The sequence below is a fragment of the Macrosteles quadrilineatus genome, unplaced genomic scaffold (genome assembly GCF_028750875.1).
Source record: "Macrosteles quadrilineatus isolate MER2022 unplaced genomic scaffold, UCM_ALF_1.0 Scaffold_6__1_contigs__length_79288215, whole genome shotgun sequence".
NCBI lineage: Eukaryota > Metazoa > Arthropoda > Insecta > Hemiptera > Cicadellidae > Macrosteles > Macrosteles quadrilineatus.
In genome coordinates this window covers 74,148,025-74,269,920 of record NW_026542599.1, presented here as the reverse complement: position 1 = coordinate 74,269,920, position 121,896 = coordinate 74,148,025, and the positions used below count along the sequence as shown (strand labels likewise).

At 35.7% G+C, this 121,896-nt stretch overlaps 4 protein-coding genes across 6 annotated transcripts; 2 read left to right on the top strand and 2 right to left on the bottom strand.

Moving 5' to 3' along the window:
- Nucleotides 1–9,190: 9,190 nt before the first annotated feature.
- On the bottom strand, nt 9,191–31,587 carry LOC128997221 (tyrosine-protein kinase hopscotch). The gene is made up of 17 exons (XM_054422826.1): nt 30,541–31,587; nt 29,499–29,749; nt 26,854–26,973; nt 25,320–25,480; nt 24,259–24,387; nt 22,918–23,039; nt 21,288–21,500; nt 20,041–20,165; nt 17,905–18,052; nt 17,212–17,359; nt 16,357–16,485; nt 15,254–15,327; nt 13,548–13,718; nt 13,236–13,379; nt 12,076–12,243; nt 11,493–11,662; nt 9,191–10,919 (listed from the first exon to the last, which is right to left on the bottom strand). Exons 1-17 carry the CDS (start codon nt 31,279–31,281, stop codon nt 10,601–10,603), a joined length of 3,333 nt encoding a protein of 1,110 aa, XP_054278801.1. The 5' UTR covers nt 31,282–31,587; the 3' UTR covers nt 9,191–10,600.
- Nucleotides 31,588–33,850: 2,263 nt separating this feature from the next.
- LOC128997641 (uncharacterized) lies at nt 33,851–43,158 on the top strand. The gene is made up of 3 exons (XM_054423279.1): nt 33,851–34,123; nt 36,966–37,105; nt 42,886–43,158. The coding sequence occupies exons 1-3, from the start codon at nt 33,851–33,853 to the stop codon at nt 43,073–43,075; spliced, it is 603 nt and encodes a 200-aa protein (XP_054279254.1). The 3' UTR covers nt 43,076–43,158.
- A 2,601-nt stretch (nt 43,159–45,759) lies between these two features.
- LOC128996267 (uncharacterized) lies at nt 45,760–86,736 on the top strand. 3 transcript variants are annotated; one of them, XM_054421466.1, is made up of 8 exons: nt 45,760–46,130; nt 51,742–51,962; nt 54,377–54,670; nt 56,000–56,137; nt 56,591–56,624; nt 61,952–61,972; nt 84,208–84,297; nt 85,500–86,736. In XM_054421466.1, exons 1-8 carry the CDS (start codon nt 45,813–45,815, stop codon nt 85,521–85,523), a joined length of 1,140 nt encoding a protein of 379 aa, XP_054277441.1. In that variant the 5' UTR covers nt 45,760–45,812; the 3' UTR covers nt 85,524–86,736. The 3 variants fall into 3 exon arrangements, with proteins under 3 accessions (XP_054277441.1, XP_054277439.1, XP_054277440.1); XM_054421464.1 differs by lacking the exons at nt 45,760–46,130; nt 84,208–84,297; nt 85,500–86,736 and adding exons at nt 47,596–48,738; nt 65,534–66,440 and having other exon boundaries at nt 61,952–62,038; XM_054421465.1 differs by lacking the exons at nt 45,760–46,130; nt 51,742–51,962; nt 54,377–54,670; ... (1 more) ...; nt 56,591–56,624; nt 61,952–61,972 and adding exons at nt 73,137–74,345; nt 77,309–77,481; nt 78,637–78,927; nt 82,207–82,344; nt 82,810–82,843 and having other exon boundaries at nt 84,211–84,297.
- A 469-nt stretch (nt 86,737–87,205) lies between these two features.
- Nucleotides 87,206–108,436, bottom strand: LOC128996701 (transcription factor SPT20 homolog). The gene is made up of 8 exons (XM_054422140.1): nt 108,384–108,436; nt 98,749–98,956; nt 98,114–98,248; nt 94,477–94,620; nt 93,345–93,545; nt 92,158–92,314; nt 91,192–91,337; nt 87,206–87,777 (listed from the first exon to the last, which is right to left on the bottom strand). Exons 2-8 carry the CDS (start codon nt 98,953–98,955, stop codon nt 87,691–87,693), a joined length of 1,077 nt encoding a protein of 358 aa, XP_054278115.1. The 5' UTR covers nt 98,956; nt 108,384–108,436; the 3' UTR covers nt 87,206–87,690.
- Between the last annotated feature and the right edge of the window lie 13,460 nt (nt 108,437–121,896).

Below are 121,896 nucleotides of genomic sequence, written 5' to 3'. Positions count from 1 at the left end.
ATTTTTCATGTGTAACCAGAGCTAATACGCGTAAGTAGTACCGTCGTTAAAAGTAAATTTAAAGTAAATTAAAGGACGTAAAATTTGTCTTTTTAAAGTTTTGCGAATGGTTATTCATTTAACACAATAATTGTGTTAGTTTCTATTATCTGCAGTAAAACTGAGAATTGAAGTTGTAACTCACCTAAGGTTCAGAAGAAATGTGTGTCTCTCAAATTTACATCAAAGTCAAGTTTTCAACACTTCCATCAATGCTGATGTTTTGGTGATGTGTTTCTCATGTCGTACACAAACATGAAATAAAAATGTATATTAGGATAATTTATATTTAAATTAAATTTAATATATACATCTACGTTTCTGTCAGTTTTAAACTAGTTAAATTTATTGAATCCTTTATTGACCACATCACTCTTTAGATCGTAAATTTTAAGGGTAGCTAATTCCTAAACTGGCCGCCAGAGATATACCCCAATGCCATCTGGTGGTAAACTCCTGAACTCATTGCAGGCCCAATGTAAACAAAGCAATATTTTGCATTGCGAGAGCTCTGTTTTATACATGTTATTCAATTTAATCAAACTTCTGCTATCGTTTATATACATTTTAAAAGCTACTTAACTTTTTACTATTATATTTATTAAACTCATAGGATGTTTTTTTACTAAAATATATAAAATGTAAATAATTGCATTTGCCTCTCGCAGGGATGTAAGTGAATTAATACATCCATATGAGAGTATGGATAACATTGCTGTGTCCATTCCATTGGTGTGTAGTGGTATCACACAAAACTATATTCTCTGACAAGCTGTGACTCTGACTCGTCCGGGTCGAGGAGCGGCTTAAAATTAATAATGATGATATAGAGAAAATAACATAATTGTATACTGTCTCCTCTAGTCTCTAGTCCAATCCCACTCCTGCATTAAATCTGAGACAAATCATAACATATTACAACTGAAGGTAATATGAAAGATTCGGAAGTAAACATATCACACACATTAGTCGACCTCTTATGTCTCAATGAGATATCCCTTAGCTATAATTTAGAACAAACCTAAATTATTTTTATAATGCAAACTTTTAAACGGAAATTTGCTCTCAATTTAAAAAAAAGATAATATTTAACATGAAATCTGATGACAATACGACGTGGTAAAGTAGCCTAATCCAAATTTCAAAATCCAGTCCAGAGAGATGAGTTTACAAATTGGATAACAAAATATTTGATTTAATTTAATCAACATAACCATAATGGAGGGACTAATCCAATATCTAGGAATAACTTATTGTCTAATATATCTATCCTTGTTTTGTTTTCTAGATACTGTAGATGTTTGGATCTAGTGTAGGGTGATGCCCAACACATAGTAGTACGGACCTTATTGATATTACTAATCAAATAGATTACGTTATTATTACGCATCAAATTTACCAAATTGATATTTTTGTCGTCCAACTTCAGAGTCTCAAAAAATGTATTGCTTCTAACGTTTTACTTTCTTCTGTAGATGTTGTGTGCTAACTGTAGATGAAGTTTGTTTATAAAACTACAAATTACTGTATACATTTCAAGCGATTTATATTGCTTTAGATTTAGTCCTATTAACATTAATTGAACAATTACATTATATTTATATGCAAGCTATTGCTCTTATATTAACACTCCATAGACGTGTACTTACTCAATCAAATAGTACAACGTAGCCGTGTATATCCACACATTTGACGTGACGTGTGACAACCTGTTATACTTTTTTGAGTCTTGAGAGGTTAAAGTTTCGGGGGTTTTTTGGATCCCATGTCTTCCGGGTTGAACAATCTTCTTAGGAGATGACAGATCCACTTGTTTATACCAAGAAGTTGCCTAATATAAGTATATTTAATAAACTAGATTTCCCTGCGTGCATTGATTGAATTAATATAAATACAATTTTCAATATCCATGGCAACAAAAATAAATCTTTTGTATGAAAAACTATGACGAAAGCTATAAACAAAGATAGGCCTATATTTAAGTTTATGAATTGGTAATTCAGTATTTTTTACTACCTAATTTAAAAACCTGTCAAATTTCAATTGTGATATAATAACACGTTTTCAATGGTAAAAGAATTAATTTAGTGTTAACTAAAGCAAATGAGGGCATTTTCTGTTAATTCACTACCACTAGTTTTTAGAGCAATAGATTATTTAGCAAATAGAAGTGGTAGTGAATTCAACTTTGGTTAGGTTAGTATAGCCGTAGTAACATGTAATACGCATAAGTAATGCATAAGAAGTACCGAAGTATCATGTAGTACGCATAAGTAGTACCGCAGTACCATGTAGTAAGCATAAGATGAAATTGGAAGTTCTATGCTATTTTCTTCTTTCTACACCAGGGACATTTTACGAGAGGTCAACGAGAGGAATTGTGTTGAAAAATTGTTAAGAAAACTACGGTTACTTGATGCATGTTTTAAACTGAATTTCAATGCAGGATGATTGTAGAATAGAGTGAGATGACCTGTGTAGCTTTGTTACTAAGATCTGCTGTTCATTCAGGTCCAGTATTTAAAGATCAGTTTTTAGTGCTGTTTCAGTTTCGAACTATAAGCTACTGGTTTTACTCATGACCGACTGTGACCAGTGACCAAGATTATTAAATCATCTCTGAAACCATTTAGCTAACCCAAAGATGTACAACGAACCTACACAGAAAGTACAGCATTGATAGTGTAGAAAAAGGTTAGGGTATATTTTTCATCAGGACAAATAAGCTGTATTTTCTCTTTGCCTTGTCAATTTTTTTATTCATTTTGTGGGGGAGAACGGAAGTGTCCGGCCAAGGCACGCGGTTATATCAAAGGCGTATAAAATATTGGCACCAATTAGAGCTATCAGATCGGCAATTTGTTAGTCGTTGGTCTAGGCGGGACCTCCAAAATCGTTTTAGATGCCGACCTCGCTAGGGTCTAAATTAATAAAACCGGTCCGAGAATGGAAAGTCGGTTTCGTTGGGTTTACAAAGGAAACAATTATTTGTTTGTTTGCTTGATGAACTTGTGTTGTAGTTTGACCCTTGTCAAGATATTATTGCTCAGCTGGGCGTGTATTTCCGTATAAGTTATATCAGCTGATTGAGCAAATGAATTTAATTGTTGTTGTAAATCATGGAAGACTTCTATAGTTATTTGTGTAACTAGTGGTGAAAGTGGCACTTTGCTGCACACGAGAGCAATGTTTACGCACGAGCCGCAGGCGAGTGCGGAATGATCTCGAGTGCAGCAAAGGCCTTTTTCACTCGTGTTACACATTATATTTTTCCTACAGTCACTAAAACATAAATAATTAGTCTTTCAAACACTATACAACACGTTTTTAGGTTCAGCTAGCAACACAATTACACAAATGGTGCCCTGGAGAAAGTAGTACCCGTGGTCCGTATCACTCCGCTATTTTTCCTCGGCAAGAAATGTGCTCCGTCTTTTGAGAATATAGTTCCGTATGTTTTTGTAATTTGAAGTGGTTTCCGCGCCTAAAAAAAAATGCTTTAAAGGTATTTTCTTGTTTATTAAGGCCGTAGGAATGTTTTAAAAACGTTTAAAAGAAAAGTCCAGAAAGTTCAGAAATACCAAAACTATAAACACGAAATGACAGGTTAAATCGTAGTTATAATAGTCAATCAGCTGTTCATAGTATTATTATCTTTAAGTGTTGCCAACCTATTTCCAAGCGTACACGGATTACGTGCATAATAAAACCACGCTGTTTTGTGTTGTTTGGTTGGAATCCTGATGTGCGGCAAAGTATAAACCGTGCGGCAAAGTATAAACCGTGCGGCAAAGTATAAATATGCAGCAATTAGCAGCTTTCTGTACTATAAACAGTACAGGGAAGCCAACTTTGTCGGGTGACTGTAGGAAAACGAAATTTTTTTACGTTTCGTAAGTGAAGGTAGATGTTAATGCAGTAATTACTAACGAACATGACGTTGACAAATATCTACTATTTTAAAAAAATGCCTTAATCCATTAAGACATGCGTTTTAAATGCGTTAATTAAGACATGTTCCTAAATTAATAAAATACAACTTAATTTACACAAATTTCGGACTATAATTGTAAGTTTTAAATATATATGGGGAGACATGTTTTCAGGTGCATCAATATAAAAGAATTATGTACAAGGGGATTCAATAGTTTTATTTACTGCATTATACCATTATGCTGATAAAAAAAAAATTAAAACAACAACACATGTATTTAAAATCTGTAGGTAACCCCACCACAAGATCGACGACAAAGAGACCAACATAACTATAACCCTACAACTCACATAAAGACAAGCAGTTGAGGCTAAACAATTTGCAAATCACAAAATAAAGACGCATAACTGCAGCAATGGCCCAAAAAGTTGATGTAAAATATTTATTTGTAGTTATTTGTTTTAGTGGGCGAAGTGGCACTTGTGCCGAAAGTTTCTCGAGTACACCAAAGGCAGTCTTGCAGTTATAAAGCATATCAATAATTAGTCTTTCTCAAACACTGTACAACACGTTTTTACGTTAGGATCAAAACATTGAACAAAGTGGGAAACACTTCTTCTAATCGTAGTCGTAGGGCCCAATATATTGTTGCCAACATTATTTTCAAGCGTACACGTATTACGTGCCTAATAAAAGCACGCAGTTTGTGTTGTTTGGTTGGAATACTGATGTGCGAAAAAAAGAGTGCGGCAAAAGTAAGTAAATGCAGTTAATGCAGCAATTAGACACTTTCTGTGCTATAATCAGTGCAAGGATGAACACTTTGCCACTTGGCAGGTGACTGGACTGACTGTAGGAAAAATATATTTGCGAAAAATAAAAACGTCCGGCATTGACTTTGTAAGGACTTAGCAAAAAGTGACGTTTGATGTGACGTCAAGGGAGCGAGCCGTCAACCAGGTAATGCCTCTTGATCAATTAAGGCCCAGAGGCTGTAGACGGCGATACTGCTTCCCTAGGGACGTTGACGGGCTAATCCCGCCGTCAATTGACGCCCGATAACTGCTGTGACGCATCGGGCTGTTAACAGACATCGCTGTCAATGGGGATTACGTTATCCTCGGTTATGTGGGTTGAACTATAATACGTTTATGGAGTTTTTTTTAATTTTTACTTTCTCACCCTATACCCCATAGTGTGTGGAGAATGTATGGTTTTCTTTAAAAGTTTCTAGTTTGGGTTTTGAGTGGGTATATCCGTTTTGGGTCCCCCTGGACCCAAAAAAGTGGTTTTCAAAATTATGTATATGTATGTGTGTGTGTGTGTCTGTCTGTAGAGGTTGATATGTACGGCGCTACAGACTACACCTGTGGGCCAATTTTGGTAAAATTTGACGTGTAGGTAATAACAAATGGTATATCCAGGATATTTTTAATTCTTTTAAAATTTTGATTTTTATTGGTGATTTCCCCATAAACCCCATAAATTTACAGAAAATTTTATTTGATCGAAAATGGCCCAAACGATTTTGAAAAAAATTTAGTATGTTAACTTATAGCCCTTTAAATTCTCAACAAAATGGTATAACTCACACTGCTGTAGAAATTACAGTTCAAAAGTTACTATAACTAATGTTATTTCCCCATAAAATAACAGAAAAAAGAATAAAAAAACAGGTTTTGATTAAAACCTGTTAGCATGATGTAGTGGTAGGCCTACTTATAATTCTAAACATAATAGTGCAACCCATTACTGTCAAAATTACAATTCTAAAGTTATTTCAATTTTTTTTATTTTCCCTGTAAAATTTCATACTCCCACCGCTTACCCATAATAAAGGTTATTGACAAGCTAATGGGAGAAAGTATGTGTCAAGATTGCTGATACCGTTTATTGCAGAGCTTTCTTCACATTGAGACCCTAAGTTCTATCCCGGAATCATTGCATTATTACTTCAGGCTGTGCCTAGAGAGGGAATCAGCTTAAATCAATTGGTGACTGGATATATTTGAACCCAGGTCGTGCGGACACAAGCCTCGAGCTCTCCGATTATTATGAAACTTGTTCAATTGCAGTATCACAAAACCAGATGCAAATTGTAAACAAAGCCATCGTTGAAATCACCACTTCAGGCGATCAGTTTAATTTTTTCTTGCACACAAATTTTCACTTGTCATATATTATTAGTGTAAGTGGACTTTTTACATCTTCAACCTCAAAAACAATCCTTAACTTAGAAATAATTGGTCTAATGAATCATTGGATACATATATTTCAATGGATGGTGTTTTATGCCAATGGGGAATTTAAAACAAAAATAAATCAGTCCCTAGTATAGTTCTTAAAAAAACTTACATAGCTTGTTCTCTATGTGGGGGTTTCGCTAAAATTACGTGCAATTGAGAAAACACACATCTATACAGACTATCTGAGTTTTTTGGCTACTAATCCTACCAAACGCAATACCGTACACAATAATAACATAATTTTGAAAGTTCAACCAGTAATGGATTATCCACAGTTACAGTTTCTAGATTTGATCCCCCAAAGTCCCCCCCTCCCCCTCCCCACCCCACTCTCTTCTGTGATTGGTTTAAAGCCTGAAGTTTCAACAGCTAGTTTATCTTCATGCTCCAGTCAACCCCTCAACCATCCAAGGGAAATTCAATTTCAACTTGATCCAAGTTTCCCTTGATTGCGATGAAACGTTATTTAACAGTTGAATGTTGAGCTTTGCCGTGCAAATTATGACTAGTATACAAAATATTTTATCATTTTACTATCATGTATGATTTATAAATATTATGTGGGGTTGAGTATTGTCAAAAATTTTGAATTCAAAACACAAAATATGATTTGGTCATAACTTTCATTGTGGATTAAATAAAATGTTATTTTCTTTGCAATATAAATTTAAAAAATTGTATTTATTAAAAACATTAGGATTGTTTTTCAGGCTAGATTTATGAATTGGGGTATCATCACTTAGATGAAAGATAAATTACATTGGTGATTTGGCAGGATTTGAACCCGGTACCTCAGGGACTAAAGTTCCACGTTCTACCCCTTAGAACCCATATACAACATAATGGAATCGGAATGCCAGATTAATATAATGAATCAATTCAAAAGAGAAGTAATAAAACTTAACACTAAAATATAAACATATTTATTAAACAATAACTATTTACAAATATGCTACAACATAGATGAAAAGTGTATGAAGTACATCAAGACTAGATTTTGTTCAACAGACTAAAACTTTTATATTAAACTTTTATTTACATTTTGATTTTTGCTATTATACATAGTAAAATATTTAAGGCCAACTCTCAAAATTCTCAGTCTCATCCTGGACTATCTTTCCTGAATTCTATTTTAAACATATCTATCTGATAAATATAAATATATATTTTAAACAAGGACAATGTTTATATATTTATAGCTTTGAAAAGTACATTTTCGCCAAGGTTTGACTTCAGTAGATAAATGCCACAGTGTTATTATATTATATTACTAATTTCCAAAGACATAATAATAATATTGGAAATTAGCTAAAATGCTATAACCTTCATACAAAAATAGGGGTAGTAGGAAATGTATTGATATTTTTTGCTTAAATTTTACAAAAGTATATGGATAAAAGAAACAAACAATCAAGTAACACCTAACTTTTACAAACACAAAAACGATTAAGTGATCATTAAAACTATATGATTTTAAAAATATCTCTGCACTATACATATTTTTGTAAAGAAAAACAAATCACAAGCACCGATTTCTTCTCTATTGTTTTAAAGTTTACTTTTATGTAGATTTTTAAAAGTATTCACTTAATTAACTTTTACTTCAGGATTTGCCAAATGCATCACAACCGAAATTACACGTACAAACACATGGGAATAAACATCTGTACACTCATGTTTATAAGCTGCTTTTCAAAACTAGTAAATTTTTGCAACTGTTAAGAAAAGAGGTCTTTTAAAACAAAGACATCGTTTTGTGTTCAGTTTTTTTTATCATTTTGTCACAGTTGCATTTGAAAATCCTGAATTAAAGATTATTAAAGTTTACTAAAAACTAACAAAACTATTATTTCACCAACAAATCTCCATAAAGAGTTAGTTACATTAAAACACATATTAACAATTAAAATACATTGAACAATTAACATTTACAGTCCACATAATAAACAAACAACAGAATATTTACAGAGTATAGCTAATAATATTCTAGAAACAGAGGAACAAAGTAGAAGTACAAAACATTCAATAAAGTCAGATAAATTAATAAACTGTTATTAACTAAACATAAATTAAGAATTCAATTTTTATTGTTTTAATAACATTTTGTCTTGTACACTCTTGTTTTTGATCTGTTAACACGAGGACGGAGTTTTGAAATTTACTGACGCTGATAAGTAATACTCTTTAAAGCCAGGTTTTCCTAGGCGCGGAAGTGGAGAGCGGAGAGAGGAACGCGGAGAGCGGACTCCACTTGTCTTAGGTAATTTAATGTTACTGTTTTCCTAGAAGTGGAGCGGAACACCAAGTTAATCTCTTTTCCGCTCTCCGCTCTCCACTTCTGTGCCTAGGAAAACCCAGCTTAATACCTAAAACACCAATATCAGGATTCAGTGATGCTCAACAATTAATTACGTTAGTTGTTTCTTTAACAAACAAGCTATTGTTTCAAAAATAGCAAAATTTATTTCCTGCTTGTAGGGAAATTTATTTTTACTTTTTAAAACACTTATTGTCAATTTTTTTAAGTCCTTCACATCCTAGGACGCTAGAGGCTCCAGTCCAAGACCATTTCACAATACTTTATGCTTGGCATAGAGGTTCGTAGCATTATCACATAGATAAAATAAAATGCATTGGTAATTTAATTTGTTATTTGAAACTGTGACTTTGGGTAATCCAACGCTCTTTTACTAGACCAATTCAACAAATCTACTTATATAGCCTTATATGTACGCTTTCATGCTGCAGTATTAATTTTTTCAATATTCAAATTAATTCGACTACTCTCTGATTGAAGTTCACAATCAATGAAGTTATCTGAAATAATTGGTCCAATAACAACTTTTACTATAATATTAAATATTAAGTATTTCTGCTTATGAAAATACTGCTTTGACTTGTTCCCAATAGCTGTAATATTTTATATTCTTTTTTTAATTGCTTGAAAAATTTTATGTTTCATATTATTTGTGTTTTTTCTTTTAGCAAAAACGTTAGCAAATTGCATTTATTTTACCAATATCTGAATTATATAAACTTATTTTGAACTCAATTAGATTGACGTCACAATATACTAAATTTTTTAGCGTTATTGTTTCAACCTCAGCATTGAAAATTTTGGCATGTAACATGGATGCAAGAGTGATTGTGTGAGTACACTGAGCGTAACAAAACATTAACAACCTAAAACACATATAAAATATAATCATAACAATATTATATGTACTAAAAATGCTAAGAAACATACATTGATGTATTAGACATTTAACAACCATTATAGAGCACCTATAAGATTAAATTGGACAATAAATGAAGCATTCAAAACCAATTAACAATAGTATTAATAAATAGCTTAGTTTTTTTTTCTTTTTTAAGAAAGTCGACAGCAACACCAAAGGTATGTATAAAAATAGTTTTGTTTAACTTTAATAGCTAGCCATTTAGGATTTTTTGGAGAAAAATAAAAGGTCTAGACATATTTTGGGCTGAAGACCATAAACTGGACATTTTCTTCATTGTATTGATTCTTGTTTTTTTTAGTGTTATTTAATGTAATAGGTAAAATAATACTATTACTAAAATGTCACGTATTCCTTGAAAATAGATTACTGACAATACCCTTTTATTTTAGTAACGTCATCTGAACTGTTTAAACGAGAGCATGAAATAACTGTTCCACTGATCACGTCTTTTGTTAACAGCGAGCATTACAAAATTATAGTACCTCTGAAATACTAAGAATACAATTATTTTTGTAACATCATACTCAACTGTTAAAGCGAGCGAGTGAAATTACGTTGATTAAGTTTTCCAATTAACATTGAGCATCACAAAATAATATAGTACCTTGATAAGAGATTTCTGAGATTATGATTATTTTAGCTACATCATACTGAACTGTTAAAACTAGTGACAGAATACACTGATCATGTGTTCCTCGTAATGGGGAGCATCGTGAAATAATAATACCTCGGTAATAGATTACTGGTAATATTATAATATTCTTATTATAGTAACGTTGTCTGAACTGATAGAATAAGCGAGTTCATGATTGTGTCTTCTTATTAACAACAATCTGGCTGAAACGTCCTTGACGAGAAAGTATTAGGTGACAAAAATAATAGTGCAATTTCACCTATTAGCAAGCTAGGAGACCTTTTTGACTGTTATTGCAAAAAGGTATTTCCCATCACTAATTTACTGACGCAATCGTCAGTTTTTTCGTTACTTTTTAATAAAACTGTTCAAAACCCGGTCATTTTACTATCTAACGTCAACCTTTTGCTGGCACCCTTAACTCGTTACCCACTTCCAAATGACAAAACCGATCTCGCTTGGGATCGAACTGGTGACCTTTATACTGAAGGTTAGCTCTAACCGCTCAGTTGGCACACAAGTATGTAGACCTGAGCTGTTGTATAGTCTGCGCCAACTGTCGGAAGGTTGGTCTAGTCTGACTGTCCAGTTGCCAACAAGGGTGTATGACAGTAACGTAGATGTGTTGCGGACAGGACGCAGGACATGGTAGTCTCACTCCGGCCTCCAGAGCCGCCAACAGCTGAGCCTGGTCAGTGCTGTCCACCAGCGAAGGCAGTTGCGGATCTAGTCCTAACGAGAACATCTCAAACAGTGTCACACCGTAGGACCAGACGTCCGAGCGTGTTGAGAACTTGCCGTCTCGTAGAGACTCCGGCGCATACCTGCAGTGTACAATTTAAGTTGAAAAGGAATAGTTCAGCGAGGAGAAAATTAGAGTACATCGGCTAATCGATACACAGTGAAAGAACACAACTGATCCAACTATCTTTCCTTAATATAACTTCAAGATGAGGTTTTCAACATATGAATATAGGGGACGACAATACAACAAACTCTCTTCAGAAAAATAATTCCAGCTCAAACAAAGTACATAACACATTAATCTGATATGAGAGATACCCGGTTTAACATCACCAAAAATACGGCTGACGTTGGGCTGGGGCCCGAGACGGCTGATCCATGTTAGAACTCCATGGTCAGTTTACTTTGTTTAAAAATGTATTAGAAAAATTAATAAAAATGTTTATTCACCCCTTACAAACTTTAAACGAATGGCAAAAGTGAAAAACCAAATTTGTAGCTGATAATTTGTTATTTACTTCTTCACAAATTTTAGATGACACAACATAATTTTGCATGACAAATTTTCATAACCTTTTCTTAAACAAGGAATTACACTTAGATCAAAATGGGCATCCAAAAGCATCAATTTGAGCAAAAGCTCTTCAACTCACCACTTAATAGGAAGTTCCCTGTTCGTCTTGAGAATGTAGTAGTCGTTTGTGCCCATGACTTGAGCAAGCCCAAAGTCCGATATCTTAACATGAGTTTCACTAGCAACCAAAATGTTTCTTGCAGCCAAATCTCGGTGAACAATTTTCTTCTGCCCGAGGTAATCCATCCCCTGTAGCAACAAACTCAAATTAATTACGAGGCAAACCATCCAGGGTTGATTTATGAGTGAAATTCATAACAGCCGACTGTATACGTTACAAAACCAAATCAGCCCCTGGACTTTTTTCAGGTAAGCTAGAACTCTATCCTATTTTTTTCCTAACTAGCTATTACTTTGGCTTTTTTTAAAAATATTGTGGTTAAATAATTTTTGTGTATGATAGGATGAACAGCAAATTCTATATTATATTTTTTATGTGTTATAATCAGGTTACATTATAACACAAAGTACAACAGTTTTTGTTTCATCAGTAATATAACCCTTCTGTTTATCCTATCCACCACAAAATCCTTAAAGGACAAACCTAAAGCGAACTTTACCATTGTTATAACATTTAGTTACTACAAATCAGTCATACAAACCTTGGCTACGTCCAGAGCGAACTTGAGCAATTGTTCGGGCCTCAGCCTGTCTCTGTTGATCTTCAAGTAGCACTGTAGTGAACCATGGGGAATGAACTCCATCACCAGGCTAACCTCTGGCTCACTGATCACAGCCTTGATCTCCACAATGTTCTCGTGCTTCAGTCTCTGCAAACAATATTGATCTTTAACAAATCATTCACAATTTCAAAAGATAGAGACTCAGAGAAGCTTCAGCTACATCCTACGTAATGGTGAGTTTGTATTATGAATTATTGCGGACATTCTCCATCACTCGGGTGTTCCGAGCTTGAGTCTCGGACTAAATGAAAGTGATTGTGTATGGAATAGATAGTGTCTGTTTATCTTTAATCTACCCACTTAAACTTTATGATTTTTTTCATGTGACTGTTACAAATATTTTATATTTTGGCTATCTTTAATCAATTAATCAATTATTTAAGATGGGGACGCCACTAAGTGTGTATTTTCACCTAAATATGAATGAAGGATGAGTGTAGTATGAGTGGCACAATCTTGTAGTCTTGTTAGTGACTAAATCCGACATGTTCCTTAGACACAGCTGTTAATTAATAGCCCATACAGTAGACTCTCTCTTATCCGGATACCTTTTAACCGGACTACACTCGGCGGAAAAGACATCTGTTTAACCGGACAATTTTTATCAGCACATTGGTTTAACCGGACTAGATCGGCAGGAAGTGGGCAGTACTGAAACGACCTAAACGACTGTCCTCGTGGGAAAGATTTGAGACCAGTGATCACGTGTCTAAATACAATGCTCTCCTAAATTTAAGTCGAATATCACAGTAAACAGTCGGTTTTAATGAGTTTTTGGGGACGTCGGTTTAACCGGAAAACCCGTTATCCGGACTGGCCTCGGTCCCGAGGAGTCCGGATAAGAGGAAGTCTACTGTACATCCAGTGACAACTAAGGGACCTACAGTAGTCTAAATCTCAGGTTCACCACAACTGAAATTGCAACTGACTTGCAAGTTCTTAACACACTTAAATTTTTTAGTTTTGTTTTTAATTGAACATAGCATTGTATGATTCATAACCTAAAAAAAATTCACACACATAAGTTCATTAACATGGACAGTAGAAACTGTGGACAAGACAGAAAACTAATCTTGTACCTTCATGATGTCTATTTCCCTCTCGAAGTCCGCGCGGTTGGCACTGATGCTGTCAGCTTTGAGTTTCTTGACTGCTACCAGCTGGGGTTCACAGTCCTTGTCCATCTGTTCCAGTGTAGCTCTGTACACCTCACCGTAGAACCCCTGGAACACACCTCATTAAACACTCCATACTTGGAGCCACTACTTACTAGTACGCTTCAAGTTTTGTTTGTAGCCACACCCGAAATTTCCCGGACATTTCTAATGGTTAAAATGCAGCAAAATATTAAAATATAATAAATAGAATCGATTAACGCCATAACAGTATACCTGGCCTATCCTGCCCTGAAGTACGACATTGCAGTCAGCCTCCAGTTCAAAGATGCACTGCAGCGACGAGACACTGTCCAGTGACATGTTGGTCGTGTTGGTAGACAAGTCCAGGTGTGACAACATGACAGACATGTCAGGAGAATGGTTCTCTCCCAGCTGGTGCAACTCCTACAATGTTCAATTATTATCTTGTTGTAAAGACACTGTCAGGTGACATAAACTATATATTATAACAATACAGGGTGATTTGTACTCAGTGTGACAACATTTTTTTGGTGTAAGTACAAAGTAAATGAAGTGTGATGATGCATATCAAATGTTCCAAGTCTAAAAATTAGCTTCCCAAAAAATTATTTTATGTTTTTAAAAAATAACCATGTTTTAAAACTTAATACAGCGATTTCTCAATTACCTGTATATGGATTTGAGTAGATAATGTAATTTTCGTGTTCTACATTAAATTTTGAACAAGAATAATAGAAAATGACGGAGGATCAGTTGTAAAAACTCCATTGTAAATAGATTCAAAAATAAAAATTAAGATGTTTGATAAAAATTTTAAAAACAATGGTCTATTGCATTTTTCACACCCTGTATACAAGAAAGTGTCGGAATATGTTAAAAACTGCGCCATTTTATAAGCTTTCCAACGATATACTACACTATTGAGGTTTATGTCTGCTTATGTACGCTTAAATGGTTTGAGGACTACAAAGCATGGTGTCTTTAACATTTAAAACATAGAAAGTCGGCATGTATTAAGCACAAGTTGTATTTTTGATTCAGCTTGAACAGTAAAAACAGTAAAAAAGTTCCTTGTTTTCTGGTATTCAAACCACTAAAACAAACGCAAAAATATCTAAACCTCAATAGTGTAGCATATGGTTGGAAAGATTATAAAATGGCACAGTTTTTAACATATTCCGACACTTTCTTGTATACAGGGTGTGAAAAATGCAATAGACCATTGTTTTTAAAATTTTTATCAAATATCTTAATTTTTATCTTTGAATCTATTTACAATGGAGTTTTTACAACTGATCCTCCGTCATTTTCCATTATTCTTGTTCAAAATTTAATGTAGAACACGAAAATGACATTATCTACTCAACTCCATATACAGGTAATTGAGAAATCGCTGTATTAAGTTTGAAAACATGGTTATTTTTTAAAAACATAAAATAATTTTTTGGGACGCTAATTTTGAGACTTGGAACATTTGATATGCATCATCACACTTCATTTACTTTGTACTTTCATCAAAAAAATTTTGTCACACTGAGTACAAATCACCCAGGCCCAGGAGTATATACTAGGCCCAGCATACACAAAAGATTAGAATATTTCACTGTCACCGACAGCATTTTCAACTGAGGAAGAGAGTGTTTCAGGCCTCTTTTCCTCCTTGAAGCTCAAGTTCTGGAGGCCTGAAATATTCTCTCTACCCTAGTTAAAAATCCTGTCAATGACAGAGAAATATTCTAATGTTTTGTGTGTTATATTGTAATGTTTTGTGTTATGAAATATTCTAAGTGTTAAGTTTTATGTTTCTTGTTTGGTCTCTTGGATAATTTGGACTCCTCTCCATTCAGGTAAGCCTGCTATCCTCGCTAAATATCCTAATAACCCAGGTCCTTGTGCTCTTTGTTACATCCTAAATACTTTACTAGAATGCACAATAGCTCAGGAGTAGAGGAACATACCTGTGAGGCAGCCAACAGCCAAGAGCTCTCTCCCCATTGCTTGCTGAAGTCTATCAGGCTGTTGCCACTGTCCACTGAAACCACACACATTTATTAGACTTCTCAGACGTTTATGTGTATATTGTTTCTCACGTAATGGAAAATCACAATAACAACATTCCCCGCCCTCTGATTGTTCAAAATGGCGGCGTGCTACAATTGTCGGTCTCTGCTATGAGAGACGCCAGTGCTGTGGATGCACTAACTCGCAAGTGTTTAGTTCAATAACAGATTCTGCTGGAAACTTTGTTCTCCGCTACGTTCGCTAATGTTTTGGTTTATCGTTGTTATCTTATTATAAACAAATATTCAGCTTTGACTTTTGGGAAAAAATATTTTTAGGTATATGTAGCGTAAAGATCAAAGCCACTCAACATATATGTAGCGTGGAATGAGTTAAAACAAAACTGTCAATATTTGTTGAGTTACAGTTAATTTGCCAGTGTTCCACAGAACAGGAAATCGTTTAGTTCTTCAATAGAAACACATTACACACTTGTAAAATCAAAATGAAAAATTATAATGAAAACTAATGAACGACCAACAATGAAACAATTGACATTGAATTAAAACGTACCTATTGAGACATACGGTAACCCCGATTAATGTAGGATGTTTTGAAGCAACTTTTTATACACATACATTTTCTCAATTCAAATCGTTCAACATGTCATTTGTATTTTTGTCTATTTGATTTATATTGAAGAGATTTCTAGCTAAATTCACAAATACCTGAATCTGACAATGGTCTAACACCAAAACATATGGTATTTAGCTGACAGAAATCACTGAGTAATATTTAAGGATTTTTTCCCCCCAGAAAATAGGGCCCCAATCTAGGCCCTTGTGCTCTATGCTACACCCTTGAGTAATATTTTAGTATGGAGAACATAAACAGCTCGGCGGCTAAAAACAAGGATTCTAAATCTACAATCTTAAATAATATTTAAAACTTCACTATTTGACAGCACAGCAGATTGTTCTGCAATCACCACTACTAAATCTTACAGTGGCAAACAGTTGAATAAAACGTATGACTAATCAACAGCAATGTATTGACTCACTGGTGAGGTTGGATGAGATGGTCGATCTCTCACTGGACGCTGAGAAGCTTACTGAGTCTATATTGTTGTCCGACTTGAATCTACGAGGTGTCGCCACAGAGTAAGAGTGCATCCGTCGTGAGTTGAACACTAGTACAAAGAGTAAATTATAGTTTCAGTTAAGTAGCACACCGTATAAGCTTAGGGGTTATTTATTTAACCATGCCTTTTTTGTAAGGTCCCTCTTGTGGACACACCCATTGGATTAAAAGTAGCAAATACCTGATTTGAGTGCATCTCACAAATAATCCACACATCTAACATCCTGCAAATAATCCACACATCCAAAGTGTCACAAATAATCCACACATCCATGGTCTCACAAACAATCCATACATCCAACATCTCACAAATAACCCACACATCCAGTCTCACAAATAATCCACACATCGATAGTCTCACAATTAATCCACACACCCATCTTTGACAAATAATCCACACATCCAACATCTGGCAAATAATCCACACATCCAAGGTCTCACAAATAATCCGTACATCTAACATCTCACAAATAATCCACACCTCCAACATGTCAACAAATTAAATGAGCTGTTCTTGTGCAAGTTGGATGTGTGGATTATTTGTGAGACTTTGGATGTGAGATTAAATAATCCTCACATCCAATATCTCACAAATAATCCACACACCCAACTTGATCAAGAGCAGCCCATTTAATTTGTTTGCTTCTTCTACCAACCTCTCACGTGCCACTGACAATTGAACTTCTGTCAATTGCATCATGTCAGATACAGCTTAATGTAATTTGTTCAGTGACTCTCGCATAGATAGTTTAAAGTGAATGTTTGGCAGTCCCACCTTGATAGAGGAGATGGTTTATGTCTCGCATGGCCTCCTGGGTGGTCTTGCGTCTCTGAGGGTCCAAGGTCCAGCATTGCAGCATGAGACGGTACACGTCACTGGAGCAACTCCTCGGCTGAGGCAGGTGTCTGCCACTCAGGTAAAACTGTCAACACACAAGTTCAGGAATAAATAAAATTATTACAAATGAAAATGCTTCGTGTAAAAAAAACTCAAGAACAGTAGGGACTGAGGATTTGGGGTGTACAGATTAGTTTTCATCACTAGGAGCAGAAAGTGACTCTTTTTGGTACGCAATCATGTTTTACAAGCTCGGTTATGCCTCGCTTGGAAATATGATTAAGTATCAAAACGACACTTTCACTCCGTGTGATGAACAACTATTTTCATCATACTGTGGAAACAACCTTCCAATCGATTGAGCTTAGCGATTTAAAAAAATATATTGTTGCAATTTCAAGTCCATCTATGCTCGAGCTAAACTCAAAACATTTGCACCTAATTAAACTGCTCCAATATCTTCAGTTTTCTAATGATGATTTCAAATTATGTTCCTCCTAAAACACGTTAACACCGCCTGAACACAGAGACAGAATCTGAAACCAGTTGCTACTAAGATTCAGGATTGGGCAGATCTTTCCACCATTACAATAATCCTAGGTGACACACAAGATTATGAAATAACGTTACATTTCTCAGATCTGGTTCGGAGACAGTGGGATGTTGCCCCTTGGTGAATATTTCCCAAAGTGTCGTTCCAAACGCCCAAACATCTGAGCCGGTTGTCTTGTGTGTGTTGTCTTTCAAGTGGTAGCACTCCGGTGCTAGCCAGTGCACACTGTGAACAAGAACAATGTTGTGAAAACATTCCGAATTAATGCAAATTCTGGTTTTGCTTATTCCATGAAATAAATTTAAAATTTACTACTTTGACTTAAAGTTTCTGGGTAAAAACTTGTGCCGACTGATGATGACCAGACATATACAGGGTGTCACAAAAAAGTGTGATGGGCTATACAGGACCTAATTCTACATGCAAAAATAAGTCAAAAATGAAGAATAATTTTTTTTGGATTTTGGCTTAGTTTAGCCGTAATCCACCATTTTGTTTTTTTGGGAAAATATTTATTATTTCAAAATCCCTTTGAGATATTTTTACGAAACTTGGCAAAATTGTTTACACTATAGTAAGTAACATTTATAAAAAAAATTATTATTTTAACTTTCCAAATTTCAAAATGGCGGCCGTTTGAATTTTTTAATGCCAAATTTCATGAAAACCGGTACCTAAATCAAAATTTTGTGAGACACAAAAGTTTTAGTATTTATTATGACAAATCCAACAAAACAAAAATAAATAAAATCGGTTCATAAATAAAGAAGCTGTGTTTTTTTTAGTAATTTAGACTGAAATTATTAATATATAAGATGTATTAAATGTAATGTAATAGTTTATGTAACGTATTAAGTAATTTCAGTCTAAATTATTAAAATAAACACAGCTTCTTTATTAATGAACCGATTTCATTCATTTTTGTTTTGTTGGATTTGTCATAATAAATACTAAAAATTTTGCGTCTTACAAAATCTTGATATAGGTACCGGTTTTCATGAAATTTGGCGTTAAAAAATTCAAACGGCTGCCATTTTGAAATTTGGAAAGTTAAAATAATTTTTTTAATAAATGTTACTTACTATAGTGTAAACAATTTTGCCAAGTTTCGTAAAAATATCTCAAAGGGATTTTGAAATAATAAATATTTTCCCCAAAAAACAAAATGGCGGATTACGGCTAAACTAAGCCGAAATCAAAAAAAATTTATTCTTCATTTTTGACTTATTTTTGCATGTAGAATTAGGTCCCGTATAGCCCATCACACTTTTTTGTGACACCCTGTATACTACATTTTATCCGTATGATTATAAAGTATAAACGGTGGGTGTCATTCATTAACAAGACCCTTGATAACAAGTGTCATTTTCAACTACACTTGATTTGATATCACCCCTTATCACAAGTTGTTGCAAACCTCTATAAGAAGTCTACCTGCTTGATAACAAGTCTAATTAGATCATTCTTGTGACAAACCTATTATCAAGGTTCTACTGTTATTACCAATCTTTTCACGTCTTATTATGAAACACTCAGTAGTTAGTTGACTTGGTCTGTTACGAGTTTCCAAAAGTTGATTCTCGATTCCACCGATTCCCAACTGTGATATCAGAATTGAGAGATCCATACGAACAGAAAATTACTGCAAATGCCGCGATTGTGCAAGACGACGATGACGTTTCTGTGACCGCAGGAGACGATAATGATGTTCCTTTATTGCGGAGTCTGTTCGGGGTTTTGCTGTGACAGAGGGAGACAATGACCTAGGCACCACATGACTAAACGACCGTGGGAAATTATGGAAATTTTTGGCGCAATCATGGAAGACAAAGATGTTTCTGTTACCGCAGGGGATATTCAGAATTTTGCCATAACGGCGGAAGACAATGACGATGTCTACACGACCGCAGGAAATGATTGAAATTTTGGCGCGATTGTGGAAGAAGATGTATCCATTACCGCAGGGAATTTTCAGGACTTTGTCGTCACAGCAGAAGACAATGACAATGTCTATAAGACTGCAGGAAATTATTGAAATTTTGGTGCGATCATGAAAGACGATGCTGATGTTTAGTTACCTTGGGGGTCATTCGGGGTTTTGCCTTAACCGCGTAAATAATCACAATCACACTGGTTCTTCCTAACTAGGGGGAATGGAACAATGAAAACAATTAATTAACAACCACAGCTCTACAGTACTTCTTATGACTCACTCTTGGTCTGTGTAGTTCCTTGATAGGCCAGGATCGGACAATCGCACTACAAATGATGTGTCAGTGTGAGCGGCAACCAGCAGCTTGTGGCAACGTATGTTACCATGAACCATTCCCGCCTCCTCCTACAACCATATAAAACAAGGTCATTCAATTTAAGAACTTGTTACAAAAGATTTGTTAGCCCTTAATTATTAAACTAAAAATTGTAGTTTTGTATTAACTCTGCTTTATTAAAAACAAAAGTAAATATTTACAAACACAACATAAACATATGAACATTAAACATATGTTATTATTTGTCATCTTCCCCTTGAGCTTGGAGTCCTAATCTTTTTTTTATGAATCTATTATTTCTTCTCTTTATAGCCTTATCTTTAATAGAAAATAAATAAGATCTGGGTTGTTGAAGTTTCTTCTCTATTACTCCTTCATCATGTTTTCAACAGTTTCAACCACAGATTCATCTTTTATTGAGTTGTACAATTTCAAACCATCTGTCCCCAGTAAATTTATCAGTCTGGCTAATTGAATTTCCTTACTTTCTTTTGTTGTTTTTGTAGCAATAAAGTAGATGTTGATTTCTTCCTTAAACTGTTTAAATTTGTCTAAAATGTTTCCATCTGATAGGTTGAGTGGATCTTGTTTATTGAACTCAATATTTTGACTTTACTTTCTATTCTTCAAAATCGACTGCACCATAATTATTAAACTAAAAATTGTAGTTTTGTATTAACTCTGCTTTATTAAAAACAAAAGTAAATATTAACAAACACAACATAAACAAATGAACATTACTGTCAATACTGTAAATACTGTTCAATGAAATGGCGACCATACATAGTAGGTATTTTAAGTAGGTATTAAACATATGTTATTTGTCAGCCCTGAACTGGTTTTAACTTATTTGAATCTTTTGACACTCATCTCTTTTCTCTAACCTTTGAACTTGTTACAAATGTTTTGTTTCCACTAACAAAACTAGTTACGTTGCCAACAGCACATCAATATCAATAACTTCAGCAAATTTGCAGCGTCTTCAGCGTTTACAGCGTAAGCTTTTGCAACATTTGCAAACACATAAAAAGCTTCTACGAATTTTTCTGCGAGATAGATAGCTTTGCACTAAAACAATTCCCAACTTTAGATTGGAATATGCCAAAAAGCGTGTTCGGAATAGTGGGACTCTACCATTCATTTTGTGTATGAATATGTTTGGCTCTCGTAGTGGGTAAATATAAGATTACCAAGTTCCAAAGTGCAGTGGCCAGGTAGTTGGCCGCCTCCACTAGGTCCACCTCCTTCACATGTCTGGAGTGATGTCTCAGGTAGGAGTCCAAGGGTCCCAGAGGTAGCAGCTCCATGACCAGGCCCAAGGGAGAGTTGAGAGTGATGCCGCACAGTCTGACCAGGGAGGGGGTCTGCACTGAGGCCCAGGCTCCCATCATAGCCAGCATCTCCTGCCATACAACACATCAGTAATTATCAGGCAATAGAAAACGTATGTTTATGTCCTAGTAATGACCTGTTATACACACTAATTCAGGCAAGGCCGAGCAGGTCTTGTCATATTTACATAGCTAAGTAAGTGGTGGACTCAAAATCTGGAAATGACCTATGGTAACTCTAAGAATTCTCAAACTCCAGTCAAATTCTTAGGTGTGATGATACAGAGCAACCTAAAATGGTTTTCCCATATTGATTTTATCGCTCCAAAACTCTCCAAAGGAATTTTTATTTTAAGAAATTTAAAATCAATTGTTTCTCCAGATGTATTGTTAACTGTGTATTTTAGTTATGTTCATTGTCATTTAGTATATAGTGCCATTCTCTGGGCTAATTGTAGCCATGCCAACATCTTGTTTGTTTTACAAAAAAGAGCCATTAGACTGTTAAGTAATGCTCCCCCACGTAGTCATTGTAAGCCTATATTTAAGAAATTGTCTGTGATGCCCTTAACCTGTATTTATATTTTTCAATGTCTGTTATATGTTAAAAACAACTGTGATATTTTACTTTGTAATAAGGATGTGCACAAGTATGCCACAAGGAATTGTAATAATTTAAGAATAGATCAGTGCCTTTATGCCACCACTCAAGCTAGCTTCAAATATACCGCTACCAAATTGTACAACAAGTTACCAGTTAAAGTTAAAAAGTTACCATTAAATGTTTTTAAAGTAGCCATCAAGAGAATTCTTCTAAAAAACTGTTTTTATAAAATAGAAGATTATTTTGCCTCAACCTTAGATTAGTTTTAAGTTGTATTATATTGTTGACGCAGCCTATACACTATTGTACTTTTCACAATTTGTGTCTATGGAATAAAGATGATTTGATTTGATTTGATTTGATTTGATGACTTTGAACCCAAGACCTCGGGAACAGAAGTCCCATGCTCTACTACTAGAACAGCTCTGAGAACAGCAGTACAGAAGATTCCCTTGTGTTTGGATCGTTAACGAATATCTACATAACCCACACACGTCACTCCAAATACCCATACATAGTGGATTAGTGAATAATTAATCCACAACACAACTCATTTAGTATGTTCTTATTTGATTTCTAGTTAACATAATCATTAGAACAGTAATATAGTACTGTACACATAATGTATGATTTTAAACCCATTCATGTTTGTATTAACTTCTGGTTGTGATAATGGAGACATTTTTAGTGCAGACAAGACTCTAGTTAAGGTATTGGAAAGGGTGTATATTATTACATAAGGAGTTTAAGGGGTAGAGGTTTCTTAATGGACCTTTTGAAGAGTTGCGATGCTGTACGATTGGACCAAAGATCCCGATACAAATTCTACACCCCCACCCCTCCTAGCCGCATACAAAACAATATTACTTTAAAACCCTTGTTTACCTCCACTTTATGATGATCAGACTTGAAGACTTTAAACGCAATATCGACTTTTCTCCTTTTCTTCCGTCGCCAAACACCACGATAAACAACAGATATCCGTCCTTGGTGCTCTTTTGTATGGCCTGCAAAGAAACAATCGTTTAACTTAATTTTTTATTACAATCGGTTACAAAAATACTGATTATTATATTCTATAATCACAGTGAAATTACTGTAAAATCTTTTGAGATCATGACAAAAACATCTTCTGCAGTCATGGTGAAATAAAGTTCATCTGCAGAAGATGTTCACGATTTCACCATTATCGCAGAGATGACAATCATCATCGTTTTATATTGTTTCATTGTATTCTCTTTAGCCTATGTTTGTTTTCAAAATAATGTAGGCCTACATGAATTCTTGTAGTTTCAACTGAGATAGTTATGATTTTACTATGGCAAAAAGCTGGTCAGTAATGTTAAGCTTTAGAGACTATCCTGCGCATTCCGTTGTCAAACTATTAAATGGAATCTTCACACAAACAATGCCTTGGGAGGCCGAAAATTTTCTTGGAAGAAGACAAAAGTATAATTTCTTGGATGAGGATTCTAAATGATTTTATATTGCTCTAAGTTTGTAATGGCTTGAAATTAATTTTAAGTTGAATTAGTTTTGTAGGAAGTTAATCTAGTTTATTTCTTTTACAAATGTCAACACAATAGTGTCTACGTTTATAATTTTAGCTTTAGTAATGTTTGGTAATGATGCTTCCAAGAAAATAAATAAAAGCATATTCTTATTTTCTGCGATAGCAACAAACCGTGTGTATCTTCTCGATCATGGCAAAATTGTGAACATCATCTGCGGTTGTAAATACATCATCATTATCTACGGGAAACTGTTAGGAGGGAGTAAAGTTCCTAGGGAAAACCTGATTGGTAGACTGCAGAAATTGATCGAGTTCACGGACATTGAAGGTCTCTGAATAAAACAATCATTGGGAAGCGATTTGAGGCTTCAGACCACCCCTTTAATATAAGATATTATCTCCACCATGGATCACGGCAAAACAAAAACATCACCCACAATCACAGTGAAATTGTATATTATCATGCATCGTTGAAGATGATTTTAGTAAATGCCAAATAACACAGCACAGGTTTGCTTTAAAAAAAACCAATTTGCACACACCTAACATAATTAACCAAATACACTGCTCAGACTATTAGATGGCCCGTCACAAATAAATCGAGGTCACGCAGGTCCCTATTTTTGACCCTATTGTAATGGTTTGTTTGATTGTATATAAGATCTATTTTGGATTCAAATTTATTTGAATATTAGACTACTGCATATTCTTACCTTTGAACAGCTGCAGTTCGCGGGGGTCTATGAAGTGAGTGACAGGACACATTGAGTCCGTTCCATCCTCATCATCAGTCTGCTCGTAGATCTCCTTGTCGGTCCGACACAGCAGTAACGGCGACACATCTGCAAACGACAATCAACAAGTCAGAACACCATAAAACGAAATTCTTCTCAGATTCTAGGTGTAAAATGAATACCCCCGCCGCAGCAAACCTGCAGACTAAGTGAATTTCCGTTTATCTGGCTGGACCTGATTGGCCATGAACTAATGCTGTCATCAGCCCAAGCAATCCTGGATAAAAGTTGGGGGGGAAATATCTACTTGTATATTGCATGAGGCTTTGATGGAAGAGCCAGGTGCTGAGGGACTTTGCAGTATTGGGAACCACTGTGAGGCCAAAAACCTTCTTAGGTTTCAGTGGCTAAGGTAAGGTAAGTAATACAGTAGACTCCCTTGTATCCGGACTCCTCGGGACCGAGGCCAGTCCGGATAACGGGGTTCCAGTTAAACTGACGTCCCCAAAAACTTGCATAATGTATAGCCTACAGTATTTGACTTAAATTTAGGAGACCTTTTTATACAGGTAATTGCTGATCTCAAATCTTTCCTAGATAACAGATCTTTCAGTACCGCCCACTTCCTGCCAATCTGGTCTGGTTAAACGGATGTGCTGATAAAAATTGTCTGATTAAAGAGATGTCATTTCCGCCGAGTGTAGTCCAGTTAAACTGATGTCCGCTTAAAAGGTGTCCGGATAAAAGGGAGTCTACTGTATCTACTTGTACTCGGTTTGTCACCAAGTACCACCACAACATCCTCTACGTACCACAGGTTGGGAATCACTCGACTAGACAGCATGATCTTCTTCCTCCTTTCAAAACCTACAGAACTGAGAAAGATTGTACTAATAAAGGAGCTAGTAGTGGAAATTCTAAATGTTTACATGTATATTAGAACATTTTCATCTATTGTTGTCCCTTATAAATCAACAATGTTATGGCTTAGATTTGCTACAGTATTCTTAATACTTGGTATTGATATAGGCTTAACTTACCATATTCAGAAGGTGGCAGGCACTCGACTAACTTCACTGAGCTCTCAGCTGATCTCAAGGCTGCAAGAAGTTCCTGTATTGTTGAGTAGCGTTTGTCTTCTCCGTTGAAAGTATAACCGCCTCCCACTCGTCTCTCGATCTTGTAGGTTGTCGGCTTTGTACTGTGAACCAACCAATCAATTACTACGATGTTGATACTATGTAGCCATTGTGAGAACAAATGTACATGTTGATTCATAATGTTTAACAAAACTTTAAGTGGCAAGTAACAATTACGAATGTGTGGTTATCAAAACAAGAGGCAACCATTAACATATTTGCTGAGGTAGCGTGATGGACGGCCGCAGCAGAGAGCGAGGACAGTTAATGCCCGTGGATGAGTGCACGAAAGTGTTTGAATTTCATCCAATATGAAAGGCATATTATAGCATGTACTGTGTCCCAGTCGTTGTGGACGTAGTTTTACAAGAACCCAATAGATAGCAGAACTAAACAAAACTGTTAGTCGGCCTTCAGTAAAAATTGCTAAATGGAGGGAAAAAGGAGGGGTGAAGTACCCGGGTACACCACTAAAAAATACTGCAAAAAAGGGGTCAAGCCCAATAAAAAACACTCACTGTTCACAACACAACCAAGGTCGAAATATCGCAATTTCCTCTATAGCGTAACAATAAGTTACAGACTGCAATAAACATATAAAACACCCGCGACTAGGCCGTTGGTAAAATCATGCTGTAGGCTATCTACCGTACTTAAAATATACTTGACATTCTTGTATACTTGTAGTTTCCATCCGTAGTCCAAAAGCAGGAATTGGACAGGTCAATAGGGTAGCAATAGTAATTAATAACTCTTATAAAAATCACATTCTAGGCCAAAGGGCTCTGTTTTGTGAAATTTAGAAAATCTTTCATATCATAAAAACAATTTTTTGTCAGGAAATACTTTATTCCTGTTTTGAATTTTGAGATTTTTTATGTTTTGGAGGTTTTTTGGCAGTACCTGGAAAAGTTTTAAACCGGAATAGTGGGGTTTTTGTTAAAACATGTTGAATGTGTTGTGATTTTATGTCAACTACTGTTTTATAAATGAAGATGCAAGGGATAGTCAAGCATGCCCAGGATGGTTCTTATTGCTTTTTTTTGCCAGACAAAGACTTTGTCCAAATTCTTCTAGGTGGATGATCCCACAAAATGATGGAATATGAAATGTACTGCTCGAACAGCCCGAGATGGACGAGCCTGGACAGATCATCGCTGCTCCTACGTAGAATGAATAGTCCTCGAGCAAGCAATCTCTCTAATCTTAATTTAATCTCTCTAATCTCTAATCTTAATCTAATCTTAACTTACAATTATCAATCTTAATGATTGATTGCCTAATTGATAATAATTAATTGATAATCTACGAATGTGCTCGCCCCATGTACAGCATTAAATTACTATTGACATAGCATAAAGAGATAGTATAAATGAGGAGTATGGAGTCGCATAATTAATTAACTTAAGGCTTTAGAAATAAATTAAGCACTTACCTATTTTCTGTGCAAACATCTAGATAATAATGATCATAGGCTAGTTCGCTTTCCCGTAGGATGTAGCATCCAGGTTTATTGGATCGAAGCTTTTGCAGTTTATTGTACGAGAACTCTCCCCTGAAAAACATTAGCTTCATGAATATTAACAAGACTCGGGTTTGGACCATCCCTTAGAAAAATGTAATAATAAATACCACACAACAGCTAAACTGTAGACTGAGTGAATTTCCATTAATGTTTTTAACTGGTTGGATTTTCACTAATATTTCCTTAAAATTGTAATTTTTATTTTATAGGCTAAGTTAAATAAGATTGGCCCTAATTTTAATGAGTACTTAGTTTGCTGAAACAGGAAAGGTAATAAAGTGTGTGTTTTTGTTCAAAAATTGAAGTTAAATAGCTTCTAGTATGAATTTGCCACATTTGATTAAGACATTTATATCCTCAAATTTAAGTATGAAATGAAGTTTTTTATATCCTTGTAAACCTGACGATAGTTTATTTATTTATACCCTCTCAGCCGTTACATCATTTTACAATAAATACATGAGATATTGACATGTTAGTTTCTGAAATATCAAAAAGTGCTAAAGTCAGTAACTATTACAATAAATATAACAATAGCCTAACAAAAACATATACCGTAGAGATTTGAACGTAATGAAAATAAGAAATAGCAAAATTTTGATAAGATACAAGTAATAATGAGAGTGTTTAATGATACAATCTCAGATAATATTGACAATCAATGAAGAACTAAGAAAAGGTGTGATTAATAGGACGCATGATGATATAATGCCCGACTACATTGAGAAACAAGAAACAGCTTATGATGATGACATAATAACAGGGATACAAAATAAAAGCAAAACAACCAAAAAGGGTAGTAAAATTGACAAAATTACCGTTACTAATGACTAGATGGAGGCGAGAATATTTAGAGTGAAGTGGGGTAAGTGTTTTGGCATAGTTCAGCTTTGACCTCAAATTGCAATCTTGTTATAGCCTACATGATATAGTTCTGAAATTGTTTATGCATAAACTTTGACTAATGGGCTTTAAAACTATATGCATTGTTATTAAAAAATAAAATCTTTTTTGGTAAAAAAAATTACTAAAAATTTTGCCAGGGTTCGGGCAAGTGTAACCCCTGCCTGTTAAAAATATATAAAGCATTGAAAAAGAGACATGGGGCAAGTGGCCAGATTCTAAATCTTTTGCTGATTCCAAGACTTTAAAATACTTATTAAAATATCTGAATTTTTACTCAAGTTACGAACTTTTACGTGAACCTCTTCTCGCGTTTTGTGAAAAACGCAAAACATGCAAAACGGAAAGATTACTGTTAAAACATAAAAAACACAACATTAAATGGTACTTAGATGGTTTTTAATGTTGTTTAACATGTGTAGAATAAATCTCACACTCACAGTAATATTGTTTTTTTTTTTATTTACATTTGGGCAAGAAAATCCTAAATTATAAAACGGGGTTAGTTTAACGTAAAAGTTATTTGGTCACTTAAGCAGTTCTCATTAACAATAATGTTTTTCTTCTCAAACCAACTTAACTCAGTAACAATATGTGTCAAATTTTACCTTATCTTCTAAATTCCTAATTTTATATTTAGGCTACAACAAGGTTTTTTTTCTTTACTTTTACTGGATATTATATGAGTTACACCCTGGTTACACTTGCCCCAAATCCAAAAAGCCACTTGCCCGACTGCAAAATTTCAGGGGCAAGTGTAACCACGCTTGTAAAATCTCTAAACAATAGGAAATAGCATAGATCTGAAATTATATTCAGATTCTACATGCAAAGATTAGTTTGTAAACCAAAAACTGTCAAATTTACATTAAAAATGTGAGTATGAAAAATTGTCAATGTTTGAGGTCGGCACTTGCCGATGGAGTGGAAATGTAAGCGTTTTTTAACATTCTAAAACTATTACTTGCACATATTTGATATGCATTCTTAAGGCTAAATATAACAAAGGAAGGTCCAAATAACAAGATATGATAGTATTTAAGTTAGGTCCAAAATTATCTTATCAGTTGAGTGATGAGCCGTGGTTACACTAGCCCCCCCCCCCCGGTTACTCTTACCCCACTTCACCATAGATAAGAAGCCGGTTGATCCTCGACCTGAAGCTGTGAGTTGAAATGCCAAAAAAGTCGACATCCGTTCCAAGAACATAGTTCTTAAACTCCAAGACATAGTTCAATCCAAGAATCAAAAGTAGTTGCCTCAACAACAAGCAGATTATTCTACAAACCTCATCCTAAAAAACGCTAACATATTGAGCTATTGCTAGGAGCTGTTCACACATTAGGCCTACTTCAAGGATTAAACCTAACTTAGAGGATTGCAGCATTATCACTCAGATAAAATCCATTGGTGATTGGCGGGATTTGAACTTGTGACCTCAGGGACCGAAGTCCCGCCCTCTGCCACTAAATCAGCTCGTTCCCAACAAAGGATTACTGTATACGGGTATTTAAACAATTAAACCTATGTTATGAATAAATAAAAAGGGCCTTAAATGAATTAACATTAGACTAGGCCTACTAATTCATGAATTCAGGTAGGTAAGCCTAAGTTACCGTTACCAACTTATTAAATAAAATATTGAAACCCACCCGACAGGCCCATGGCACTTGATGGAATGCAGCCTCTCTAGAGAAGGAGTCGGCAAGTCCTTAGACAAACTGAAAGTCCATTTGACGCCAAGTCTGTAGTAACCATCTAGAAGACTGACCAGCGAAAACATACTCAATATGGAGACAAACTTAAAATAGATTGGGATTCCTGTCTTGCGTGCGATTTCCATACTTCCATCACTCCTGACTGTTATAAAGCATAGTTCTTCAATGGAGCAAACATGCACCCACTGCAAATTGGAAATAAAACACAAATTAGTAACACCGATTAGTAACATTAGCCTAACTTAATGATTCAGAACAAAAAAACTTTTTGGGACAGTCTGTGCCCCAAAATTTGGCACTCTGGCTCAATTAGCTGCCTAAAAAGTGGGGCCTGTCTTTCTGTAACAATCTCGTATCTTTTACAAGTATAAAGCACTCTGTTTGAAAAATACTCTACTGTATTCAAAGGACCAGGCGGGTTGACTGATAGCGGGAACAGCTCCAATGAAAATCTTTACTAAGCATCTTTCTCTCTATCTTCGTTAACCTAAGCATTTAATTTAGGCCTAGACACGCAATGGGCAATAGGCATCAATGTATTAACCAACCGTTATAGGCCTACAAAGTCACAGTTTGTAAGCCCAGTACATAAAAGACACAATTTTAAGCCAATGTAAGTTAGGCTACTTAATGATTCTATTTAAGTAACCTACATCGACTTTAATCGGGTGCTTCGTATAAGTTGGCGGTTTGTTAATAATATAATATATATAGATATATTGCCCATTGCATGTAAATTTCAAAAAGCGATCACTGATTCCGGTGATCACTAACTTGTAGGTGACCAGCGTTTCTTCGCAAGAAACCTCTAAGTAACTTACAATGTAAGTTACTAAATAGGCCTTCTAAGGAGTGAAGAAATTTGAAGATAGATGAAGATGACGACTCCCCTTTCCTTGGATAGTGGCGAGGACTTCGGATGGTAAATGGTAAATGGCCTAGGCTAGGTATAGGACAACCTATAAGAACCACTTACCTCTTTCTGTCCATCAGAAAGATACTTTATTCCAGGATATTCCTTTTCATATGGATTAATATGAATATTTATTCCTCTGATTGTCCCTCCTTCGTCAGCAAAAGCTTTGTACTCCTCGCTCAAGTAACTTGGAGCTAAGGCCTCAAGCTGCTTCAAGTATTGGTCCTTGACAAACCAGGCATCATATTTTCCTTCTTTTGCATTCTTCTCTATAATTTTTAAGGAATCATGCATAGGTTTTTTGGCATAGAAAAAGTGTTGATTATAAACTTCCTTTGGAATATACTTTTTGTAATCGCTTTCGACTGCTTCTCTTGATGCTCCAGTCTCTAAAATAACTCTAAACATATCAGCAACACCCATTCCTAAAAGCTCACTCTTATTTTTCTCACAATTTATATCTGGTACATTGTTGTTCAAAACATCGGACCTTGCTTGATGGAAGTAGAAGTTGTATGCTTCTCCATCAATAGCTCTTAGCTTACTGAAGTCTGGCACTTTGAATCTTAATCTAAAATCAAAGATTGTTATTTTAGAGTCTGTTAATTTTACAAGTGGACTGACCCATTCTTTAGTATTGTGAAAGCGCAAAGCAAAAAGATGTCGAGCAACAGGTTTTATATTATACCTTTGGCACAGGTCAATCACTATGTCTTCTGCTCTTGTTTCTTTATCAACAGCACACCTAACAGGGTCTTTGTGGATAACATCATAAACTTTAATGAATTGGCTGTAATCCATTTTGTTTAATGTAAACGCACCATAGTCAGTTATTTTAATTAGAAACCCACAACTGATTTTACCATTTTCGTGTAGGCCTAGGCCTAATTGAAAATTTGGTTATATGACACCACAACAAAGTTTGCGTTCCTCAGCTTCTAACCTAGCTGCTAGAAGACCAACTTGCTATATTTTCCGTCACATGTCATTCTATTTACACAAATATCGATTGGAAAGAATTAATGTAAGAGACAACAAAGAAAATAATGCTGTAATATTGACAAAAGTCCGACTGGTTTAAAAGATAACCAATAACTTAATCCCACAAACACAACCTGAAGCCTAACCAATCTAACATAAATTTTCACAATAAATTTAATAAATAAAAAAAATAGGCCTAGGCTAGGCACTAGGCAGTCGTGTTTATTTCTGCTGTTCTTGTTCTGATTTCTTATGTCATCCAGTAGTGCCAGTCGTAGAACTTTTTTACTAATTTCATTTCTGTTTTATTCATTGTTCGCATGTTGGCAACACTACTGAAACCATGTTCTAAAAACACTACTTGGGTATTATCATTGATTATTTATTTATTTATTTGTTTTATTACAATGCTGCATAAAGGATAAACCCAATTACATTGTAGCATTAATATTCTAATTACAAAATCTTGACATGCATAGTAAATAATAAATAATGTAAAAGTTCCTCTTGCTAAAGAAATTATAACTATTAGTGTAATCGCTCACAACAATACAATAGATGACCAAAAAGAATAAATAGCAATAAATAACCTACAAATAAATATCTTAAAAAATAACATTGGCAATTATTTAAATATCTATAACAACAATAACGAATTAAATAAATACAAGATTATTATCATGGTATTATCGTTGATTATATGACGACTTATTCGTCTTTTATGTGCTTATCCCCTATGAAGGATTGTTTTTTTTCCAATACAAAATGCATTTGAATAAAAATTTTATGGTAGGTAAGCACAATAAAAAGTAGTATTATATGACAATAAATATACACAAAAGATACTAGGCTGTGGACCAGCACAATCCAAACGAGCTCCAAAACAGGGGCAGTAAAGAGTAAAATATTCATTAAGAGAATGGAAGGCAGGAAGGCTATAAACAAACATTATAATTATTCATCATTTTAAACTTGATACAACATTTTGAATGACAAGATGAAATCGAAATGTCAGAACATTTTGACCGTGCCTTAATCCTCAAGCTCTTTCTGTTAAGTTGCAGAACCTTACAACGCCCTGGCAGATGGTGTATTTAATCATAGTCTCCTATATAATCTTCTGAATTTCAAACCATATAGATTTTTCACAAAGCAGTATTTTATACAAAAGTGTAAGGGATTAGAATAGTATATTTTATTACTAGGACCGAAAGTGGCATTTTCCGGCAAGCGATCAAGTTTTTGTGCGAGGCTTTCATTTGCTGAGAAAGCTATTTTCACATACAAGGCAAAGCCGATGACGAGAATACACTGTAATGGAGCAAGTGCCGGAAGATATAACTTTCGGTACGATTTATGAACGATACTTTTCATTAACAACGCAAAAATACACAAACACAGAATACCTCAGTAATATTAGAACTACTGTATTTTATTTCTCAATTAATTCGTTTGAACATTAAAAATAACATAAAATATTCTGAGAGGAAACCTATGTATATTTCTCAATAAATTGTTTTACAATTTTCTAGGATGCCAGTAAGAAACTACAGAGTCTTTGTAAACAAACATTAAATTTTACACTCTAACTCTACGGCTAGACCACCCATTACCATATTGCAGTTTTCGGGCAAAAATCGTCAATTAATTCTCTAGGAAGCTGATGCTGATACCCACAGTTTATTATAGTTAACCGTGTACGTAAGTTAGGATTGCCGTTATATTGAAACTACTATCATAGATTGAATAATTATCCTATCTCTTGTATATTTAATCTGTGATTCTATCACGCCTAAGATCATATTTCACTAATTTCTGTACCAAAATTATAAATTAAAATAATACCAGAGGAGGTATATAGTTTTAATCTAGGACTGCTCAAGGCCACACTCAGATTGCAAACCCCATTTTGCCGTTTAGAAATATTATAAAAACTATAACAATAAAATAAAAAATATATAAAAAATATGTAAACAGATATTTGACGGACAGATCACGTTTTTAATGTGGCAGTGGAATTGGTTTTAAATACCTTAGGGGATTAGGTAGTATACCGAGACGACAGAAAACTATGCAGTTGCATGGAGAAAAATTAGCACGCAACTGTTTTACAAAAAGTAAACAACTTTTTGCTCTTTCCGTTTCCGCGTTCCAGCTCCGCGTCATTTTTGTATGCCCTGCCCTGATTATTGTGGTCATTCATAGGTTGGATTGTTAGTTAGACTCTGAAGATTAGACCTACTCAAGAGATCGATGGGCCCACTGTCAGAAAATTATTTGTGTTCCTATTCAAAATCTTTCTTCCTTGAGAATTACATAGTTTAACTACTAGAGATATTGTTATACGTAACTAAGTTTACAATAAGCTTCAACACTAACAAGGATTAGGATGAAGAACGAGTTTGGCTTAAAGAAATTTGCTGACAGACTTCATCAATTGAAAGTTTGTTTTAATGATCAATCAACTGTCTACAATAAAGAATCAAGAATCGTGAAAATTATTGCTGAAGAGCAAAACTTAAGGCCGGAAGCGATTGTCAAAAAAATTAACTATTTGGAAAACATCTACCTTCAAGAAAAGGGCAAAGTCCTAAGAGACAGTAATTACAAACCAATCACCGCTTGGTTTACATCAGCAGATAAATTGTTCATTAAAATTAAGGTAACTTAAACCCATTATTTAAAAACAAGGTTTGAAATTGCTGTAAGATTTATAAAACTAGGCCTAGGCCTGCCTTAGTCCTATTTTATTTTATCTAGCCTAAGTTAACCTAAGTTAGACCTAGGCTAGGCTGGCCTACGCCAAGCCTAGGTCCAGACAATTTTACTTTTTTTTATGGCCCACAACCCTGATATTGTTCTCTTACTAACTTAGCCTAATAAATGATGCTAAGTTATAAGTAAGTTAAGTTAGCCTAATATGTAGAGATACTTTCCGTATTAGGCCAATCCCCTTGTGCTTTAAGTTACCACATTTTCCTTATTTTAAGTTAAAACAGTCAAATATTTTGGGCTATGTTAGCCTATAATGAACCACAAAACCCTAGCCCGACTTTTTGTTGCCAGGCTTTTCGGTAGGCCTACCGTTCCCAAGGCCAGATTTCCCCATAGGCCCTTTAGGCCCGGGGATAACTTATGGGCACAAGCTCCCAGGGGGTACATGGCTGAGTGAAAAAATCTTGTTTATCTCTAATTAAAAATAAATAGCCATATCCTTAGGCTAGGGCCTACTTAAGTTAATTTTGCGAATTGAACAAAAATCTGGCTAATTTAACTTAACATTATAATTAAGAAGTTTGTTAGTTTTTAATTAATTGTTGGTAAGATAAATTGTTTTTCAACATTGGGCCCACACATCAACTTTATTTTAAACACGGGAGAATTTTATAACTTACCGGTAGGGATGTTGTCGAGCAGTACCGGTAGGCCTACGCATTGTATGTAAGTTATTGCCATTTCCACTGCCGGTACTTTCCTGTTAAAGGGAACATTTGTTATTATCGATGATTGTTTGTCGATATACTTATCAATATTAATAAATTTTAAGTTAATCCACAAATCGTTATGCATGTAATTGTGTAAAAATGTTGATTTTGCCGTAAACAAATTAATAAATAAATATTTTATATTTCGATCGATATCGACAAATTGTTTTAACATAACTTATCAGCTGATAACCCCGATAAATATAGACTGTTTTAGTATCAACAAACAATTTAAAAAAATATTAGCCTACCTACCTACTTAATATTGAAATGAAACTGTTTTAAACTAACCAAACTTGCTGTAACATTTCAAAATTCCATTTGATAATGCTTCCACTTGCCTTTCTGTTCAAATGGAATTTTGAAATGGTACATTAAGTTTGAATAGTTAAGTTAGGTTAGTTTAGAACAGTTTCATTTCTTAATCCAAATAGGTACCGGTATAATTATTTTGGCCTAAACAAAATCCGTTGTCAATTTGTAATTTAAATGCATTTGAAGATATATTGAAACAGATGTAATAGCCTATGTATCGCAAAGAAAACAAAATATCGATATAACTTATCGAAAAAAATCATCGATAGGTAATAATGAATGATCCCTTTAACAGGAAAGTCCCACTGCCACTATGCTGGCTCGGCCCTACTGCTCGGAGTGATTAGGGGCTCATGCCAAAATGTTATTGTTGAGACATAGTTACTACCCTTCTTATTACTTCGAGAAACTAAAGCTGCAGTCCACTCTTGGTAATTCAAACATTTGATACCTCAAAACTTTCGATAATTCAAAATGAAGGCTCAGTCCCTAGAGAATCTCTCAATATTTCAAATTTTTACCATGCATTTTGATACACTCGGTATTTCAAAGTCCAAATAGAGGGCAGGTCAATTTGTAACACGCAGTAATTCAAAGTTTCGTCGGAAAAACACTCTATAATTCGAAGTAACTCAGTAATTCGAAGTTTTGTCGGTTAACACTCTATAATTCGAAGTAATGCTGTAATTCGAAGTTTCGTCGAAAAAACACTCTATAAATCAAAGTCACGCAGTAATTCGAAGTTTAGTCGGCAAAACACTCTATAATTCGAAGTGATCTCTTCCTGTTATAACAAGAAACTATACTGTACAGTACATCCTGTTCCCATGGTAGGCTAGTGTTGGACGTTTTGATGTTTGTTTAGTTAGAGCAGTAGTCTGAGTTAGTTCGCTGACTTGTTTTTCTAAGTTGGCAATCCGATCTCTAGATTGCACGACATCTCCTTGAGCACAAACGTCGTTGTCGACAGCTGATAGTTCAGCTATTGGCGAAATATATAGCGCTAAATAACAGATTTCTTTGCAACTACAGTAACTGAAAAACAAGCCGTTGATTGTTTAAAAGTGTACTAAAATACGGTATGATGTTTTATTGTAACGTGCTGTACCTTTGTATGTATTAAACAAATTAACTCTCTGTAATTCGAATGGTTTATTTTTCTCCCGATAAATCAAACTCTTGATAATTCAAAACTCTTGATAATTCAAATTTATATGCTTGGCCCACCAATTTCGAATTATCAAGAGTCTACTGTACTAACCAATCTCTTGATTAGCATTCAACCTGCAGGATCAAGTTAAATTTATACCCACTGTAGTGGGAAACCATATAAATGACAACCCTGGCTTGGGGTGCAAGAAAGAGGAAAATTCCCTCACAAGCAGTTCATAACTTACTGGGGGGAGGGGGTTTTTACTCCCCCTAGAGAACTTAAACAGGATTTTTTTTTAGTTACAATCTTTTAACAATTAAAACGTCACTTTTATATGACTCTTAACAGCCCAAAAAGTGTTTTGAGGTCTAATTTTCAACAAAACCCTCATACTCCTTCTTCTTTAGGGGGTATTTATTAATTTGCTTAGTCTGTAGGATTTCTGCGGAAAGAGGGGGGTATAAATTTGTTGTTGTTATTTATTAAATTTGGTTCTTTTTCACAATTGAAATCTTGAGTTCAAATGTGACTTGGCAATGTTTGTGTTCCAGGAAGAAGCTGAAGTAATCAATGTTGAAGAAGAGGATGAAGTAATCTATGTTGAAGAAGAGGATGATCCTGCTGAAATGCCTACGCAGCCAAATACCAGCTTTGTAGGCCTACCAGATCACAAGCTCAAGGTGTTCTGTGGGTAAGAATTCTCAAATCTGCAACTACTCCTGAACATTAGCTAACCTTTGAACCAACCTTGGTACCCTGGTACCTTTGAAGCAATTGACTCACAAAGAATTTAGGGTGCTCACCACTAGATATTCCTAGTACATTTCCATAACTTTCTACGCCATGATTTATATATAAGTGCTTTGTTAACCTTGCACTAAACAATAAAAAGTTGTAAGATTATTCACACAGCTCTTTAAGACTAAAATAGACGTTTATATTTTCTATAAAATGGAGCGCTTTCTAGAGGTTGGTAAGTGTTGCTTACAAAGTTAATAGAATTAATAAACATTAACTCAAGTCAAAGAAAAATGTGGAAGGATCTGTAAATAATGAAGATTCTATTAAACTGCACTTTAAGTTAACTTAATCGGGCAATTTCAAAATATTTGTTCTCACCAGCTTTATTGTTTTAAATAAACAAGCATTTGGAAGTATTATGTATATTTTCAGTGGCGGTCCCAGGATTTCATTTCGGGGGGGGGGGGGGACCATAACCTGGGGTCTGGGGGGTATGGAATATCCTAAATAGAAAGAACCCCCCCCCCCAGAAAAAATTGGAATTTAAAGCCTAAAAATGTATTTTTATACGTATTTGAGCTCTAAAATATTTATTTATTTATTTATTTGCCAACGGATTTACACCAATTTTACAGTTTGATTGAGTTGTAATATGCTCAAGCCAATACTATTTAAGTTAGCTAATAAAAATATAAAATATATCAGGAGGGGGGGATACATTCCTCCCATCCCCCCCCCCCTGGGACTGCCACTGTACATTTTAGAAGAACTAATTACTTTTTCAATACGATACTGCATATTTCCTTCAATCTATACCACATTACTTTGTTTCAATACCAATGAAGTATCGCTTGATTTGATACCGAGATTGATACCATTAGATAGAAAAGTATCAAAATTTATTGGTATTGATAGTATTGCAATGTCACTTTTCCTGCTCCAGCCCACTTTTCTTCGCTACCCTCTAACTTATCTGCGCTCTCCATTTCACTTGTCAAGTTCCGCAGAAAATTTGTTGATCAATTCTTTTTGCACAGTTCATTCGGTTCTTTTCCGACCAGTTTGGACGACTATCTTTGATCCAACGGTTCAATTCAAGCAGCCTTTTTATTCTGCTTTGCCGCTTCTGGACAGTTCTGAAAGCAGAAAGCAGTTTGCTTAAATGTTGACATGAACACTTTCATTTTAAAAAGAAAAATACCTTAATTTTGCTTTTTGTCTACCTATTAGGCTCTAAGTACATTAAATTTTTAAAAATTCTGAATTATCTAAGTAAAGAGTAAGTTATCTTTCCTTTATGTTTATTAGATGTATTATGTATCTTTTTGCTCAATAAACTAGGTAGCTGTCCAGAAAGAAGCAGACATTTCGCATTGGCACCACTTAGAGCGATGGATTTCAAAGATCTTAACGTATGATAAAAAATGGAGTCTTGCTGCAGCACTGATATTCTTGAAAGACTAACAAAAGTGGAAGCCAAGTTTAAAGTAATTTTAAATCCAGTGCACAATTCCTCGCTCGGCCTTCTTTCATTGCTCCTTTGCTGTATACATCCCAAACATTGTGACAAATTTTGTGTGTAAACAAAAATCTGATCACAGAACCCAACTCACAAATGGCAGTTACATCCCATCGCAGACAAAGTAAAGCCCGGTTTACACTATGTAGCAAAACCTGCTATATAACTTTTCCTATATAACATTGTCATATAACCTTTGCTATATAACATTGCTATATAACTTTTGCTATACAAAAAAGTTACAGCCAATTTTGTGATTCCGGTGGCCGTGCTATATCTTATATGTAGCACAACCTCATTCTCATTCCGTATCGAAAAGGTCAAGCCGAAGAGACATTGGTCGAGGCAGCTATCACAGTGATCGAAAGTCAGAAGAGGAAGTGATCCATAATTAAAACGCAAAATAAGGCGATGGCAGCTTAAAAAATATTTTACGTATGACAACAACGCCAGTTGTGGAAATATAATTGTAATATATATATTATAATATAAATATAATATATGATGAAATATAACTAACTGTTGCCCACGGAACAGTTCAATTAAAGTTAATAATAGCATGTAAACTCCTTTCCAGTCCTTCCATTGTAAACAAAGATCGCCGAGCAAAAACGTCCGTACACAGGAGGCTACAACCGTGAAATGTTGACACTAAATGCTACATATAGCAGATGCTAGACGAAAAATATTTGTACAGTAGAGTCCCACAAACTCGGCGTAATGTGGACTGGAAGGGTGCCGTGTTTGTGAAATGCCGGGTTATCGGGAACTAGGGTTAAAAATAAAAAACAATAACATTTTCAAGCCTTTTACCTGCCTTCTTTATTTATATTTATAATACAAGTCAGTGTTAAGTTATCAGATATAGTACAACAAATCCTTTTTACAAGTAACAAATGATTTGACTTGAGCTGGCTTGAGTCCATGTTGAACTTGGACTCAAAAAATCACTAATTTTCTGAGCTAGGTGATGGCCGAGTTATCCAGACTGCCAGGTTATCGAGTGCCGAGTTTGCGGGACTCTACTGTATAACATTGGTTACATATAGTAATGTTAGATGTAGCTACTGACTCCCGATTGATAGCACAACTTTTGCTACATATAGCAGAATCTGCTACAAATAGCAGTGTTGTATAGCACTTTTGAAAAGTGACTTTTTTTACTTCTAGCAAATGTTATATAACATTACTAGATGTTACACAAATCTGTTATATAGCAGGTTTTGCTACATAGTGTAAACCCGGCTTAAGATAGGATGTACACGCTCGCATAAACTGGATGCAAACTGAGTGGACTGAGATAGCAGCGATAGCAACATCCCAGGTGGCACCAACGTGAAATGTCTTCTTCTTTCTGTATGGCTCTCATATTGTAAGTGACACAGGGGTAATGAATTTTGTCTTAAATTGCCAGTGAAAAACGTGAAGATTTCAAAACCAAAAATGAGGAAGATGAGCTGGTTCGATATAAACATGATCTATTATCCATAATGGCAAAACTACCCAAGAGGAAACGTGAAAAATTACAGCTTAAATTCACTAAAGAGTTAATAGCTCGTGTTGAAGAAAAACAGGATCAATTGAAAAAAAGAAGACACAAAACAATAAAAAGTAATACCACCTAGGTCTTAATCTTGTTTTGCTTACTTATTTGATTTGAAAGAAGGTGAAGTTTTCATAATAAAATTCCAACTTTGAAATATGTTGTGAGCTTGCTTCATTGAAAATTAAAATAAAAAGTAACATATTAATTACATATTTAATTGAAAAGTAGATATTAATGAAAATAATATTCTAAGCATGAAATGTTTTAAGCTTGTTTGTTGAAAACAAGTAACCAATCACAATATTGTAAAACATATTTATTTTACTATTAATATCAAATTGATTAGCCTATGTCTGAGTGTTTTAATGAATTTCTCATTTAGGGAATAAGCTATTACCTACCGTTGGTCTCATGGTAAGGCCTGGACTCGGGACCAATTTACTTTTTCGTTTTGAGTTCCCAAAAACTGAATCCCATTAAATGAAATACAGGGTGTCAGGGTGTATAATCACTCTTTAGAACACTTTTGTATATATGTTCCTTTCGACCAAGAAAAACATCATATAAACATGGGTCTAAAATGGCCGGTTTTTTGTCTGTCTATGTGATTTTCATAAATGTATACATAACTTTTTAATGCCTTAAGCGTTTAACTTCAAACTTAGTAGCCAACCTAAGGGGTCACAAATAAGACAAATATTTTTACAAAGTATCAATTTTCTAAATGTTACTAATTAGAAATGGCGACCATTTAAAATTTTCTATCTTTAAAATATGTTTATAGTAAAAACTGTTAAGAGTGTGCGTTTTTCGGAAATATTATGTCTAATTTTAGGATACCTTGATTAGGCTCCTTTTATTCACCGCAGCGATCCGACGTTGTGGCCGACCGCTGCACCAATATGTCAAGCGGCAAGCCGCTGCGATTAAGGTGGAGAGTGTAACAGTGCTGCTAATCACATTGCCAACCAGATTACAGTAAAAAAAGTGCCTTAGGAGTGCGTTGGAGATGCTTCCCATAAATCAAGCTGAACATGTAGGTGGTACTTTTATAAACCTCTTTGGAATGTTAAGAGAAGACCGTGAGAAGTATTTAAAAAATTATTATCGAATGTCGGTGCCATCATTTGATGAACTTGCTTTGAATGTTTGTCAGACCACGACTACAAGAAATGAAATACTCCGAGGATACAGTCATTTTGACCACAGAGCTTCAGCTAGAAACGAATTGACCACACAACCAACTACAATGCCCACAGCTTAATAACAAGACCACGTATCGTCACACTCTAAGTGACTTGGGTTGGCAGCAATGCAAGAGCGACGGCAGGCTGTCGCATTGGATAAACAATCCTATACAACACAACACAATGCATATAGGAACCATTTGCCGCCTGTGGTTTCTAAGTGCAAGCAGCTGAATTTACAAACCTCCGCAGCAACCTGCTTCTTTTGAAGCTGCGAGACTTTTTTAATAAAAGCAAACATTTACAGCAATGCCCTTACAAAACCGCGGTGGTGGTTTTTTGGCGTCCTTAATAAAAGGGCCTCATAAAATTTGGTTGATAAAAATTTACAATAAAACATTTTCATGGTCCAGATTACCGTACCTAAGTGGTGCGGTGCAACAATAGGAAAAATGTAAACATCATAACATTCATATACCTACTGAACAAAATGTCACAAAAATTGTTATTTCTTGGTTGTTTGTAAACCGATCTTTACAATTGAAGTATTGTTGGATTAGTCATAACATTTCCTAAAAACGCATACTCTTAATAGTTTTTAATATAACCATTTATTTTAAAAATATATTACACAAGTTAGACAATTTTTAATGAGCGCCATTTTGAATTGGTAATTCATAGGAATATGATACTTTTTCAGATATTGGTACTATTTATTACTAATTATGTACTAAGTTTAGTGTCAACCAACCTTTATTCAAACAAGATCGTAAATCAGCATGATTGAACTATGGGAACAGGGCCTTATTGGGGGTTTTATGGGTTAAAAATGGATTCTTCCCATTTTTTACCTTAAAAACTGGGTATTATTTTGCAATTTATTTCCAAACCGTTTTGTATTGCAAATAGTAAATTGGAGCGTTGTCATGCGCTTAATGGTTAAGAAGAAAATATAAAAATATTAAATATAAAATTCCCATGTTGTTCTTTGTAGTTTGCTTGTTTATGAACATTTTATGAACATTGTTTATGAAAATTTTTCAAATTGATCAAATTTGAAAAATTTATTTGTATTTCATACTATGCTATTCTATAAAAACACCTAACTACCTACCTTGTTGCAGCAAACCTAAGTACTCGTTAAACTTATGTTATTTAAATAGGAAATAAAATATAATATTTTTAAGGAAATATTTCAGTGAAAATTCAATCAGGGAAATGCAAATTTGCTAAGTCTGCAGGTTGGCTGCAGCAGGGGTATGTTGAAACGGCTTAAAAATCACAAAATTTCCTGGACGATACAAATAACCACTGCTGTGGTTATTTGTATGATTTATTTTATTTTGCTCAATGTATTAGTGATATCATCATAATCATACTGTTTCAGTATCATAATTTCATACGGTGAGCAACTTATTCATACTGTTGAGTGTTCCGATCAAGTTGTTAAAGTATTTAATTTTGTCTTTAATTACCAGTGATGTTCAAGAAGATGAACAACCAGAAGTGGATGGTGAGCTCGATGCATTTGGGTCAAACATGATCCACTTGATGGCTAAATTACCAGTTGAGGAGCGTGAAGCGATACAATACCAGTTCATACAGAAAACCACAGAATGTGTCAACAAGTACCGCAGAAAAGCGGGAAGATACAACAATGAACAATAAGATACTGATTGTCAGTTTTACTTAGTTAATTGATTTGCAATAGCTTTGGTAGCTTTCATAGAAGTGTTATAACATTTTAAATGTAATTGTTGACCTTTTTTTATTGAAAATTAATTTCTTGAACTAAATATTGCAAATTGTAATACAAGGTTTCTTTGTTTATTTTATTTACAATAGCTTCAGAAGCTTTCAGTGAAATTAAAAACAAAAATACTATCAATATAATTTTTTCAGCTTGTTTTATTGAAAGTCAATTTTTAAAACTGAATTGTAAATAGTGCAAATTTAATTTATAGTGGCTTCTGAAGCGTTCAATGAATTGTTCCACAATTTGAAATAGGCTAAGTTGAAATAGGGTTTTAAGTTTGTTTATTCTTTCTTGTTTTTCTGTTATTTATTTTCATTTATTGTTGTTATTGTTGTGAGAGGTTGTACATAGCTTTGACTAAAAATAGAACCAGACATTCAATTTCCATGTTCCACTGTTCTAAAATAGAACTTAGTTGAATTGAATGCAGCAACCGACTGAAATTGAATTTCCTGTCAAATACAATACGCAAACATGCTGCGATATCACAGTTTATTGTGTATTATTCTTTGTATATTCAATCCTTTTAAAAACATTGTTATTCATTTATACGATTGGCAAGTAAACATTAATGGTGTCAATAATACAGGTTACATAAATAAATATAATATCATTGTTAAGGGTGAAATAAGAATATTTTTGTGAAAGAGCAATAATTCATTGTTTAGCCCAAAAATCATTGAAATAATAGGGAGAAATGTATGTTAAATGTAATTTCAAAACATGTCTATAACTGTCTGGAAATTATAATTGTTTACTACTGATATAGCTATGGTTGTCAATATTTTCTAGTAAATATAATGGAATGCTACTAATGTAGGTCTATAAGATGAAAAGTTCAGCAAATGTAAAGGCTATAACTATAGTCATAGTTTTATAAATGCACGTCATGTTGTCATGACTGACGCCAACCCAGTGAGACCAATGGTGTTGGTCCATTTATTGTCAAACGAATCATCTAGGTAGCCTATAATGTTAAATTACTTGCAGTTGAGATATAATTTACAGGTTGTAACATGTGTTCCAATACTCACAGATGCTCATAGAAATCTTTAACAATATTCCAAACCCGTTTGCTCTTGCTGATTTTAAATATGATACAGCCGGATGTGTTACTGACTCGGTATACAAACGTTTGAGCACTTCTAGAAGTGCTAGGGAGTTGAAATTTGACACGCTTCTTGGTCTTATGGGCTAAACCAATATGTAAATTCCAAATACCCCCGCCGCAGCAAACCTGAATTGATATGCAATTAAATCTCATCATGTATCGCTATTTGTGGTGGCGCGGCGCTTCGGCCAGCTGTTTTTGTCTCGACCAATCAGAGAGGCTCTTACACAACTAGTCGAATAGAATTTGAACGGAGGGTGTTTTTGACCTCTGGGGACCTCAAAACGAAAAAAGTAAATTGGTCCTGGGTCTAGGTCTTACTATGAGACCTACCGTAATATAGCTTATTTTTTCGCTAAAATTAAGTTTTCTGCATTCTAGCGGTAATTTAGAAGTACAACAAAGTTCAGTTTAAGGAGAAGTAGAATAGACCATCATTGCCTGTGGTTATGGAGAAATAACATAGAGCCGACAAGAGGTTCCTTTTCTGAAATGTGATTTTAACGATATGCTTCGATAAAACAATTATTTTTATAACAATTATATAACAATTATTTGAAAAGTACCGTTAGTTAAGACAAGGATTGGTATTGTCTCCAAAGTGTGCATTATAAGCTTTCTTTTGATACAAACAAAAATCATTGCTTGGATACAAAAGAAACTATTCTTATAGGTATTTGAAATTTTCAAATTACTTTTTCTCTAAATGACCCTTTTTCCTAACAACATTTCAAAGTCCTGAAACTTAAACAAAAAAGTAAATGCATGGGACTTGCAACAAGAGATTTGGGATTTAAAAATATATTAATAAACCCATAATTGAAAATTACCGATAAGAAGTCAAGAGGACAAGATTTGGTCAAACACACTTGGCAAAATTTTTTTTCTATTCTAATAATCTTTTACTAAAAAAACACTTTATTATTCTCCCTGTAACAGCAAATCAAGGTACTTGCTAAACCTAATGTTATTTAAATAGATTTAATTAAAAATTCCAATCAGGTAAATGGAAATTTGCGTGGACTGCAGGTTTACTGCGATGGTATTTAGTATTCATTTGTACTGCAACATACTGCCAGACATGTATCAGAACAAACTAATCAATTCTTTGGTTTAGTCACAGCGTTGCCAATAATATCAGTTACTTCCTATAGTCAAGGCTTCCAGTACATTTCAAATTGCAAGCTACGGAACAAAATAAAGAAGACAATGTATTAATTGCAGTCCGTGTGTTAGATTAATCGAAAAATTGCGTTAATATTCAGTTAAAACAAAGCAGTGTAAACGTAATGGTGAGTTGGCAACACTGTAAAACATCTGTCGCGCAACTCTGATGCGCGTCACGTGTTCGCCGCTCCCCCTCCCATCTTGTAGCGCTATTTGTAGCGGCGCCTCGGCCAGCTGTTTTCGTCCCGACCAATCAGTGAGGCTTTTACACATCTAGTCGTCTGCTTCTTTTTAGTTTCGCGTAGTGTTGCAAGCCGAGTTGTGTGTACTTTTGTTGCAGCCGATTCGCCAAGTACAAACGAGGTACCGCTATGGATACGGAGTGGAGCAGGCAAAAGAAGATGAAACTGATCGAATTGTACCGACAATCGCCCATCCTCTGGGCGAAAAAAGGGACCAAAGTTCATCCTAAACAGAGGTCCAGCGCGCTGCAAAAGATCGCCGACGAGATTGGCGTCAACGTCCTTGAAGTGGAGAAGAAACTGCATGTGTTGAGGAGCCAGTTTATGCGGGAAAGGAAGAAAGTTTTAAACAGTCAAAACAACGAGCCCTATCATTACGAGTCTCATTGGCAGTATTACAAAAAGTTGGCATTTCTCGCCGAAACGGTCGATCCACCAATGGCCAAGGTGAGTTGCGTCCCACATATCAATTGATAAATAAATTACAGTATGTTGTTAAAAAATATATACAAATTTGCAATGATCAACAAAAGAAATTGGCAATTCACAAGAAAATTAATTCTTCAATAAAAATATTTGATAGAAAACTCAAAAAAGAACTGATAAACATAAAATAACTAAATTAAGCTTATCTACATTATCTTATCTATTACCTATTAAATTTTTTTAATTCCAAATGCTAAAAAAATTTCTGGGTGTCCAAAGTAAAGTTGTGGCTTGACTAGATACAATTTGTTATGCAAAATCATTCATTAGATACATTTTGTTGCCTATATAAAAAAAGGTATAACACCATGGCTTTAAAATCTTGTCCATTCTAACCTGTAATTATATTTTGTTACTATATTCTACTGTGGTGGTTAATGTTTTTACATTAAAACTTTGGAATCTTACATTTCGATTGATATAGTCTTAAGTTTTAGTCAAGTTTGGACTCTTTATAAATGTTTCATCAGCGTTACCAACTTTCCGGACCCAAACCGACCGAATCCCGAATCGGTCGTTGGGCCATAAAGGCATTTTCTTTTCACACCGGCTTACTACTGCTGGACGTCCAGTATCTAGGAGGATTTTTTTTGTTTCGCGTTTCTTCCACGCCGCCCAGCTAACACGTAACAAACGGAAACGGGATTCAGACTGGTATAGTTGAGTTTTATTAAGTTCTTAGGTGTTGAGGATTCGAACGCATTTATTGTTGGTGATAGTGATGACAACTAAGGGATATATTATTATACTCCATTGACGAAAAGAAGGCCTCACTCATGAACCGAGCCATACGGTCGGTTGGCCACTCGGAGGGTTAATCAATTTTTCCTACAGTTCTGACAAAGCGGGTTTTCTTACACTGATTATAACACACAATATTTTTTATTCATGCATTTACTTACATTCTCGCACCCATTTTACTTTGTCGCACTCATTTCAGCGAATATCCCACATAGTGAATAAACTTTATTCATTTATTTGACTTTATTTGAAAATGTATTCATTTTATACAAAGCTACTATATTTTACTAAAACACACTTTATTGCCCTCCCTGTAGCAGTAAACACAAGTGTTATTGATAATAGTGATTGAATGTATATGAAAAATATAAAATGTTATTGAAATATAAAAAAAATAAAATAAAATCATGCAAATGCAAACCATAGATAAAACATTCGCTTAAATCTGCGGATTGCTGCGGGCTGCGGTTGAAAACAAGTTGGCAACACTACTAAAATCGATCAACTACTAGTAATGCAGCTGCAGCTGCAGAGTGCAGACAGAAAAAAAACACTTAGTGCAGACTGCAGATTCAGATTGCAGCAGAATGACAAGACTAGACTAGTCTCGAGTGCAGTGTTTACTGTCTAGGCTATTTGTTTATTTCGTTCAAGTTCAACCATAATAGCGATGGTTCAGTCAGTGCTTGGATATGATTGGATTTAACTTAACCTAAAAAACGAGTGGTGTGTAGTTTAGTGGATTTTGAAAGACTTATTATTATTTGTAATAAGTAAAATGTTTGAAAATAATGAACAAAGTGAAAGTGAAAGTGATTGTGAATATAGTAAGTTTAGGCCTGATTCCCTAGAAGAGTTAGCGGAATCAGCAAAACAAGTTGCACTAAATCTATTACCTGAAAAATCGAAAAGGAAATATGAACGCTGTTATGAACTGTTTTCTTGTTGGTGTGAAAAAATGAAAGTTACACAAATATCAGAAAGTGTTTTGTTGGCATATTTTGCAGAACAATCAAAAATAATGAAGTCTTCAACTATTTGGAGCTATTATTCAATGCTCAATAAAACAATTCAAGTTGAACATGACATAAACATTAGTAGTTTCAAAAAACTTGGATCTTTTTTGAAAAAACTGTCCTTAGGCTATGAGCCTATAAAGTCGAAGACGCTGTCCAAAGATGAGGTTGAAACCTTTATTAAAACTGCTCCTGATGAAATATATCTAATGAAGAAGGTAGTATTAATATTAGGAGTAGCTGGTGCTTGTCGGCGAAACGAGCTAACTAAAATGTTGATTGATGACATAGATGATAAAGGTTCAATTTTAATAGTTAAAGTAGCAGATTCAAAAACCAACCAAAAACGCATCTTTACTTTATCTGACGACGATGATCTTGATATAAGTTACTTGGAATTATACAGGAAATATCTCAAATTGAGACCTGTTGATGTACCGACGCGTAGATTATTTTTGAAGTACACTAAAGGTGTTTGTATTAGACAACCTGTAGGTGTTAATTCAATAGGTAAAATCCCAACTGAGGTAGCTACTTTTTTAAAGCTGCCTAACCCAGAAAGGTACACTGGACGCTGTTTTAGACGGACATCAGCAACATTGTTGGTTGAGGCAAGTAGAGGTAACATATTGCAGTTAAAGCGTCTCGGAGGATGGAAAAGCTCAGCTGCCGTAGCCAAAGCCTGCCACATGGACAATTCTATTAGCGGAAAGATTGCAACTGGACAGTTATATTCACCAGAAACAGCAACAGTACATCATGAAACTAATCAACACGAAGAGCATTCCAAAGTGTCTTCTGCATCAGGATTGGTAGGCTATTATAATTACAAAACTATACCTAGGCCTAACTTACATTTACCGTAACTTTAAAAACATTCCAACCCATAACTTAAATGACATTTAGAGTTCTTGTTTTTGAAATTCCATTCTGATTATTAGTTAACTTGTTAAACAATTTCATTTAAGCTAGATTTTCATTTGTTGATTTGTAAAACTGCATGATAAAAGCATATAAAAGTTCACCTGTAATATACAATAAGGTAGGCCTACCCGGTAATTATTTACTATATTAGGTGCCTCCAAAAGAATTTTTAATTTTGATATCTTATTTTATAGTTTTTTGCCTCTTGAATACAAACAACTTATAAGTTACATTACCATTATTTTGGGTAATTCCATAACTTATCTGTTGTCAAAAACAACCGAATGAAAATATCGATCGATAAATCGATTATTTCGTTCGATATAGGGATTGTTTGATTAGTTAGGTTAACCTAACCTAACTAACCAAATGGTAAACTTATATCGAATGAAATAATAGATATATCGAACAATTTTTCATTCAGTTGGTTTTTACAACAGATACGGAAGTGTGTCCATTATTTTTAAACTACAGCAAATGAATACGAGGCAAACTGAAGTTATCGCTGTTTAAATATACAACTTTTGAATAAACAAGGTAGCAAGGATGACTACTAAAGGTTTGAACTGAGACTAAATTGCATGTAGGCCTAATTTAAACTAGGTCTTATTTAGGCATTCACATGAAACCCGACTGATCACCCTGACATGCAAAGGACATCAAAGGAGTTTGCTGACGTTCTAGAAGTTTGGTTACGTTAGAACATTTTCCTATAAGCAGCTAGGCAGCCAGTGCAACTCCGAGGATCGTGGATCAGATCTGAAAACCCCCCACCACCGCTCCGTGCCGATGGCGTGACGTCAACCATTACCGCAACGATACGGAGCTATGTCATGAGCCTTGGTGGTGTAGTGGATAGCGTGTCAGGCTGATAATCGAAAGGTGCCGAGTTCGAATCCCGCTGGTAGCACTAACTTTTTGTCAACAATTTTTTTCATATCAGCAAGTTTGGTTGGTTTGGTTAGGTTATGACAGTTTAATTTTATAATTAACAAATTATAAAATTGAATTTGAGACATTTATTATAATAATTTTATTTTTATAACAGAACTATTGGTTGCACTTACTTTTTGTCAACAATTTTTTTCATATCAGCAAGTTTGGTTGGTTTGGTTTGGTTATGACAATTTAATTTCATCATTAAAAATTATAAACTTGAATTTGAGACATTTGTAATTTTATTTTTAAAACAGAACTATTTTTTCGATTAGTACACCTTCATTTGAGTTTTCCATTATCAGCAAGTTTTGTTAGTTTGGTTAGGTTATGACAGTTTAATTATTTTTAATCTAAATTTAACCTATACGATACGTTTTGACAGCGACAGTGATAGAGATATAAATTTTCCGCGAACAGTTAGGCTATGCTGATGCGCCGGCATGATTCGGAAGCGTACGACATGGTGCGGTGGTGGGGGGTGATCTGATCCACGATCCTCGGAGTTGCACTGGCAGTCTAGACGCTAGTCATTTTCCTACATAATCCCATTTTAGCAAATTTCCTACTAGTATTAACTGTTTATGCTGTGATTCCACTTGTAAATGTTGTTTGCCTCATACCTTGTTTATTGTAGGCTGGCTACATTTTAACAGCTATATCTTCAGTACCTAATATTCATTTGCTGAGAAAATAATGGTATATTTGGATTCAGGAGGTATTAAACTATAAATTAAGACATCAAAATTAAATATTCGTTTGGGGGCACCTATATAGTTAATAATTAGACCTAGAGCCTACCAAAATGTAACGTGTAACACGTCGTGCAAAGTGTTTCTCAAGTGCAGCAAAGTGACACTTTGCGCTCTAATTACACAAATAACTATTGTAGGTAGAAGTGAACAATTATGTTTTAAAAATAAGATTATTTATACCATCTGTAGCTGAGTTGTAAACATTTAGTCGGCAAATAAACCGGTGGCAAAAATTTCAAACGCACGCAAAGATATGAGAGTGTCCTAGCTGACCGAGCGATGCGATGGTCAGCAGTGCCTCAATGCAGCTACCTGCGGCGAACATAGACTGTTTTGTCTTTGGTTGTCAGTGCAGTAACTGCGGCAGTCTTTTTTCAACAGAGATTGGCCGTATAAAATTTGTAGCTTTAATGAGGAATTTCAAATTTCTTTTCAATTCACTGACGACATGATCACGACAACTAGAAAAATACCAGTATTGATCATAAACATAAATAAATGACGTTGTTGGTCCGAATCCTATACTAATAGCATTGAACATAGGCCTATGTTTTGGCAGTTACATTTAAGCAATGTTAAATAATGTTTATTTTCAAGCCAAAAACGTCATTTGTTTATGTTTATGATCCATACCGTTATTTTTCTAGTAATCGTGGACATGATCAAAGGTTTGATTTAACATCCTTGTGTAATTTTTTAATAATTCAGGATAATCCCCATGTGATACAGTAGAGATGGTGAAATTCTCCAAATTGATGCCTTCACTTACAAATTTCATTAGTATGAAACAATAGTTTAGAGAACTTTAATGATTTAACTAGGCCTATTACTGTAATGATTCAATCATTATAACATTAGTCTCAAAAACATTCTAAGTTAAAATATGATTTCCTGCAAACGTAGGCATATCTATGATGATTTCCGATGATTACGACAACATCCGTGATGATTTCTCATGATTCCATGATTGCGCCAACACCTGTGATAAACTCTAGAGGTTGTAGCAACTGGGATATTTTTCTGACAACATCGAGATCATGTTCTGCAATCGTGATTTATTACATGATACAATAGCGTATAATGACGACAAATGGTGATCTCTCACTTAAAATTTACAGACTGTTACAATTTTTTCAACGAGCATTAACTTAGTCATTTTACAACTAGGGGACTTCTTATCAACGCATTGAACTGTTTCAGGGTGGTAAGACGAACTCAACGTTCAATAACACGAATAACTCCAGTGAAGGTGAAAACTCCAACCTGTCAGCTTCTAGAGGCGATGCTGATCTGAATGAAGACGCCAGTTTTGGCTATACATCAACTGTGTGTATTCCATACAGCCATGGAGGCTGGGAAAAGAAGCAGCCCTTACCACACTCTAGCACACTCGCAAATATTTCATCCGAGAGTTTTGTCAGGTAATACTAACGCACGAAGTCAGTCAGTAAACCATCCAAGTACAAATTTGTGTTGTTAGATTCGTGCAAGATGTTGTAGGCTACATGTAAAACAAAAGATCTTCTCCGTTATACTACCACTATAGGCCTATAATTTGTATGAAACAATAGCCAGTGGAAATTTCAGGTTTTGACTTGGCTACCTAACTTAACACAAAAAAAATTTCTAAAACAGATTATTTCAATGGACACACATATATATATATATATAAAAATCCGAACGAATATCAGGGCCGGATTTAACATTTTTGCGCCCCTAGGCCCAAATAATTTTCCACTCCCTAGTCTGGTCACAGTTACTTTCCTTCAAACCTTTACTATATCATGCCCATAGGCCTAAGTTAATTGCTTGAATACCACTCCTCGTTGGAATCATTGCAAGTTTTTTTTTAAGATTTGGTTTGTTTAGCCTTAACAAAATGCTGTCTTATAAACACTTTTAGCAATTTTACTCTTCTAATAAATGCTCACGTTTGTGGCCGTGGGACTGAAACAAAACAACTCAACACACCGAGCATTCCTGCAAAAAAACATGGCCATTGATTCCAATTCCAGGCCCAAAAACATGAACTCCATACAGTACCGGTACGTGATACCATAGATTAAACATACTCCTTAATTAGATTTGTCATCATTTTGGATTAGCTGAAAACAATTCTTGTTATTTAAGGAGTGTGTTTTATCTATGTTTAAACCTAGTTTATCCAAAATAAAACGATCTAATCTTAGGTCGTCTCCTGTTTATATATTACAAGAAATTAAAACATATCATAGAACAGACTCTAAATAATAGAAACAAAATTACGTCAAAACAACGTCCAGTGTCACCAACATGAACTAGAACAAATGTTTAATTAACAATGTCATAAGAAGTTATATTTAATCTATGGTCGTACTGCATCTAGGCAAAACATATCAATATTCCGGCCAACCGTGCCGATCCTTAGGTCTGAGGAGAAAATAACAGCATTAATGGTGCTTTGGAGGGCATTGAATTTTTCTAAAACCTAATGCAAACTGGGATTAATATTTTTTTGTTAATTTTAAAGGTAAATTCATCGTTGTTTTAATATTCAACACAACTTATTATATATTTTAACTTGATCCTGCAGATTGTTGTAAACTAATCAGAAGATTAGTTAATAGCTTTGTTTTTATGGTTTACATTGCCTGCATATAGTAATCCTTTGTTGCTGTTTTTGGCAACTAGTTTCGGTTCTTAATGAACCATCTTCAGGCTCTGTGTACCGTGTTTTGTATATGTTTTATTTGTTGAACTCTGTTTGTTAACGATCTTTGAATGAAGTGATTACTTGACACCATGAGGCCTGAAGATGGCTCATTAAGAACCGAAACTAGTTGCCAAAATCAGCAATAAAGGATTACTATATGCAGGTATTGTAAACCATTATTTTAAGTATAATTCAGTAATCCGAAGGCTAAACAACTATTTTTATAATAACTTTTGTTTTGTGAGGTGAGGGTGGTAACAATGTCTAGCACGCAAGCGCCCCTAATCACTCTTTCAGTAGTGCCGAGCCCTAGCCAGCATAGTAGCAGTGCAGTGGAAATACAATACGTACCCCTTGGGCGCTCCTCAACGTCAACATCCCTACAGCCTGCTTCCGTATAACCAATGTTCGTATCTTCATTACAGTAGACTCCCTCTTATCCGGACTCCTCGGGACCGAGGCCAGTCTGGATAGCGGTTTTTCCGGTTAAACCAACGTCCCCAAAATCTCATTAAAATGGACCGTTTAAGTGCATACTCTATACAGTATTTTACTTAAAACTAGGAGAGCGTTGTATTTAGACACGTAATCACTGATCTCAAATCTTTCCCACGAGAACAATCGTTTCAGTACCGCCCACTTCCTGCCGATCTAGTCCGGTTAAACCGATGTACTGATAAAAACTATCCGGATAAAGAGATGTCACTTCTACCGAGTGTGGTCCGGTTAAACCAATGTCCGGTTAAAAGGTGTCCGGATAAGAGAGAGTCTACTGTATGCGTAATTCTGAAGAATTTCATAACAATTATTTCTTCTTATGAACTTCAGAATCATAATGCTTTGTATTTTTTTCTATCAACTATGACTATTTATTTTTATTTTTAGATAGCCTAGTTAAAAAAAATTACTCGGCCGTGCGCCCTCTGGGACCTTGCGCCCATAGGCCCGGGCCTATTGCGAAATCCGGCCCTGACCCTCTGTGATATAAAAATGAAAAAGTAAATCAGCCCCGGGTCTAGGTATTACCTATGGTAAGAGCTACTTCCCTGTAGGGAAATTCACTAAATTTACTGTGACATATAACGGAAAAGGTCCGTAATTATGGACTGAGAGAAAAATGTTCATACAAATTGTTGTTTTCAGAGAGGATCAATATTTATCGAATGTTTCCGGAACAAGTTCCGCCACCCAGGATGATACAGAGAATCACGATGAAGAATCTAACATTGACGAAGATGAAAGAGGTGGTGAAAATGAGGATGCTCTTGTGTCCTTCGGAAACTACCTTGTTTCATTGCTGAGACGGCTTCCTCTAGACAAGTCTTACCAACTGCAACAACAGTTTATAAGTGACACCATCAATGCCACGATTCAGATGGATAAAGAGCGTTGTCTTATGTCTCAGAAAAAGAAGAAAAAGGCCGATTTAAATAAGCAGTAAGTAATGTTACAGTGTCTTCAACTTTATGGCAATTTTTTAAAGAATATTGTAAAATTATTTTTGGTAAACTGCAATTTATGGGATGTATAGACATTATAAACCCTAGATCGGTTTATCAGTTGAAATAACACGTATTTAAAAAAACAAAAAACCAATTAGATTTTTGCTGTGGCGCCTGCAGGATTTTTTTTATCTGGGGCTAGTAATTTTACAGGAAATTGGAAAAAATTGCAAAAACGGCTTTATGATGATAAGTAAGCTCATAAATAGCTCATGGACCATTATAATCATATAAACACCTGAAAGCCTGAGTTATCGGAGGTTATTGACAATCACAGCACACCGTTTCTTGTAATAGCAGTTTACACAACGATTGCGTAAGTTAAAGATAGTGTTAAAGACACAAGTAGAAAATTTAAGTTAAAAGCCTTGGTACCTAGAAGACTAAAGAAGAAGTGTGGAAGACTAAAAAACGTATACGAGTCTTACTTTACCTACGACAGTGTTTTAATGAGGCTTACTAAATATAACTTCTCATAACTTCTAAGAGAGGTTATGTTTTCGTTTATAACCTCTCATTGCCACTGACAGTGATGTAACGAAACATTTTACCAAACACTAATTGAGGCCTTTTCCGAAAAAAGGGCACATAGGCCTATGTGCCCTTTTTCCGGAAAGTAGCTCAAACGAACCGCCATATTGTACTGTGTAACCACAGTCAATTTTGTTTAGTTATCTCAACAGTTGGCTCCCTGGAATATTTTTTCCTAACAATGTGTACAGCATATAACACATTTTGTTTATCATATAAAAACATAAATTAACGACAAATTTTGAGTAATTAACATTTTGAATATCAAAAGCTGAATAGTAACACAATTAGATCTAATAATTAGATCTAAATTAAAATTATTTTAAGGTAATGTTAGGAAAAAATGTTGATTATGCAATTACAAGAGGAATACTTCACGTCTCAAATACTCAAAACTGCATTTTGGCCTATGTGCCCTTTTTCCGGGATAGGCCTCAATTGCACCACTCAACAATTGAATTGGCCTGAACCCAAGTAATAAGTTGAAGTTCAAATCATACGATTTTACTTCTTTTCTCGCAATCCTTCAAACCTCATTTGTACGTTACCCTTGTTGTCAAGTAAAAAAAACCATGTTGTTAAGTAAGTAAACAATGCTGTTGAATGAATCTTTTCAATTCTAAGAATTGAGAACTGAATTGAAATGACAAGTTTATAAAACTGTCTTAGGTAAACAAATTTAATATTTTTATTTAGAATAACCTTTCTTTCACTTAACCTTTGTCTGGTTTAGGCTTCACCGACCTTCAGCACATGAAGATAGAAGAAAACGTTCAACAGCCAAAGGGCTTTTGAAAAACAGCGGACACCGGGTACAGAATCTTCAACCGAACAAAATGTTAAGTGCTGGAAGAAGTGAAATATCTGAAAGGTAATGTTCTTAACCGAGTAAACAGTATTGACTTATAGCTTTTTATGAGTTTAGATGATTTAGGGCAAAAAAGGGTATATGTTGTTTTCTATTTATAATGTTTTATAATATTTTGTAGTTGTATTGCAAAATTAATTATTTTTAATTTTGAATTAAGTTTTGAACCTTAAAAAAAAATGTGTGCGATTTGCGCATGGATCCTTCGTTATGATTTATATCTGAATGGTTTTGTAATTTAAATTATTTACAACATTCTCTATGAAGCATTTGTCTTTCTGGGTGTTCTTATTTGAATCTCTTCTTCAATCAGAGGGAAATCAGGCCGATGCAATAGTTTGTGTAATGGTGTCTATTTGTCTTTGATTTATTGTTAATAATATATTTAATGGCTGCTCCTTCAATAGATATTTTAGTTTTTAGTTCGTAATGTAATAATTAATTTCATTTTTACAGGCAGAGAGAATCATCACCTGATGTCTCCATTAAGGTATGATTTATTAAGTAGGTATTATCAAAACTGATCAAATTGTTTAATTGGCAATGCAGATTTGACATTACAGTAGACTCCCTCTTATCCGGACTCCTCGAGACCAAGGCAAGTCTGGAAAACGGGTTTTCCGGTTAAGTCAACGTCCTTAAAAACTCGTTAAAACTGACCGTTTACGGTGATATTCTACTTAAATTTAGGAGAGCATTGTATTTAGACATGTGATAACTGGTCTCCAATCTTTCCCACGAGAACAGTCGTTTCAGTACCGCCCACTTTTGAGCGATCTAGTCCGGTTAAACCAATGTGCTACTAAAAATTTTCCTGTTAAGAGATGTCATTTCCGTCGAGTGTAGTGCGGTTAAACCGATGTCCGGCTAAAAGGTGTCCGGATAAGAGGGAGTCTACTGTATTACATTTTCTCCGGTCCAAAAAAATCAACTTGTTTGTACAAGTGTGGTCAAAGATAGTCTGTCTTCTCTTTGGTTTGAATTTACTAAAGGAAGTAATTCTTTCAATTCCACTTAGTCTTTTGTCAGTTCCTCATCATCTGATGAGTTATTGCTCATCTTTCTAAAAGATGATGAACTGAAGTAAAAGCTTCTAATAAGGAAGTTCTGAGCAGTAAAAAAATTGATGGTCCATGCAGGAAAGCTTCCACAATCTTTTTGTGTTTACGATTTTCTATGATTGCAGGAATTGTTTGGATCAACAATATAACAACAAATACTTTCCAAAGCAAATCGATGTTGATCCGACCTGATTGTTGGCTTGTCTGCAGACCTCTAATATATATTTTTAATATAATTATTTATCAGCTAGTTTTACATCCTAGGTCTATTTACATGAAATGAAATGAAAAATGTCTTTATTTAAGAGGCGAAGTTAGGACTAGCAAGTCCTCTCTACCACTTAACCTCTAAAACATCCACTTTATAAATATCCACTTTATAAATAAAATTAAATAATCTAAGGTACCATATTATAAAAATGTTTAAATTAAATTTAAACCCAAAAAGTCCATTCACACAAGCCGCCAACAACCCGCCACACCAGCGCCAGAGACTCATTCATGCCTGCTACTCAAAATCATAGATTTTATCTCTGCCCCAAACCCTGCACGGTTCTCTATGGATTTTATATGGTCAGGAAGAAAATTCCACATTCGAATTGCAGATACTAAGAAAGATTTATTAAAAACTGTTGACCGGTAAATTGGTGTAGATAAAAGAAGAGAGCCTCTACGAGTAGAACGGGTACTGATGTCAGAAATGAAATGGAAGTTATCTGATAAATACTTAGGAATTTTACTGTTGATAATGGAGTGTAGAAGACAGAGGGTGTGAAATTCCCGAAGTTCATTTAGCCTCATTAATGAAAGGAGGTTGAAATATGGAGTCACATGGTCATATCGTCTAAGGCCAAATATGAATCTGATACAGGAATTCTGCGCTCGCTGAAGTCCAAGATGTATCGAGTAAAAGAGGTGGGCCAGACAGAGCGGACTGCGCGCGATGACGTCACTGCAGTCCCGGCCGCGGCTACCTTGCCGCTAGATACATGCCAAACGCACAAACCTTACTTTTTCAGACACGATTTAAGCTGGTTTGGAAGAAGTATTTCCCGTTATGACACAATTATCATTGTGTACTAAATAATGATTTTTATGATTTATAACTAACATGAATTGTGAACAGTTTGACAATAGTAAATAACCAATTAGGCCTGTATGTTGCATAGAAAGCGATGAAATGCGGGAGTCTACCGATTCAGTTGAAATAATAAATACACTTTAGAATAGTTTTAGAATAATATATAACACTCAACACTCCCCTTTTCCAGGTTAGTTATTAAATATATGTTTAGCACTATGTAAAAAATTAGTCTGTTTAAAAGTTACTTCAACTGCTTTTTGGTATTAGTTATAAATGAAACGCCATCCTTTTTCATTTTTAATTTCTTCTTTTTCTATTTAATGTTAAACTTATTTGGGTTTGTTGATACAAATAAAACAACAACCAATTATATAATATTTTATATGAGAATCATAAATGTTGCTTACAAATCAAAGTCAACTACGATACTGCATAGCTATTTTACAGGAATTAAATAGACAACAAAAATCTGTTTGGATAAATGGTATTGACCAAAGAATACTCTCAGAGAATACTAATGATTTTCCCCGAGGAAAGTTTGGTTCACAGGTACTTTTAAAGAAAAAATATTAATTACTTTTGTAGGCCTATATACATATATTTCGTTTTAGACTTTATTATTTTCGTGTTAAGATGAAGTGCACGTTTGTTCGGTGATTTTATACGAGATTACTTTCTGAAAACTTTACTTTACTTTCTGAGATAAAAAATGCTAGGTATGCGGTTTGCTCTAGCTATATATAATGACAGTTACCTATTTTAAGACTAAAACTCAATCCGACATAAGAGTTATATTTTATTCGCAAAAATATACGCTTTGTCTTTATTGAAAGGTGCAAAAGAAACGATTTTTGGATTTCAAACATTTTTATATTTGTTTATTTTGAAGATGTTTAAAGGAATTAATTTAATGATTATAGGATTTGGGGAATGTTAAACATTCGTGAGCCCTGAATGAAACTTGTGTCTGAAAACAGTATTATCGCAGTGATGTGGAGGAATGCTCGACAAAACGAAAATTCAGAAAACTTTACCAGGGAAACAAAAAAATTGTGCAATCTGAGTTGTTATAATAGCACCGTAATGTAGGCAAAATGAAAATTGAGAGTTTGGAAAAGGAATTTTTAAAATTGAAAATTAAATATTTAAAATGCTTTGATATGAATAAATGACGAAAGAAAAGACATACGCCATACGCCATAAAGTTAATTGTTTACCTCTAGACCGTCTTGAGCTATTTGCTCAAAGAAGAATAGTAGAGTCTTAGACTAATGATATTGAAGTTTTTTAAACAGGCAAAAACAAATGGACGGCAACGAAAAATCAAAAATATTCAACTAAGAAACGTCATCGTCGCAGTACTAAATTTAAGAGTAAGTAAAAGATTTCAAGAACTCTAATAACGCAATTTGTTTATATCTGATTGCATGTCCAATGGTTAGAGATACACCTTGTAAATAAAGTGTTTTTATTTAAAATGTGTTTTCTTTCCATTCATAAAAATATAAATCTCCATTCCTAATTACACTAATCTAATGATGATTGTACATTACCAAAAGCTACTTTTATTTGGTATATCTGTATAGTGAAAAATGTTTGTTTGATTTAATTAATAATTTGAAAAATTCGAAGGATACCTATCTAATTTAGTTACTAATATATTCATGAACCAGTTAAGTAGGCTATCCTAAAAATATATGCATCATAAAATTAGATGCTATTTACCGGATCAGAGTAGATCCTTAGTGATATAACAAAAATTGCAGAACCGGACATCAATTTAATCAACAATTGCTCTAATATTTTATTAATAATGTAATAAGGAATAACATATTAATATATTGAAACCCAAGCAAAACCAATTTTAACAATTGCGTAGTACAAACTGGCGTAAACAACGCAATATAACATATAAAAGTGTTGTGTACAAGCTGTGAGTAGCGGCTCGAGGACTGCAGTGACGTCACTGCCTCAGTCTGATGGGTGAGGGGGAGAGAGGGGCGCGCTCTGTCTGGCCCACCTCTTTTACTCCATGCATCTTGGCTGAAGTCTGCTAGAAACCTCATTAGTCATGTCATTGATCACCACATCACAGTAGTTGAAATGAGTCAAGATGAGAGTTTTTACTAACATGATTTTCAAGTTCAGTGGAAGGTATTCTGCAAAACGCATACATATTTTTTTTTTTTTTTTTTTTTTTTTTAGGGAGAGGTGGGAAAATGCATTGGGCTTAAGGCCCAGAGACTACCCACTAAAAACCTCCTCTACTCTTCGGACACTAGCCTGGGAACACTTGTCGCACTTCATCAGAACTAGGCCGAGTTTGCCTACGCCCGAGGGGCTTACGCCGTGTCTAGCCGTTTATTTCTTATCAAATCTAGACTATGTTCCGATCTAGATCATTCTTTTTAGCTTGAAGGACATTCCGGACAAAGTGCGACCAGCAGTCCCAGTTGTCCTCACCCTTCAGCAAGGTCTCACAGATCGATTCAATCGACAGCACCCCAAGATGTTGAATGGCCTCCTGGCGAAGCATATCCCATTGTGGACAGTGGAAAAAAGTGTGTTCCGCGTCGTCGGGAATGCATGGGCAGTAAATGCAGTCAGGTGAATTCGGCAAAACGCATACATATTAGATTGTTGAGGAAAAAGGGTCGAGTCTATCGTTACCACTTGAATTAATTAAGTTATTTGTTTTGCTAACACGTTCGCTGCGTTGTCACTCACCGTTGAGTGCTCTAGTTCCTTTCTGCCACTTGGAACACTCAACGGTGAGTGCCAGCATCGCCTACATTCCATTTCAATTTCAGAACAGGTATTTTTATGTCTGCGTTTAGCTAGGAATGGGTGTTTATTGTGGTGCAGGTTGGTATTACATTTCCCCGTAAAATCCCATTCTGTTAAGCTTAGAAATCAACTTGTTGTCTCGTTTTTTCTCCCTCCTATCGGCAATACAGTGGGACCGGCTAGTTCCAGACAGTGCTGCAATCTTTGAGTTTTTCAGCAAACTACGTCGACTCTTGTTGTAACACAGCACATCATCGCAAATCATTTGCTATTTGTCAGACTGAAATATTTGAAAGCCAAACGGGTCCGCTCGACGCTGTGCTGCACTGGGCCATTTTGTGGGCCGCAGCTAACGTGTTAAATTAACTTTTATGCAGATAGTGTAAATTCAAATTGTAAAAATGCAACTGACACGATTATCCAGAGATGGGCTACTATCAAGGATTCGGTAATGGTAATGGTATTAATAACAGAATCAGAACTTTACTACTCCCTGGTGTGGATTAATGTCCGCATTAGTGAGTACCACAACGATCCGCAGTACTATCCTGATAATATAGACCAATTAGTCAATTACAAGGCAAAAATGTGGTTAGTATTCCACTATAAACTGTAGGTCCCTTAGTTGCCATTGGCTGTGTGGGCTATTAATTTACAGCTGTGCCTACGGAACATGTCGCCCATAGTCCCTAGCAATGAACAAGACTACAAGATCAGGCCACTCATCCTACACTCATCTCCATTCATACTTGGCTTAAAATACCTACATTCGTATGGTTGCCATTTCATAAGAAAGTATTTATTGGCCATTCTCTTCTGTATGTGACGTATATTTTGCAAAAGAATGGACAGATCATTACCAGTCTGTGTTTATTGATGTTTCAGGGGGAACCCATCACCAGCCTTGTGAAGATTGAGATAGACAATAACTTTGAGACAATTTATTGCAATGGTCAACCAGCTTATGACTCTGTAAGTACAATTAACAATCATCGCAAGATAAGAAGCTTAGAAACTGAAAAATACGATAAATCCACTATTGTAACAGAGTTAAACTTGATTCCGTGACTTTGACTAAGATGTAGACAGTATAGAATAGTTAAGTGAATTTCTTGGATTTGTATATTTGATGGCTGAAAAACCACCTGAGATATACATATCCCAAAAGTCAGGTTTATTATGTACTAGCTGACCCGACAGACGTCGTCCTGTCCTAATGTGGTTTTAAATGTCAAATCCAAATGCTCGTTTATTTTCAAGATGAGCTTGTTCGCATGGCTCAATCACGTCCTGGTTGAAGTTCGTTTGCTACGCTCACTCACCTTTAGGTTGGAGCTCGTTCGCTGCGCTCACTTGCCTTCAGGTTGCTCGTTTGCTACGCTAACTTGCCTCAGGGTTAAAGTTTGTTCGCTACACCCGTCGTTAACAGTGGCGTAACAGCCGCCCCCGCAGACCCCGCGGTGCGGGGGGGCCCGCGAGGTTTAGGGGCCCGCGAGGTTAAGATACCCTTTTCTCATAAAACCGTCCGTAAAACCGATCCTTTGTTCACGAATGTTTTTCTCTCCTGACAAATTATAAATAAAAAAACGATGTGTTGGTAGATACTTTTATTCTGCCAAATCTACTAAAGTTTTATCTTTGAATTAACAATATTGTTAACGAAACGCCAACGCTCACTACGATCACCCGACGATGTGTATTGTCAGTGTGGTTGTGTAGCTTCATGCTAGCGCTAGGAGCTGTGTGCCTGCCTGCCGGCCTGCCGCAGCGCCGTGGCGACACACACTCGGAGCCAGCCCCTCGGCCCTCCCCCCTCCCCCACTAACCGCTCACGTGTACTCAGCTGACCGTAGATCACCTGATTTTGGAGATCCATTCCATGCGGATTGCGAGTGACTCGTCAGTAGTGCATGTCGCGAGAGTTTCTCAATCAGGTGTCATGTCATTAAATTGGGCTAATTTAGTGAAGCACTAACATTTACAGTTGGGAACACGAAAGTTTGCAGTTGGCGGCAGCCAATCACAAGACTAGTGCGACGTTGCCATATCGCCCTTTGACGACACTAATTAAAATACTAAACAATATTTTTAAAACAGCTGGTATTATTCGATTTGGCAACACCGCACTGCCCTCATTGGCTCATTAGAAGTCAAATGGTAAATATGCTACTCCCTCAACTGCAAACTTTCGTGGTCCCGACTCAAATTATAGTTGGAAGCTTGGTTGAGTATAGTAATGAATGTGAATGGTGGAGTAATGGAGTAGCCCATATATATTAATCACGGACATAACTCCCAAGTTTATTATCACTGTGACAGTGACAAAATATAAAATATGTTTCAAGGACGACTCTGGTCGTGTGGTTGAAGAATAGGTATAAATACTTGATATTGCTAGAGACCATCCTCTGCCAGTCTGATCGTGTAGGCCGTATGCCTGCCGTCACCTACGTCATGTGATAGTTGTGGTGTGGTGATGGTTGTGGTATATAGTGTTGTGGTGGGGAATGGGAGGGGTAGTAGGGGGCCCACAGACATATTTGCGGGGGGGCCCGGGGAAATACTGTTACGCCACTGGTCGTTAAAATAATAGTGCTGCACCCTGTTGGTAAATCTATTAACTTTTTAATGATATTGAGCATCACAGAATCAAAATGATTAGTTGAACCAGCTGTTAAGATTCTTTAATTCCATTTAAATATGAGTACTCATAAGGTTAACATTGGAAACTCCAGAGCCACTGGGGCGGAGCCCTTTTGACGGATCTGAACCAAACTTCACACAAACCATCCTTGAATAATGCTTAATAATGCCTGAAAGTTTCATTACAATCTGCTGAGCGGTTTAGGAGTCCATAAAGGACAAACAAACAAACATACATTGGATTTTATATATATAGATAGATAGATTACTAGGCCTGCTGGAAAATATTGGTACTCAAAAGTAAATCAGGCTAACCTATTTAAAACTTAACTTTCTAGACTCTTAAAATGTCATTAGTTTTTGGTTAATTTCTGATAGTTCTAGTTATCTACACAATAAACCGATTAAGTTTGGTGTTGTATATGTTGTGATATGATTTTCATTAAAATCTGGGATCTCCTATGCGCGGAGAGCAGAGTGCGTAGAAGCGATTTTCTGCTCGTCCAGTGGTGGTCTGTTCAGATTTGAGGAAAATAGAATTATTAAATTACCTGATATAAGAGGAGAGCGGACCCAATTCTCCGTGCCTAGGAAAACCCAGATGAATTTAGATGTTTTTTGTGTGTTATCTATTCCAACCCAATTTTTTTACCTTTAGAAAGAGAATGGTCCAAACACTGGTCTTGTACTATCTAACGTTGAACATTTTGTTAGATAGCATCATTAATTCATTAGCTTAATGACAATGGGATCTGCGTCTGGAAATGATCTCGCTTGGAATCAAACCAGCGCTTCAGATTTGAAGGCGAGCGCTATAACCACTCTGTTACCAGGCAATTAAAAAATGTGTACTCTACCACCATTGTGATGTAGACTATTGTTTATAACTTGTTCGAAGAGTAAAGAGTGTTATTTTGAAGTGAGAATGCTTGTATTTCTCGGAATAGGTAAAGTTATAAGACTAGTTATGAAATATTGCCATTGTAAATATTAAATATTCCTATTGATAAAATATACCATTTTATCATTAACATATGTTATACCAAAAATATATGCCATTAATTATCCGGGTAGCCGAGTGGTTGTAGTTCTTGCCTTCAAATCTGAAGGTCGCTGGTTCGATTCCAAGTGATTTTAGACCATGTCATTTCTAATACAGTTGAACCTCTATAAGACGAATTTCAAGGGGTACGGGAAAAATTTGTACTATAGAGGTATTCTTAATAAAGAGGGTCGTTTTATCGAGGTTTAATGCTGCTGTTATTCTTCTCATAGAGGTTTCTCCTCGCTCCAAGGTTTCTCCAAACAATGAATGAGGAAGGAGGAGGGATGGGGTGGGGGTTTCATGTTGAGACAAGCTTCTGTTTGTTTTGAAAACTACGTACTATGGAGGTTGAGATTATGATAAATTCGTCTTATAGAGGTCACATTCGTCTTGTAGAGGTTTTGTGCTAAGAATATTCGTTGTATAGAGGTTAATCAGTCCTAGCCCATTTCACAAACAAATTCGTCTTATGGAGGTTTTTAACTTAATTACTACGTTGTATAGAGGTGTTTTTAGCATTGACCTATATGAAAGTGTCAAGGGGATAAAAAAAATTTGTCTTCTCGAGGAATTCGTTTTATTGAGGTTCGTACAAGCGAGGTTCAACTGTAATGATGCTAACAAAAGTTCAAAGTTATATTATATTGTAAAAAGACCAGGGTTTGGCAAATTCTTACAAAAAATGTAAACAAATTCCAATCGTACCAATAAACCCAAAACAAACTATTTTCAAAACGTGTTGTATGATATGATCATAAAGATAATTGATTTTTTTACAGACTGGAATCGCTGATAGTCCTTGAGGGAACAAAGACTTATTTCAGCCAATTACAACAGGCCACATGACAAAAGCTATGGTCCAAAGATTGTTTTAATGTTGTGAAGAAACATTACAAACATTGTGTCGTTGCTGGCACAGAGAATAAATGCACATGAGGGAACCCACTATAACGTTTTATTTTTTAAGTGTTAAGTTTCTGTTTCTGTGCTTTGAAAAGTGTCCTTTATAACAATTTGTTATATTTACGAGCAAGCTAGACACACTAGTTAGTTCAAGGATTGTTAATGTCTTACATATTGGTCTGTTTAGTTTTTTAGTACCGTAAGTAATAAAATTGTTTTAATAATCATTCCTTCAGAATCTGTCACTTATTATTTTGTAAATTGTTGGAGCGTTGGAGGATAATGTTATGAACGTTTTGGAAGTTGGTGAGTGGGTCTCTTCCGTAGGTGTAAAGATTTAAATCATATCAATCGCAGATAGCTTTACCTAATGAGATCAGCTGTTGGTCTTTATTGCATTTTTTGAATTCTTTAAAAAAGAGAACTGTCCATAAGATGGATTTCTATAGTTATTTATTGAGTTTGTTATATTTTTTCTCTAAGTTTTTGAACAATCAGCAAATACTATATTAACTATTTCCTCCTCCCATGTACCACAGAAGTAAGGTACAGAGGAAACATTGGATGGTACACGTGGTGTCTATCACTAGTCGCTGGTGTCTAGGGCAAAAAAGTCCAAGCCACATTTCCTCTGTACCTTACTTCTCTGTACATTTACTTTACATTCTGACTTGACAAAAAAGTGGCAGCAAAATACTTGCTTTTGTTGGATCTTTAAAAATTTTATGTTTGTTGTTGTATAACTATTAACTGTTTATGTTTCCACATGTAAACCTGGCATCACAAAATAAAACAGTTTTTTAAAACTATTTTGCTTTCAGCTTTTTTATCCATACTTTGTATCTATCAGTTACTTGGATTTCATCACCGAGTAGCTGTTCACGTACGAATATCAACTGTAGACTTGTATAAACTATACAGTTAAAACCTTTTACAATTTACATGTTTTATTTTCCACTAAAAAGAGTGAGTAAACAAAAAACTTAGATATTAGACATTTAAGGAAATGTTCCTCACATTGCCACGAGGTTGCGCCACTGCAGTGATGCCGCCTAGAGCGCTAGTGCTATAAAACCCAGATAGAGCGCACTGAAATTCTCTCGTTTTAGCCGTCCTCACCTTATAAAATGCCAGCGAGGAATCTACTAAGGGAGTTTGTTTAATCCATGGTAATATATACAACTTTGTAGATAATAGTGTCTTAGCCTGAAGTAAGACTGAAGACGGACCAAGGTACAACCTATTATAGACTCAGTAATGATCTAATGCATGAATATTAACACAGAATAGTATTATGATACAATATTAGCTGTATCCACAAAACACGTTTTATATGTATTATTGAATGTATCAGCAGATTCGATAATAATACATCGATATAGAAAATGCCAAAATTACACTCATCCTGAAAAAGCCATATACTGACGCAGTCACATTGGTAATGATTGGGTCGTCTTCTCAACACTGTAAAATACACATTACCAGATGTAAACTGTGTCCTGTATGTGTTTACTGAGATGCTACTGTTACTTAATACTATAACCACAAATCCAAAATCCTCTAAGTTTTCTTCTCTTCAAAATGAAATACAGTATATATAACCATTTGTTTTTTGTTTGCCTATCAAAATCAAATCACATATAATTGATTCCATAAAAATACAAAATTAGTTCAAACGGGACACTGTGTATCTTTGACTATACCGTACACAGTCTAGTAAATTATATAACCCTATTGTTAAAAGTACATATTTTCATATGACATGTACACTCTACACATACACATTTTTGTAACCGAGTGGCCATTCCCCACTCCCCAGGGGCACCCTTGCAATTTACAAACTTTAAGTCAAGGCGTCAAGGGAGGTTAGGCGGGAAAGGGGTGACTGGGAACTTATGTTGAATTCGTAAGACCTCACACAGTCAATAGATGATTCCCGCAAACTGCATATTTATATCCATTGCAGTGTTTACATAAATAAAGAAGCAAGTTAAAAACCACTCTGTATATATTCCTGATATTCAGCATTTATTTCTGTGTACATTCACATTGATATTGATACCAACCTCAACGCGCTAAAATGAAATTTACCCAACTTTTGAGTAACTAAACTAGAATACACTCGCAGTTTTGACGTGTCGTAGTGTCGTCTGCTGGACTGACTTAGAGCTGAAAGTTATTGTTCATTCATTCTAACCCGTCATAATATTTTGTTACTGATGCTACTGGGGTTGTTGGTGTTGTTACAATGAATCTTTAGAAGCTTATCTTTCGATTAATATAGCCTAGGTTTTAGTCAAGTTTGGGCTCATTAAAGGTTTCCTTTCGGATCCAAAACCCAAACCGACCGATTCAGTCGTTGGGCCATTCTAAAGGCCTTATTTTCACACCAGTTGACAGGTTTACTGGACGTCCAGTACGCGTTTCTTCCACACCGCCCAGCAAAAACGTAGTGTACCAAACGGAAACGGAATATAGACGGTATAGTTTAGTCAGTTCTTAAATGTGAGACCCCGGGTCTCTTCTGTTCAGGTTCAGGATGAACGAATTTATGGTTGGAGACAGTGATGAAAACTTGAACTTAGTATTACTATACTAAAAAAAGGAATGCCTCACTCATGAACCGTGCTATATGGCACAGAAAAACATACTAGTATGTTTTCTGTGGCTATGGCCAATCGAAGGGTTTATTAATTATTGTTACTACAGTTACCTGATAAAGTGGGGTTTCTTACACTGATTATAACACGCAACGACTGATTCATGCATTTACTTACATTCCCGCACTCTACTTTGTCGCACTCATTTCAGCGAATTTCCTATATAGTGAATAAAACTTGAAACTGTTTATTTTATACAAAGCTATCAATAATCAATATGTTAAAAAAAAAACGCATAGCAGCACACCCAGTTGTTATTGAAATAGATTAATTTGAAAATACAATCAGGCAAATAGAAATTATTTGCTTAATCTGCAGGATTGCTGCGGCTGGGTTTTTTTGTGTTAACTCCGTTATTTCAACCACAGGCACGGGCTTAAGGAATATTTAAAAATATGCTTCAACCAAATAATACCAAAAATATTCTGTTCCATGGGAGCTGTGACAAGCGTTCGATGATGGATGGAACAGATACTGAGATGAAGATAAAGAGGACTGTAACCGCGAACCAAACAATACCAAAAATATTCTGTATTTATCAGGCATGTAAAATCTGTTGGGCTTGAAATCAAGTTGGCAACACTACTAAATCGATCAGCTCAGCTAGTAGGAGTACGTACGAGCGCACACAGGGCCGGACTTACCTATGGGCGAAGGGGGCGAGCGCCCGGGGCCCCCGGGCCAAGGGGGGCCCCGACAGGGGCCCCCTTGCACAGTAGTTTTTATTAATAACTTTGAAAATTGATCAGACACTTACCACATGGCCTTCTTTTGTAACAGCTTTATTTTTATTTTCGTTATCCTATATTTTAGGTTATTGTTAGGTGCATTTTAAGGCATTACTAGGAACAAAATTCTTGACCCTAAGGGACTTTTCCTCAGAGTTGCACTGGGCCCCACGCTTAGGCCTGGTTTACACGAGCATATGTGCTAGGCTGTGACGGACAAGTTTCAGTTACGAAGCCGCTCGCCCGAACGTACGGCCGCGGCGAATGAGTTGAAGGGGCCCCGCGCTTGGGGCAAAAATACAATAAATATGAAAACTCTTGTCCCAACGTAGAACGTAACTTGTAAAATTGTGTTGTGTTAAATGGAGATTCACTGGAGTTCAAATACTTTTAAAAATAAAAACATTGCTCCGCTTATGTTTTATTAAATGTTATTCTTTTCTTTTACCTCTAAGTAGGCCTATATACCAATCAGGATTTTAAGGAGTAGAAGTATATTATCCATTCAATTTAAAGGTTTTGTAAAATAGTATTTAATTAAGTTATGCGTCAAAATTTTTATCTCTAATTTAGTCTTTGGAGTCAAAATCATACAGCGCCAGTAAGATTTTTAAAATCTATATAGACACTTTAAAACAACTAGAGTCGTCTGACTGATGTTAACAAAAAATTACATTTATTGGGAGTGGGCGAGCATTGTCGACTGAAATCGTAAACAAGCGATAAGCAGAAGCAGCTGCAACAATAAATAATAATGAGCTGATAAGGGATCCTGTGTAGTCCTGTCTGTCTCACGCACGCGCATACACACACATAAAATGCCTTATCGCCTATCCAAAACAATTTAAATCACTTTACTCCCATAGTTTGTCCTTTGAAACTAGTGGTCACGTCAAGTTGGTTGAAATTGTCTTAATTTTGTGTTATTTTATTGTAATTCTGCAAACTAACAGTACAAAAACAAAGCTGAAGTGAGTAATGCTGTATTCAATGCGATGTTTGTGTTGTATTAATCGATATTGGATCAATTTAAACATCTTTCAGTTACTCATATAAATAGTTAGCTTGTGAGTGTTTATTAGACATTGCAAGATTTTGCTCGTCAATAAAAAACTCAAACTTGAAAGTCCTCAATGGTACTTTTCATGCTAGGACTTTAACATATTATAAAAACGAGAATGCCATATGTACCAAAACCATTATGAAAATAAAATAATCACACCTATATTGTAGTAATATTGAAAAATCATACAAATTGACGGCAATAATCGATAATTTAAATACGTAATAAACAAAAATATATCAATACTTCTAATCTAAATATATTATGGTAGCCTACCACGCTACCATACCAAATATGCCGACACTGGTACTACAAAGCAATTGAAACATTTGGTCAGAGTTTGTTTAAATAGTGAATGCAAGAGATTAGGTTTCAAACATTTTTATTTTTTGTGTATATAATTAAAAGATGCTGTATATAAAAATATTTATATTTTAAGAACGATTTTTGATATAGAACTTATTGCTTATTTGGCCTTAAATTGCTCTATTTGAAGCCTAAATTTAGAAAATTTTCCCGGAGGAGGACCCCCCTTTGGCTTGGGGGGTATTCCATGCCCCCCAATCCCCCCGGAAGACCCCCCAAACTGAAATCCTAGGGCCCCATTGGAAAATTTGCCCGGGGCCCCTGAAGTCCTAAGTCCGGCCCTGAGCGCACATCCGTTTCGTAGTAATCTCAGATTACTCCTCTCCAATGCGCAAGCGCAAACAAACTGCTCCATGGGAGCTGTGACAAGCGTTCGATGATGGATGGAACAGATACTAAGATAAAGAGGACTGTAACCGGTTAAACCTCACTTTGTTATCCCACCACTCCCAGTCAAAGCCAACTCACTTAAACTAATAGGGGTCACCTTAGATCCTTTGTAAACTAGGAACCATAATTTGGAATTTAAGGTATTCTTGAAGTTGTAAAATTTCAATACATTTTAATTTATAATTTTTAACTTTAATTTATACTTTTTAACTTTAATTTATACTTTTTAACTTAACCAACCCATATTAATACATTAATTAATATGATGACACAGGTAAGGTAATAGGAAAAAAATCCAATTCCACTCGGCCATTTGCTGGATACATAAGAAGGTAACTTTTAGATGCAGTCAAAACGGAGTAAACATAGCCTACATATATTTTCTGAAAGTAACAGCTAGACTGAAACCACCTGTTAGATCAGGCCAACTTCATCTCTGTGTTACAAAGGAACCCAACTTCTGACATTCCTTTTTATTATTCCATAATCACTACATTTGATATACAAGAGTGTAAGTTAATTTACTTTATTCAAGCCTCACCCGAAGATACAGTGTGAAGCGATGGGTCTGACTTAGGGGAGGTACAAATGAGGCATTTAGTTCAAAATTCCTCCGTGAACAGCGCTGTAGTAGAGAGCACTTTGGCAAAGAAGGTTTACTAATCGCAAAAATAGTTCTGTTCATAAAATAAAATTATAAATGCCTAAAATTCAATTTTATTAATTTTTAATTATAAAATTAAACTATCATAACCTAACCGAACTAACCAAACTTGCTGATAAAGAAATAATATAACAAAAGTTTATAGTAATCGGAAAAATAATTCTGTTTATAAAATAAAACTAGAAATTGCTCAATTAAAATTTTATAATGACTTAATAATAAAATTAAACTGTAATAACCAAACCAAACCAACCAAACTTGCTGAAAATAAAAAAATCTTGGACAAAAAGTTAGTGCCACCGGTGGGATTCGGAGCCGGGACCTGCAGTATATCAGCCCGGCACGCTAACCATTAGACCACCGAAGCCGATGGCTATATCGACCGTTTTGTTACGGTAATGGCGTTCCCTCAGCTAATAAGAAGCCTGAGTAAATACCTGAAGCGATGAAGTGCTTAGTTTCAGCACAAACTATAAAATAATTAAGTATAAATTAATTTATAAATACTTAACTGACATGACTCAACTTACATAATATTAATTTACATATTTTGAGGTAAATCTAGGAGGCTAGTTTAGTATACGCCTATTAATCCATTAAAATTCAAGTTTAATTTACAAATTAGGCCTAGCTTTCAAACATGTTGCTGTCAAGTGTTTATTGAGACCTGTGCCTAGATCCATAATTATTTTTAATTGTGATATAGCTGACTCAGAACATGGTGTGGTGATCTCAAATGCAGTTAAGATTCTTTCAAACCAAAATGCAGGAATTGAGGATAATAGTAACTAAATCAATATTAAAATTTCCGGGGTTGAGATGATTTTAGAGGAGGGAGAGGGAAGTCAAAAGGGTGCATAGATACGATTAGGGTAAAATAAGCCAAACAAGAGAAAATAATTTATTTATAAAAATAAACACATCTGCCTTAAAAAATAAGTTTGCCAATGACACAGAAAAATTGTACACATAAAATATTGAAGGATTATACAGCTATAAGACTGATTAATTTTGATGTTTGCCATATAGATGATTTCTCATTTTAATGCATTGATGGGTGTCTCACCTACTTTTCTGCCTAGGTAAGTGCAATAACAACGTAGGCACTATTATCATATTATCATTGTTTTATGCATAATAACGACATTATGTTGCGTTATATATGTATCGTATACGGTATATTAACATAAACACCGTCTGTGGAGCCCAGTAATTAGTTGTGATGTGAGGGGGAAGACTTGCACATGAGATCCTAAAAAAATAAACCAACGGATGAGCAAGAACCAGAAACAGAAAGTATAAAAGCAAAGCGCAGACTTACTAGTTGTTAATAGTAACAACCTGTCCTATGTTTGCTATATTCAATTCATTGTAAACGTTGTAACAGATATATCTGTTATCTGATATATGTCACAGTTCCACGGAACCGTTATACGAGTGCAGGTAGGGCTATATAAAACATAGTTCCTTAGGGACTATGTTTTGTCTATGGCAGGCACTGAGGGCAGGCAGACTGCGATTGCGAACTGCGACTGCACTGCATGACACTTGCACTCACTCATGGCAGACTGCGGCGACTGCATGCATAGCATAGTGACGTGACGACAAGTGAAGTGGAGGGTGAAATGTTAGCTAGGCTATTGTTTGTTTTTGTTTATTTTGTTCAAGTTCAACCATTACGAATAATACGATACGATGGTTCAATCAATGCTTGGACGGGATTAATCTTAACCTAAAAAAACTAGTGTTGGGGTAAAGACTCATTATCTTATTATTTTAATAAGTAAAATGTTCGAAAATAATGAACAAAGTGAAAGTGACTGTGAATATAAGTTTAGTAGGCCTAATTCCCCTTCCCCAGAAGAGTTAGCGGAAGCGACAAAACAAGTTTCATTGTACCTATTACCCGAGAAATCTAAAAGGAAATATGAACGCTGTTATGAACTGTTTTCTTCTTGGTGTGAAAGTAAGAAGGTTACTGAATTATCAGAAAGTGTTTTTTTGGAATATTTTGCAGAACAAGCAAAAGTGATGAAGTCTTCAACTATTTGGAGCTATTATTCGATGCTCAATAAAACAATTCAAGTTGAACATGACATAAACATTAGCAGTTACAAAACACTTGGATCTTATTTGAAAAAACTGTCATTAGGCTATAAGCCCACAAAGTCAAAGCCGCTGTCCAAAGATGAGTTTGAAACCTTTATTAAAACTGCTCCCGATGAAATATATCTAATGAAGAAGGTAGTATTAATATTGGGAGTAGCTGGTGCTTGTCGGCCAAACGAGCTAACTAAAATGTCGGTAGATGACATAGATGATAAAGGTTATATTTTAATAATTAAAGTAGCAGATTCACAAACCAACAAAAAACGCATCTTTACTTTAACTGATGACGATGATTTTGATACAAGTTATTTGGAATTGTACAGGAAATACCTCAAATTAAGACCTGTAGACGTACCGACGAGTAGACTATTTTTGAAGTACTCTAAAGGTGTTTGTATTAGACAACCTGTAGGTGTTAATACAATAGGTAAAATCCCAACTGAGGTAGCTACTTTTTTAAAGCTGCCTAACCCCGAAAGGTACGATGGACGCTGTTTTAGACGGACTTCAGCAACATTGTCGGTTGAGGCAAGTAGAGGTAACATATTGCAGTTAAAGCGTCTCGGAGGATGGAAAAGCTCAGTTGCCGTAGCCAAAGCCAAGATTGCAACTGGACAGTTACAGTCACCAGAAACGGCAACAGTAGGCCTACATCATGAAACTAGTCAACACGAAGAGCATTCCGAAGTGTCTTCTGCATCAGGAATGGTAGGCTATTATAATTATAAAACTATTAATTTAACTTTAAAAAAACATTCCAACCCATAACTTAAATGAAGTTTAGAGTTACCGTAATGTTTGTGAAATTCCATTCTGATTTTTACATAGGCTACATACATACATAACATACATTGATCTCTCTGTCCGTAGTCCTTTGCCTAAAGGAATTGGACAAGTCAGGGTTAATACAAAGAATAACCAACTTAAATACTAGTTTTTGTCACCGTTAAGTTAACTGTCTATTTCATGAAAATTTAACTCCACTAGATATTTTTTCAATTTTAATTTTGTTAAACTCTGAATTTTAAGTAATTTTTTCGGTAGGGCCTGGTACAATTTCATTCCCATGTAATCTGGTTTGTGTTCAAATGTTGAGAGTTTGACTGTATGTGTGCCCTTTGTTCGGGGTGTTGTAAGTGTGATTTGTAAAAGTTGGTTTAATGTTCTGTGATTTTTTATAACAAACCGATTCAAAGATGAAAAGTGAAGGGACTGTGAGAAAGCCAAGTTCTTTAAAAACATTATTGCAGCTGGTCCGAGGCGGCATACCCAAGATTGCTCTTATTGCCTTGTTCTGCCAAACAAAGATCTGCTCAATATTTGTATTCACAGCTCCCCATAGGATGATTGAATACGAAATGTGTTGTTCTAGGCCAAAATACACAAGGTTAGAGAGAGCCAGGTTTCCGAAGGACCTTATTCTTCCGAGTACAAAGACCCCTCGAGCCAATGACCCCTCCAGTTTATTTATTTGTGCATCCCAGCTCAATTTGTCATCCAATCTCACTCCCAAAAAGTCGGCAGATTTTGAAATTTGGATTTGATCCTCTCCAATTAATAGGTTCGGAGTCCTATTATTTTTAAAATTTTGTCTTTGCAATTTGGATACACATGTATCCTGTTTTTTGTGAATTTAATTTGAGTTTGTTCGAAGAAAAAAAGTCAGCCAGATCATTTGCTCTTTGATTAGATTCTGCCTCCAGGGCCGCATCGTCAGTCCCCCTTACGAACAATATCGTATCATCCGCAAAGAGGTAGACGCTGTCCTGCGGAACAGTACCGGTATCTGTTATGTTATTGATATATGTAGACTAGGAAAAGGAGAGGTCCAAGGACAGATCCCTGGGGGACGCCATTGGAGATAAGTTTTTTTATGAAATTCTTTCAGTTTTTGAATTTGTGTTTTTTTTTTTATCTCAGCGACTTGGAATCGGTTGCTCATATAGGATGTGAGCCACTTCAGCGAAAGTCCAGAGATTCCAATTGATGCCAATTGTTCCAATAGAATCGCAGGTTCGACACAATCGAAGGCTTTGGAGAGATCAGCAAAACAACCAACTACTGTTTCTCCAGCCTCCATTGCATCTGTTGATTGCTGTTGATGAAATCAATGAGTGCCAATTGTTTTGATTTGTTGCGTCTGAAACCATATTGTCTGTCACATAATATGTTATTTTTTCCAAGAAGTTGCTAAGTTGCTCCGAAACAACTTTCTCAATCCATTTAGTAGGAGAGAGATTGGACGATAATTCCCCGATAATTCCAGAAGTCAGTTCTGTCTGACCTTTTAAAAACTGGTTTTATTTTTGCTGTTTTGCAATTCTGAGGGAAAATTCCAGATGTCAGTGAAAAATTGACTATGTGGGTAAGAGGAGCTGCCACTTCCTCCCTACAATATTTTAGGACATGCATACTGATTCCGTCTACACCACTTGAGTGTTTAGGTGGAAGCTTTGAGAACAAATCCAGAAGGTAAGCAGATGTAATTAAATGAAATTGTCCAAGTTCAGCAGTGCCATTCCTCCTAAAACCAGATACAGTAAGGCATGGGTTTCCTCATCCTTGTTAACAAGCTTCGAAACATTAACAAAATAGTCATTTAGGGTTTCACACACGTCTACAGGATTTTCTATTTTGTTACCGTCAATATTCAGTATAATATTATTATAGTCTGAATTTTCTTTTGGCCTAATGATATTAATAATCTTCCAAGAGTCTTTAGATTTATTTTTTGAGCTGGATATATGCAATCGTGTGCCCATTTGATTTTACTTTCCTGTATTTTGTTTCTATATTTATCTTTAAGCTTCTGGTATAATTCTTTTTCAGATACCATTCCTGTCAGCCTCCATACTGAGTATTGCTCTCATTGTTCATCCACATTTGCTTTTTCCTTTGCGACTGAGATTAAGTTTTCATTTTTTATCCAGGCAGCTGATATCAAAATAATATTTGAATGTTTCTATAAAGCTATCATTTTTGGTATTAATATCAGGAGCATCATATACTAAGTTCCAGTCCTCTGACTGTAGCCCTATTTTAAGTTCATGAAGATTTTCATCAGTAATTATTCTTTTTTCTAAGGTTTTATTTTGGTTTGAGATGTTATTTTGGTTTGAGATGAATTCAGGTAGGCCTATTTCTATTGAGATAGCACAGTGGTCTGAAATATGCGGTTCTTTTACTGCTGATGATAATATTTCAATGTTGGTTAAAAATTGTCTATGCATGGTTGTGTCAGTAATTCTAGTTGGTTCAAAAATGTTTGGTTTCATATCAAAACTTTTAATCAGCGTTGCAAATTTGTGGCAGTGTCATCTTTGATCAAGTCAATATTGAAATCTGAGCCTATTACTATATATTTATTCTTAATGTTCAGTGTAAGTAGATGCCTTAAGTAGATGTTTAAGTAAATTCATTCAATTTACTAAAGTATTCATCAAGGTTGCTGCTGTATGGAGACCTGTACATGGAAGCTACTATTTAAACTGTTCATTTCTCACAGAAAAACTTATTTCAGCACACTCAAATATTGTTTCTTTTGAAAATTTTATGCCTATGTCTGTGGACTTTAGGATATTGTGTTTTGTGGAAGTTTTATTTTTGAAAATTGCTACACCACCCAATTTTACAACTAGGGGACTTCTTATCAACGCATTGACTTGTTTCAGGGTGGTAAGACGAACTCTATGATCAATAACACGAACAACTCCAGTGAAGGTGACACCAGTTTTGGCTATACATCAACTGTGTGTATTCCATACAACCATGGAGGGTGGGAAAAGAAGCAGCCCTTACCACACTCTAGCACACTCGCAAATATTTCATCCGAGAGTTTCGTCAGGTAAAACTAACCCACAAAATCAGTCAGTAAACCATCCAAGTACAAATTTGTGTTGTTAGATTTGTACAAGATGTTCTATACAGTAGAACCTCTTTAATCCGAACCCCCGTAATCCGAACGTCCACTAATCCGAACCCCTCATTGCTGTACTCTATACACTGTACAGCAGTTCTTTATTGTATACTGTATTTAATGTACAGTACTGTTTATTCACCATGTTTACTACTGTATTAAATAAACGCTGTATTTTAATTTATAAAACATTTTTTTCACTTTTCCCAAAATAATTTAGATCAATTTTAGCCATGTTTTAGCTATTGTTATGTAAAAACAACAATATGTTCTGTAATCCGAACTATTCACTAGTCCGAACTACCCCTGGTCCCAATTAGTTCGGATTAAAGAGGTTCTACTGTACATAGAACACAAGACCTTCTCCGTTATACTACCACTACCACTTTATAATTTGCATGAAACAATAACTAGTGGAATTTTTAGGTTATGTCTTGGTTACCTAACCTAACCCTAAAGAGGATTTGTAAAAGAGATTATTTCAACCTAAATACCCCCGCTGCAGCAAACCTGCAGACTAAGTGAATTTTTAATTTGTCTTATTGGATTTTTACTAAAAATAATTCCATAAACAAGACCTATTGTTTTTTAAATTTCCAAGTTAAATAACATTGGATTTAACAAGTAGGTACATAGGTTTGCTACAGGGTATGTAACAAGAGTTTTTTTACCAAATGTTTATAGTTTCTGGATAAATAATAATACTTAGCCATATTTGACCACATACAAAAAAATTTTACTTTAAAACCCCATAATACACGACCCAATCTTGCCGTTGTTAAAGTTCTCCCAAGTTTATCCCGTCCTACACCTGCAAGCCAAATTTCATTAAAATCTGACAAAATTTACTCGAGCTATCGCGTTCACGGACATATATATAAAAATTTGAACAAGTGTTTTTAGCCTCCGTGACATAAAAATGAAAAAGTAAATCAGTCCCGGGTCTAGGTATTACCGTGCCACCTATGGTAAGAGCTACTTCCCTGTAGGGAAATTCACTAAATTTACTGTGACATATAACGGAAAAGGTCCGTGATTATGGACTGAGAGAAAAATGTTTTTATAAATAATTGTTGTTTTCAGAGAGGACCAATATCTATCAAATGTTTCCGGAACAAGTTCCGCCACCCAGGATGATACAGAGAATCACGATGAAGAATCCAACATTGACGGAGTTTTCCCTGGTGGTGAAAATGATGCTCTTGTGTCCTTCGGAAACTACCTTGTTTCATTGCTGAGACGGCTTCCTCTAGACAAGTCTTACCAACTGCAACAACAGTTTATAAGTGACACCATCAATGCCACAATTCAGATGGATAAAGAGACTTGTCATATGTGTCAGAATAAGAAGAAAAAGGCCGATCTAAATAAGCAGTAAGTAATGTTACAGTGTCTTCAACTTGATGACAACTTTTTCAAGAATATTGTAAAAATAATTTTTGGTAAATTGCAATTTATGGGATGTATAGACATTATAAACCCTAGTTATCAGTTGAAATGTTTTAACGCCTGCAGAATTTTTTTTAGTTAGAGCTAGTAATTTTTACAGGAAATTGAGAAAATGGCGAAAACGGCTTTATGATTTAAGTAAGCTAGCTCATGGACCATTATAATCACATAAACATCTGAAAGCCTGTGTTATCGGATGTAATTGACAATCTCAGCACACCATTTAATGAAAGCTTTATATGTTGTAATCGTAGTTTACGCAACGATTGCCTAAAGATGGTGTTAAAGACACAAGTATAAAATTTAGGTGCGAGCCTTGGCAAGTGCCTAAAAAACTTTCTAAGAATGTTGTTAAGACGATTTACGTGAGCTGCGTACACTACTTTACCTACGACAGTGTTTTAATTAGGCCAACTAAATGTCACTACTCATAACTTCTAAGAGAGGTTATGTTTTTGTTTATAACCTCTCATTGCCACTGACAGTGATGTAACGAAACATTGTACCAAACACTAATGCACCACTCAACAATTAAATTGGCCTGAACAGCTGATTAGTTGAAGTTCGAATTATACAATTTTACTTCTTTTCTCTCAATCCTTGAACCTCATTGGTACGGTACCGTGTTGTTGAGTAAAAACACAATGTTGTTAAGTAAGTAATCAATGCTGTTAAATAAATCTTTTCAATTTTAAGACCTTTGAAACGGCAAGTTTATAAAACGTTGGTTTAACAAATTTATAACAAATTTAATACCGGTATACGGTATATATATTTTTTAATAGGGGTGTGCGATGCATCGAAAATGCATCGAAATTTCGATTCGATTCGATTCGATGCATCGAATCGCGATTCGATTCAGTGGTGGTCAAAAAACGATTCGATTCACGAGGGAGTCAGTATCCATATACGAAAAACGCCTGCAGAAAGTCAATGCAATACCCGCAATACAGGAGCGCGTTGCTGTTGCGTTTCCTTTACGAAGGCGTTCTTATTTAATACATTCTTTGCATTAAATATAGCTTTAATTGTTTTATATTTTTTTGTTTTGACATTGCAAATGATTAGAGGTTTTGTTTTTTGTCTTGATGTAAGCAGTGTGTGAAATATTTTACTACTGTAAACCTAGCCAAAACAAGGTAGGTTACTCCAAAATCATTTTAAAAATAAGTCTGAAAAATTGTTACTTAATACTTAACTAGTAAGATCAATGTTATAGACTGATACATTTGGTATTTTTGTTAGGTGTCTGTCGGTCCCCGTCCCCGAATTTTTGTTGGGGCAAAAGAAAAAAAAGAATAATTTATTTCCAAAGAAACACTCTTATATTATTATATCTATTACAGAGGAATTAAAATGTTCAAATGAGAATTAAAAATTAAGTTGGCTCACGACCTTTAAGAATAAAGACACAACAGAGCAATTGCCGCACTGCCACTAGCCAGAGCCAGGTCTAGTCGTCTACTGATAAGAGTAACAAGACAAAAGCCGTGACGCAACACTAACAGTGCAAAGAAAACAAAGTCAAAAGAATAGAAAGACTATTTATACATACTAGTACAACCTACACATACTAGTATAACATACTAGTATAATCATTTATTGTTCATTCAATACCTAATTAAAAATATATTTTAGTATTTTACATAATAAATTATAAACAAAAGAAATATCTGATATAGTGAACAGATCTGTATCTTGGTTAAATAGGGTTAAAAAAATATATTTCTAAGATCCAATACAATATTTACAACTCACAAATTACATTGAATTAATTTCTTTGAAAATAACCTCTAACAGTTTTGTGTTTTTGAATAAAGAAATATATTTCTTTGTCTCTACTTCCTTGTTTCATCACTTGCATTTTGTCAGCAATTGAAGCAACTGGGTAGGAACCGGGTTGTGTAAGAGGGGAGGGGGAGGGTCTATGACCTTGAATTCACACATCGTTGCCCGGGCCTGGCTGGTGAGACTGATTCATTGTTTTTGTTGACATACTACTACCCTTCCTTAAGAGAAAAAGGCCCTGCTGTTCCAAAAACATTGAGGGTAGTTTAAAAACATTGACCTGTGTTGCCAAGGGCACTAGAAGATAGCATTTAACTTTCTTGTCTCTTGATTTAATATTATTTTAATCTTCTATATATTATTTAAGAGTTACTTTTCGGGTACCTAATTAGTTGTGATATTGTTTAGCTTCATTTTATGGATTTTTAATTCTTTTCATTCATTAGCTATCAAAATCAGTTGTTTTAGGATTTTAATCTCTTGCAGTACCGGTAGGTCTATACTACTGATATGACATGATATGCATTTTTTAGTCCTTATTAATTATACCATAAACAATGTTTGTATGTTATTTACTGTTTTTGAGTTTTATAGGAAATTAGTTTACACAATATCTTTTCTTCAATGAGTTCTCCACTTGACATGTTGCTTCTAGCCTATTACTATTTTAGGCCCTATAAAAATAATGCCTATGTAAAGCTGTAGGCCTACTGATGCCAATAATAATTCTTTATTTATGATGATGTAACAAATAATGTAAGTGTGAGGTTATTATACTAAGGAGGTTAGGAGGCAGGGAATGAATGATACATGTTGCATGGTGGAAACATATTATTTTTATTTTCTTCTTGCTTGCAGTCCTGAAGCCGGTCCACAGGCCCTAAACTTGTGATATGTAAATTTATTTCTTAATGGTCTTTTTATATTAAGTTCCATTCAAATTTGTTGTAATTTAGCTACCGGTACCTATTTAGTTATTTAAACAGTTGTTATTAAAATGAGAATGAATGTCTTGATAAAAAAATATTTTCTTCTTTCTTGCAGTTGAGCCAATTCCAAGTAAAAATTATGAAATAGGCAAGTAAAGCAGCTCACTGGTATTTCCAGCAGTTATTCTAATACATATGATTGAAAATAAATATTTTTTCACCTAAAATTCATATGTAAGTATGAATAGGCCTAATACCACATCAACAAAAATTTGTATTACACAAATGTGATAAATTTTACTTATTGTTAATCCACTCAATTGACAATTATGAATAGAAAAATACCGTATTGCTTCGAATCGAGTTGCATCGAATCGAATCGAAAATCTTTTGAATCGAATCGTTGCTTCGAATCGAAAATTTTTTGCTGCTTCGCACACCCCTATTTTTTAATAACCTTTTTTCACTTAACCTTTGTTTGGTTTAGGTTTCACCGACCTTCAGCACATGGAGATAGAAGAGAATGTTCAACAGCCGAAGGGCTTTTGAAAAACAGCGGACACCTAATACAGAATCTTCAACCGAACAAAATGTTAAGTGCTGGAAGAAGTGAAATATCTGAAAGGTAATGTTCTTAACCGAGTAAACAGTATTGACTTATAGCTGTTTATGAGTTTAGATGATTTAGGGCAAAAAAGAATATATATTGTTTAATTGTTTTCTATCTTATAATGTTTTAATATTTAATATTTTGTAATTGTATTGCATTGATTATTTTTATATTGGAATTAAGTTTTAAGCCCTATTAAAATGTGTGATCTGCGCACGGATCCTCCGTTGTGATTTATATCTGAATGGTTATGTAATTTAAATTATTTACAAAATTCTCTATGAAGCAGTTGTCTTTCTGGGTGTTCTTATTTGAATCTCTTCTTCAATCAGAGGGAAATAAGGCCGATGTAATAGTTTGTGTAACCGTGTTTATTTGTCTTTGATTTATTGTTAATAAAATAATATATTTAATGGCTGCTCCTTCAATAGATATTTTAGTTTTTAGTTTTGTAATCTAATTAGTAATTTCACTTTACAGGCAGGGAGAATTTTCACCTGATGTCTCCATTAAGGTAAGATTTCTTAAGTATTATCAAAACTGATCAAATTGTTTAAGTGGCAATGCAGATCTGACATTATTAAAATTGATTTTTTTCTCCGGTCCAAAAAAATCAACTTTTTTCAAGTTTTGTTAAAGATAGTCTGTCTTCTCTTTGGTTTGAATTTACTAAAATAAGTAATTCTTCAAATTTTTTGTATAGTCTTTAGACATTTTTTTTATCATCTGATGAGTTATTGCTCATCTTTCTTAACTGTCTAAAAGATGATGAACTGAAGTAAAAGTGTCTAGTCAGGAAGTTCTGAGCAGTGAAAAATTGAAGGTCCATGCAGGAAAGCTTCTACAGAGAATCTTTTTGTGTTTACAATTTTCTACGATTGCAGGAATTGTTTGAATCAAAAAAACAACAAATACTTTCCAAAGCAAACCGATCTTGACCCGACCTCATTTAAGCTTGTCTGCAGATAGCTTATACATCATTTTTAATATAATTATTTATCAGCTAGTTTTACATCTTAGGTCTATTAGCATATTAGATTGTTGAGAAAAATGGGTCGAGTCTATCGCTACCACTTGAATTAAAATCACTTGTATTTCTAAACCCCCCAGGCTTCAGCCACAAAAGAATCAGAACGGAGGGTCCTCTCTAGTGTGAGCCTAGGGGCCTCATAGAAATAAGGCCCTTAAAGATATAAATCTTGTAGATATAGGCATTCACTTTTCAAAACAAACTTATAGTTTGTAGTATTATGTTTTATTTAGTTAGGCAATGCCTGTGGTGTAGCATTGCAATAAAAATATGGAACATATCATTTGCTATTTGTCAAACTGAAATATTTGAAAGCCAAACGGGTCCGCTCGACTGCCATTTTGTGGGCTGCAGCGAACGAGTTAAATTAAATTAACTTCCATGCAGATAGTGTAAATTGTGAAAATGTGACTGGCGTGGCGTGATTATCCAAAGATGGGCTACCATCAAGGATTTGATAACGGTAATAGTATTTACAACAGAATCAGAACTTTACTACTCCCTGGTGTGGATTAATGTCCGCACTAGTGAATACTACGACGATCCGCAGTACTATCCTGATAATAAGACCAATTTGTCAATTACAAGGCAAAAATGTGGTTCGGATTCCACTTTAAACTTTAGGTCCCTTAGATGCCATTGGCTGTGTGGGCTATCAATTAACAGCTGTGCCTAAGGAACATGTCGAGATCGGGCCACTCATTTCCATTCATACTTGGCTCAAAATACCTACATTCGTATGGTCGTGATTTCATAAGAAAGTATTTATTGGCCATTCTCTTCTGTATGTGACGTATATTTTGCAAAGGAATGGACAAATCATTATCAGTCTGTGCTTATTGATGTTTCAGGGGGAACCCATCACCAGCCTAGTGAAGATAGAAATGGACAATGACTTTGAAACTGTTTATTGTAACGGTCAACCAACTTATGACTCTGTAAGTACAATTAACATTCACCCCAAGATATGAAGCCTAGAAACTGAAAAGTATGATAAATTCATTCTTGCAACTGAGTTAAACTTGATTGATTTTTACTAAGATGTAGACATTATAGTAGAGTGAATTTCTTGGATTTGTTTGCTGACGTACCCCAAAAGTCAGGTTTACCATGTATAACTAGGAATGCTGGAAATTTTTGGTACTCAAAAGTAAATCAGGCAATTTAACCTATTAACTTTCTAGACTATTAAAATGTTATTAGTTTTTGGTTAATTTTTAATAGTTCTAGTTCTCTACACAGAAAACCCAATTAAGTTTGGTGTTGTCTATGTTGTGTTATCTTCATAAAAAGCTGGGATTTCCTAGGCGTGAAGAGCAGATTGCCATCCACAATTTAAGGTAGAAGCGATTTTCTGCTCGTGTAGTGGTAGTCTGTTCAGATTTGAGGAAAATTTTACTATTAATTACCTAATATAAGAGGAGAACGGACTTCATTCTCTGTGCCTAGGTAAACCCAGATTAATTTAGGTGTTTATTTGTGTTCTTATTACCAATCCAATTTTTTTACGTTTTTGAAAGGCAACGGTGCAATGATGTTGACCTTTTTGTTAGATAATATCATAATTCTTAGCTCAATCGCAATGGTATCTGCGTCTGGAATTGATCTCGCTTGGAATCGAACCAGTGGCCCTCAGATTTGAAGGCGAGCGCTATAACCACTCAGTTACGCAGGAAATATAAAGTGTTTAAGTTATTTGGTTTCAAAGCTTTAAAAATGTGTACTCTACCACCATCGTGATGTAGACTATTGTTTATAACTTGTTCAAAGAGTAAATAGAGTGTTATTTTGAATTAAGAGTGCTTGTATTTCTCAGAATAGGTAAAGTTATAAGACTAGTTATGAAATATTGCCATTGTAAATATAAAATTCCTACTGATAAAATATACCATTACACCATATGACATACCAAAAATATGCCATCTGGGTAGCCGAGTGGTTATAGTTCTTACCTTTAAATTACCATGTCATTTGTGATAAAAATGGTAACAAAAGGCCAAAGTTATATTGTAAAAAGACCAGGGTTTGGCCAATTCTTACGAAAAATGTAAACAAATTCCAATTGGTACAAAACACAAAACAAACTATTTTCAAAACGTGTTGTATGATATGATCATAAAGATAATTGATTTTTTTACAGACTGGAATTGCTGATAGTCCTTGAGAGAACCAAGACTTATTTCAGCCAATTAACAACAGGCCACATGACAAAGCTATGGTCCAAAGATTGTTTTAATGTTGTGAAGACACATTACAAACATTGGGTCGTTCGGCACAAGGAATAAATGCACATGAAGGAACTTACTGTAAAGTTTAATTTTTAATTTTTTAAGTGTTAAGTTTCTGTTTCTGTGCTTTGGAAAGTGTCCTTTATAACAATATGTTATATTTATAATCAAACTAGACCAACTAGTTAATTCAAGGATTGTCAATGACTTACATATTGGTCTGTTTAGTTTTTAATAAGCAATAAAATTGCTTTACAGTATTAATCATTCCTTCAGAATCTGTCACTTATTATTTTGTAAATTGTTGGAGCGTTGGAGGATAACGTTATGAACGTTTTGGAAGTTGGTGAGTGGGTCTCTTCCATAGGTGTAAAGGTTTCAATCATATCAATTGCAGATAGTTTTGCCTTAAGAAATAGGGTGTTGGTCTTTATTGCATTTTTTTTTAATTCTTTAAAAAAGAGAACTGTCTGTGTATTAGAGATTTTACTATCCTATAGAAATATCCATATGATGGGTTTCTATAGTTATTTATTGAGTTTTGTTATATTTTATCTCAAAGTTTTTGAACAATCAGCAAGTACCGTAACGAAATAGTAGTTTACGCAACAATTGCGTAAAGATAGTGTTAACGACACGAGTAGAAAATTTAAGGTACGAGCCTTGGCGAGTGCCTTAAAAACTTCTACGAGCTTATTAACTATTTTCCTCCTCCCATGTACCACAGAAGTAAGGTACAGAGGAAACATTGGATGTTACACGTGGTGTCTATCACTAGTCGCTGGTGTCTAGGGCAAAGTCCAACTCCATCACCCTCACCCTCACGACAACAACGCTCATGGTTAAGGACAACGCAGTGTGATAACAAATTTCCGAACAGTGCTCGCTGCTCAGGCCCTTCCTTGCTGCAAGTATATTTCCTGCTTAACATACTAGAGTTGAACTGCACGGTTGTTACTAAAACAAGATTCCTCTGTACCTTACTTCTCTGTACATTTACTTTACATTTTGACTTGACAAAAAAGTCTCTGCAAAATAATTGCTTTTGTTGTATCTTTAAAAATTTTATGTTTGTTGTTGTATATTAATTCCTGTTTATGTTTCCACATGTAAACCTGGCATCACAAAATAAAACAGTTTTTAAAACTATTTTGTTTTCAGCTTTTTTATCCATACTTTGTATCCATCAGTTACTTGGATTTCATCACCGAATAGCTGCTCGCGTCCGAATATAAACTCAGTGACGTAGCCAGGGGGGGTCCTGGGTGTCCGAACCCCCCTTTCAGGTCTTAAACATAATATTTTTTTGTTAAATTAAGGTAAAATTATATAATCACACTGTATTGACGTTGGGGTTGATTATTTTCAATGCTAAGAGAGCTAAAAAGACCGTTTTGGGGCCTATATTTTTAAAAATTTTCTCCGACCCCCCTTTTAAATGGAGGGTATTGAATACCCCCCAGACCCCCCGGTCGGTCGACCCCCCCCTATTTTGAAATCCTGGCTACGTCACTGATAAACTATAGAAACTTTTACATATTTTATTTTCCACTAAAAGATTGAGAAAACAAACAAACTTAGTTATTAGACACTTAAGGAAAGAAATCAGTTCTAAATGTTTGTCTTTAATCCCTATACTAGTTTATTTGACTTAAGGCTATTTACAATAACAATAACAATATAGCTAAGTATAAAATGAGTAGAATACATCAACCACAAATTACATTTTCATGGCTGCACACTTATACAGATACAGAAGTATTACTCAAAAGGTAATACTGTATACCAAAGATAAGTAATGAGTAGAGAGAATTTAACCATGTAACATTTGGTGACAAAGTCAGTAGAATCTTTACCTACAATTTTTAGGTAAATAAAACAAAGAGTTGATTTAATACATACAAAATCAAAAACGCTGCACTGTCACGTGTTTTTATAACATTGCAGATTCAAACCATCATTTTGCTGGTCAATTTTTTAAATTCACTGACTTAAGTTGCATTGAGCAGTTTGCTGGTTACCGAGTGGCTGATGAACGACTCCCGGTAACACTGAATTGTTCGATTCACACTCGCGTTCTGACGTGATCAAGAGTCATAGTGTTCAGTATTCGTACTCCTCGCTGCTAGTTGTAGGGTACGTTCTCTGAGGCTGGGTTACAGGTCTTCTGTGCTGAAGAGGGATGTTGACCTAGAAAATAAAATTCGGTTAAATACTTTGTTTCTGAATCATTGTGCCATCTTCAACCCCTGAAATTAACATCAGTAACAGACTGTTGCCGAAGTAGACGTTTTTATTTATGGAAAAACTGTTAAGATGGTTTACGTTTGATCATCATGTAGTTTCTGAGTATTTATGTGATTTCCTCCTGAGCTTAGACCCAAACGTTTAGAGAATAAGAAAGACCACAAGACTAGAATCTTGGCCCGCAAACTTAAAATGTTCCTAAGGTCAAAACCATGAAAAACATCATAATTGGTCTAAAATTTCTGGTTTTCTGTCTGGCAGTATATGACTTTCACAAATGTACCCATAAATTTTGAACCCCTTAAGCAATTGACTTCAAACTTAGGGGCGGTTTGGGAGCTCGAGCCCAGCTAGTACGCGCCTACTGTTGGACGCGCCTAACTTTAGTCCCCGGACCAGAAACCAGGCTTGGGAGCTCGCGCCTAAGTTGAAATGGTCGTAGATCAAGTATAGTCGCGCCTAAGTTGCAGCGCGGCTAGATGGACAGGGAATCGCGGGGAATTCAGGTTTTGACGTTGGCAACGGCCATTGCAGAACCCGTTACCGTTGACAACAACAAAAGATTAACACTTTTTGAAGATGGATACAATTTTATCTTGGTATATCAATGGTGGCTAATTAGTAGACTATGGCGTATGTTTCTGCATTGTACCATTGCAAAAATGTAGTTTTGTAAGATCGTTGTTTTACATCCCAATGACTGAAGAACCGTAATTGTTTATATTAAATTCTTTTAAGATCTAACTTAATTTTCACTTTACGATTTATAATTATTTAATCAGTTGTCCTTAAGTACTACTAGTTGCCTTTTAAGTACTACACCTTATAAATACGTACAGAGCAACATAGGATTAACATCGGAAACTCGGTTTCATGCAATAAAAAGCTTCAAAATTAAACAGTAATTTCCCAGTATAATATAGGGGTATTGAAAAAAAATAATAAAAAGTAATTGCGGAGGTTATGATTATGTGAAGCCAAGGTAAATGTAAAAAAAATCTTTTAATACAGTACTTAGAAAAAATTGTTGTCAATTTAAAATCTTTTTTTACATGACACTCTTTTATCTAATTTTCCTAGGGAAGTATCTATTACCGTAGGTAGCACTTAGTTCCGGGACCGATAAACTTTTCCATTTTGATGTCCCTAGAGGCCAAAAACACTGTTCGTTCAAAATTTTATATATGTATAGCCTATATATAAATGTATTATATATACGTCCATAAACGTGATAACTTGAGTAATTTTTGTCTGATTTTGATAAAATTTGGCATGAAAGTGCTCATTAAGTGTGGCGATTCTCCTTAATGAGTTCGCGAACCAGCATGATCAGACCAAGGGAAACCAGAGTTGTATAGGATAAAAATAGTTTTTTTCTCAATTTTAACCCCTATAACATAAATCTTTGTCTTTAAAATATTTTAAAGAGTAATTTAAAGAGTAAAGAGTATTTTAAAGAGTATAAAAAACAAATTAATATCTTAAAATGTTTTGTACGGTTATTGTCTACAGAGACTATTGGTAAAATTGTAAATTTTAAATTCCCATGTGATGCTTATGGAGAATAAGTTAACTGTTCTAGTGTGGTCGTTTGTGGATATATTTTTATGAAACTTGGCAAATTTATTTATTTTTTATAAAGCTGTTAATATTTTGTTAAAAACACACTTTATTACCCTCCCTGTAGCAGCATATCTACACCGTAGGTAGTTTCAGGTGCTTGTTAAACCTTAAGTTATATAATATAAATTTAATTGAAAGCTCTATTAGGTTATTTGGAAATTCAGGTTTTCTGTGGCGGGTTATTGATATTACTGTATATATTTTCTTATACTCCAAATAATCCAGGTACTCCATTTTGATGTAACTAGCACTTGGTCAATGACACTGAACTGAGCTCTATCACAACGCAATTAAAAGATAACGATTATGACTGTGAGCTATTTGCAGTTTTTTATGTTTTGTTTACTATCTCTTCACTCTTTCGTAGGGGGTGAGTGGGGGGTATGCATGTGGTTGCTTATTATTTCCTTACTAATAAAATATTTATAATTAAGGTACAGGTGCTTATAGCCAAACTCTCAGTTGAAAGAAATTCTATTTAGGGTCCATATTTGTATTGCAGTTAACAGTAAAAACAAAACCAAATAATCTTTCCTTAAATTTAGCTTTCTGCAAGATTTTCGTTTTATTTTGAACAACAGAAAACAAAAAAAAGTTTTATAAAATATACTTTGAGAGTAATGAAAATTGTCTGAATTTAATAACAAATTCCAATATAACATTCTTTTAGTTAATATGTAAACAATTAACTTGCTAATGAGCTAATACCGGCATGATGTCGACGACCTGCCCCCTGGCAGGACTAAAGTTTGGGACTAAACTCACTGATTTTTATGACGAAAACATATCTCTTAGTCCCGAAATTGGTCTCCCAAACCCACCGAGACTATCTCTTAGGCTGGCGCCTAAGTCTACTTGACTCCCAAACCAACAATATTTAGGCGCGAGATTATCCCTGCACAAGTTAGGCGCGCGCCTTACTGATCCCGAGCTCACAAACCCGTTTTCGAGGCGGCAGCCTAAAATACCGGAAATATCCGGATTTAGTCGCGGACTAGCGCTAATACCGAGCTCCCAAACCGCCCCTTAGTGTATAAGTGGCAGATAGGACAAACCTTTGGCAAAAGTATCAGATTTATAAATGTTAATTTGTTTACAGGAGAATTCAAAGGAGGAATTAATAAAGCACTTTTGGGGAAAGCGGTCCAAATCCACACCAAAATCCGAGGCGCTAACCACAACACTACTGTAGCAACACACTAAAAAAAATTCTGTTTCACTAGGCCTAACTGAAACGATGGAAAAGCGAGCATGAAACAAAGTTTCGGTAATGGCTCAGTCATAACTGACGTTTTTAATTTCATCCTGCTTCTAAGCATAGCGTATTATGAAACAGTCTCAAGCTTTTGGAAACTCAACTACAGTAGAACCTCTTTAATCAGAACTAATTGGGACCGGGGGTAGTTCGGATTATTGAATAGTTCGGATTACAGAACATATTGTAGTTTTTACATAAGAATAGTTAAAATGGCGCTTAATTGTTACAGGAAGAGTGAAAAAATGCTTTATAAAGTATAATAAGTGTTTATTTAATACAGTAGTAAACATAGTAAATAAACCGTTCTGTAAATTACAATAGAAACAATTACGGTGCGTACGTATACAATAAATAACTATTGTACTGTGTATGGAGTACAGTTCAATACTGTGTTCGGATTAGTGGATGTTCGGATTAAAGAGGTTCTACTGTAATCTTTGCAACAATAGGTCATTATTAATTTCATTAATGTTTACCTCTTCTGGAGAGTGGAAGACTTGGTTTGCTCTGAACTGTTGTGGTGAAGGGGATGGCCTGAGGGGTGTAGGCTGCTGTACTGGCCTACTAGCCTTCACTGGAACTGGCCTGCTCTCGTAGGCCTGGCCTTCCTCATAGTAGTTCTCTGGAACAGTCAATGTCACGCCTCAACACTTTTGATTTTAGCCTCCGTATTATGTTGAATATTATTGATTTAGATACCTGCTTCTGCGTAATCCGATAATGTTGCTAGTGTCATAACTAGATTTGACTTCCCACAGTCACATTCAGGCGTTAAGGATTTAAAAGTGTTGATTCACGTACAGTTCATTTTTACAACTGTTCAAGCAAACTGTCACACACAAACATTATAACCGCTGACAAATAACAAACAACTGTTTTGGGGAATTATGTGACATGATTTGAGATGTAGAATCTAAAGATACCTATGTCACATCATTTACCAATACTGTACCGGTTTTTATGTTTGGTTGTTTTTAAATTGGGGTTTTTAATGTTTGTGTGTGTCTTTTAAAGTTGGAAACCCAAAATCTCCAGACCCAGATGACATTTATCATTGGGCTAAGAATTAATGATACAAAATATTTATATCCAACTAAAAAGTCAACTTTAGACTAACAAGCCCAGGGTTTGGACCCTTCCCTTCAAAAATTTATAAAATAGCAAAGGTGTAGATAAATGAAAAAGAAAGAGCAAATTTAAGGTACCAGTATAACTTTTTTGCAAAATTATCCATAATAATTTGGAGAAAAAAGTCAGAGTGCTCAAATAATTAGGTCATGTTGCTGGAGTCAGGAGTTAAATGGGTAGAGTACAAATTGGAACAAATAACACTAATCAACAAGAGTAGCATCATTATTCCTTCACTAAATTCATATAACAAATGAATCTATTTGGATCCCTTTGAATTAAAGGTTTACGATTACATGTGATATAATGCTCACCTGGGTAATATCTGTCGGAGTATCTGAGCGTTACATTGGGCTTCTTGTCAAACTCTTCCTGGTTGATGGGCTTGTAGAGGAAGTCGTTGACAAAGTGGTACTGCGAGGACTGTTGGCAAATGTTGTCACTGCTTGGCGGCATACAGATCAAATGGACCTGGATAAGTCACACAGGTAAGTATCACATTGCATATTTTAAACTGTTAAGGTACGCGGGTCGTTCGTAGAGAAAAGAACGTTTTAGCAAGGCTAAAAAATCAAATGATATCAACACAAAACATTATTTACAAGCCACAGTACTTTATTCTACTTTTCTACGTACTCCACTAGGCCGCTAGAGGTTTGAGCCATGTTTTCACTGGTTTTTTAAAACCCTCGATCGTCACTTCCAAACTGTTTCTCACCCAACCAAAAATCCCTTCAATTTTGGGAACAGGTGAAAATCACACTGGGTTCTAGGTCAGGGTCAGGGTTTTAGGGAGGATGACCAAACATTGCTGTCCACATCAGATATTGAAGATCGTGCTGAAGCATGAGGACGGGAGAAAAGACTACCCGACAAAATTCCATGTCTCTTGTTTTTTATATGGTGTCAAAGTTGTAGAAGATTCTCACAAAAGGATTCTTTAGTTTATTATTGCACCTCCTGATATCAACATGAGTTAATCTCTATCGGCCGCATAAACTTTTTGAGCACTTGAAAAGTGGATTACACTCTGCTCTTAACATTTGGCGGGATTTCCAATTAGCATTGTTTTAAAATACTAAAGTAGGGTGACCGCACAGTAATACGACTTAGATCACACTGAAGAGAAAGGATGGTGTAAGCGAATGCACACAAAATTAAAAGAGTTCTGCACTGGACACGGTGTGCTTTCTTCATTTTCTGGACGACCTTAAACAAACATTTTTCATTTTGTATCAAAATGTAGAATTTTTAAGGGTCCTTTTAGCTCTAAACAAAATGGTACAACCCCGCTGTAAAAATACGGTTCAAACATTTTTGCAACTTTTGTGATTTTCCCCATAAAAATCATAGTTACTCCCACCCCTTGCCCATGAAAAGGGTTGTTGGCAAGCTCATGGGACAAAGTATATGTCAGTTTGCTTATACTGTTTTGCAATAAAATATTGGCTAGCTCCTCCACACTTGTGGGATGTCTACTTATACATAAGTCAATGGCTACCTGGTGAAAGAGGAATCCCTCAGGGCAGATCCACGAGTGGCGAGCGTTGTCCTGACAGTAATGGAACACTTCGCAGTTGAGGCCCTCGTCAGCGTAGTATCCAGTCTTGAGTCCGTGGCAGTCGAATTTGCTCTGAGGCAGCAGCAGAGTCAAGCGATCAGGCTCCTCCTTCTCCTCCTCCAGCTCTTCCAACTGCTCTTCCTACACAACAAACAAGATTGTGATTTCAAAATTCCAAATAGTTTTTGGGTATAAAATGGCAGGCCAGTTTTTTTCTTTATCTAAACTCTATCTCTCTTTCATGATTCCTGAGTTTTGAAAGGGCTCAGAGAAGTTAGATACAGAGGAAACATTCAATGGTGTCAATTATGAGTTATATAAATCTAGGGGCGCCAGACGCAACCGAGGTGCGGATTTTAACCCAAATATGAGTGAAGAATGAGTGTAGAATGGTTTAATATGATCTGTGTAGCTTGTTACTGACTAAGATCAGCTGATTCATTAGCCAGGATCATTTATTTGAAACCCAATGATCAGGAACAACAGGGTCCAGTTTCCAACCATCAAAAAGCTACTGGCTTTTCTCAGGATCGAACCAGCGACCTTCTAATTGTTAGCACTATAACAACTCAGCTACGCATCCAATTTACCAGGGCAATGTCAAACACTGTCGCTTCTCCTAACCCCCTCGTACTCCTTTCCCTTGCCATTTTGTACTCGCTCAATCTGGAAGAAGGCCCTGATGTGTCCTTTGCAATAGGAACTTCTGCAGAGTGCTAATTGCTCAGGCTCTTCCTTGCTCGTTAAAGGTATACATACACGCACGCACAACACACTATAGTCCTCACCACCCTAAGTTGAGGCAGCCAAAGGCCGCACTAGATATACGCCGTGCGGCCTTGGGCTGCCTCAACTTAGGGTGGCGAGGACTATAGAGTTGAAAGAAAGCGCTTGGTTGTTCCGTAAGCAAGTTTTCTCTGTACCTTACTTCTTGTGGTTCATTGTAGGAGTTACTAATTATTTTCAAAATGAAATGTATACTCTGGTACTTCTAGAAACTACAGTAAAAGATCATGTGTCTAGTATGTAGCAGTATGTTGACAAACTATTAGTTTATAGTGAAGTTACTTACAGTCAGCTGTTGTTGTGGGTTAACTCTGAACCGTTGCTGCTGCTGTTGTTGTTGAGGACGTCTGTATTCAGACTGCTGAGGCTGGGGACGAGACCTGAGCACAACCTGAGGTGTAGGGGAGGGCGCAGGACGATATTGTGTCGGCTAAAACAGTAATCCTACATCAATCTTTCTTATTAATAGTGTTCAGTTTATTCACATCCATAGGGAGCAAGCTAGTCTAGTGGTAGAAGGTGGGGCTTTAGATCCCAACAATCATCTAAGCATTTTATTAATGTAATAGTATCATCATTTTTTTTTTTATTAAATACTAATTTATAATTAAATACTTATTTCACTGCTAAAACAAAGTTTGCTAACAATTGCTCAGTACTTTGAGTATTAAGTTTTGGTAAGAGAGAGCCAAGTAAAATAATCAGTATTTAATCAGAACTATTTTCCCCTGTATCGAGTAATTTTCAGGGTAATCTTTGCTTAATAACAACTTATGTTTTTCCCTTTGTACTGTAAATATTGTGCCTTAGCTAGTATATTGTGGATAGCTTTTTATAAAAATGTTACAAGTCTTTTGTTTACTTTTTCCTTATTACAGTATTCTATTCAACCAACATAGTTACTATGTAACCCATAAGACGAATGATATATTTTTAAATTTTCAAATGAGATGCGTAGCGAAATACAAATTTTCCTAAGAGAGTAGCTGTTGTTCACGTTTTAGACCAGAAATAAATTATTTATAACATTTGAAATAAATCGTCAAAGCCGTTTTTGAGATCTTTATACAAAATGCATGTGCAAGCAAGCATACATACAAGCAAACATACAGGGTTAGTAAAAAGTGTGGAGACCCCCTGTTATTTTTTTAACGGCCCATACTAGAAAAACTAAACTCGGCACACCATTATGGCATGTTATGAAGTACTTTTTGGGCATAACCGCCACTTGGTGTTCATCCCCAAAATGGGGGATTTTGGGGGAAACTAAAAAAATTCAAATACAAAGACCCATCGAGTGTCTCCTCATTTTGAAGGTCCTGGTAAAAGAAAACCAACAACGCAAACTAGAGGTCTCTATCTCAGTTCAGTACAAAATGGCAGCCAATTGAAATTCTCATAAGTTCCCAAACCCAAAATGGGGGATTTTGGGGGAAACTCAAAAATTTTAAATGATAAGCCCCATCGAGTGACCCCTCATTTTGAAGGTCATAATAAAAGAAAACTAACAACGCAAACTATAGGTCTCTATCTTAACACAGTAAAATATGGCAGCCAATTGAATATAAAATTGCAAGTTATTTCCGATTGCTAAAGATTTCAATCAGCTTCCATTTTTTACTGGATTGAGATAGAAACCTCTAGTTTGCGTTGTTAGTTTTCTTTTACCAGGACCTTCAAAATGAGGGGTCACTTGATGGGGCTTATTATTTAAAACTTTTGAGTTTCCCCCAAAATCCCCCATTTTGGGTTTGGTAAGCAAGTGGCTATTGGGCTTAAAAAGTACTTCATAACATGCCAAAAAGGTGTGTAGAGTTTAGCTTTCCTAGTGTGAGCCGCTACAAAATTTACAGGGGGTCTCCAGACTTGGAAAGCTGCAAGTTAAATTCAACTTCTGAGAATTTCAATTGGCTGCCATTTTTTACTGGGTTGAGATAAAGACCTCTAGTTTGCGTTTTTGGTTTTCTTTTACCAGGACCTTCAAAATGAGGGGTCACTCGATAGGTCTTTGTATTTTAAATTTTTAGTTTCCCCCAAAATCCCCCATTTTGGGGATGTACACCAAGTGACGGTTATGCCCAAAAAGTACTTCATAACATGCCATAAAGGTGTGCCGAGTTTAGTTTTTCTAGTATGGGCCGTTAAAAAAATAACAGGGGGTCTCCACACTTTTTACTAACCCTGTATTGTTCATATAGGTAGGTATAGGATCCACACAGTTGAAGCAAAATAGACAAATATTATCAAGAGCTGTTATTTATTGCCTACTATTTATGGAGGTGGACATGTGGTCAGAATGCCGTAACATGAGCCGGGTTGTAGAAAGTGGTCCAGAAAGTGAGAACATGATATTAGCAACGGTCCATATCTGGACTCGGAACACCCACATCTGAGCTACACTCTAGAGCAGCTATTTAAAAACCAATTAAGTCCATATTTGATCACTGCAGCTCAAAATGAGTGAGGAAGTTTAAGTCCATGAAATGTAATGACTTCAAGTGTAAGAATTGGTTGCACTTGGTCCATGGATAGAATTGGTTGTAAATATTCACATGAACTCTATTGTCAAAATGATTGTGCAAGAAGAATAGGCATGAGGTAATGGGGAATACATTGTTGAGGGGTATTGAAAAGGCTTACACAATGATCTGTAGTCTATTATTGTTAATGCCAGTGGCCACAGACTTAGTCTTGTTGCTATAAGAGCGATGACTCCTACGTTTAATTAATTTTGCTGATGGACTCTGACCACCAGCTTTTGTTAAGTCTTATGACCAATCTTTCACTGAGTCAGGGACAATTGCTTTGTACAAGCTGAATATGATGTCGAATGGAGTGAGATGCCTTTTGTGTAGCTCTACTGACTGCTGATCAGTGATCAGCTGTTTGATTTCGTTTACAATAAACATATGAGTAGGCCATAACAATTACAAAACATCTGCTATAGTATAGTATAAACTTCACTGTTAGTTCAGAACTTCTAAAAAAACCTGTATTTTTCAGTGTCTTTCACCCAATTTGTTATGTCAATCAAATTAAATGGGGTGTTATTGTAATAATTGCTTTAAATTAGTTTAAAATAGCTTTAATTTTAATTTTTGCTACTGTACAACATGATCAGATGATTCATCTCACAGATAAGTCCCAACTGAAGTACACAAATTATTCTTCTCAGTAAATCCACCTGTTGCACTCAGAGTACAAAGCTATGAACATATAAGAATGTAACACTCTCACCAAAGTAAATTCTTTATTTATGTTCCACAAGGTGTAAGGGTGATAAGAGAATGTTTTGAAGGCATGCTACATAACTGAACCTGCAGCGGGTGTGTTGCTGCGCCTACAGTGACCGGTTGGCGGGTAAACTTCCTTACTCAGATGTGACATAACAGCTGGACCTAGCAATCAGCTGATCTGGTCACACACTGCCCTGCTGTTACTAATCGGGTCAACTCTCTTCCGGCTTTTAGGTTATGTGAGTTACGAATCCCAATGGAATTTCCTCTTGGGGTTTAACGTTTGATTGCTAATACATTAATTTTTTTGATTCACACCGAAGTAATTTTTTTCAGAGATACTCACATATAAAAACTATAGGTAATCAAGTTCATGGCGTGCGTGTGTGTGGCAACGTCGCACCGGCCGGTCTTTTGATATTGGAATAACAAACGTGCAGACATGAACATTGCGCAGAAGTTCCATTATGAATTAGTACCTACAACAGCTGTTTCGGCAGGCCGGGACTGCGGCGTTGCCACTTTTGTCTATCCACGGCCTTACAGGAGCCCATTTAAAAGAAGAGTTTTTCTTCTTAAGGAAAATAGTCGAAACTACTGTACTCAGATTTTAGCAAATTGTCAAAACTATTATGTCTTAAATCTGTTTTATCTCCACCCCCTAAACAGAACGTAATGTAGGCCTACCTGGGCGGTGTATTGTTGTTGTCTGAGGACAAGGGGCTGAGGGGTCGGAGAGACAGTGTTTCTATCAATTTCATCAGCTTCCTCGTCAACTGGGGTTACCGTGCGGAACCCCTGAGGTGCAGACGACAGCTGCCCCTGCCAACAACAGAGAAACATCAGGAAAGTCTGAGAAAATATTTGTCGAAGTTGGCCTCTTAACTTTGCATTTGAACATACGTACAAGGCTCCGGAACTAACTGGAGTATATTTAATCTATGGCCCCGCATTTGTGTGGAGAGTATCCAACAGAGCAAGTAGTGAGCCGGTACAGTGCAAGAGAGAAGTGTATGGATAAAATAAAGTGGCTTGCATCAAGAACCGAAGTTATCACTGCCTTAAATAGCCTGTCGTGCTCAAAAAACTTGCTATGTTTCTTCCAAAAACTAAAGTGACTGAAACTTGTCTGTCAATCTAAACCTGAGTGAGGGCTGCATAGTTAGTTATATCATGTAAAATATTCTTTACTCCCCTAATAAATTATATATACCTAAACCATTATATTTTACCATAAATCATCCTTGGCATTGGGTGAAAATACACTTTGATACATATTGATGAAATTAAGTTTGTATACTTTGACTTTACTGATATCCTACCTGGAAGCGTGGTAGGTTAGTTTGTTGCAGCCCTCCAGTGAAGGGCTGTGGCTTGGGGGTTGGCCTGAACCCCGTCAGACCGCCAGAGTAGAAGGGCGTCTGTCTCTTATCCCTGTCATCCTTTGTGTCATCTTCGAAGGTTGTAGAGTCGTCAGCCTTAGCTATCGCAGCCAAGGCCAGCAGAGCCGTCAGCAGAACCACTCTCATTCTGAAAACAAATAGAAAGTTAATTAACTGCCATTCCGACACAGAGTATGTGAACTACAGACCAGCAGAATGAAAGCTACGTTCAACAACGATTCTGAGAAGTACTAGTGAAATATGTGAATCGCCGGGAGAATGAGAAAGAATCGTAGAACAACGTCTGTGCTATGCACGCAACAGACCTAATGCCAAGATTAAACTGTTAATAGGAAGGAAAACACGAACTCCTGTCAGTCACCATCAAGAGAGATTGTTGACGGAATCATCAATGTTTCCTTTTAATTCGATCTTCAAAATGTCCGATTTTGTTGGAGAACGTTTTTTGGTTTTTTTGGCACGTACGTGCTCGTTTTGTGGTTTTATTTCTTTTGCCAATTAAATAAATACATTAATGTATTTGTTATTTTAATTTGCCTCTCTTTGTGGAAGAGAGATATGTAATAACTTTTACATCCTTAAAAAGATCTGTGTAAGTTGTATAATAACCGACATGGATCATAATATATAGTGAGTTTTTCTGTAGGTAATCCATAAACAACGTAAACATTTCAGCATATTCCCATATTATAAATAATATGGTATAGGCTACTTTTGCCCCACATAGTGATCTTCTAGTAAAGGAGTGTGGAATTAGCTTATTTCTTGCACAATAAGCTGGTTATACTTTAGCTCTATCACTATCAAGCTATAATATATGGTAATTTTGTCGTTAATATATGGTCGGGATCTCCAGTTTCCAATTTCGGATACAATTTTGTACACCCCAACCCCAAAAAAGTTGCTCCCAACCGGTATAGGGAAACATCACCACATCCTCTAACTAGAAAGTGTCCGCAAAAAATATGATTTTTACGAGTGGCGAGCACGTACCAAACCAACACCACGCTCTGTCGGGCCACAAAAACCAGGGAAAGTTCGTCACGGCACCCCTGCCTCGCCGACGTGTTGTGCGTGGTCTATTGTCAATGTATTCAATATATGTAGCGGAAACATTACGCTTATGTCTTCTTTCGTTGGCGGAAAAATTGTTACGACATTGAGAATATTTCTGTTACCCAGCTTTTGTGATCAATTCAATTTATTTGTGAACCCATAATGCCTTAGGTCTGGTGTTTGCTAAAACGATTGTTGCAGCTATTATCTTTGATTGTGGCAGATATTTTTTACATTATTATTTTCTTTATAATTCACCATGAGTGCATCATGTGCACCATGACGATGTATGTAGTTATAGTCTGTATGATGTAACCTGTCTCCTGACGCTCCGACTACCTAGGTAGATGTCAGGAGACAGGGTCCATCATACAGACCATAGACATGCCAAGGCCCTACTGCTGTCATAAGTGGGAACTGTAGAGAAAGAGGCGGATTTGTGGCAGAAAACAACGGCTTTTAGTGTCATTACCTCTGAATCCCCAGCTCCCGGAGTTAGCTCTTAGGTAGGCTACACCATTTTGACTCGATTTACAAAAAGCCTTATTAGACTTGTCTGTCTATTTTTCATACCCACGTACTTTGTTGGGGATCCAACAAAGCCGAAAATGCCGATATTTCGACGCAACAAGTACACTGATGCTAAAGTGATGGGAACGGAGGCGGTCCAAGGTCCAGACTTTCCAGCAGCAAGTGGCTGCAAATCATCCTGACACGACAAACAAGCTAGAAAGTTGGGTTACAAGTACCAATATCTGTGGAACATGTGACGGGAAAGTAACGTGATCTGGAACAAGTATCGATGTCGAAACCGAAAGCTATTGAAAGTAACTCATACTCACACGCATGAGGAAAGTTCGGAAATTTAGATCATTCTTTGACATAGAGTTTACTTTGAGCCATGGACGGTCGTCATATTTTAAACCTTTTGAATTATTCGTTAGCAACATAATTGTAGCCATAATTTTGGTAACACAAGAAAGACGATTCGATGCAAAATCAATTACCCAATTTGACTTGACTTGATCGTGATGTTTCACCAGGTGACCGCTGTTTATAGTATGTATGTAGTATGTCGATTATAGTATGTATGATGAAACCTGCCTTTTAAACCTCGCCTAGCAATCAAAATAATGTTTCGCTGGTTCAATTTAGAGAAAAGTCAGTAGCTGATCATTGGGATCTAAATAAATTATCCTGGCTAAGAAACAATCTGATCAGTCACTAAGCTACACAGATCATCTCACACCATTCTACACTCATTTGAGTTGAAATAAGCACCTAGGTGGCGTCCCCATCTCAATTGATAATTAGTTGATAGTCTACTTTCCATCTTAATCAGTCTAACACAACACACGTCCAAACCGGTTACAGCACATTCTAATCTCAATGTTACAATGTTTATTGTGGTTATGCAAGTGATACCAATGCACTTTCTCCCATGCACCACAGGTGTCTGGGCGTTCTATGAGGTTGTTCTATCTATGGTGTCGGGGCGTTCTATGGGGGAAAGTGTTCCGCGATCGCAGCTAAATCACCTCATCTATCGGCGTTGGTGCGATGAGCCACGATTTTGTAATTGTTGACATTTATAGCCTAACATGGGATTGTGGTTTTACTGCTCAATTTTGTTGGGAAATTAGGGATGTACGATAAGGAAATGTTGTTTCAACATTTGAGGTTAGCTTACAATCGGTTTAAAAAAATTCGTTGTGATTCAGGACTTTTGTATTATTACGTAATATCCCTAATATGTAGACAATTTTTATTTTGAAAAGATATTTGAATGAGCCATTCACAGGGTACGCTACAGTCTAAAATATCTTTTCCCATAGTTGTTATTATAATTTATGTTTTGCGACTTTAAGCAACTCGATTTGACATGATTTGTAACAATTATTGTTTTGTTTATTTATTCCATTATCCACATAAATTCAACAGATTCTCCCCATATGATTCCCGTTTTGTAACATATTTTATAACGTTTGAACATTTAATCTGTCGTAATAGTAAGCCCGTTACTAGTCCTGAAAACAGGTGTTTACCGGACGAGTGTAGTCGTTCCAGTGCTAGACGAAGTCGAGTAGTCGAGTGCGGGATTACCATACGAGTCCGGTACACACATTTTAGACGAGTGACTTGCGATATTTTATACCATATACTTAGCTAACTTAAAAATAATATAATCTGTACAAATCCTTATATTTATCATTGACTAGCAGAGTACCCGTCCTTCGTACGGGGTTGGCATATAAGTATCAAATGCTTATAGCAGTTATGAGTGAGGACATGGTTTAAGAAATTTCGGTTCTTTTTGAAGTTCGTTCGCTACGCTCACTCACCTTTAGGTTGGAGCTCGTTCGCTGCGCTCACTTTCCTTCAGGTTAGCTCGTTCGCTACGCTCACTTGTCTTCAGGTTAGCTCGTTCGCTACGCTCACTCGCCTCCAGGTTGAAGTTCGTTCGCTACGCTCACTCACCTTTTGGTTGCAAATTAGCTGTTGTCATAAATGTAAAAGAAATAATGCTAGTGCTGCACCCTGTTGGTAATCCTTGTAACTTTAATGCTATTGAAAATCATAGAACAGAACCATCTTGTTTAATTGAAACAGCTGTTAAGATTCATTAATTCCATTTCTCATAAGGTTAACATGGGAACCTTTGCTCCAGAGCCACTGGGGCGGAGCCCGGAAGGATTTTTGGGATAAAAATATGCCTATATGTTAATCGGGAATATGAGCTATCATCATGCCGAATTTCAGCCCGATCCGACCAGTAGTTTTCGCGTTTACTTTTCCCATACACACAGACACCACCTCTTTTTTATAATAGTATAGATATCTATATATACTGTATAAAAGAGGAAGTATGTATGTATGTAACCTATGGACTCCGAAACCACTCGACAGATTGTAATGAAACTTTCAGGCATCATTAAGCGTTATTCAAGGACGGTTTGTGTGAAGTTTGGTGCAGATCCGTCAAAAGGGCTCCACCCCAGTGGCTCTGACGTTTCCCATGTTAACCTTATGAGTACTCATATTTAAATTGAATTAAAGAATCAGTTTTTGTTTATAATCAATCATTGCCAAATATTACAGTACAGACAGTAGTACGTAGTGAACCCCTATTTGATGTATCTGGTGGCAAACAGCTGTTTTCCGAACTAAATACTTGCATGGGAAGTTCGTTAAAACAGTGTAGTGTGGCGTAAAAATATGTAATGCTCAGATTTCCCGTTTTCGAAGGTAAAGAGACGTGGTTTGATTTGTAACATTTATCTTATTGCATATTTTGTATACCTTACCCATCCTTTACAGATTGTTTGCATCTGACTCCCTGCCGTCTATACATTTTCACATTTTAATTTACGTATTAGAATTAATCTCCAGAGGGAAATATTATTCGTGACTTCCCTCCAAACAGAACGCTTGTCACCGACTTCGCAACACGGGACAACTCCGACAGGAAACCAGAACACTTTCTCCATTTATGTAAGAAACTGGTTTTTCGATCCGGAGTTAAAATCGCTCATTATAATTCCAACGGATGATTGAGTTATTGCAGTTTAGGAAGGTATCAGTGCGTGAAGCGGGTGTCGTTACTGATGGGTCTGGTGAACTTTTACTACACACACAAATCATTCTATTTTGGGGCTATTATAATTGTTTACGTTTGTATGGGAAGAGGCCAAACCATGGCATTGTACTGTCGGTTTTTTGTTAGATGGCATAATAATTTGATAGCACAAGGACCAAATGAAAATTACATCTGGGTCCGAAATTGATTTCGCTTGGAATCGAACCGGCGACCGTTGATTTGAAGGCGAGCATTACTAGTCGCCCAAACAATTACTGTCACTAAGTATTGTAGTTACACTATTTTTTATTATGACAGCATGTTTGTGAAGTATTCAAAGCCTATTTAATTGTTATATTAGCCTATACAAGCTATGCATTTAAAGGAATAGAATTTGAAGGAAGTACTTGAGTTAAAATGATTTTCGCAGATATATGAAGTATCACAAGTTGACTATGTTTATAGATATCCGAAGCTGAATCCACCTTTAAAACTATCATGAACATAAGTTAAACGTTATTTATAGCAACAAAGGAACTGCAATTCAAAAAATAAAAAATTCTATCAAGGCTATTACGACAAAACTGCATTGTACAATATAGAGACTTCTAATTTTGTGGTTTGAGATGAGTGTTGATTTCCCTTTCGTATTTTTCCATAGTTTTTTTTTTACCTATTGTATCTTGTGTCCTATCTTGTCATAGGTTCTTTCACCTTGGTGGAATCAGATTGTAAATCCCGAAACATCCTGAAAATTGTGAATATTAAATCAGTGATGGGAAATTATTGTAATAATCACTAACAATGAACTGTACACAAAGGCACTTTCCTGTTAATGGGAACGTAAATTATCAACGATGATTTTATTCGATATATCGATATTTTTTATTTCATGTACGATTCACATTCCTTCTGCAAACGCATTTACAAATAGACAACTATTCTTGTTTAACTTAACTTAGGCAACAATAATATGTAGGATTAAGAAATGAAACTGTTCTAAAATCACGTAACACAACTAACCAAACTTGCTGTACTAGTTCAAAATTCCGTTTGATAACAGAAAAGGCATGAGTGCCTTCAAACGGGATTTTGAAATAGTAAGTTTAGGCTACAGCAAGTTTGGTTAGTTATGTTAGGTTAGTTTAGAACAGTTTCATTTCATTGTTCATGTTGATACCGAACAATAAGTTATCGAAGTTGCCAGCTGATATGTTTTACTCCGTTAATATCGATATGTTGGATCAAACAGTAAAATGTTGATGTATCGAAAAAACCATCAATAACAATGAATGTTCCCCTAACGAAAGTACCTAAACGAATAATTGTCATAAGGTGATGCATATGCTTTTAGTGGCGATCTGACAATTCACATTTCTTCTTCTTCAGAAAGACGTTATCGAGTGTTACACGGTTTATTTAACCTCATGTAAGGAAAGGAATTGCGACAGTTAACAAATTGCTTATTTATACACAAATTACCGGTGACACGGGTAAAGGATGACAAGATGAAACTTGTCTTGGCATTTCACGTTCCTCGACCTTACATGGGTCTTCCTTGGACTTAGCAAACGTGTGGTTACCAGATGCTATGAGTAATTGATTTCTTCAGACAGTATTTACTTCAGTATCCAATAGTCAATGAGTGTATATGACATATTTTTAAGTTTTCGACCACTGGACGACCACTAGTATATTTAATTCCGTAAGCGAAACGGTCCCCACGAAATATCTCGAGTTAGGAAAAAGGTAGCATGGTTTTTGAGAATTAATTTTAAAGCTTAAGGCCAAAGGACGGTGGGAAAATATAAGAAGTGTCAAAAATTACCCCTGCTCTGCCCCACGGGCCGTCAAAGATCCGGTCATTATCTAATGGAAGTACTGCTACAGTGTTTCTATAAGCTGTTTCAAATATACCAGCTGATGTAAACATTGTGTATTTGTTTGTTTATTGATTTTAGTATTCTATCATTGACTTTTAATTTAACGTTCAATATCGAATAGTCAATGATGGTTCCATTTTTGGTTTGGATTAGTAGCAGTGTTGAAATGTATAGTGTTAGGCGAAGACCGCGACTACGAAGGAGAGTATTTTGGAATGGTGCACAGCATAGGGAATGGCCAACGGAGGTGAAGGGCAGCAATTGCTTCTATGGGGCCCCTAGTCTTCATTTTATTTCCGTGAGTTTTCAGCTAGATTTTCAGAAATTAGAGTAAGCTCGGTGAAAATGTTTTGATGTTGGAAAATGTCTAATTGTTTAATTTGAACGTGGTACTACTGTATTGTTTTTTGGTCCCAAAGTAGATAGGCTATCTATGGACCTACTGTCGCCTGTATTTAATCAGAGGACGTATTTAAATGTTACACGCTACTAAAAATAGTTTACACACGGTTGATGAGGGTCATAAGTACAAAGTTTATAATAGGACCCACTCTCAGTTTTTGGAGATAAAAATATGATTCATCGGAAAGAAAACGATCCTTGCAGCACACTAACTCAACTAAACTAAGTTCTTTGTATTGTAAATCTTGCTAAAACTTTAACATGAGAACGGTAGGTTTACTTCACAAAGTTTCTGGGGTCAATGGTTAAATACATACATACACACAGGGTGTTGCGTTGCATACTGATTTTTTTTTATTGAACTTCTTTAATGTTTTAAGTGACATTTGACCTATCCAATATATTTTAAAAATTTGGGTTTTCTTTTCTGAGTTCGTTTGGCTCTTCTACCCGGCCGAATTTCATGATTGAGGTATCAAATTGAAGGTATACACGCACAGACTTCACATCAAGCATCGGCATATATTTATTTACTGTATTACTCGACCGAAAACATAAATTTGATTTATTTTCAAATTCTTACCAGTTATAATTATATAATCCTTTATATTTTGGTCTAAGAACCTTCAGTGAAATCCAGCTTTCATTTAAGCTATTAGTTATTCAAATCGGATGAGTTACAAAAACGCAAGGTAAACAGCCTAAATAAACATTATTTTATAAGATTTTCCATAACTAAAAACCAATACTCCAGGATTGTTTATGGTTTTAATTTGATTTAGACCCAAAATAATCAGTAAATTATGGGCTTTAATTTGAGCCATAAATTCAAGATACTGTATTACTCAATCAAAAATCATAAACTTATTTCTCGGATATTTATTTCAACGCTGCGGAACAGCATAGTCCCTCTAGGCATAACCCTATATTATTACAATTAGCCAATGCGACTTCCTAACTTAATATTCTCTGAGTAGCTGAATGTTTTAGCTGACCTTCAAATCTAAACGTTGCTGGTTTGATCATATCCAAAGCAGATTATGGACACAGATACAATTAACGATTAATTTTGTCACTGAACGATCAATTAGGGATACAACAATTCATTAGTTGGTCGATGTTAACAGGGTTTGTACCGTTCTCATACAAAAAAGTAAAAAAATCCAATCAAGTAAAAATTGTATGTATAAAAATTAGACTCTATAACATTGTAGCAACACACCTATGTATACATTTCCCTTCGTCCTTGGAGTTTCTGGTTCGTTCACCGTCACAGTCAAGGTCCTTTGATTGCTCTCGACTTTCACCTTTCTCTGTTTCAAATCATTTTTATCACCTGCATATTTTCCACACAAGTCAGTCACAGGTTTTATTATTCCAGTATCCATTTTACTTTCTAAATTTCCACTATCCACTGTTTCACTGGGTGAAAACAAACAGTCCAATGTTCAAAAATATTAAGTGTTGTAGTATTCAAGTTGAATAGTCATTTGACTTAAGATATTAAATGGGAAACTGTGTGGTAGTGCTAGTAATCAAAAGGTCGCCGGTTCGATCCTGAGAAATGTTTGAAGCTTTTTTGAAACTGGACCCAGCTGTCTTTCATCGGGCTTTTAATAAATGGTCCTGACTAATGAAACAGCTGATCTTAGTCAGTAACAAAACTACACAGATCTCACACCATTCTACACTCATCCTTCGCTCATATTTGGGTTAAAATACGCACATAGGTGTCGTCCCCATCTTAATTGATAATGAGCTCACTAGTAGATGAATGAAATATTAATTTATTTATTTTAAGAAACAGGTGCAATGGTCGTATTTAAATTTTAATATTTACGTTATATCAATTGTATCAGTCATCCACAGTAGTTGATCTGTGGTTCTATTAATGCAATTATGAAATATAGTCATGGTTGTAATGGAAAGTAGGCCTATTTATATACTTATTGTAAATTGTGAAATATAGTTATATTTACTTCGTTTGAATATAGTTGTGAAAAGAATTTCCACACTGGCCATTTGTAATATCGAAATTTCTACTATAATAGACTATTTAATATATTGTATATCAATGCTAGCTATTAATCAGATTTATTAACCCTTACATCAAGTGAGGAATCCAAAATCTATTATTTTTACGTTAAAATATATTTAATTTACAATTCGATACAAATTAAATATTTTACTTTTTACATTTAATGAACTTGAACAGTGTAGACTATAGATTTTGTTTATTGTAATTTGAAATTAATTTGATACATTTACATATGCGATTCCATTATTCATTATTTATATGCGATACCTTACCATAAACTTAATGCATTATTATTTTATAACATTAAAACTCATTATAGAAATATAAAGACGCATTAAGCGAAATTTATATATTTTCTGGCTTAAACTCTGTAAAACTGTTAGAGAAAGTGACATTTCTGTGTAAACAGAAGACAAATAACATAAAAAGTGTAATTTAAATATGCTTAACAAATTATAATACGTAAAAATATAAAATTAGAAATTTTAAGTTTAATATTTCAGTTATAATGTAAGACTTTTAAATGATTTTTGTGTTTATGGATAAGATGCATATCAATAACAACTTACGATTAAAAATTAAAAAATACACTACTTACTTATAATTTAAGTCCCAAAATCGTATCACAAACACACAGACAGACAGACAGTCCGCCGGTGCGCTCGTTGGCTCTTATATGCGCGCCATGTTGGTTCCAAGGGGGGGTACTTTTGGAAGGGGGGAGTGGCCCCCCACGTGGGAAAATCAAGAAAAGCTGAAAACGGTTGAAAGCTAATCAGATTATCTAGATAAGAATTAAATTGTAATATAACACGCAGACTCTCTCGTGTCCATGATGCGTGCCATCTTTGATACAATTATCAGATTGGTTTTTAATTTTGGTTTTACACTTTCAGTTTAGAAAGAAAATCGAAAATTTTAAACATTTATAGAAACAATTTGCATTTTAATTTTTCGATTTACTTCCTGCTAAAAAATACACAATTTCCAAATTTATTTTTTTAATAGATGCATTTCTTCAGAAATTAAACAAATTTGTTCTTGGAACTATGGTCTACGAAATACACTTGCACAATATACATTTTTTTATAAAAAATATGCAAACGAGTGGAAATTATCAAAGTTGTGCGCAAATATTGGTGTGGGAAGGTTGTTTTACTGCCAGAATAAAAAATCTCAAATTTTTACTAGACCCTGTATTACTAAAATTATATATGAATTCCTTAACAATTCAGATAAGGATTATAGTATTTCCACAATAACCATGTTGTCTACGATCATTGTGTGACACATATAAAAAAAATAAAAATCTGAAAATTGTAAATCTTGATCTATGTTTCTAAGAACAATTCAGCTAATAATGTTAAAGAATACTCTTGTTGCAGCAAACCTGCATGCATACTGAGTAATTTTCAATTTGTCTGATTGGATTTTTAATATATTATATTTAATTAGTTACTGTATTAAAAAACAAACAATAAATTTAACAAGTAACTAGGTCATCTGCTACAGGCAAGAGGAACATTGTTTTTGTAGATACTAAACATCGATAGAATAGTATAAAACATTGCCAAATTTGATAAAAGTTTATCTATAAATAGCATACTTTACCACTTTTTTTCGTAAGACTAACATAGGGGGTTTAAATATAGCCTATGCTATAATTATCCTCGTAACTTTCAATCGTACATCAACGATTTAATGAACAAAATTATTTGTTTTAAACTCCATACGATGGATGTAATGAAAATGGGTACTCCAATGTTTTTAAACCCCAAATTTTCAATAATTTCAAAACCTTTCTCATAACTCATCCTCATAACCCGATCGCTGGTTTGTGAAGTTAAAGTTTATCAAGCCCAAAATGCACATTCATACAAAATGTTGTTAACATCGTACCAAAATTGCTCGACTCATCGTGTTTTTTTAGATACATTCATACTGTATCTAAAAATGTATAACGAAAGTTTTTGCCACTTTGGATATTAAAACGAAAATGTAAATCGCTCTCGAGTAGGTCACTGTGCCAAATAAGGTAATAGCTTCTTCACTACAAATTTGTTAAATTCCATAAAATAAAATAGCTATTTTCAATATAAGTACAAATTGACGTAAATAGGTTATTATTTACCCACCAAATACAACCGTAAACATTCTTTTGCTAACCTAATTCATAACTGTTTATATATAAGGCGATAATTTGCATTATGGGATTTTAAGTACCCAATAGTCAATGGTTTTATTTTATTCTTCATTAAGTACATAAAAGTTTGATCATGTGAAAGAGAAACGCCCCTATCCGCACGGTTTTGAGGCATCTGATCTTGATTGGTCCCCGGTAAGTGGCTAATTGGAATATTTGATCGCAGACTTCCTTCGCTCTACTTTCCACGGAGCGTCTTTACTGCAGGTAATTAACCAAGATCAGCTGATAGAGGAAATGACCTTGAGACACGAATCCTAAATATTGAGCTCATTGCATCTGAAGAGATCACTGAACCGAGTTTGAAGATCGATTCAAACTAAGTCTAGAGAAGACTTCTTCATACCATTACTTCAAACGGACTGTTTTCACGAAAAACTGTACACTTTCGATCAAATTATATAAATACAGATAAAGTAAAACAAAAAAATACAGAACTGTAAGAAAATACAGACGAGTAAAATGGGTAATCATTAATAGTTTTAATATAGTATGGCCTCAGGAACAACATACTCAACAGAAAAATAGTAACAAATAACTCTATAATCTAAAGTCACTGAACACGGCTTATTCCAAAACGCAAACCAATTAGAACCAACCCATTTTGTTTATGATTTGCAGTAGAAGAAATTGTACTAAGGCCTAATTGTTATTATGTTTTTGGATAAACACTAACATTGGTTGTCTGGATTTTGGAAGAGAGAATAAGAAGAGCTACTTTTGTTGGATATCCCAACTATTAATGGAAACAGAGCCCAGAGTCTATCCCGCTCGAAGGACCAATTTCATAATTTGAAGGAACTTGAAGGTGAGCACTGAAAAAAAGTAACTGTGCTGTCATAGCCAACGCTCAATCGAATCTGAAGAAGCAATTTGTCCTGTTTTAACACCCAAATGTTTGAATCGATTTCAGTTTTTTCAATTCACATTTACATGTTCTCTTCACATTGCAAGTGAAAACTGGCAGTTTTAGTTTTTAAATATCTCACGGTAATAGAGAAAACTGAACGAGTTTCAATCACTTTCAATCGTCTTTTCCGTCAGAGAGTAGAGTAGTCGACTGACGTTCTTCAGACATTACTGCATTCCTGTCAGGCTAATTGTGGATTTACTCGACAATTAAAACTCTGCGTTGGCCATGACCCGAAGAAAACTATTTCATACCTGTGGTATTGTTTCGTAGATTATGTTTTGTGTCTACAATGAAAATACAATATTATTACTATTCAATATTTCCAGTGTTTACGACGAATTTGGAGGAAAGTAGGTTGTTTTAGTACAATTCAGGGGTAAAAAGAGAAGTGTGCAAAATTAATCAGAGCAAAATCAGATAGTTCTGCATTACGCAACGTGGTAATTTTTACCACATGAAATTTTAGAATTTGTAAAAGTTGGGGTAAGTATTACCGTATTGCCAATTACCAATTGAGATGGGGACGCCATCTAGGTGCGTATTTTAACCCAAATATGAGTGAAGGATGAGTGTAGAATGGTGTGAGATGAGCTTGTTATTGACTAAGATCAGCTGTTTCACCCACAGTGATGGGCAGGAACGACATGGTTCAGTTTTGAGCCATCAATAACCTACTGACTTTTCTCATATCGAACCGGTGACATTTTCATTGTTAGGTGATTGAGTGCTACTGTAGTTTCAATAGATTAACAGACAACCCAAAAAGTGAGAAATACAATGATTGCTTGAAGCTCGATACGATGTTTGGATCGATGGAGTCATTAATTGAATACGAGATTTTTATTCACGTTACAATAAACATGGTTAGTCGATAATGTAATGAAACACAAATTAGGTGACTCCAAGGTGAGACAATCCATAATACAAACCAAGCCCAAAATTTTTAATTCCTCACACAGAAAATCACCTGCAAACTACTCGACTAATTGAGGCGAAATTTGGTAGAAACAGAGAAAATATACTACAGATGGACACAGGCATATTTTTATTACTAAGCCCTTTGTCCCCATGGATTCCAAAGTTTTAATTTAGACTTTGAAACCCTGTGGAATAATTCAGATTGAAGATACCATTCGCTTATTCCTTTAACATTATCGTTCTAGTCGTTGAAGAAGAGTTTACGCACAAAGTACATAGGAAGAGATCGCTCCAAAGGTGCATCTCGAGATTGTGCTGGAGACCATGTAGGAAAGGTATGGAGATTGTCACGGTGACGGACCACCGAGAAGGAAAGTGGAAATACTGGAGATCAAGGTCAGGGAGAGAGTGAAACTGCAGAGCATAGCCAGTACAGTGAGACTGCAACTGGATCAGCTGATGAATAATCATAAGCTCAAATGTTCTCAAGTTTAGATGCTAATAAACCGAACAATCCTTTAATGGTAAATGTTGAGTTAGTTTCGTGATGTTTCAGACCAGGGAGCCCCACAGGAGTGAGACTGTTCTAGGAACATGTCCTCTTCAGCCTAAACAGCTGTAGATTACAAAGTCGTAGAACAGCTGGTAGCCTATGGGTAGCCTACACGTCAGTCAAGATGACGTCACAAACTTTTTTTTCTCCAACAATGTCCTAAAGGTAATTTGAACGTTTGGAGAATGAAGTTAGTGTTAAAGAAATGCAACACATGCCTTTACTTTGTATGGATTGAGACAGTTCTCTATAACTTACAAATTAAAATTTGCTTTATATTTTTCAATAACATTGTTTGGGTACCTGTATCAAAAATTGATCAGTGATGAAAAGCACTTTGTTGGAATTGATTTAAAAAATTTGTTTCAATTAAATTTTTATTAACGTGATGGGAAATCCCTCAAAATACCTTCTCTAAATCAAAAAGCATGAATTGTAACCATGTAAGCATGGGCTTAAATTGCCTAATTAGTGTGGTTAATTTCCCATAGAATCGTAGAACCAGTGTCATGAAATAAGCCTACGGACTAGTGAGTTTAATGTGTTATAATGTCAGAACAAATACATTAGGTAACTAGACAACATCACATATTACAGAAAAACTTTTACAAGGGGAAACATTAAAAAAAAATTACTTTCCATACCTCATGTCACTTAGTCACATACAGAATTAATCTATTCATATCAACACCACTCTTATTACATCAGAACTTGTTTATCTAGAATTTCAGCTATATCATAAAGCTGTGTCCCGGTGGTTCGGAATACACCCCAGCTACATAGAGATCACCTTCGTAAGAAGTTTGCTAGTTCAATCCCCGGAGGAGTAGATTATTGTGAACCCAGATCCATTTGTCATTGCGCTTTCAATGAATGATCTAAAGATAGGTCCATGGAGTCCTTGAAAACAAATCTCTCATGGGGATAATCAAATACGACTTGTTATCGTGGTTGACTCCTTATCGAGGTTTGCAATGACATGTATGTATATGACAAGGGTAATTGAAAAATACATTCAAGGGCCATTCGTTATCGAGGGTCTTGATGAGATTCTACTGTAGTAAAAAGTCTTGATTTGGATCATTCTCTTACAAAAAAATAACATATTTCCTATGGCGACAAAACACAAAATAAGGAAAACGAAGCTACCAAGGCTCGAGGCTCTCTGAATAGAGTCTCATGTTATCGTGCGGGAACAAAACCCTCTAAAGACTTTACAATGCGGAAAGATAATGTGAGAAAGTAGAATCAATTCATAACTGTTGAGTTTACAGTTTACAGCTCGGTAAACATTGTCGCTACAAGTCGGTGGCGTTACAAAAGGAGTTGAGCAACAAAAAGTGCGCTGCGCAACAACTATTATCTTCACTGCGCACCCTCCATGAGACCGACATAATGGCTGATTAATTATGAATACAGCCTCCTCGCTTATTATCTGCTCACTCGCTGTTTGAACAATTTCACTTTCGTTAACCGTATAACAAACTTGCGGGAAATTCGGGAATTCTTTTTGTTTCAGCAAGAAAGTGATCCGTACGTTGAGCACAAGTCACTGTCAGTTAAGTTGAGTTAATCTTTGTTTTCGGGTGTTTTAATGTTTGAAATGGTTAATCCAACTGATTTGCACAATTATTTCTTACGCTGTGACGAGGACTATTCATTCTTTGGACGAATTGCCTTTGATATACACAGGGTGTTGCGTAATACGTGTCGGATACTTAAAACCTTTGAATATTGATAGACGTAAAGATTTAATTTCCAATCTGTAACATTGTAACTTTGCACATGTGGGGCGCTGAGATCATTTCACATGAACACAATCATACAATCCTAAACTGTAATCGGGGCTGTTCACTTTAAAAATGCACTGAAACAAAGTCAAGTTAGCTTTCTCTCTGTTTATATAATTGTCTAGGACTATCTCCATTAAGTCGGGTAATGCTGGGTTCATCTGGTTACCCAACATTTTGATGACTTCGTGTTTTCACGCTTTATCTACAAGGACGAGGACGTTAGTGTCCTTCTCCGGCACGACCAAGGACCAAGGACATTGCGGTGTGACAGGTGCATACTCATCTTTGGATACCTCTAATTTGAATAACTCTCCTTTGGATACTACCCTGCTGATACCACTCCTTTGGATACATCTCCTTTGAATACATCTTCTTAGAATGCATCTCCTTTGAATGCATCTCCTTTGAATACATCTCCTTTGAATACATCTCCTTTGAATACATCTCCTTTGAATGCATCTCCTTTGAATACATCTCCTTTGAATGCATCTCCTTTGAATACATCTCCTTTGAATGCATCTCCTTTGAATGCATCTCCTTTGAATACATCTCCTTTGAATACATCTCCTCTGGATACTGGACAACTCTGTGCAGATACATCCTGTGGATACCTCTCCTTTCTATACATCTTCTTTGGATACTGGATACATAATCGTGGATTTGGACACCATCCTGTGGCTACCTAATCCGAGGAAAATGCTCTTGCTTAATTCGTCACTGTCGTGTCGTTATGTCGGTTTTATAGATTACTTAGACGATGGCATTGCGTCACCTAGCGTCATTTGTTGGATATTTTCAGTTTTTATGACATCCGAAAGGGAGTGTCGGTTTCCCCGAAAGGCAGTCAGTGAAAGGTAAAGTCGGACGTGTCTCGAGCGCTAACTCCGTTACACAAGTGATTAATTTTATCGGCATGAGTAGACTATTATTTTATTATGATTTACTGCTCTCATAATAGCAATGGCTTAGGCTGTAGTGTATTTAGCTATTTTAATAGTTCTGGTAAAACAGCTGATCTTAGTCCCTAAGTCAGCTGGATTTTACCAGAACTAAATTAAAAGTCCGATGTTCAAGGACAGTTGGGCACAGTTGCAAACCATAAAAATCTTTTGAGAACTCACAGGATCAGAAAGGCAAACTTCGCCTTAAAAAATCTTAAAAGGTGATAACTAACCACTCAGCTACCCAGATGGCAATGGCTTGTACATTACTTGACGCCTCATCGTTCATTTTACAAACAATACTTATTTCCACTCTAAGTTTCTGCCTTTTGGAGGTTGCTGAATTCCCTGCTCTAAGCCTGAGATTGACATTTTAGATATGAAGAGATTTACGACGTCAACACCCTAGGATGAGTACTTTCAGGCAATGATTGTTGAACGAGACAGTTTTTTTACTAAGATCTGGAAGTAATGCGTCTGAGGTACGAAGAAAGAAGTTCTGCAACCCCAATAGTTGCTGTTGGGTTGTTGATTCACAGATTTACTTGAGATAAAATCAAGGGCGAGTTATGTTATGCAGCTGCGGTGTTGCAATTGTCCTTGACTCAGTATGTAGGTGGCTACACCCTCCTGACCCTTGGTCCCATGACCTGCCCGGGGGCTCGCCTCTTTGGCTCCAGAGGGAGTCGTAAGTTGTGGAGTAAGATTTGGAGGGTCAAGTGAAGCAGTGAGGGTTTTAAGTATAAGCACCCCTATAGGTCGGCAGTGGGGGGTCATAGTTTCCCTGAAAAGGAAACTAAATTTACCATTTGCTATTTTAGGTTTTAAATAGATGGTGGCGACAAATAAGTATGTTTTAAACTATTTCTAAATATGATCCCGACTGTTAGACAGCCAACAGTCACGTTTAAAAGCGCGTTATATCAACTTGCTTTTAGATTAGGGCCTATTCTATTCCTCCGAATCCAGGAACAAATTATTTGGTTTGCCCAATGAAGAAAACTCCTGCGAAGTCCGGGGTTGCAAGTAGGTAAAATTTCTGAGCGCCTCACCAAGAATCGGGATCTCGCCAAGATCACAAAGAATCAGGAGTCAAAACACCATATTTTGTGTAGGAATAAACATCTGTCAACACAACCGGCCGAATCAGTTTGAATGGCCCGTGTTCACAAACAGTTCTAGCATGATTAATTTGCTTTGATGCCAACTACTTAAGTGACTTGCAAGATGTATAGACTGTATAAGATCACTGTAAGGGTGTGGTCTACACCCTGCCCTAGTTGCTATGTAGCCTTGGATGATTACGATCATCTACTTTTTAATCAGGGTAATTCATTATCATTCCTGTGATCAAAGACCATAGATTTTTATTTGACCCTTTTGCATGAAGAGATCAACATAGTGACTGGGATAAGTACATGAAAATGATGGCATCTTTTATGTCACATCCTCAGTTATCGCAAGAAAAATTAAAAGAAAACAGCCTCAGAGTCCAGTAGGGTTTCAGCTCTCTGGATTGAAACGTCACGAAGAACGAAGAACGAAGAAAATAAAATGCATGGTTGCACACTATGTTAGTGGTGTGACATTTGATCTGTTTGATTTTGAATAAAAAATTACCCACGGATGGTCCATATAGATGGGATGTCTACTTCAGTATTTAAAAGTAAATCAACTGAGCAAACAGTTCCTTACTAAGACTGTATTATTTTCCCTCCTGAGACAGGAACCGTGGCGTGGTCCTGTAATCCAGCTACTAGGAGGTCACGGATTGTAGATATTTATAGGCATGCTCTGTGGATGCGATACTCTCTTGTGTGCATTAGCATCCGCACTAGTCAGTACTAAGACGATCCGCAGTTCTATCCTGATTAGGCCAATTCGTTGATTAGAAGGCAAAAATGTGGTTCGGATTCCACTATAAACTGTAGGTCCCTTAGATGTCATTTGCTGTATGTGCCATTAATTAACAGCTGTATCTATTAGTAACAAGACTACAAGATCGCGTTCATCCTACACTCATCTCCATTCATACTTGGCTTAAAATACCTACATTCGTATGGTCGCCATTTTCAAGGTAATGTAGTATATTCCAAGGCCCCGCAATGTCTCCAATATAGTCACGTGTGCAGACCCTGTCCTACGCCCAAACCACAGGTCAGTTGCCCAACGGTTATCAATCTCGACCGTTTAGAAAGTGCCAAGGTCGCCATTGTCTGATAACGGGGTCAATCCAGCTTTGTTTAAAAGTTCAAACATTCCAAAGCCGATTACCTTAGCTCCACACTGAGCAACGCTGGTTACAAAGTATCTGTAGTTAGTGGAATCGGTTTGCCACAAAGATTGCTGCGACCCATCCGAAACTTTGGAAGTATAGTCTGTATGATGGGACCTGTCTTCCGACTCTCCATCTACCCGTGGACTGGCCAATGGTGAACTGGCCGGGTAGAGTTCCAGGTAAACGGAGGGCCAGAAGACAGGTTCCATCATACAGACTATACCTTCGCTAAACGATGCGAGCATATCATGACAGCCAACATTCGACTGTCAGGCCGGGGCCACACTTGTAATTTTCAACCAGCGAGACTGTTTTTTCCGTTTTCACGTGCGACGCACGTGAAACAGTTTGCCCGTGGCCACACTCGTCTTACGAGATAGGTTTTTCGGGCAAACCAGCGAGACTGATAGAGCATGCCACACTGGCAATAAAAATCGTCCGTGTCCGTGATACGCACTCCCCCCCCCTTCCACGCTCTCTGTACATGTTAAAACTAGAAACGTCCGTGGAAAAAGTTCAGCGAGATAAGATGAGTGTGTTCACTCACATAAGCCGCAATGCCCCGCGACTAGTTTTACGTGCAACGCCCGTGGGATGTTAGTAGAGAATACCCGTGCAATTCCGTTTGTCAGTCTCGCTGGTAAAACCAGCGAGACTGACAAACGCGTTCACGGACGTTTTTACTCTAGTGTGGCCTGCCCCATATACCGTAATGTATCTCTCAAACCCACGGGTAACGCCCGTGGAAAAAATTCAGCGAGATAAGACGAGTGTGGCCCCGGCCTCAGTTAGCTTCGTTCTTATTGATTGGTAGTTGAAACTAAATGCTAGAAATGTAATTAGCACTTAGTTTATTTCAACAAAGTAGAAGAACGTCTAGATTACTTTCATAATACTGTATGTCAAAACTTATGGAACATCCAAAATAAAATGTTGATCTGATTCTGAATATTATTTCATTAGAGAAGTTTATTTGTGAGGTTCTGAAGAGTCACGAAAATTGTATTATTTTCTCGTTATGGTCGAGAATTTTAATTAAAAAAAATGTATAATGTAAAATATTTCATATACACGTATACAGTCACAAGCGTAGTGTATGCAAATATATGAGGAAGTTTCCAAGATTATCATCTAGTCCTATGTCAAAAAAGTAATATTTTAGAACGGAAATAATTGAACAGTAGGTACCATTATGTCTAAAGAAAACATTTTGAGAAAGTGTTATAAGTTATCCTCTGAAACGTCTGTAGTTGTGAATGAATATAGTGTAACCGTACAAACTCGATATCAAAACCGGTGTATTCGTAAGACCTTTTACAATACATAATCCAAGCCGTGGCCTTCAATAATGGAGATGTTTTTTTTTCATGCAAATATTATGTTGGATAACCTTTTCTCAAGTACCCTCAAAGATTTCGCGTTCACATGTTTGACAAATCTTCAGCAGCTTCTCTCTGATGCGTGATGACTTCTGAATTCACCAACTAGAAACTACTGTTTTGTCTTGTCATCCTATGAGGGATGACTCGGAACATTTCTCCAGCAGTTGCAGTAGGCCAGGTTGAGCATTACAGAAAGTTGACCGACTCTTCTACCTTGAACAACCGAGTTTCAAAACGTGGAACAAACAGCTGATTCGGAATTGTTTCTTAGATTAGCCAAGGCTCCACTAGAAGAACTAGTGTTTTTTTTTTTTTTTTTTTTTTTTTTTTTTTTTTTAACTAATTGGTTTGTTGGTTAAATAATATGTTAAAACAATGTGAAGGTTGGAACTGTAACGCCAACAATCAGCGAATCAGCTGGCCAACTCCCGCCAGTTTCTCCCGCCAAATCGGCCTTGCAGACTGCACCAGACACGGGGGCGTTGTTGTCAATGTTGCATTCGACCACTTTCTCCCAACTTCCTGATCGACTTTCCTGCTCTTTGTCCACTAATCTGCTTATTCATGATGTAGGAATGTAGTCCGTTACACAATCCCAGGTTCGATTTCGGAAGTTCTATTGAGCGTCGTGACGAAGTGGACAGTTATGTCACTTGCATGAGTGACAATGTACAGAGGAAATGACTCCAAGTGATGTTGCTGGTTGTGAAAACTTGTGTGCATTGGTGATGTTAGGTAAGCAGAATGCGTTATAGAAGAATCCTAGAAATCACTTATATTCTCACAACAATCAATTCATCACGGTAGAAAGGGGAAAACAACCAATATACAAATACAAACATATAACAAAACAAAAATCGGCACATTTACATGGAAAGCAATTACATTTCTAACAAATGAAATGAAAATACAAATGAAAAGAAAGTACTTCGAAAAATATTTTGACTAGTTTATAAAGAAGGAGTTTGGCGCATAAGGAAAAAAGAGCCCTATACAAAGAGCCTGACATAATAAACAAGATTTTTGTCCTAGGACGCTAGGCATAATTCCGGAATTGTTTTTTCACATTACTTCAGGCTAGACCTAGGGGTTACGGTATTATCACTTAGATAAAATCCATTGGTGATTTGGCAGGATTTGAACCCGGGACCTCAGGAACTGATGTACCGCCCTCTGAGCCTGACATAATAGTGCTTATAAAAGACAAAAGAATTAGTTGGTTAGGCCATGTACTTCGGATACAGGAAGGCACAAGACTGAGGGAGGTATTAAGATGGTATGATCAAGTCAAGAAGGATGTGATCCAGTGCGGAGGAGAAATCCAGATGGCAGAGTATAGAGAAGAGTGGAGGAGGCTAATCTACGAGGCAAAAAATCGACTGAGATTTTTGACGCCCCATCAGTAAGTAAGTAAAGTATAATATTCGTGATCATGTTTATAGTCTTCTGATCAACGATTCGCCAAAGTTCTAAACTAAACTGTGGTCTAGCTAGGGTCTGTCTAATTCACAGAGTTGTCCGAACTCTTAACTTATTTGATCTGGTGTTACCGGAAAAACCAGTAGGTAACACCCGCTACCGAGTGATCCACTAACCAAGTTACAACATTTTATATTTGGACAACGCTCAACGTTTCCGCATTGGCTGAAGGAAAGTTGTCCAGCCTCCAGGCTAAGTATGTGTGTGCGTGTGTGTGTTTCGTATTATGTGCGTGTATGTAGGTGAGTCTAGTGTAGGTATTACGTATTTAGTCGCACCTGCTCCCGATAACCATAGCCACTCTAGTATAAATATATTTTTGTTATCCCAGTGCCGTATCCAATAGTCAATGATACTACCTTCGATATAGTTATCAGCTTTGGGAGTGTATAGTATATGACATAACTAGTGAGTTTGAAATCAAAGGCGTATACACCAAAGAGTCATACTGACTTTCTAACAGACACTTTTGCCAAAGACAATTGTTGCTATGTCAAATCAAGGAGGTGGGCGACTGACTGGTGATCCTATAAACACTGACAACACGGGACATACGTCACATCGGGTTATGTAAAGGGTTGGGTCGAACAAAGTGTTCAAACCAATGAACTTTGAAGCTGCTTCCAGTCAAATGTCAAACTTGTTAGGAACAAATATTGGTAGGCTATGCTAAATGTTCTTTTGAAATCCGGTTGTTTTGTGTTTCCAACAAGATGTATGGCTACTTGTCAAGTTGAAGAAGAGACTACCAGAGGATGCAGACGTAGATAATAGTTTTTCCTGCAGTCACCTGACAAAGTGGTCTTCCTTGCACTGATTAGAGTACAGAAAGTTGCTAATTGCTGCATTTACTTACTTTTGCCGCACTACAGTATTCCAAACAAACAACACAAAACAGCGTGCTTTAGGCACGTAATACGTCTAGGCCCTACGCTTGAAAATAAGTTGGCAACACAATATATTACGACTACGATCAGCTGGTGCAGCGTTTCCCATTTCGTTCAATGTTTGGATTTAACCCAACCTAAAAACGTGTTGTACAGTGTTTGAAAGACTAATATTATTTATATGCTTTATAGTAACTGCAGAAAAATATAATATGTAACGCAAGGTGGCTAGTGCAAACTGCCTTTGCTGCAGTGCCACATAACCCACTAGTTACACAAATAACTATAGTCAGTATGGGTTTCTTTTATTATGGTTTACATTAGCTATCTCAACCACCATTTTCGACTCTTCAAACACCTGTGTAATTAAGCTTTGAACAAATTGCAAATTTGTAATTGCTGTTTGAGCTGAGTGATAGGTGATCCCGAGGAAGTCAGAGGCTTTTTGATGTTTCAAAACTGGTCCCAGCTGTCCTTAGCTGATCGTAGTAGCGAAGCCGCCATCTCATTATTTAAACACCCACCATTTACTCATCTTTACCTTGAAATACGCATCATAGTGTGTAGGCGTCGTCTTCCAATCTTACACTCAACCTTACATTTACGCCTCGAAAAATTGACTTAAATTTTGTTTGAGGGCTTAGACAATCACATACCTGAACAATAATCTTGAACTTTAGTCTACAACTGTTTGCTCTCACAGCTTATCATGTGGATTGAGGAAGAGTAGTTGTAATTTTAAATGTATGCAATGTGAGGCGAAT

What these genes read in the sequence shown, in the direction of transcription:
- LOC128997221 (XM_054422826.1), bottom strand. Translation starts at nt 31,281, where the DNA reads ATGGATTACAGCCAATTCATTAAAGTTTATGATGTTATCCACAAAGAC. An exon ending in CGAACTGCAGCTGTTCAAAG is followed by an intron (nt 23,040 to 24,258) that starts GTAAGAATATGC and finishes GTTTCTTTGCAG; the next exon opens with GCCATACAAAAGAGCACCAA. An exon ending in AGGGAACTTCCTATTAAGTG is followed by an intron (nt 10,920 to 11,492) that starts GTGAGTTGAAGA and finishes TGTACACTGCAG; the next exon opens with GTATGCGCCGGAGTCTCTAC.
- LOC128997641 (XM_054423279.1), top strand. Translation starts at nt 33,851, where the DNA reads ATGAAGAACGAGTTTGGCTTAAAGAAATTTGCTGACAGACTTCATCAA. An exon ending in AATTGTTCATTAAAATTAAG is followed by an intron (nt 34,124 to 36,965) that starts GTAACTTAAACC and finishes TTTGTGTTCCAG; the next exon opens with GAAGAAGCTGAAGTAATCAA. An exon ending in AAGCTCAAGGTGTTCTGTGG is followed by an intron (nt 37,106 to 42,885) that starts GTAAGAATTCTC and finishes TTTAATTACCAG; the next exon opens with TGATGTTCAAGAAGATGAAC.
- LOC128996267 (XM_054421464.1), top strand. Translation starts at nt 47,689, where the DNA reads ATGTTTGAAAATAATGAACAAAGTGAAAGTGAAAGTGATTGTGAATAT. An exon ending in AAGGCCGATTTAAATAAGCA is followed by an intron (nt 54,671 to 55,999) that starts GTAAGTAATGTT and finishes TGTCTGGTTTAG; the next exon opens with GCTTCACCGACCTTCAGCAC. An exon ending in CACCTGATGTCTCCATTAAG is followed by an intron (nt 56,625 to 61,951) that starts GTATGATTTATT and finishes TTGATGTTTCAG; the next exon opens with GGGGAACCCATCACCAGCCT.
- LOC128996701 (XM_054422140.1), bottom strand. Translation starts at nt 98,955, where the DNA reads ATGAGAGTGGTTCTGCTGACGGCTCTGCTGGCCTTGGCTGCGATAGCT. An exon ending in AACAACAATACACCGCCCAG is followed by an intron (nt 94,621 to 98,113) that starts GTAGGCCTACAT and finishes TTACTGTTTTAG; the next exon opens with CCGACACAATATCGTCCTGC. An exon ending in ACCCACAACAACAGCTGACT is followed by an intron (nt 93,546 to 94,476) that starts GTAAGTAACTTC and finishes TTTGTTGTGTAG; the next exon opens with GAAGAGCAGTTGGAAGAGCT.